A 144,179-nucleotide genomic window follows, 5' to 3' on the forward strand; every position below is an offset into this window, starting at 1 on the left:
CTGGTACCTTTTTCAAAGGTTTCTTTGAGTTTGGGCAAGGACACAGGAGCCCCATGATCCCATGTTGCCCGGGGACCCCATGAGTTGTCAGTCTGCCCCTGCTGTGAACACCGGCAGATCACAACACCAGCCCATTGCCCATGTCATGTGAGAGCTGCGACCAATCACAGCAGATCACATGACAATTGATTACAATAGATGGCTTCCTTTCATGCCATCCATTGTATACAACTGTGTTGTCAGCTGTGATTGGTCAAAGCAGTCACATGGTACAGACAGGGCCAATCACAGCCCAGCTGTAACATGTGATGAGCCACAGTAACAATGGTTGCAAATCTCAATTAAATACATTGGTATTAGCAATTAAAATGTGTAACAAAATAAAATAAAAAATCCTGATCATTTGCACAGAGTAGTTCAATGTTACTGTGGTAACATTGTATTGCTTTGGTCACAAGGTGTTGAAAAAAAAATAGTAAAAAAAGAAAAATAATGTAATAAAAAGTAAAAAAAATAATAGAAAATAAAAAAAATATATTATTTTTTTTATATACTGTCACCAGTCAGTGTCCCTGATCACCGCCACACCAGTTATATGATAACGCTGTACTGGACTGGTGACAATATATACCAAACAAAAATTGTGATTTTTTTTTTTAATTTCTTCACTTTCCAAAAAACTTTTACTAAATACCTTGGACTGTCTATTTTCCAAAAATGGGTCATTTTAGGTGTATGTGTGCTATCCTGGCGTTTTCTGGCCTCAAGAAATGAGATATGCCGTCAGTACAGGATTGTTCGATTGTCAGACTAAATAATATACACTAATTTGGGATATTTTCACCAACAAATGTAGCAGAATACATTTTGACCTAAATTTATGAAGAAAGGTTATTTATTTCCAAAATTATATATCGGAAACAATGAAAAACGCGCATTTTTTTCAAAAGTATCAGATTTTTTTTTTATTTATTTAGCAAAAAAAAAAACTCAGTGGTGATTAAATACCACCAAAAGAAAGCTCTATTTGTGTGAAAAAAATTATAAACAATTTTTATGGGTATGGTGTTGCATGACTGCACAATTGTCATTCAAAGTGCGACAACACTGAAAGCTGAAAATTGGCCTGAGAAGGAAGGGGGTAAAACGTGCCCTCTATTGAAATGGTTAAAAAAGTCTCTGACTATGAAATCCAATGAATCCCTGACTGTAAGAGAAGTTATCGACCAAGTCAAGGATATTTATGAATATGAGAAAATTATGGCTTTTAAAGATGGCAAAATGACTCAATTTGAGGTGCAGTGGAGCATTTGGAATTTCTATCACTCTGGTCAATGATTCCTAGTTCTGTTATGGAATTCAGGACATGTTAAGTTTCACTGAATGCTTTTATTGTCTTAACCTGAGTAATTTGCGAGAAATGCTGGAACGTATTTTCAGGGTATCTAGATAATAGCTCATGCTCATCTTTGTATTGTTCTAACAGATTTTTTCGTTGAAGTCAATGTATTTCCATGACAAACTCTTATGGCAAGTGTTAGATTTTCACAATGATACATGTTTCTGTAAAATGTTATTGTTACCGTAACTTGATACACAATTTCTGTGCATTTTTGTAAAACTCCAATAAAACATATTTGGAGAAAAAAAAAAAGTCTCTGACTCTTTCCAAAAGCACAACAGCTCAAAAAAGTATAGATGTGAACATATCCTATAGGAAACCATGTTAAATGGACTGTAATGTGTTTCTGCAAAAATCACTAAAAAATGCATTGGTGTGAACCAGGCCTATATGTGTGCTAAATGGAAGAAAACATTGTCTGCTTACATAAGCCCCAAGCAGGGGCGGACTGATCATTCGAGCACTCAGGCACTGCCTGAGGGCCTGGGGTCAGTAGGGGGCCCCATGAAATGCCCCTGGTACCTTTTATAGGCTTTTTTGGGTGTGCTTTGAGTGTGGGCAAGGACACAGGGGCCCCATGATCCCCTATTGCCCCGGGGCCCCATGAGTTGTCAGTCCACCCCTGGCCCCAAGGCCTCATTTACACCAGAAAGGACTTTTTTTTTTTACCTATGACTTACTTTTTAAACACAGTGCCTTTAAAACAAGTGCAAGCAAGAGCGGTTCTATAGAAGGAGAGGCTGCAAAAACAAGTGAACACACATGTTGCACATTGACAGTCACACCTAATGAAATGGGGGAAAAATGCCTGAATCTGCTGAAAAAAAATAGCTTTTACTTTTTTTGAGCATACAAGTGTAAACACGGACAATTAGGGCTCATGTACACGGGGTGTTTGGAAAACTCTTCTGAACGATGGAAACTGACTGCTGGAAAACGTAGGTTAAAAAACGTCAGTTTAGCCGCGTCTGCATACCGCTTTTATGCGTGTTTAGCCTCGTTTATGCACATTTGCATTCAAAAGCGTTTTAAAAGATAACCTCAGGAGACCCTCCCAAATGCCCAGAATGCACTGAAAAATAGTAAAAAATTAACTATTTCAGACATTTTGAGAGGAATAGAGAGAGCATAAGCAGAGAGAGCAGTATGTGTTGAGATGAGCTGTCTTTTCTGGTTGTATTCACTATGGATCCCATCATGAACATAATGCGGCACGTTCTACCATTGTTTCCTTCACGCAAAACCTGGAACTGACTGCACTGGTGTACCGGGTCCATTTGAATATATGGAAATGCTTTGCATGCAATTCTGATGATGAAAAAAGGCTCTGGACAGCATCTGGACATGACCTGTCAAAAAACGCAAACGCTTATAAACACGTTTAACTGTGTTTACAAGCGTTTACACACGTTTACAAGTGTTTGGCGTTTGAAACGTTGGCAAAGTCTACTCCAGAACGCAAGTTTGGTGCGTTCAAAAAAACGGCTGTAAACTCAACTGCCTGTAAGCAACGATGTGTACATGGACACATAGGAAAACATTAGGTTGAGTTCAGGGGCTGCTGAAAAAACACAGAAAAGCTCCTAAACGTGAGTTCATCAGCTGCAGTGTACATGGAGCCTTAGAAAGGGATTCTGCGTCTTGAGCATTCTCAGGTGTAGGGAAACAAGCTGATAAATAAAATTATGTAGAGCTTTAGTGGTACAAAAAGATTTCCATATTACACATAAACAACAAAAACAAAAAAAAAAATTTTTTTTTTCCATCCATTAAAATCTTTTCTTTGCTTTTTTCCACAGATTTTATTAGACAACTTCTAATTGTCTTTTCACAGAATCATCCTTTAAAATGGCCCCAGTCTTATAAAGCTAAAACATTTGGTTCGTACAGTTGTGCTTGTTTTTCTTTGTTAATTTCCTCTGGTATCTTCAGCGTGGTGAAACAGTTATTTTTATGCAAAGATATGTTGCAACAATTTACTGAAAACCAACAGAGCTGAGCTCAGTACATTTTACTTTTCAGAATCCAGACTAGACACACATGCATGTATGCACAGGCGCTGTACCGCCCATTATCGTGCGCCAATTTGCAGTACCACAGTGCGCTGTGTAGGCTTCTTGCAGCATGTTGCTATTTATTTTTAATTAAAATAAATGTGCTTGTGAGCCACCAGGATATACAAAATAATATATATACTGGATCGCCGGTTTTACTGCCCACTCTCCCTGGATGTTTGTTAACCAATAATCAAATTATAACCGTGCTCCAAATGTAAAAAAAGTGCTTAGTGCTTATAATAAAGAATAAAAATATATGAGATAATCACCAATACTAAATTAATTGATATATCACTGTGCAAAATAAAATCACTAATAATGACGCGTTGCGCCACAGATGAAGCTATGCAGTCCCTGTGGCGCAATGCGTTGGGGAGGGGCAGTGACGTCACCGCACATCTGACACGGCGAGTACTGACAGTGTGGGGTACACACCCTCTAGTCCGATCTTCACCGCAGACAGCGGCTCTTTTACATTTGCAAAGCGCTATGTTGTTTTACTAAATGTGAGTGCATTATGGAAGCAAATAAATGGCTCAACATATCTCTGGGATAAGGCACTATTTCTTCTCTCTTTTTTACATGATCTTGGCGAGGAGCATTCAGTGGTTGTAGCAAGGAGTGGATTCAAGGAGGGATTATCCCTCACAAGCACACAGGCTAATTGCAAAGCTGCAAGATTGAAGTATACCATTCATTGGAAGGAGAGTGTCATCTAATTTGGTTGGAACATTTCAGCACTTTTTGAAATTGGAACTTTGATTATGATTCAATATTGATTATTCCTTATTAATTTATAATTATTTATTTGTATCTTCACATATATATATATATTTATTTTTGCATGGATCAACACTAGGTGCACTGATTTATTAGTGATTTTATTTTGCACAGTGATATATCAATTAATTTAGTATTGGTGATTATCTCATATATTTTTATTCTTTATTATAAGCACTAAGCACTTTTTTAAATTTGGAGCGCGGTTATAATTTGATTATTATTTATTTTTAATGGCACTCCAGAGTGCATACATGGACCAAAATCAAGAAGGCAAAAAACAGGCTGGTATGTTTTTTGGCCAGTCAATGCTCCTTGAGGGACTGAAAAACACAGGTGTGAATATACACTTCATGGGATCGTGGATCTTAAAACTCTACCACGATTTAGGTAGAAAGCTGATATCCCTATGCTATTAAGGGAGGACTGGGATCATTACCCTTCACTCCACACCAATGATTGCAGAGAAAGATTGCTATTGAAATATTTGTTTTATTTTATCTTACAACTTTCTCTTTTTTTTTTTTTTTTTTTTTACAATCAACAGGAGGGGAAAGACATAATATGTCACAATCCAACATAGCAAACTGTGGGTACATATTCAGTGACAGTACCTGATACATGTGACATTGACCCAAGAGATAGCCAGCACAAATCCAACCAGGAATGTAGACATAATAAGGGGATCAAGCAAGTAACTTACCATATATATAGGATCAGTAACCAAGAGCAGATAGATATAAAGGCAGTTTGTGTAGGAATGTATAAGCATTCAGTGAAAGGCTGAAAAACCTATTGCAGCTTACAATGTACTACGTCTTCCCATATATAAGAACAGAAAGAGAAGAATCTGTAGAGAAGGAAGGAAAAAGGGAGAACGATAACAAGGAATCAGGAAGAAGAAGAAAAGGACGCAGGGACGACCCTATCAGGCTGGTGTACATGACCTCCCCTGCCCCCCAGACAGGGCATCTAGAGTATAAATCATTAATGTGGACTTGATTCTAGAAGGTGCCAATGGTGCCAGAGTCTAAGAAGCTTGTTATGAAGACGAGCCGTCAGGTATTCCATCATGGATCTGTTTGTAAAGGTCGATTTGTTATGGTGGAAGTTATTGGTTTTTTTGCACAGTGTGGAGTTGTCCAATGGTTCACACCTTCTGGACCCATGTTGTCACCAAAATCCATAGGGTTCCTGACCTTCCCTGGGCTTTGACCCCCTACTCCTACTTCTTGGAATACAGTCCAACTCTGGGATATCTCAATTTCGATACCTGCTTATCTTCTATGTCATCTTTTATGCTAGAACAGAAATTTGGCGTAAATGAAAACTTGTAAACCCCCGCTCCTCCCTTTCCTGCTATTCTAGAAATTAACAATGTCCACCCGCTATACTAACTGACCTTCATGAGTAGAGGCTACCCAGCTAAAATGGTTTATTTGGACCACTCCTTCACACCCCACTGATTAGATTGCTCTTTCCTTGGCCCCATCGTAACGTTTTGGAAACACATATTTTCTTATCATCGTCTGTTTTACTCAGATTGTCCACAGAACCCAACAACCCATGAAGATGGAACAGATCACTTTTATTCTTTGATTTTGTATTTCTCATGTATAATGTATTGGATATCCTCTTCTGACTTCACAACCCACGAATGTGTATGTTATATCTTTTGTACATTTTCTTTTTCTGTTTTCAACTTTTTTGTTTTTGTACCTTGAAAATCGATTTAAAAAGTGAACTGTTGAAAATTTCTATGACTTGCCCTCATGGTGATGCTTGCTGCTGATAAAAAAGCATGAGCAAATGAATGCTGAAACTCCTGCGCTGGACGATGAGCTCCACAATGTCAGTAACCCCACATGGAGTACTTTTTGGGAATGCAAGCCTTGCTGCCCTCAACGGGCCAGGGAAATCCAAAGAAACTGTGTACAAAGAAACAAACAGAGGGCGCACGGACCTAGTGCATAACCTTCTAAAGATGAGATTTATTGAATAAAAAGTAGTATACTCACAAAAGAATAAAATCAAAGGCACATCACAAAAAAAGACAGCATGGTCCAATCTCCCTAGATGGTGGCTGTTGGTGGACTGTAGGCCTCCAAATGACTGGCGCGTTTCAAGGCAGAACCTCAGGGCTCTGAGGAAGAGGTTCTGCCTCGAAACGCGTCAGCCATTTGGAGGCCTACAGTCCCCCAACAGCCACCATCTAGGGAGATTGGACCGTGCTGTCTTTTTTGTGATGTGAGCGATGTGGTTCAATGAAACATTGCCAAGCACTGTGGTTCAATTAAACACTGCCAAGAGCTGTCATTCAGTTAAATATTGCAGAGTGCTGTGGTTCAATTAAACACTTCCGATCGCTGTGATTCAATTAGACACTGCTAAGCACTGTGGTTCAATGAAACACTGCCGAGCGCTGTGGTTCAATGAAACACTGCCGAACGCTGTGGTTCAATTAAACACTGCCGAGCGCCGTGGTTCAATTAAACACTGCCGAGCGCCGTGGTTCAATTAAACACTGCCAAGCGCCGTGGTTCAATTAAACACTGCCAAGCGCCGTGGTTCAATGAAACACTGCCAAGCGCCGTGGTTCAATTAAACACTGCCGAGCGCCGTGGTTCAATGAAACACTGCCGAACGCTGTGGTTCAATTAAACACTGCCGAGCGCCGTGGTTCAATTAAACACTGCCGAGCGCCGTGGTTCAATTAAACACTGCCAAGCGCCGTGGTTCAATTAAACACTGCCAAGCGCCGTGGTTCAATGAAACACTGCCAAGCGCCGTGGTTCAATTAAACACTGCCGAGCGCCGTGGTTCAATGAAACACTGCCGAGCGCTGTGGTTCAATGAAACACTGCCAAATGCCGTGGTTCAATTAAACACTGCCGAGCGCCGTGGTTCAATTAAACACTGCCGAGCGCTGTGGGTCAATGAAACACTGCCGAGCGCTGTGGTTCAATGAAACACTGCCGAACGCTGTGGTTCAATTAAACACTGCCGAGCGCCGTGGTTCAATTAAACACTGCCGAGCGCTGTGGGTCAATGAAACACTGCCAAGCGCTGTGGTTCAATTAAACACTGCTTAGCACTGTGGCTCAATTAAACACTGCCGAGCGCTATGGTTCAATTAAACACTGCCGAGCGCTGTGGTTCAATGAAACACTGCCGAGCGCTGTGGTTCAATGAAACACTGCCAAGCGCCATGGTTCAATTAAACACTACTGAGCACTGTGATTCAATTAAACACTGCCGAGTGCTGTGGCTCAAACACTGCTAAGCACTGTGGCTCATTTAAACACTGCCGAGCGCCATCGTTCAATTAAACACTGCTAAGCACTGTGGCTCATTTAAACACTGCCGAGCGCCATGGTTCAATTAAACACTACTGAGCACTGTGGTTCATTTAAACACTGCCGAGTGCTGTAGTTGAACACTGCCGAGCATTGTGGTTCAGTGAAACACTGCTGAGCACTGTGGCTGTGGTTCAATTAAATGGGCACAGGAAAGAATAGAAAATGTATGCTGCACCTGAGCTGCGCTAATGGAGGGAGTACTAAATGCTGACTAATGCTGAATGGACTCAGCCAGTCAATGTGCAAGAGCCCGTGAAGGTATAGAAAGGCCCATGCTAGTGAGAACTCAAAGAACATATAAAATGGAAGTTTGGTATGTTGTTCGTCTGAATCCACTTTACCACTTTGGCTGGAGTAAAAATCTGACCCAAACGTTTTGGAGGGAGTGGGAAAAGGTTAGATCCTCTTTCAGGTTTTATTGCTGTCTGTTCCCCCAGCTCCAATCACTTAGGAAATCTCAGGCAAAGTGAAGAGGAGATCCCACCTTTTGCAAGTGATGCTGCAACAGCTTAAGAACGCTCGCCATATTGCATGGTTGATTGGACAAGAAGAGATGTCAAGAGCGCCACTGCAGTCTACAGGGGCAACACCTATCTTGAATCAAGGGCAAAACAAAGATTTTCTGGTTTGTAGATGCTTTATTAAGTAATTTTTACTAAAAAATCAACACTTTTCGGGACATTCATTTCCCCTTCCTCAGGGCTTTAAATAATTTACAAGCTTTAGGTCCAAACACTGCTGGTAGAATCTGAACAAACTTCCAGAATAGGTTGTCATTCGTACAGCAGAAGAACTAGAAAATGATATTATCGCAGGCATGCCTTTGGCAATTGCAGCCCAGTACTGTGAGATGGTAGCAACAAAGGTGTGAAAAATGCAAGTTAGAGTTGCCATATTACACAGATGGGCACTATTACAGAAGATGGGCATGTGGCTAGCTTCTTTTTGCGCAAGCTAAAGAGTCACTTTAGAGTAAACGTATACTAAGAGAAATGTATGGGTTGCTGAAGATTATTTAGTTAATGCTAATTACCCATTGGTTGTGTTGATTCTTCAAAACGTTCCAGCTCACTTTCGCAGAAGCACTAAGTGGATCAAGAATTCCGACTATAATTCCCACGAGCTTGTTTGGGGTTGGTGACTCCGAAGGTAATGAAACCAGGCAACTAGCAGTTTTCCAACAGAGCTTGGTAGTACAGTTATAGTACCAATGACTGCACTGTACACCACAGAGACCAAGGCAATTTCCTGGGACATTACTGCTGAATCACATAATCTCTTGCTCTGCAATACTACTACCTTGTCTTGGACATTTTTTCATCATAACATATATGTTCTGGATTGAATAAAATGCTGTATGGTCATCTTTAACGCCTTGGCGCTGGTGCCTCCCGGCCCTTTAAGGGTTTCAGAAGCCGGGGGGCAGGGCGGGGTTTAGGGTCATACGACCGCCGTGACACGCCGTCACAGCGGTCACATGATCGGGAAAGGTCCTGATCGAAAGAGGAGATCGGGACCTTTCCATGAGTACCGGACATGTGTGCTGGGAGGGCGTTTAATAGAACGCAAATGTGCGGCCGCTTGGCGTCTAGGCCCAGACGCCAGGAGGCCGCACATTTGCGATCGGCCAACGTGAAGAGGTTAAAGCTGAACTCCAGAGAGATATAAATTCACAAATTAACGTGGCTCTGTATTTCTTAATACATCACTAAGCCCTGGTTCACACTGATGCGGTGCGGAATTCGCAGCGTTTTCTGTGCAAATTCCTCACCGCATCAGAATCTCACCTCGTTCATGTGAACCGCTGCGGGCGTGTATCATAACAACACCCCGAAAATGGTCTGCAAAACGTGGTGCGATGTGCAGAATCAAATCGCATAGGTGTGAATACCAATGTGATCCGATTCTAGTGTGGACCCGAAAAAGGGTCCTGCACGTTTTTGGTGCGGGTGCGGTGCGATTAGAGCCATACAAAATGTATGGCTCCAATCACACCGCACACAAATCGCATGTGGTTTGCACAGGAATGCGGTGCGGTTCCTGTACGAATCACATGCGATATACCGCACATATGTGAACCCAGGCTAAAGTGGTTGTACACCTCAGATGTGAAAAATGAACAAAGCATATCCCTCTACAAGCCCATGCAAGCACACCCATAGCATGAGGCTTTGCTTCAGCTTGTTGTATACTTGGAATAAGTGAGTGGGCATTTGGCTATATATGTTTTAACTAATATTAAACAGATTTACACTATGGGAGATATCTTTCTTTTATATCCTAACCAGGGGCGGACTGACAACTCATGGGGCCCCCAGGCAATAGGGGATCATGGGGCCCCTGTGTCCTTGCCCACACTCAAAGCACACCCAAAAAAGCCTATAAAAAGGTAACGGGCATTTCATGGGGCCCCCTACTGACCGTGCCCGAGTGATCGAATGGTCAGTCCGCCCCTGATCCTAACCTTTTGATGTGAGCTGGCTGTATTATACCATATCATCCCTGAGGGGGATCCTGCTGCTTCGTTTACTAATCTGTGAAGGGGACCCCACCGCTGCGGACCGGTACTATCCGAGAGGGGTTGACCAGGCCGTGGATGGTCATTCTTGTTTACTAAAAGGCGTTTTGGCCCTTTGGGTCGCTTCAAGTAGGTGAGGGGGCAATTCAGACGTTTATGGATTATTTCCTTCTGGTTGTCACGTGAATTTAATTATATCACCTGCACCTTCTGATTCGCTGTATTATTTGGTGGTTTATTATTATTATTATACAGTATTTATATAGCGCCAAAGGGTTTGCTCAGCGCTGTACAATAGCAGGGGGACAGAACATGAGACAGGACAGAAACAATACAATATACGAAGGGTTCGAGGGCCCTGCTCTTTCGAGCTTACAATCTAGGAGGGAGGGGAAGTGAAACAAGAGGAAATGGCTGGGGGGGATGGAGTGGTAGGGGGAGTGGAGGAGGTCAGTTGTTAGGTGAGGGTGGGGTAGGCCTCCCTGAAGAGGTGGGTCTTCAGGGTGCACCTGAAGGTGATGAGGGTAGGTGACAGTCTAATGGACTGGGGTAGGGAATTCCAGAGGATGGGGGAGGTCCTGGAGAAATCCTGCAATCACGCGTGGGAGGAGGAGACCAGGGAGCTAGAGAGTAGGAGGTCCTGTGAGGAGCGAAGGGCACGGGTTGGGTGGTATTTAGGTATCAGGTCGGTTAGGTAGTTTGGGGCGGCGTTGTGAATGGCTTTGTAGGTCAGGGTTAGCAGTTTGAATTTGATGCGTTGGGCAATCGGGAGCCAGTGAAGGGATTGGCAGAGGGGGGTGGCAGATGTGGAGCGGTTACTGAGGTGGATGAGTCTAGCCGCTGAGTTCAGGATCGACTGGAGTGGGGATAGTGTTCGTTTGGGTAGGCCAGTGAGGAGGGAGTTGCAGTAGTCCAGGCGTGAGATGATGGTTTATACGCACCATTGAACTTTATTTATTTATTTTTTTGGACTATTCTTATGTGACATATCAACATATATATATATATATTATATATATATTGTCTTTTGAATATCACCTTTTTGGTGTGATATCACATTTATATTTTATTTTATTTATATTTTTTTTTTTGTTGCATTATCTCTGAATTTGTCATTACTAGTGTGATATATTTAATCCCTCATTTAGGGATTCAGAATTTTTTGTTTTCACCAATTTTGGCTATTTTAAAGCTGTTGTGGTCACTATTCATTAGTAATGCATTTTTGATCCCACATTTAGGGATTCAGTTTTCATGTTGATGACTATTTTTCACTACACTAGGCACTATTATTTAATCCCACATTAAGGGATTAATGAAAACCTTTTCACTTTAATTGGCTAATTTCTAGCCTTTGTGGTCACCATTCCTATTAGTGTGATTATTGATCCCACATTCAGGGATTCACCTTTTTTGTTTATTATAGTTCATATATATTGAAGTCCCATCAGGACTTTTTCTTCTCACTGGCGTTTCTATTCCTCCACATTATTTATTTAATTTTTTTTCACGTTAGTAGATCAGCTCACTTAATGAGATTGATTTGTTATTATCACTGTGGCATTTTTAGTCACTTATAAGGTTTTATGAATATTTTATATGTCTATTTTACATATTTATCATACATCATATATTGGTTTAATTATCTGTGTTTTGGATTAAGCCAGTAAGGGAGTAGTATAGTATTGGGGTAGCGCTGCACCAATTCACTAGATTAAGAGAAAAATGTTGTTGACAGGGGAGTGCACAGCCTCGGCTCTGTTCTTGTGTGTGAAGGAGGGGTGTGTCCCTTTCCTCCAATCAGCTCTCAGAGCTCTCCTCACCAAGCTCTACAGTGTGTAATTTCAGCTCCCCACCACCTCATTTCTGACAGTTCAGCCAAGCTTTATAACGTCTGGACTTTGAACAGTGAAGAGAAGACTAAAAATAAAAAGGTACGGTACAAATTATGTAGGAGGATTTGTTTAATCTCTGTGTAACACCTGAGGCCATTCACTTCACTGGGTATATGTAAGGGTTTACAACCACTTTAAATGTATTTTTAATGCAAGCAGTGAAGGTATTTGATTTTTGGTATCAGCCATTTGCAGTCCCTGTGCAGCAGAGCTAAGACTGGGAGAGAAAGGGATAGAATAAGGAGTTGTGTTGCAGTGCTTAGTTACCAACAAAGAACATGCTGATAGGAGGAGAGAGCAAAGTGACAGAGAGATGAGCTCATCAGTCTGCTGTTTCTTCTTTCGCTGTCCAGTAACAGGCTGGGGTCGGGACAAGACCTGTAAGGGTTACTTAAATGGGGGAGAGAAAAATCAGGTCTCCTACCCTATCCAGCAGAGTTGTGCTGTGTAGAAGAACTGTGTAAAACTCCAGACTAAATGGGCAAAATGCAAATCCTTTGGCAGGCAAAACAGCTCCCATATACTGTATGAATTTCATCATTGTACTTAGCTGTTTGCCTCGAGCTTAATTTTATATTTAACCCCCCTGGCGGTATTCCTGAGTGTAGCTCGGGGTAAAGTTTCGGCACCACAAGCGGTAACCCTGAGCTAATCGAGACAGAAATGAAACAAGCGCTGGACAAAATACAGAAAGCGACATGCATGAAAGGCAAACACCAAAAGCCTCTAATAGTAAATATGAACAGAACATGCAGCGCTGTTGAAAATCAATCATACATGTAGAAAATAATACATTGTAAGAAGAGTGATAAGGCGACCGCTGCTAAATAATGGCCCATCAAAATGTTCATAAATTGCAATGACATAAATATCTCCAATATTTCCAATGAGAGTGTTCTTATGGTGCACAGTTCAGTGGTGAACAAATGGGTGACTTCCGTGACCATATTCCTCCCACCGAAATGAGTGTAGATTGCACTAACCAGAAAGCGCAATAGAAATGCGCATTTGAGTATTAACCAACTCCTGGTCATCCGTCTATTTAAGCTGGATCACTGGGAGGGTCATCAGGCTAGCGTCCGCTGTGCAGAATATCCTAACCACAGGATCACCAGATGTCAGGGGGTGTACACTCGTCTCACCAGCAGGGGGAGATTAATCGTTCCCAGTGTGGCCACCAGATGGTCCCCAAACAAACCTTGAAATAGGGGGGGGCTCGCAAAAAACGAGCCAGAGCGACAAGAAGATCCAATAGTGTAGTACTTTTATTAGCCACAAGAGTAAAAGAACAAAACAGTAGATATGCTACTCACATGATATAGTAAGCAGCTGTGTATGGGGAATACCAGGAATCATCAAAAGAAGGCAATGGCCGCCGGCCGTCCACAGGGGCCGTGCGGTGTGACGTCACAGAGTATGAGGCAATCGTGGGGCAACTCCCTAACGCGTTTCGTGCGCTTGCACGTTTTCAAAGGGAGTATGCCTCCTATACTGCCCATTCCTATATACAGTGTGCCGCGCATGCGCTGTTCCGCCGTATCGCGTCATCGCGAACGGTTCGCGCATGCGCGTTGTGCGCGGACGGCGGCCATTTTACTGGAGCACAGGAAGCACGAGGAAGCACAGTGTAAACATAGGAAAAATGCCAGAACATGTAAGCTGGCTAGCAAGTGTGTTGGATATCACATATGGCCAAATGACAGTATATTGCAAGGCCCTGGTGGTTTGCAAAGGTGGTACCTGATGTATACCACCCCCACCTGTAGTAATGAACATTTAAATAATGCGCTCGTCACGAGCGGTCCGCGCATGCGCAGTAAGTATCAATGGCGGCCATTGTTCTGAAGTACAGTGTGAAAAGACAATGGTACCGTAAAACAAAACCCCTATAACCAGGTTGTAATGCGATGTAAATTATACATCCAGAGATTGAGCCAGGTTGACAGGTACAAAATGCTCAAAACCAGGGGCATGAGGCATACAAGTACAGTGTCAGCATCATATTAATGAAAAATTCACAGATGCTTGAGGGCAGCTTACATGGACTCGTGCAGAGCTAAAAATCTTCATAAAACAAAATACATGACATAACATGTTAAAAAATGCTAAAACATCTAAAAAAACATCCCAATCGTCGAACACGTGAGTATATCTATATTTGGTATTAAATTCATATGTGTCGTGTCTGTCGACCCATAATTGATTAGGATTGGTAGCATTCCACATCCAGACAATAAAAAATACTTATAAAATGCATAAAGGACAGATCTCATTAACTGATGTTGTTGTATACTCGTGTATACTGATGATAGGGATACTCCCTAAAATTCTAATATATATTAAAATAAATGTGGGGAATAAAATGGACTAGAGGCGTGAAAGAGATGTATACAACCCATGTACAAACCGTATCATATCAGAAACGGAATGTAGTCCGGTAAACAAATAGGGAACCTAGAATCCAGCCAGGAGATAAATAACTCACAAATAAGAGCGTTATGACTTCTGTGAGGGGTCAAGTAAAGTGTATCCCATAGGGAGGGTTACTGCCATCCTGTGGTTATCACAACTCGTGGGTATAAGGGAAGGTTTAATCAACTGGTATCAATGTAGCAGTTGATATCAAGGTCTATATTGAGGCCTTCAGGCGCGGCCTTCTCAATAAAAAAATCCATTTAGTCTCTAGTTTAGATACTTCACGCTTTTTAAATATGCCTCTCCAGTGATTTTTAATCATGTCTATACCGATAAACTTCAGACAGTGTGGGTTTCTACCATGTTTTTTTCTGAAGTGTAAAGATAATGAGTGTTCTCTGAACCCTTTTTTGATATTTGACAGGTGTTCTCGTAATCTATCCTTTAATCTTCTGATCGTTCTTCCTATGTATTGTTTGCCACATGAACATTCCAGCAAGTATACTACGTGTGTGCTATTGCACGTGATGACTGATTATATATCATAGGATTTTCCCGTCTGATTAGACCGGAATGCTGTCACCGGTTTCTTGTGTATGCCGTTCATGGTACAAATCATGCATCGATTACATGGATAGAAACCTTTCCGGTTAAAGAAGAACGATAGCTCCTTTGGGGGGTCCACAACATTAGGGGCCACTAGATTTCTCAAAGGGGGTGCCTTGCGGTATACAATTTCAGGGATATCCGGCAGAGCCTTCCCCAAGATAGGGTCATTTTTCAAAATCGGCCAATTTTTCTTCATTGTTTTCGCTATCTGTTTAAATAGAATCGAAAAGCTAGTGATAAATGGACAAACAATGCTTTTCCTGGTTGGGTTTGTGTCCGTAGATACAAGCAAGTCTCTATTCAGGTTACCAACCTCCTTTATATCTTCCTCTAGGTGTATTGGGTTATACCCTTTATCTACAAACCTCTTTTTAAGGACCTGGGATTGGATATTATAATCTACCAGACTGTCACAGTTTCTGCGTATTTGCAGAAACTGGCCCCTTGGGATGGTATCCAGCCATCTCGGGTGGTGACAGCTATCTTTTGGTATAAAGCTGTTCCTGTCGGTGGCTTTAAAGAAGCTCTTGGTTAAGATTCTTTGTCCATCGTTAAAAAGGGTCAGATCTAAAAAATTTATCTCCCTGTAATCGTATTGGAATGTTAGTTTAATATTAAGATTGTTAGAATTTAATGTAATAAAAAATTTTTTTAGGGAGAATTCATCTCCATTCCATAATAGAAAAATGTCGTCTATGTAACGACGGTAAAAAATGAGGTGAGGCCACTCCATGGAATAAATTAACTCCTCTTCCCATTTCGCCATAAATAAATTGGCTAAACTGGGGGCAAATTTTGCCCCCATCGCCACGCCCATGATTTGTAAATAGTGTTTGCCACCAAACCAAAAATGATTGTGAGTCATGGCGAAGTTAAGCAAATCCAAAATGAATGTTTTTTGTGGTTTAGGGATATCATCTGCCGAGTTAAGGTAAAAATCCACAGCGTCCATACCGTCTAAGTGTCTAATGTTAACCCTGAGCTACACTCGGGAATACCATGCAGCGTTGGTAAGGGACCTCTTCTGCACTTACCTTGTCCTTCGCTCCCGCAATGTCCCCCCTGCAGAGTCCCCGGCCATCTCCTCATCTCCTAAGGCTGATGCCAGCATCTGTCTTCCGGGTTCCGTTCCCTGCGACGTCAGGACATACGGGGGACGGAGTGGCGGGAAATTTAAAAATGTCAAAAAGTGACATTCACTAAATACACTAAAATCACATAGTAAAACATTACTGTATCAAACCATTTCACATACATTTTGTCCCGAGTGCTTTGTCCGGCGCCCTGCCTGCATTTTTACTGTTCTTTCTGCTTGGAAACTGAGAAATGTCCATGGCGTCCAAAAAGCGTCCCTTTAGTTCAAAAGCGGTTTTAGACCAGATAGAGAACAGCGATAGTAAATCAGAACCACTTGCAGAATTGAGTGATAATGATTCGTGGGGAAATTCGTCATCAGACACTGAAACCGATTTTGCGACTTTGCTCGGTGATGTGCGAACTTGGCGCTATATTTCAAATTTCAGTGTTTTGGGTTTGATTATATTATTGAATTAAATGTATTATTATTATATTATTATTATTTATGATTATTTAATAAATTATAATTTATGATTTTGTGTTTCACGTTTTATCATACCCGGGATGTTTACTAGACTCTTGTTCGGACAGATTTCAGTGAGTTATTCCTAAAAATTACAGGCCTACAATAAAAAAATGACATATTTCCATGCAAAAAAATGTACCGCTTTGAGCACAGAAATACTGACATAATCAGACCGCTAGGGAGGTTAAAGACAGTGTGAATAGTGTGGTAGAACTAATTGGGAAATATAATCACTGTTTTACTGTACAGCTCATGGCAACCAAACACTCCTTTAGATGGATAATAATGAATTGAAATCAGTAAACCAGTTCATGTTAATTTGTAATATACAATAAAGATTAAAGGTAAGCAAAGTTAAACATGTTCTAATATAGAGTACAGATCAGGCTATACAATGCTACCCTCTGCAACCCCCCAATACACACACATACATACCTCTGCCTTTACAATTTCCTACACTTCTTTGCATGATTGACCTCCAATGTAAGCTGTCAGCTTGCCCCCATCCCAACATCTGACTGACAGCTATTTCTAGCCAATCAGAAGACGGGTAGACACAGGGGCGGACTGACAACTCATGGGGCCCCCGGGCAATAGGGGATCATGGGGCCCCTGTGTCCTTGCCCACACTCAAAAAAGCCTATAAAAAAGGTACCAGGGGCATTTCATGGGGCCCCCTACTGACCCCGGGCCCTCGGGCAGTGCCCAAGTGCTCGAATGGTCAGTCCGCCCCTGGGTAGACAGTAAACCTCTCTTGGGAGGCGATAACTAATCAACAACAAAAGTAGGTGTACCAGAGAGGTGTGGTGATACAACAAAGGCATTACAGGAGCAGCAACTGCCGGTCCAAAGACCTGGGGCACCCAGCAGGAGATGCGGAGAACATGCAACCAGTGTCAGGGCATGATGACATAATTGACAGGAAGTGAGGGTAATCCTGTCTATAGGGGATACAAACAGCAATAAGAATCTAACAAAGGCTTCAACCCTTCTAAACTTTGTCTGGAGTTCTGTTGTAACATTATATACATTAGAATGTGATAGTTTTGGCACCTTTAAAAAGTCTAAGAACAACATAGAACAAGGCGAAAGTCTCAACCCTTGTGAGCAACTCGTTGTGGAAAAAAGTAATTTCATAAAACCAGGATTGTGGAGGACCTCTTGCCTTTAGCATAGTGAAACGATTTCCTGGATAGAATTAAAGCCCAACTGAACTTTAACCTCTTGGCGCCGGGCGAACGCAAATGTGTGACCTCCCAGCGTCTGGGCCTAGACGCCGTGCGGCCGCACATTTGTGTTCTATTAAAAGAAAAACGTGCTGAGAGCGCGCGCCCTGGGCACATGTCCGGTATTCATGGAAAGCTCCCAATCTCCTCTTTCGATCAGGACCTTTCCCGATCAAGTGACGCCGTGTCACGGCGATCACATGACTCTAAACCCCGCCCCACCTCCCGGCTTCTGAAACCCTTAAAGGGCCGGGAGGTGCCGGCACCAAGGGATTAAGCAAAAATCAGCTATATACATTCCAGGTGTATCAAACCAACGGTGTACAAGTCTTACAGCTTGTTTTTTTAGTAGACACAGCCTCACAGTGGAAAGCCTGGCCCCTGCCAGCATGCTGCTGAAAAGGACCCTTGTTCTCTCTGTGGAAGCAGAGGTTTCCAATCAACAACGAGTATGGACTTTGCTGAATGCAGAATAATAGGTCTACTTCAACAGGTGTGTGTTGGACCTCAGCAGGGAGACCACTGCTTCCCCACAGAGATTAAAGCGGTAGTAAACCGCAAACAAGCCCTCGAGCTGTCACCGCTGTAGAGGCTTCCATCTTCGCCCATCTTCCTACTGGGTTCGCGAGCTCTGGCCTTCTGAAAGTCACTGCTGGGTATGCCGTTCCTTCAGAGCGCATGCGCCGGATTAAATGAAGAAAGTATATCTCCTAAAGGGTACACGTTTAGGACATATTCATTTTACTTACAGGTAAGCTTTATGATAAGCTGACCTGTAGATAAAATTAAAAAACAGAGTTTACAACCACTTTAAGAAACCTTGTTGGCAGCATCCTGGCGGGGACAGGCTTTTCTATACAGGATGTGGCTGCTTTCTACAGAAAATGAACTGCAAGACTGAAGATTTGGACCATATTTAGCTTATTTAGGCTGAAAGTTCTATAGGGCTCTAACAGTTCACTAAATGATCATATGTTGTACTAGGGGCGGACTGACAATTCATGGGGCCCCCGGGCAATAGGGGATCATGGGGCCCCTGTGTCCTCAACCACACCCAAAAAAGCCTATGAAAAAGCCAATGAAAGTTACCAAGGGCATCTCATGGGGCCCCCTACTGACCCCTGGCCCTCGGGCAGTGCCCGAGTGCTCGAATGCTCAGTCCGCCCCTGTGGTGTACTTCTTATCTGGAAATGCTCAGTCAGGTTGTTAAACATCGAAGTCTCTGGTTTTCTCAGGTTAATGTTAATCACAGTCTATTTCCACATTAATGCTGAATTTTTTTTTTTTCAAATACTGCTGGATCTCTTGTCCATACTCCATTTCAACTAGTGGTAGTATACCACTAAACCACAGGCCTTCCAAAATATAGAATAATTACTATAATATTAATATTTACAGTATATTTCTCTTCTTCTATAAATGCTTTGGAGTCTTTCGGACCAGAATCGTAAGAAAAGGCACTCCGGTGATGTACAAATAAGATGATGTATGGACGGGCTCAGTGATGAAAGTGCTTTCTTGAATTGTACATTTTATGCAGAACCTCTCCACTGAACTGATAGGTCAGCTTCTTCTTGACTTTCCGTACTTCTCCAGTCTTGCCGTAGTTGCGCAGGGCTCTAGCCATTTTCTGATAGGTCATCTTTTTACGGTTGCCTTTCTGAATACCCCAGCGGTGGGCTAGGGCTTCTTTGTGCTTGGAGGAGAACTGGAATGTCCCTTTGTCTTTATCTACCCACCAGATGCTATCTTTCATGTCTCCACTCTGAAGCAGCTCTAAAAGGAACTGGTATAATCGGATCTTTTTCTTACTGCCTGCAATCAAACAAGAAAAGGTTTAAAGATATCTACATTTCTTAAATCAGATGCAAACTATGACATTAAAATGTATGTCACATTTCAGGAAATATGCTTGGATCACTGTAGAGATATACAGTATATCAGTTAGCAAAAATATACACTATATGGCCAAAAGTGGACAACCCTCTAAATCAGTGGTCTCCAAACTGTGGCTCGCGGGACAGATACGACCCTTTGCCAGCCCTTACCTGGCCTTTGGAGCACTATTTCAGCCTTTGACACCAACTGTGGGGCATAGTTTCTGCCATTGACATCAATGATGGGCCACTATTCCTCCAACTGATGCCAGCGATGGGACACTATTCCTCCCATTGACACCAATGATGGGACACTATTCCTCCTTCTACTGGCCACGGGCACTATGAAATTATTTTACTTTCACTGACCACCAAGCCTGAGACATACTTTGCCCACACTGATACTGGGACATCCCCTAAAATGAACGATAATAAACTGGCTCCTTGTTTAGGAAGTTTGGAGGCCCCTGCTCTAAATGATTACATTCATGTGTTTTTGTTGAAGGCTCCAGTTAATGCTACAGCATCCAAAGACATTGAGGACAGCAGTGTGCTTCCAACCTTGGGGCAATAGTTTGGTGAAGGACCTCTCTGTTTCAGCATGACTGTGCCTCTGTGTACAAAACCAGCTGCATAAAGACATGGTTTGGTCAGTTTTGGTGTGAGGAAACTCAAGTGGCCTGACTTCAACCCTACCGAACACCTTTGGGATCAATTTGAATAGTGATTGTAACATCAGTAACTAACCTTACAAATGGTCAATTGGCTGAATGAGCAGAAGTTCCAACAGATGCACTCCACGATCTGGTGGAAACTTTTGAAGAATAATGAATGTTGTTATAGCCGCAAGGGGGAGACAACTCTATATATTGTCCATGATTTTGCAAATTGGCCTTCTAGTATATATCTACAACTTCTAGAGTGTTTACATGCTGCAGTGTTTCAAATTTCCTATCATCTGAATGCTGCTTTCAAAAAAGTTTATTGCTGTGCTGATGTAGCATCCTCCTAGAATAGGTTGCTTAAAAGGTTCAGATAATTTTAGTTCTTTTGCTCCTCTGTAATTATTGAAGTGGTGTGGGATTATTTTTGGCTGTTCAGGGTCTAACTGCTTTTCCCTGCCTTCTAGTGGATTCTAGAATGTAGTGTGTTAGAAGAGGCAGACTCCGAGCCTGAATATTTATGTAGTCTCAGTCAATTCCTTAGGAGAAGATGCCCATTAGGTAGCTGAGGAATGCATATATACCCTGGAGCAACAGGGTTCTTGTCCAGGAGGAGAAGACATCCAATTATCCGGGATGTTGTGAGTACAGGCCTGAGTATAGGATCCTAGTGACTGTCCGTTGCTGCTATCACTTTGAGTATTTGCTCCAGCGCCTCTGGTTTGGGACGTTTCCTTTTCCCTGGAGCCCCAGAGTTGCTTATCCTCCTAGAGTCTGCTAAGAGGGGACTATCTTAAGGAGTGTAGATAAAGCAAAGAGTGTTCTCTGATTTTTGCACTTTAGAATCCCACAGCTCCCTGCACTCCAACCACATTCAACTTGCATTAAAGCATAAAAAGACACCCTAAGTCTGATCATTGAGCTATGAGACTGTCTGTGCTGCTGTGTGCCTGGCTGCTTCTGCAACAAATTGGGAATATAACCTGGAACAAACTAATGGGCCCGTCAGAGGGCTAGCTCTACTCTATTAACAAACACTTTTTTGGGGCATCTCCACCTTCAATGTATGGTAAATATTATTTCAGAAACCTGCTACCTGCATTGACAGGTTATATCCTAAAAACTGATAGAGAAAACTGAAATGACACCAAGAGCAGGACATGTAAAAACAAAAGTGATCAGCATTATTGTTTGGCCTACACATACAGCACCGACAGCCTGAGAGGAAGGAAGTAGGGTAGGTTCAATTTTCAAATCCTGAAACACTTGTCAGCTGATCCTCCCACTTATTACCCATATGGAAGAAAAATATATTTGAAATATATTTTAAAAATATTCTTCCCAAATATATTGCCATATATTTCAAATGCTACAATTTTTGCCGTATTCAATATATAATTCAAAATATATATCAATAAATATATATATATATATATATATATATATATATATATATATATATAAACTGCATGTTGAAATGCGTTTTTATTGCAAAATATATGAAAAATATTTTTAAAAATACATTTCAAATATACTGTATGTCTTTAAAAGTACATATCTACATTATTGGAATGCGTTTACAAATATATGTAAAAATATGTTAAAATTACTTTTTTATATGTTAAAAAAAATCTGAAGAATATATTTAAAAAAAATATATTTTTAAAAAAGGTTCACATTGTTTACCCCGCATATAAGATGACCCTCGACTTTTGGGGTATGTTTTTAAGTATAAACAGTTGTCTTATATGCCAGAAAATACGATAAAAATGAATCTATTCATTACATCTAAGAATGAATAAGCTGCAATATGTTATATTTTTGTTTTGGGATTTAGATAGGCTTTATTGAAATCTGAACTATGAATTCAGCATGCTTGACTGTGTTTTATAGTTTATCCAATTTCCCATTATATGTTTTAAAAATATGCAAATCTGAAATATTTTTATTGGTTTTGGATAGAGTAAGGAATTTTTTTTTACTGCTGTGTCCTGGTGGGTATTTCCCTTCACTTCATGTCCTAGAGACACAGCAGGAAATAAAATAAGATCTGTGCAAAGTCAGGGGATATCCCGTCCTGGATAGTTGTCACCAGAACAGGTTTCCCAATTGGAGATTTTTACTCACCTACTAATCCTGTGACAGCTCAGAAATATTGGATTTCCTGTCACATTCTGTACTGGAGATGATGGCCACTAAAACCAATTGTGAAGGTAAATCTACCCAGTGGGAACACAGATGGCAAAACAAATCTAACAGAGTCTAACTAAAAAAACTATTAACATTATTTAAATTATTAAAATGATTAAGGTTTTAACCCAAAAACATTCTATCTCAAAAATGATAGAAAAAGATTTTGGCTTTATATACACATTAAATTCTTCTGAAGATTAGGATTTCACCAGAAAGCATTTGGATCACCTTAATCAATTCCACTGTACATCTCTATAAACTCTTATACCAACATCCTAACTGCCCATGTATTTCTTTTTCTGAACTAGAACACTGTCCTAATTATTCATTTCTATTAGCAACAGTTACTGATATTTTATTATCACAGGGTATATTTCAGACCTGGCTCTCCTAGAAGTGTCCCATAACTTGTGTCTCGGGGGTCTATCTCTCCATCTGACACTTCCAGAGGGGGGCTTCGTCTTTCATGGTCATCATCTTCCGAGCTGGGTGGTGCAGCAGATTGGAACTGCACACATACACGGGGTACATAAGACACCTGAAAAAAAAAACATTATTATTTTGGAGGCATATTTAGGATAGATTTGTTGATTGCCATCGGTATAAAGACCAGGTTTTCAGATGGTCTTAGACAGCAGATGTTGGTCACAAGTGCCACCATGAACTGATAGCAAACAATGACCCTGATTTACTAAAGGATTGAAGCATGTTCACTTTTAGACTGATTTTCCACTTTTTAAACTGAGCAAACTTATTGAACGAGATGAAAGGCAAAATTCACTTTGCAAACAAAACCCAAATACATGCAAGGAAAATAAAATACGAATTCTTGAATGAAGGGACATGTCAACCAACAAATATTGTGCTACCTAATGATTGGAGAGCTCTAGTACTGACTGAGTAGGAGGTGTATCACACCTCTGCAGAGTGACTGCTGCTTCCACACAGCATGCGGGGGGGGGGGGGTCAAGCTTTTCTGCTTAAGCTGTGGCAGTTTTCTAAAGAAAATGTACTGTTAATTGGCCATACACGGTTGTTTTTTTTTCTGCTCAGTCCATGGGCTCCATCCATCTTGACTGTGTGGGTGGAGGAATCTTCCCCAACTCGTTCCCTGACGGGACACTGTATTCTGGCAGTGGTGCCCACCGCTGTCAAAACACACTGATCAGTAGCTGCATCTAATTGGCTGCAGCTGCTAGTCGATGGAAATTTTTCGAACGTGTCCCTTCAACAAAAGTCAATGAAACAGTTCCTGTTGGACCAACCGAAATTTCGATGGCCAGCTTTAGATTTAACACACCTTTTGTATTGATGCACCTGGAATGTAGCTGATTTAAACTTAAAGCGGAGCTCCACCCACAAGGGGACGTTCCGCTTTAAGGACTGTTCCCCCGCTCCCCATTAAGGATTGGCACCTTTGGGGGGGCGTGGGGGAGGGGGTACCCGAATTTGACAGGTGCTCACTCCCACCTCCGCTGTGATCGCCTATGCGATTGGAAGCAGAAGTTTTCCTCCCCCCCGTAGTCTTCTGGGACATGCGACAGGTCCCAGAAGACTACGGGGCCATTCACAAAGCGCAGCGCTTATCGCGCATGCGCAGTGGGCACCTGGCTGTGAAGCCGCAAGCTGTCACAGCCGGGTGCCCACACTGAAGATGCCGGCACCAGGGAGAGAGGACACCACTGGACCGAGGGGCAGGTAAGTGGCTGTATTTTAAGAGTCAGCAGCTACAGCTTTTGTAGCTGCTGACTTTTATTTTCTTTTTGTTGAGGTGGAACTCCGCTTTAAGATTCAGTTGGGCTTTAACTGGCTTGATATAGTAAATTAATCCCATTAATTTGTGAAAGTAGAACTATAGACAAAACTTTTTTTTTCATTTTGAATAAAGTAAAGGATGTTTATAACCCGTCACTTTATTTTTTGCTTTCAATGTCCTATTGGGAAGGTTTCCCTTCACTTCCTGTCCCACAGCCAAAACAGGCAGTGAGGGAAAATCCCTGCAAGTTAAGGGAATTCTTTTGAGACCCCTAGGTCACCAGAACTAGTGTCCCCATTGGAAAATGTTCCTCTATTACTTTTCTGGGGACAACCCAAATTTTGGGGTTTTCTTTTACTTTCACCTTCAATGATAATGGTAAACAAAAGAAATAGAGGGGGAAACTCCCTAACGGGGGCACAGAAAGCAATACAAACCTGACAGGTGTTCTAATCCCTCTGCACTCTTTCCAAAACTGAAAAAAAGTTTTGCCTTTAGTTATACTTTAAAATTTCAGTTGGGCTTTAAAATGTGATGAACTTTGCACATCATGATGGCCGTCTGCTCTGTTTAATGAGCCCTATGCAGCAGTTACCTGGTGTGTGAGTTGGAGGTGTGGATGTGGTGTGGTCAGTCCAGGCTCCAGGACGTGCATTTGTTCCATTTCCATGTGTCTGTACAATTGCTGCAGTTGCGGTTGTTGTACGCTCTGTAGCTCTGTGAGCTGTGAGTCCGGGAATCCATCAATATCGCCATGTAGGTGAGAAGATATTGGGTATTCCCAATAATGCTCTAAAAAGGAAACTAATGTAGGATTAGTATTTGTTCAATATATAAAACAAAATGTACTCTAGAAAAGAATTAAACATCAAGAGATGTGCCATGATTTATTTTATTTATTTATTTCAGGTACTTATATAGCACCATCAATTTACACGGCGTTTTACATATATATATTGTACATTCACATCAGTCCCTAACCCTCAAGGGGCGTACAATCTAAGGATAATATCACCATAGATTGTTTAATTTTGTTATTAATCACCTCCAAGCCAAGCTGGTTTTCTTTTGCCACAGATGTAGAATAAGATTTTCTCATTTTATATACAGTTGTGTTCAAAATAATAGCAGTCAGACATCACTAACCGGATCAATCACTGTTTTTGGTAGAAATGATATTTCTACATGGAAAATAATTTACTAGCAGGTGTAGTAGAGTAATAGAAATCCAACAGACCCAACAGTCATGACATGCATGCTGCTGATTCTGTGTCATTGAATCACTCATTGAAAGGGGCATGTTCAAAATAATAGCAGTGTGGAGTTCTATTAGTGAGGTAATTCATTCTTTGAAAAACAGGTGGCAATTATTGCCCTTATTTAAGGAAGGAAGGCAGCAAATGTTGTACATGCTGTTTACAGTGCATTTCTCTCTGAAATTCTGAGGAAATGGGTCGTTCCAGACATTGTTCAGAAGAACAGCGTACCTTGATTAAAAAGTTGATTGGAGAGGGGAAAACATATAAAGAAGTGCAGAAAATGATAGGCTGCTCAGCTAAAATGATCGCAAATGCTTTAAAATGGCAACCAAAACCTGAAAGACGTGGAAGAAAGCGAAAAACCTCCATTCGAATGGATAGAAGAATAGCCAAAATGGCAAGGACTCAGCCAACAATCAGCTCCAGGAAGATCAAAGAAGGTGTAAAGTTCCCTGTGAGTACTGTTACAATTAGAAGACACCTATGTGAAGCCAAGCTATCTGCAAGAAGCCCCTGCAAAGTCCCACTGTTGAAAAAAAGACATGTGCTGAAGAGGTTACAATTTGCCAAAGAGCACATTGACTGGCCTAAAGAGAAATGGTGCAACATTTTGTGGACTGATGAAAGTAAGATTGTTCTTTTTGGGTCTAGTGGCCGGAGACAGTTTGTCAGACGACCCCCAAACACTGAATTCAAGCCACAGTACACTGTGAAGACAGTGAAGCATGGTGGTGCAAGCATCATGATATGGGGATGTTTCTCATACTACAGTGTTGGGCCTATTTATCGCATACCAGGGATCATGGATCAGTTTGAATACATCAGAATACTTGAAGAGGTCATGCTGCCTTATGCTGAAGAGGAAATGCCCTTGAAATGGGTGTTCCAACAAGACAACGACCCCAAACACACCAGTAAACGTGCAACATCTTGGTTCCAGACCAACAAGATTGACGTTATGGAGTGGCCAGCCCAATCCCTGGATCTTAATCCAATAGAAAACTTGTGGGGTGACATCAAAAATGCAGTTTCTGTGGCAAAACCAAGAAATAGAGAAGAACTGTGGAATGTAGTCCAATCATCCTGGGCTGGAACACCTGATCACAGGGGCCAGAAGTTGGGTGACTCCATGCAACACAGATGTACAGCAGTTCTCAGAAACAGTGCGACTACAACCAAATATTCATTAAGTGATTCAAAGGAAAGCAAAATCTTCAAACATTTTTCAGTTTATATAGTGAATGTTTGAGTTTGTAAAGAAGAATACAAACACTGCGATTTTTTGAACAGTCTAATATTCACTTTTCTTCCATTTTTTTAGAGGAACAACACAAATTTGATATACAGTATTTTTCTTCATGTTTTGATTTGGAATAGAATGTGTCGTGTTCCCAATGCATTTGTGTGGATGAAAATAAAAGCTATTAGAAGGATTTTGAGCTTTATTCACTTTTTTCAACACACTGCTATTATTTTGAACACAACTGTAATTAGAGGCATGAAATTACTGTGAGAAATTCAGAAACACCCCTTGTGCTATTCTGCCCTTTATCATCTCTGCTGTCTTAAATGGAAAAGAGTTTCACCGTGCCCATTGATATTTCAATTTTAAAGTGTACCTAAACCCAAGAACAAAAATGAAATATACTGTAGCATTACATTTGACGGTTGCTCTGGTTTTCTTTTTTCTGTTTTTTTTTCTTTATTTTCACCTAGCAATCCTGCTTGTAACACACTTCCTATTCTAAGGTGACAACATTTACTCACTGTAGTATAAGGAGAAACAATGTTGTCACGGTAGAACAGGAAGTGTGTCAGGACTACAGAGCATCTCCTACTTTCCTCGTTATGCATGCAGTTTTAGTCACCTTCCATTGGGAAGATATTCACATTTATCCCCATGTTCTCATGGCTGCCATTCAGTTTTAAAGTGTACCTAAACCCAAGAACAAAAATGAAATATACTGTAGCATTACATATGACGGTCGCTCTGGTTTTCTTTTTTTCTGTTTTTTTTTCTTTATTTTCACCTAGTGATCCTGCTTATATCATACTTCCTGTTCTAAGGTGACAACATTTACTTATTGAAGTATAAGGAGAAACAATGTTGTCACTGTAGAACTGGAAGTGTGTCAGGACTACAGAGCAGCTCCTACTTTCCTCGTTATGCATGCAGTTTTAGTCACCTTCCATTGGGAAGATATTCACATTTATCCCCATGTTCCCATGGCTGCCCATCTGAACTTTTTTTTTAAAAGAAAAGGTTCTTTATTCCTCATTGAAGGAGAATATAGGCTTTTGAGGGGGTTAAGAACACTGAGCCAAAATGTAGGTCGGTAGATTTTTTTTGTAGGTTTTCCTGGGGTACACAAAAAGATAAACTACTGCTTTTTGGGTCAGCACACAAAAGAGTGACTGAGGTCATTGAAACAATGGAAATACCCCATAGACGATAGAGAAGGCAGCAAAGAACCCCGTAGATCACTCTAGTGTACATCACTATCAACTTGAAAACTGCCATATTCACATATTTAACACATCTTTACATATCCAGCATCTAAAAACAAATGAGTTTAAGTATCCAGATAAATGCAAATATAAATGACAACTGAAGAACAGAATAGTCTACACTCTCACTTAAAGAGAACCTTAAAGAGGACCTTCACCCATCCATAACACTTCCTGTCTACTGCCTCCACCCCACTACCTCTTAAATGACTGAGATTTCAAAAAAAACAAAAAAAAAAAACTTTTTTTACATTTCTGTTGTTTCAGTTCCTGAATCCTAGGCAAGGATAACATATGTTCAGCATAGGGTATCTTGTGCATATGCAACCCACAGATTTCTGCACGTGCAGGAGACTCTCACCAGCGCACGCACAGACACACTATGGGTTTCTGGCAGGTCCCATAAAACTAGCTACCATGGCATGTCTGTGTATGGATGAGATCAAAGATGGCAGACCAAGAGAAGAGCAGTGTGGAAGAACTGTGGCTGCCAGGAAGACAACACTAGACTACATGGAGTGGGAAGAAAGTAATGCCCGTAGCGTAAAAGAAAGAAAAGAAGTAGCGCAGGGCAGGCATGACTAGGCCTAGAGTGGGAAGGAAGACTAGAAAGGGTTAAGTCAGTGCCAGGGGGTTTGAAATTATATAGGTGGGAGCTGGTTGGTAGAGGGAGAGCGTGGGTGGTCTCTTTGGCACCTTTAGGTGGGGTGTCCTGGGTGGGGGGCAGTCAGTCGGAGCTGGACGTTGGTGAGTGAGCTTTTGTTGGTCTTTGGAGGCGGGTATTATCTTGAAGGTACAGAGAATGGTGTGGGACCCATCTGTGGTATGGTGTGCCCGGGGACATTCCAGTTAACCAAGGTTTAACTGGAAGGTGGTGGTGTTGCACTGCGGACGGTAAGGTTGTCTCCGAGCTGGTTGGTTGCGGCTGGAGGCCTGGTGTTATATGGGGTCCGCAGGTGCATTTCAGATCATTTTTGGATGGTGCCTTCGAAGACCAACAACAAATCTGTATGTTTTTCTGTTATAAGGAATGGTTTGGTGTTTAAAACGTGTTGGTTAATAAAAAGCGGCGTTGGCCATTTTACTCCAAATTGGTGTCATGTTTTTCTTTAAGTAGGAGTTATAGGTAGGGGGATCTGGATGAACCGATCTCTGGTGCACTAGTCATGTATTTTTTTATATTCTTACACAGGAACAACAGGACAAAAAGTTCCTTTTGATCTGGTCATACACCAGTAGAAATGTGTTCAAAAATATTAATTTTAGAAAATTTGTTCAATTTTCTAATGGTTATCTGGGGCAAATCGACTTTTGTTTTTGCCCATAGTGGCAAGAAAATTTGTGTAGGATGTAGGTGCAGACTGACATCTCATGGGGCCCCTGGGCAATAGGGGATCATGGGGCCCCTGTGTCCTTGCCTACACTCAAACCACACCCAAAAAAGTCTATGAAAGGTACCAGGGGCATCTCATGGGGCCCCCTACTGACCCCGGGCTCTCGGGCAGTGCCCAAATGGCCAGTCCGCCCCTGGTAGGATGGAATTTTTTTCTTGAATGAAATTCTAACTGTGAATATGTTTTTGTTCAGGAAATATTGTACATTAAGTAATGCACATGTACTAAGCACAAAAAAATTGCTTAATGCATTTGCAAATTTACTCAAGCAGCAGGTCTGATTGAGATTTTTATACGTTTTTTAAATGAAATTAGTTGACGCAATGATGGTAAGATCAAATGATCCGATGAAAAATTTTACAGAATTTTTGTATATATGTTTGAAGGTTTTAGAGAGTTTTCCTTAGACAGAAAAGAAGGCTGTGGGTGATAACATGCTGCTGAAAGTCAAAGATACAGTATAACACTGTAATATAGTTCATACTGGGTGTAGATGGATGGATGGTTAGATGGATGGTACAGTAAAAGCCGGCAACAGATGGATCGAATCTTGGCCGGTTAAACAGGGATCAGTCTAGATTCAAATCAGCAGGCTGGTTGTACACAAGTTGATCCATCGACTGACTTGGGTACAACCAGCGTGTTAGATTTTTTACATGCGATTACTGCCGGCGGCTATAGCCGTAGCGGTAATAATTGTGCTCTGCCAGGCGGGAAGGCTCCCTGCCGGCAGGACACAATAGCACTTCAAGAAAAATTCTCCCATCCACAAAGTCAGTGATTTTCTTTCTCTCCACCCGTGGTGGAAGAAAAGAAATTTAAATCATCTATGGTTAGCCTAAGTTTGGTTTAACGCTGAGCTTCATGGAGATAAGAAAACCCTCCATTGCAGTGGGATTGCCCCCACACTGCAAGGGTTATTTACTCGTTTAGGCCTAGGGGACCACAGAAAAGCAGTTTTCCTTCCTGATCCTCCTTTCCCTCAGACTTCAGACTCCCTTCAGACTGTAAGACCGATCCCCACAGTCTCTTCTCCCCTTTGCTCTGGCAGTCGTAGGTCCAGTCCAATGCTGAGCCCTGCACTGGACAGGAGGATGCCAGGGGACAGTCCATTGCCAGAGCACAGGGGAGTAGAATAGATTGCCAACTCCTGGGGTAGCAGGGGGTTGGGTAACTAAATCTGCTGTTTGTTGCCCCAGAGATGAGATTTAAATATTAGGCATACTTGGAAATTGGTGGAATAATTTTTGATTTGGAAATCTCAGCATCCACCAATACATTTATTGATTGTGTTATACAGTTATTACACCCAAAAATGAATTGCTTAAACCTGAAAAAGCAGTAGTGACTTGCCACCCCTTACCCTTGACATAACCACCAAACCAAACTGTAATCCTGCTTTCTATGCTTAACATTCTAAATCAGAAGCTAATCCTTAACCACTTCAAGTCTGGACACTTTCACCCCCTTCCTGTCCAGGCCAATTTCCAGCTTTCAGTGCTTTCACACATTGAATGACAATTGTGCGGTCATGCAACACTGTACCCATAAGAACATTTTTGCATTTTTTTTTTAGACAGATAAAACTTTATTTTGGTGGTATTTATTCACCACTGGAATTTTTATTTTTTTTTTATATAAATAAAAAGTCCCAAAATTTTGAAAAAAAAGTGTTTTTATTATAAAATTTAGCAAATAAATAATCTTTCTTCATAAATCTTGGCCACGATGTATTCAATTATCTTTTTAGTAAAAAAATAATAATAACCCAAATTAGTTTATAACCAAAAATTATAACTGAAAAAATAGTTTTTACATTTTTATTTTTATTATTATTTTTGTTTGTTTTTTAACATACTGTCACCCTAGCAGTACAGTGTCACCATAGTGACACTGTACTACATGTGGGGGGTGATGAAGATTTTTTTTTCCTTTTTTACACTGATTGCTTTTACACCCATAAAGGCTGTAAAAGCAATAATTTCTCCTTCTCTCTGGCTGCATTCTTACAGCCATTGAGAAATACTGTGAGAGTTGTGATTGGTCACAGCTTGTCACATGGTACAAGGCTGTTGTGAATAGCCTTGTACCATGTGATCTCAGTGATCATTCACAGATTTCACAAGTAGTAAGCAATGATGTCAGGAAGTGACATCTTGTTTACTACTATTCATGTGATCACCAGGGGTGGACTGACAACTCATGGTGCCACCCGGGCAATAGGGGATCATGGGGCCCCTGTGTCCTTGCCCAAACTCAAAAAAGCCTATGAAAATGGTACCAGGGGCATCTCATGGGGCCCCCTACTTACCCCAGGCCCTCGGGCAGTGCCCAAGTTTCCAAATGGTCAGTCCGCCGCTGGTGATCACTGACTGGCCAATCAGTGATCACATGAATCGGGACCTCATACAGAGGTCCCGTACAGAGATCTGTGTTCCGCTGTGTCCGGAGGACACAGAGGGCACTGATTGCGGTCCCACACACTCCTAGGGAGCGCGCACAGGCAATGGATGTGGAGAGACGTTTAGAAATGTCCACCCGCATTGGCAGCGCTCCCGTCCAGCTGTTTATCGACATGGGCCGGATGGAAAGAGGTTAACCTCAAGCTAGTTCATAAGTTTTACCTTTAGCGTCATCCTAAAGAGGAACTGAACTTAGGAAGCAGTGCCAAAAAACAGGCCAGCAGAGTGCAAAGGTCTAGTCACCAGTATTGCCTGTGGTCTCCCCATAGCCGATCTTTTCCCAATACTGACTTCTTCTGCACTGTCTCTGTGTGGTCACATGGTACAAGGCTGTTGTGTATAGCCTTGTACCATGTGACTTCTGTGATCATTCACAGATTTCACACGTAGTAAGCAATGATGTCAGAAGTGAAATCTTGCTTACTACTCTGCATGTGATCACTGATTGGCCAATCAGTGATCACATGATCGGGCCCTCACACAGAGGTCCCGTACGACGAACGGTGTTCCACTATGTCCAGAGGGACAGGGAGCATGCACAAGCAGGGGGCGGGGAGGCTGTTTATAAATGACCACCCACCCCTGCACTGCCACCGTCCAGCCATTTATATACAACGGCCGGACGGGAAGTGGTTAAGGATACTCAACATTTTCTCATGAATCATGAGGGTGGTCATAATATTCCTTACTTCTGCAACGTGAACAGTTGGTTTCTTCCAAGCTCTAGCAATGGCCCTTTTATCAGCTATGAAAAGATAGGTAGCCAATTTCTGCCGATGGGACAAGAGGCCAGGAAGTGGGCAATGGAGGAGCTCATGACGAGGATCTCTATGGAAGGTAGAGTGAAAAAGGGTCGACAAAAGGCCATAGACTCTGGACTAAAAACCCTCTAGTCTCGGGCACGTCCACTGGAGCTAGAGATTTTCAATCAGTCAGGGAACTTGGAGATATGTGTCTTTTGTTTAAAAGTACATTTTCCCTTTAACTAATAAACCTTATGTTTAAATGGTACTGGACCCAAAAAGTTAACCTTTGACCAGGGGCGGACTGACAACTCATGGGGCCCCCGGGCAATAGGAGATCATGGGGCCGTTGTCTCCTCACCCACACTCAAAAAAGCCTATGAAAGGAACTAGGGGCATCTCATGGGGCCCCCTACTGACCCTGGGCCCTCGGGCAGTGCCCGAGTGCACAAATGGTCAGTCCGCCCCTGCCTTTGACTTCATTTCCTTAAAGGTAATACTTTTCCTCAGTGGATTCAATGGTATTAACCTCAGTCAAAATGTACACTTTTCTGGTGGTAATACCGTGTTTTTCACAGCAATAAATACTATCAAAAAGAAACTTGTGGCAGAAATTCCACCTTGTAGAAAACCCGCACAAGTAAGACTTTGTCATCAATTTACAATGTACCAATTTATCAGCATGAAAACACCTGAAGTGAATTAAAATAATCTGCATGAAAGTTAAAGCACATTTTATTAAGTAGACAGAGAGGTCTACGAACACACTTTTCTATTAGGCATTATATGGTGATATGAGAGGTTCACTTGTCCCATTCCATCTCAGTAATAAAGTGTGGAAGTATCTAATAGTTACCGTGGCTCTCATTGTCACTGAGATAGGGGTAGTATTCATGGTGGGGGCGAAAAGTCTCCGGATCATAGGTGACTAACTCTTCTGGGTGCGCCTGCAAGAAAGAAGACATATAACTCAATACAGAATTTTCATTACGAAAAAACATCTGCTCTCAATGTAATACGTTTGCATTGGTTGCATTTATTAGAATGTAACCAATCAAGTTATCCAATGCCCATGTGATCAACAGTAAATTGGTATTAGGAAGATCCCAAGCACAAACGGCTGCCACTATTGTGTGGGTGCAGTTGTAACGGATGCAATGTCGCAGTTTGCCCACAGTGCCACCTTCTGGTAAAATATGGGCCTGCTGTTGAACCATTCAGATGCACTGGGCCAGGGGTAGGCAACCTGTGGTCTCCAGCTGTTGGAGGACTACAAGTTCCATCATGCCTCTGCAAGTCATAGCTGTAACTCTCAATTTTGCAATGTCTCATGGGAAATGTAGTTCCACAACAGCTAGAGAGCCGCAGGTTGCCTACCCCTGCACTGGGCATTCCTGACTCCTCCCCCCTGCTGAGTGCCCCCATAGCAAATACTGTAGCTGAAGACTTGATTGCAAGCAGATTTACCCCCCTTCCTGACCAGGCTATTTTTTTAGATACAGTGCTGTGTTACTTTAACTGACAGTTGCATGGTCATGCAACGCTGAACATAAATTACATTTATGTCATTTATTTCTCCCACAAATAGAGCTTTCTTTTGATGGTATTTGATCACCTCTGCATTTGTTACTTTTTGCTTTATAAACAAAAAAAGACCAACAATTATAAAAAAAAATATTTATTTTTTTATTTTCTGCTATAAAACATATAAAAATACAATGTCTTCATAAATTTAGGCCAAAATGTATTCTGCTACATATTTTTGGTAAAAACAAAATTCCAATAAGTATATATTTATTAGTTTGTGCAAATGTTATAGCAGTTACAAACTATGGGACATATACTGGATTTGTTTAAATGTATTTTTTTTTTAATATTCCTAATGGCAGTGATCAGAGAATTATAACGGGACTGCGATATTACTGTGGACATTTTTACACTAACTTACACTTTGTGGGAACCAGTGACACTAATACAGTGATCTGTGGTAAAAAGATGCACTGACACTGTACTATTGACACTGGCTGGGAAGGGGTTAAATCTAGGGTGATCAAAGGGTTAACTGTGTGCCTAGCTATGTGCTTGGTGTGCACTCCTAGGTGGTGCTTTTACTAGGGGAAGTGAAGTATCATGTTCCCAGCTTTGCAGGGACACACTATCCTTCACTCCCCTCCTGTCAGACCAGAGCTCTGCCTTGTTTACATAGGCAAAGCTCTGATTTGTGTCCTACCCGACGATTGGCGTGTGCCGGCAGACATACGTTCACCAGCACTCGCAAGATCGGCTTCTGCTGTGGGTGTTCACAGCAGAAGTGATCTGCTGGTGGCACATGCACGCCCCCTATGGAGGAAGTGCAAAATCACATATATACGTGATTTTCCACAGGAGGACCTCCCTGTAGCAGTAAAACTGCTGTAGAGTGGACCTTAAGTGGTTAGTAAGAGGAAACTTACCTGTCCAAGGATCCAGCGCTGCCCTCACCTGAGCTGGTTCTTTGCTGGTTGTCCCCGGAGCCAGCATTTTTAGTGTGGGGAAGTAGGGGCGGACTGACAACTCATGGGGCGCCCGGGCACTAGGGGATCATGGGGCCCCTGTGTCCTTGCCCAAACTCAAAAAAGCCTATGAAAAAGGTACCAGGGGCATCTCATGGGGCCCTCTACTGACCCCCCGGGCAATAGGGGATCATGGGGCCCCTGTGTCCTTGCCCAAACTCAAAAAAGCCTATAAAAAAGGTACCAGGGGCATCTCATGGGGCCCCCTACTGACCCCGGGCCCTCGGGCACTGCCCGAGTTTCCAAATGGTCAGTCCGCCCCTGGTGGGAAGCCAGCTGTGACTCCTTGCAGCGTCACAGCCGGCTTCCCATTGCAGATATGAGAGCCACGCAATGTGAATGGTCATGCAGTCTCCTGGGACCTGTGGCATGAGGTTGCAAGGCAGGTAAGGCAGCTGAAATTCAAGTGGAAGTGCCTAGGCGATCAAAGCGGAAGTGGGAGTGGGTATCTACTAAGACTAGATACCCACTCCCCCTTCCCCCCCACCAAAAATTTTTCTAAAAGTGTTAGAGGAGGGGGAATTCGGAAATAAAGTGGAACTTCCCTTTTAGGCTTAAATTTCACTTTAAGTCCTGCAAAAATGTGTCTGTTTTGTACAAAGTATGCAAATGTTAGACCTTCCCGTCCCTGTGACATGGTATTACCGGAACAGGAAGTGATAGAAAGTCTCTCCAGAGCAGGCAGACACAGTACCAAAAATCTTTTTCTTTTTTTTTTTCTTTTTTTTTAAGTAAGAACCCCTCTCATGGTTGCCAATCCATTCATGTGCTGCCAAAAAGCATGCGGAGAAAGGAGAGTGACAGAGAGGAGCTCATTACTGTGCTTCTTCTCCTTTCACTGTCCAGTCATAAGCTGTGGGCAGGGCCAGGACAATTTTTTTATTGTTATGTTTGCTCGGAGTTCTGCTTTAAAGTTTACCTTATAATTAAAGCAAATGGACTAGTCACCTTGTTAACCGCTTCCCGACCGTCCTATAGCAGAAATACTGCTACAGGGCAGCACGTGTGCGCAAAATCAGGTGTATATACGTGATTAAGCATTTTCAGGTAGGGGGCGCACGCGGCTGTCAATCCGGTGATTACCCACTGGCACTTGGTAATTACTGAGCAGCTCCAATGGGGGGAGACTGTTTTGTTTACTAACAGTTCTCATCCCTGTCAGCTCGGGCACACTGCTCTGGATGGCTGTGCACAACACAGCCATCCAGAGCAGTGTGCTTACAGTGAAGCACCAACACACAGCCCTCTAGTAAAACACTCCCTGCACACAGTTAACCCTTTTATCGCCCCTCATGTTAACCCCCTCCTGCCCAGTGCCATTAGTACAGTGTCAGTGCTTTTATTTAGCACTTATCACTGTATTGGTGTCACTGTGGATGTCAGTGACATCAAATCAGTTCCCCCCCAGCGTCAGAATGCCCGCCGCAGTCCCGCTTTAAGTCGCTGATCACTGCCATTACTAGTAGAAAAAAAAAATTCCAGTATCTATACCACCATTTATAATTGCTATAACTTTCACTTAAACCAATGAATTTACACATATTGGGATTTTTTCCAGCAAAGACATGTAGCAGAATACATTTTGGCCTAAATTTATGACGCAATTTGTTTTTTTAATTTTTTTTACTGGACATCTTTAATAACAAAAAGTAAAAAGTATTGTTTTTGTTTCAAAATTGTTATGTTTTTGCTTATAGTGCAAAAAATAAAAAACGCAATGGCAATCAAATACCATAGTTACATAGTTAGTCTGACTGAAAAAAGACAAAAGTCCATCCAGTTCAACCATTAAAAAAAAAAAAGCTATAATCCTATACCCACAGTTGATCCAGAGGAAGGCAAAAAAACCCAGCAAAGCATGACCCAATTTGCTCCTGCAGGGGAAAAAAATCCTTTTCCTCCAGACGTAAAGAGTACCCCCTTGTCCTCTGTGATGACCTCAGGGTGAATAGCTCTACACCGAGTTCACTATATGAACCAACGGTAATCGGCATTCCTCAGAGGGGACATGTACACTAATCATCAGGACATTTGCGATCAGTGTGCCCTGATGATCAGTGTAGCCCCAGCAGTGCCACCTGTCAGTGTCCATCAATGCCAGCTGTCAGTGCTCATCATTGCCACCTGCCAGTGCCCATCAGTGCCATGTTGATCATATCCTCCCTTATGTATTATACATGGTGAACATATCCCCCTTATGTATTATACATGGATATCATATCCCCCCTTATGTATTATACATGGAGATCATATCCCCCCTTATGTATTATACATGGAGATCATATCCCCCCTTATGTATTATACATGGAGATCATATCCCCCCTTATGTATTATACATGGAGATCATATCCCCCCTTATGTATTATACATGGAGATCATATCCCCCCTTATGTATTATACATGGAGATCATATCCCCCCTTATGTATTATACATGGAGATCATATCCCCCCTTATGTATTATACATGGAGATCATATCCCCCCTTATGTATTATACATGGAGATCATATCCCCTCTTATGTATTATACATGGAGATCATATCCCCCCTTATGTATTATACATGGTGATCATATCCCCCCTTATGTATTATACATGGAGATCATATCCCCCCTTATGTATTATACATGGTGATCATATCCCCCCTTATGTATTATTCATGGAGATCATATCCCCCCTTATGTATTTATACATGGAGGTCATATCCCCCCTTAGTCTCCTCTTCTCAAGAGAGAATAAATTCAGTTCCTCTAATCTTTCCTCATAGCTGATCTCCTCCATGCCTCTTATCAGTTTGGTTGCCCTTCTCTGTACTTTCTCCAGTTCCCCAATGTTCTTTTTGTGAATTGGTGCCCAAAACTGAACTGCATATTCCAGATGAGGTCTTACTAATGATTTGTACCGGGGTAATATGATATCACTCTCTCTGGAGTCTATACCTCTTCTAATACAAGAGAGGATTTTGCTCACTTTAGAAACCTCAGCTTGGCATTGCATGCCATTATTAAGCTTGTGATCTACCAGAACCCCCAGATCCTTCTCCACCATTGATTCCCCCAGTTGTACCCCTGAATACCACCGAAAGAAAGCTCAATTCATGGAAAAACAAAGGATGTAAATTTAATCTGGGTGCAGCGTTGCATGACCGCGCAATTGTCAGTTAAAGTAACGCAGCGCCATAACGCAAAAAAATGGCCTGGTCAGGAAGGGGGGAATCCTCAGGAGGGCAAGTAGTTAAATAGGTGATTTGTCAATAAGAGACTTGTAAATAGGGAACATTTTTAGAGTCTATGTGCTCCATCCTCATATACAGTATGCATGATGCTCTATGAGGAAGGGCATTTCCTGTGGTCAGAAGAATATTCAGTTGCCTGTCGAAGTCTTTGCTTGCCCAACATTTTGCTCGTACTTCCTCACACTATTTTTTCACACAATCTGTCATTTCTAGTGTCACTGAGGAACACTTGCATGACAGAAGTATGACAGACACCTACAGGATCTATTTCTGCAATGACTCCACACCTCTGTAACCGAATCATCTGATGTTGATGTAGCTGTGCGATTTGGAACAAACACTGCCAGAGCTAATGAGATTTTGTTATCACTTCATCACTCTACTGCAAAATGTTCTTAGTTACCATTAAAGTGTATGTAAATCTCACAATGAACCTCTCCTATTTGCTCCCTTAAATATACTAAGCGCATTTAGTTATATCTGTTCAAAAAGTGCTAACAAATAACTTTTGATCCTGCCAGAAATCCAAAGAAATCGTCATTCTCAAGGCCTCATTCACACTGGGCATTTTAAAAACGCCTGTACTAGTAGCTGTATAAAGTTGCGTTAAAAAAACACACATTTTTTGGCAGTTTTTAAAGTTTTAGCATTTAGCCGTGTTTTTCAATGTTAGCACTTTTTTGCAGTTTTTTACACACACAAAAATATTTTTGGCTCAAAAAAAGTTCACAAACGCTAGTTTGAAGTCTTTTACCGAATTTACCAACGTTAGTCCTCATGCACACGGGACGGTTTGATAATGCTGGTAACGTTAGCTCTGTAAAGTCACGTTAAAAACATGAGTTTTTCAGCTTTTTTTAGCGTTTTTGCATTAGGGTTTAGCTGCATTTTGCCGCGTTTTCCCACATTTGCGATTTTTAGCTTTTTTTTTGGGTCAAAAAAGGTCCTAAAATGCCAGTTTGCAGTATTTTGCCATGTTTTTCAGAATTAGAGCGTTTTTACAGCTAATAAAAATCCTCTAGAAATCCACTAATCCTGGGTTATTTTTCCAGCCAAAAAACATTGATTGCAGTCTGTGTGTGCGCGGACACATAGGATAACATGCTGGGGGGTTTACTGGATGTAGAAAAGAACGCCAGAAGCCAAAAACAGCTGCTGTAAACGTGCCCCATTGTCATGAGGCCTAAGGCCACATGTACACATGAACTCACCTAGCAGAAAAATGCTAAACGCGACAAAAATGTGTGTAACTGAGGTACCGCGTTTAGTGCTTGGACATTTATTCATTTGATCGGCCAGAGTATTTTCCATTGATATGGATAAATGGATATGGACAGTCGACCACCCCCTCCTCCTTAATAAACTACACTCCCTCGGCATCAGAGACTCCGCTCTCTCCTGGCTCTCCTCCTATCTATCCCAATGCTCCTTCAGCGTTACCTATAATGCCACCGCCTCCCGCTCTCTCCCCCTCTCTGTTGGGGTCCCTCAAGGCTCTGTCCTCGGGCCCCTTCTCTTCTCCATCTACACCTCCTCCCTCGGCAAACTGATACACTCCCACGGCTTCAACTATCACCTCTACGCCGATGACACACAAATTTACCTCTCCACCCCGCACCTCACCCCCTCAGTCTCTGCCCGCATCGCCCACCTACTGAACGACATATCAGACTTGATGTCGCTCCATTTCCTCAAATTGAACCTTTCCAAAACTGAGCTCCTAATTTTCCCCCCAGCCCGTGCCCCCCACCCTCTCCATCACGACCAACAACGCCACCATCAGTCCCACCCCACAAGCCAAAGTCCTAGGTGTCACTCTTGACTCAAACCTGTCCTTCCAACCCCATGTCCAATCGCTGGCAAACTCATGCAGGCTCCACCTCCGCAACATCTCCAAAATACGTTAGTTCCTAACCCCAGCCACTACTAAACTACTCGTTCACTCCCTTATTATCTCACGACTCAACTACTGCAACTCCCTTCTCACCGGCCTACCCCAACACAGCCTATCCCTGCTTCAGTCTATCCTGAACTCAGCGGCCAGACTCATCCACCTTACTAACCGCTCCGCATCTGCCACCCCCCTCTGTCATTCCCTCCACTGGGCTCCACCCCCCTCTGTCATTCCCTCCACTGGCTTCCGATTGCCCAACGCATTAAATTCAAACTACTAACACTGACATACAAAGCCATTCATAACGCTGCCCCAAACTACCTCACTGACCTGATATTCAAATACCACCCAACCCATAATCTTCACTCCTTACAGGACCTCCTACTTTCTAGCTGCCTGGTCTCCACCTCCCACGCCCGACTGCAGGACTTCTCCAGGACTTCCCCCATCCTCTGGAACTCTCTACCCCAATCCATCAGACTGTTACCTTCCCTCCTCACCTTTAGGCGCACTCTGAAAACCCATCTCTTCAGGGAAGCCTACCCCACCCTCACCTAACTGCCGATCTCCTCCACTCCTCCTACTACTCCATCCCGCACAGCCACTTCCTCCTGTACCACTATCCCCTCCCTCCTAGATTGTAAGCTTGAAAGAGCAGGTCCCTCGAACCCCTCGTGTATTGTTCTGTTACTGTATTGTCTCATCTACTGTCCCCCACTATAATGTACAGCGCTGAGCAAACCTTTTGGCGCTATATAAATAATGTATAATAATAATAAATTCCCAAACGCTAAACGCGTCTAGCACCATTTACACGCATTACACGCCTTTATGTCGTGTTTAGTGTTTTTTGGCCAAAACGTTTCTCTCCTGCGATTACCTTGCATTTAGAAGAGGAACATTTAACGTCCCCTAAACTCTGCAGCTCCTAAACTCTGATAAAAGCTTGTGTGTGCAGAATTAAAAATAGCCCATATTGATTGAGAGACAGGGGTTCCACTTTAAAGATCAATAGATATGTCCATGAATATGTTTCTTCCTCCTGGTTCTGAGTATGAGCCAATCAATCAATCCGTCAATCAATCATTAATTAAAAAACCTATAAAGCATGTGTTAATTGTCAAAACAATTGCTGTTTTCATCTATGCAACTTTTACTTTTAGTTGGTGTTGGTTGGCATTGCTGATCACAAATAACGATTGGTATAGTTTAGTGAATTGGGCCTACCCACATGGAAGAAAAATATATTTGAAATACTACAATTTTGGCCATATTCAATATATTTCAATAAATATATATATATATATATATATATATATATATATGTGTGTGTGTATATATGAACTACATGTTGAAATGTGTTTTTTATGTATTACAAAACATATGAAAAATATTTTAAAAAATATATTTTTTGAAAATATATTCTTCAGATTTTTTAACATATAAAAAATTAATTTTAACATATCAGAATACATAAAAAGGGGGGGGGGGTGCAGCGCTAACTAAATAAATACACATTTATATAAACCAATGTACTGTTAAAGTGCAAAAAGGTGACTATAAATAATGAGTATAGTCCATAACGTGGTCAAAACCCAAGAGAGTCTTCAAAGAACTCCAATGCCTGGATTCGTGGATGAGGTGATAAAGGTATAAAGATTGCGCACTCACCAGATACGCAATCCAAATGCGCATTCAAAACAGATAATCCTAGGGTCCTCATACGGATCTGGTCAGATCTGGTCACAAAAGCCCCTCGCCACTTGATAGTGTTGCCACACATAGAAGAAAAAAGGCCGCTCTGCACTGCAGTGTATTGTGTGGCCCTGGTATAGAAGCTGCTCGCCGTCTCCGAGCCGCTAGTCCTGGTGAAATTTAGTTTTTTTTTGTTTTTTTTTTCACCCTTTGATCGCCCCTCATGTTAACCGCTTCCTGCCCAGTGTCATTAGTACAGTGTCAGTGCTTTTTATTAGCACTGATCACTGTATTGGTGTCACTGGGGATATCAGTAACACCAAGTTAGTTCCCCCCAGTGTCAGAATGCCCACCGCAGTCGAGCATTCCCGCTATAAGTTGCTGATCACCGCCATTACTTGTAAAAAAAAACCCACAAAAAATCTCAGTATATATACCACCATTTGTAAACACTACAACTTTCTCGTAAACCAATTAATGTACACGTATGGGGATTTTTTTTTTAGCAAAGACATGTAGCAGAATACATTTTGGCCTAAATTTATGACGAAATTTGATTTTTAAATTTTTTTTTATTGGATATGTTTTATAGCAAAAAGTTAAAAAAATTGTGTTTTTTTTTTTTTTTGCAAAATTGTCAATCTTTTTTTGTTTATAGCGCAAAAAGTAAAATGAAAAAGCAGAGGTGATTAAATACCACTGAAAAAAAGCTCTATTTATTTAAAAATTGTCAGTCTTTTTTTTTCTATAGCGCAAAATATAAAAAACGCACAGGCAATCAAATACCACCGAAAGAAAGCTCAATTTGTGGGAAAAAAAGAATGTAAATATAATTTGGGTGCAGCATTGCATGACCGCGCAATTGTCAGTTAAAGTAACACAGCGCCGTAACGCAAAAAATGGCCTGGTCACGAAGGGGGGTAAATCCTCCGGAGGGCAAGTAGTTAAACGATAATCATTCGTGCTGTTATTGTACACGAACATTTTTCATGCTTGTTCCTTCAGATATTGTTGCAATAACTGTTGTGACTGGCTGTTGAAAGCTGTGTACTAACAATCAGATTATCGTACGATCCCTACGAAAGCGATTTTTGTCATCCGATATTCTGATCGTGTTGTTTGTGGCATTGGACATGTGCGATAGGCATAGGGCTGCCTCCTGGCAGTATTTTTTTGGCACAACTAACAATAAATCGGACTTGCTTCCGATTTTAATGTATATAAAATTAGACTTTTCTTAGCTTTTGGTAGAGTAGGGAATAAATAAAAGCTCTGTCAACACATTTATTTTTTATACTGTGCGTAGCTGGGGAGATTTCCCTTCACTTCCTGTCCAGGAGACACAAAAAGAAGCTCTCGTAGGGCTCATTCACAGCACACAGCATACGTTATTGTACATATAATGCATGTGAACGTGTGCTGCTGTGCATTGCAATTTGTTGTTAAAATGCATTTCAGTACTTTTTTTAGTCTTTAAGTCGATGTGATTCTATGCACTGCAGTGCTTTTCAATGCGTTGAGGCACGTTGTAAGGCGCTTTCTGCAAAAAAAATGCAGCATGTTTACGTTTTTCCTTGGCACACGCAGTAACGCAATGCTTTGGTGTGAACTAGGCACTTTGAGAGCAGCAATTTGAATACAATATTTCAGCCAATAATGGGAAAAAAAATTATAATATTAATGGAAATTAGAAGCTGAATTTACAGAAATTTGCATGGTGTAATTTTTCTGAATTCCATTTTTTATTTGACTTTCATTATTTTTCACTTGCATGTTTTAGGTATTGTATGGAATGTGAAATGCTACATTTGGTGACGATCTGTATATCAGGTTATTGGAATTTTTTAACAATCCCAAGATTTAAAGGGTAATCACAGAGCCTATCCACCCTAACTGCCTCACACATCAGATCCCTGCAGGTTAAACACTGAATAACTTCTCAGGCATTCACCTTATATACCAGGGGTCTCCAAACTGTGGCCCTTTGGGCACGTTACCTTCCACTGATCCAAAGCAATATTCCTTCCGTTGACATCAACGATGGGGTGCTGTTCCTCCCACTGACACCAATGAAGGGACGCTATTCCTCCCACTGACACCAATGATGATGCACTATTCCCACTGACACCAACTATGGGCACTATTCCTCCAACTGACACCAACGATGGGGCACTATTCATTCCATTGACACCAACAATGGGACACTACTCCTCCCACTGACACCAACGATGGGGCACTATTCATTCCATTGACACCAACAATGGGGCACTACTCCTCCCACTGACACCAACGATGGGGCACTATTCATTCCATTGACACCAACAATGGGGCACTATTCCTCCCACTGACACCAACGATGGGGCACTATTACACCCACTGTCACCAACAATGGGGCGCTATTACTCCCACTGACACGAACGATTGGGCACTATTCCTCCCACTGACACCAATGATGGGGCACTGTTCCTCCAACTGACCCCAACGACGGGGCACTGTTCCTCCCACTGATACCAGCAATGGGGCACTGTTCTTCCTACTGATACCAGAAATGGGGAACTAATTATCCCACTGACACCAACGATGGGGCACTATTCCTCCCACTGACACCAACGGTGGGGCATTATTCCACCCACTGACACCAACAATGGGGCGCTATCACTCCCACTGACATGAACGATAGGGTGCTATTCCTTCCACTGACAACAATGATGGGGCACTGTTCCTCCCACTGACCCCAACGATGGGGCACTGTTCCTCCCACTGACCCCAATGACAGGGCACTGTTCCTCCCACTGACACCAGCGACGGGGCATTGTTCCTCACACTGATACCAGCGATGGGGCACTGTTCTTCCCACTGATACCAGAAATGGGGAACTAATTATCCCACTGACACCAACAATGGGGCACTATTCCTCCCACTGACACCAACGGTGGGGCATGTTCCTCCCACTGACCACCAAACCTAGGGCACTGTTTACTCCCACTGATGCCAGGACATTTTCTACTCCCACTGGCCACAATCCAGCCCCCCTAAAGTTTGAAGGGCAGTAAACTAGCCCTCTGTTTCAAAAGTTTGGAGATCCCTGTTATATACCATGTGGGGAGGCACAAATCTCTACATAGAAGATGGCCACCACAATGTGAAGACCAGGCACCACCTCAGGAGTCCCTGGCACTGTCAGCCAGGATGTGTTATCAACCAGGAAGGTATCCCCCAACACCTGCCAGTCATGTATATCTGTAAAGCGGACCTGTCACCCTTTTACATTTTTACAAAAAGCGCAACAAAAAAAAAAATGTGTCTTTTTTTACATTATAGTGTATGCATAGGCAAAACTAGTTTTTAACAGGGAGCTAGATTAGACACATGTGCAAAATGAAAAAAAATTGTTTCGTTTCAATTCGTTATTTGAATAATTTAGTTTCACTTGATTTGTTAAATTTGTTTAATTCATTTTCGAGATTCATTTTGTTTCGTTAATTTGAATAAATTCAAAATTTCGAACAGATTCGAAAATAATTGTAATGTTACAATCCATAATCCACAATCCAAATATGTTTTTGATGGTATATGGGCTATATGAAGAGTTGAGCAACCATATTGGAAATGTCTATTTTTTTCAGCAAAATATTCATAGTGCCTTTGTTGATCACTATTCCGGTCACCATAGCATAGCTCACAATTTTTATTGTTTTGTAAAGTATTCTATTCTTTTTTTTTTATTATATATTATTTTATATTCTAATGTATTTTATTTGAATTTCAATGTATTCTATTCAAAAAACAGTTATATTATTTCTATTTTATTCTATTCTATTGTTTTTCTATTTTATTCTAGTTGTTGATTTTATATTCTAGTCTATAATCTATTCTAGTCTAATCTATTCTATTCCTTTATGTTTTATTCTATTTTGTTCTGTTTTCCTGTATTCTTTTCTTTTCTATGCGATTCTTTTCTTTTGTATTCTGTTCTATTATTTTATTTTCTATTCTGTTCTTTTTTCCTCTATTCTTTTCTATTCTATTATTTTATATTTTATACTAATGTATTCTATTCAAATTCATTCTATTTGAAATTTGAATTTATTCTTTTCGAAATTTGAGATTCGGAGGACAGTTACAGTATATTCTATTTCCTTTTATTCTATTCTATTTTAATATTTTCTATTCTATTCTTTGCTTTTATATTCTAATCTTTTCTATTCTAATTGATTGTATTGTTTTCTATTCTATTTTATTCTGGTTTACGCTATTCTGTTCTATTTGTTTTTATCCCTTTATTTTCTATTCTATTTTATTATATTCTTTTCAAATTTGAATTCATTTTCGAATTCTAATTTGTTTTTGAATTCGTTATAGAATTTGCTTTCTAATTCAAGATTCATTTAAATTTGTTACTATTGTAATTCGGAATTCAGGTACATCCATCCGAAACACTTATATACTAGATTGTATACTTATATACTAGATTGTATTATTGAATCTTGAGACTAGTATAAGAGAAGAATTATTTTTTGGTAGCTCTCCAGGGAATAACGGACATAGGTTGGCACATACAGTGTCTCAGTTAGAAAGTAGAGTGGCAAGAATGTTTAATAGAGTCCAGAAGTTGTTTTTATTAAATGTTACATTCATAGCTAACACTTCTTATGGGTTTAAAAGGGTCCCCCTTCATTGGGGCTACTAAAACCAAAAAATCATTAAATATAAGGCCTTGATTATATGTCACAATAGTAGAAGAAATAAATTAATATACTGAGTAGAAGATATAGAAGATTAATTTATTAACTCATACAAACTAAGCTGTTTTGTAATTAAAAAGGGTACACAACTACATTTGCTAAACCCCCCAACCTCTGAAATACAGTGGCTTTGACTCCATGTGACGTTTGATTAAAATAGCTGTATCCACCCCGCCTTAAGCAGTAGTGTCTATTTAAATGTAGTATTTGTTAGGTTGTAGTCAGCCTTACTGGATTGATAGGACAGATTTCTTGGGTCTTTCCTATAGGCTCTAGTTATCGCTTGCTTTTGGCTGCTGCTTGGGAATGTCATTGGCATTAAAACAGAAGGCTGCACTAATGTGAATAGTTTTCTATCACCCACCCAATCACAAGAAAGTTTATTAGTCAGTGGTGCAGCCTGGGAGGGGGTATAAATAACAATAGCCTTGGGACCTTATGAAGTCTGTTTTCTTCCAGGCTTCCTGCCTGGGGGAGTGATGTAGGTGTCTGTCCAATCCTCTCAGACCTACTGCCTGAGGGAGACATTGTGCCTTACAGAGGCCTACGTTCAAGGCCTAGTATGCTGAAAAAAAGTGGATCAAAGCACCATGGAGGAGCTCAAGCCAGATTGGGGTACCTGGGAAGCCAGATAAAGCTTGGTCCTTGATTAAAGTGTGATGGCCTCTCCTAAAAGAGCTGAACCAAAAAAGTGTCTTGCAGTCAGGAGCTGTTTTCATGGAATTCTAGGCTGGCTTGAAGGCTCTCTATCTATGAAGGCTGCAAGTACTTTATGCCCCTCTTATACCTGGAGTATGCCTAATCCATGGGTGTCCTGTACCCTTACCCTCTCTCCCAGAAGGATCCATTTCTTCTATCAAAAAAATGACTGTTGCCCATCTGTCCACATTGTCCCACTGTTGCTCAGGACTAGACCCTGAGGTGAAATACCAGAACACCTTGACTCTGAGGTACCTCACATGCTTTAGGGGTCAGGGGGTTGCTATATAGCCCATGAATGTTATTGAATGCGTTAGGTGCTTTCCTCTTTGAACACCATGATTTTTTTACTATCAGTGACCCCTGTGGGTTAATTCCTCTTTATGTGTCCTAGCGTCCATTGTCATCGAAACAAAAAGTAATAAATACAAATTTTTGAGTTGTCAGCAGAACAGGAATAGAGGAGAACTCTTCCAAAACACTTGTTTCAAGGGAATTACTTTCATTTTAGAGAGATTTTATCTTACTTCGTGTGTCTCAAGGATAACCGTTTTGTAAGAACATTTTGGCTATACATAAATCATTTTCATAGACATATCGAAAAATTACGGGAACAAGCATGTCTGTGGATATGGGGGTACTACAGGGCCCAGGTCAGCAGGGGGGCTCAGGCAACTGGGTGAATTGGATGTGGGCAGGGAGGGTGAACGGCAAGGTGGGGGGGCAATTACTGGAACCGATCCCCTGTATGGCTCTCTCTGCAGCAGCTACTGAAAGCCAGTGGGAGGGAGAGGAGAAGAAGCCAGCTTTCAGCTGCTGCAGTGGAAGCCATACAGGGGATCGGTTCCAGTAATTGCCCCCCTGGTGCACCTATCACCCTCCCTGTGCATCATATGTTTCCCCCTGTTGCCCAAGCCCCTCTGTGTGCCCCCACCCCCACAGTGCTGCCAGCTTCCCTCCTCTCCTTCACACCAGCATCTGCGAGCACACAATAGGATCCCTCAGGATGAGGAGTAGGGGACTCTCACGCTAAATATGTCACATTTACCAGCCCCTTCCTTTCCTGAATGCACACAATGAGTAATCAGTACTGATCACTCTCTGTGTTCATTCATAACTGAAGCATAGTAAACTGTCACTTTTTTTCCCGAGGGGGGCGGTTAGTTGGGTTTATGGGGCCCCGTGGTTTCTAACAGCAGCCCTGGGAACAAATTATTATAGTTTTAGTTTGGCAACTAGAAAAAAAAATTATTTTTTTTTGTGAGTCAGATTTGAACAGTGAGATTTCAAGGGACATGCTAGGAAAGTCCAGGCTCCCTCACCAGGGATGTTTATCAGGTGCTGTATGTATTTACTGTACTCTGTCAGATAAAATTGGCTGAACTGTAAATAAATTGAAAGAAATGATTATGTGGTCAGACTGGCAGCCCTCTGTGCTGCCAAACCCCATAGCAGCCACAAGCTACCACTACCAAGGATGTAGCTACGCCTTTGTTATCAACCAAATACATGATTGTCAGATGTTTGAAAAGCTCATGTGGTTTGGTGTGGAGGGGAAAGGTTTGCTTTAATGTGGGCACACACTGTACATGCTGAAATTACACGTCTGGCTTTGTTTCCAAACCACTGCTAAATAGGACTCATAAACAGGTGCTAAAGGTCACTCTTTGGGATACCGTATGTCCTTTCTCAGTGGGGCTAAAATTAATGATGTTATGGAAGTAAAAGATTGAATGGAAATTTTAAAAAATCGTTCATCAGAGCATCCAATAGTGTTTCTATTGCAAAATAGAAAATTAAAATGTTTGTTTGATTGCCATGCCACTGTTTGAAGTTCTATGTTTGATTTCAGGATGCACATGCTCATTACAATAAGTCTGATTTTTCCAGAATGAAAACAATAATCACAGTTATACGAGGTGAAACTATTTATTTCCCAGAATTCCAGAAGCATAGCACTATGGTGGTGAGTAACACAGCCATTTGCACTTGAGCGTGTCCTGCCATGTTGCAACTTGCACTCACCGGGGTCGCAGACCAGCTGACTCAGACTTTACGGAGTAGTAGAAGGAATAACAGTGTGTTGCGCTGTTGATGGAAAATGAGTGACAGGTATCTGAAGCAGTGGATTGACATTGAAAATTTGGAAACGTGTGAGTGAAACTTTAGCTCTGTTACAACAGGGTTATGGTGAACATTTCAAGAAATCAAGTGTTTATGAATAGCATAGGTTGTTTAAGGAGGGGCAGGAAGATGCCTATGGTGACGCAAGTAGGCAGCCAAAAAACACAAAGAGCGGATGCAAATGTGGAAACTTTAAAGGTTATAGGAATCTGTTCGGAGGAAAAGACCGGAACTCTGGCCTGACAAGTGGATTCTCCACCAGGACAATGCTCCTGCACATGATGTGTTACATGCTAGTCAGTAGTTGGCCCATAAATCCATTCTGAAACTTGACCAATCACCTTAGCACCCTGTGACTTTTGGCTGTTTCCAAAATTTAAAAAATGCCTTAAAAGGACACAGATTTGATGACATTCCGTACATCTAGCACACCGTGACAAAGATACTGCACAGAATTCTGGAAAATGAATTCCAGGAATGCTTGCAGCAGTGACACAGTTCTGTAAAAAAGAGTGTCGCTTCACAAGGGGACTACTTTGAGGTGACAACAGCCACTAGTGTATAGGTAAGCAAACATTTGTTTTAAATTCCATTTTGGGAATTAAATTGTCACACCTTCTATATTCATTTGAGAAAAAATGTCCATCCTTCTCCTTTGATTTTAATTATCACTATGGTCCAAAAAGATCGCCGATTAGACCCCATTAACTATTCGACAAACGTTTAAAAAAGAAATATGTTAGACAGAATTCTACTGGCGTATTGCCAACTTTAGATCTTTCTGCATTCCTAGGAAAGAGTACCACCCAATAAACATTGTTAAATATATATACAGTATATACACTATATTGCCAAAAGTATTGGGCCCCCCCTCCAAATCATTGGATTCAGGTGTTCCAATCACCTCCATGGCCACAGGTGTTTAAAATCAAGCACCTAGGCATGCAGGCTGCTTCTACAAACATTTGTGAAAGAATGGGTCGCTCTCAGGAGCTCAGTGAATTCAAGTGTGGTACTGTGATAGGTTGTCACCTGTGTAATAAGTCCATCCATTAATGTTCCTTGCTACTAAATATTCCACGGTCAACTGTTAGTGGGATTATAACAAAGTGGAAGCAACTGGGAACAACAGCAACTCAGCCACCAAGTGGTAGGCCACGTAAAATGACAGAGTGGGATCATGTTGAAGCGCACAGTGCGCAGAAGTCGCCAACTGTCTGCAGAGTCAATAGCTAAAGACCTCCAAACTTGGTGTGGCCTTCAGATTAGCACAACAACAGTGCGTTAAGAGCTTCATGGAATGGGTTTCCATGGCCGAGCAGCTGCATCCAAACCTTACATCACCAAGTGCAATGCAAAGCGTTGGGTGCAGTCGTGTAAAAATGTCTGTATGCTTTACTGTAAGCACACTCCTTTGGATGGCTGTGCTGTGCACAGCCATCAAAAGAGTGTGACTGAGCTGACAGGGAGGAGAACTGTTAGTAAACAAAACAGTCCTCTTCCCCATCGGAGATGCTCGGTAATCACCGGGCTCTGGCGAGTAATCACCAGCCGGGACAGCGGTGATTGACAGCCACGAATGGCGGCGTGGGTAGGGCAGGTGCGCCCCCCTACCCGAAAATGCAAAATCACGGATATCACATGATTTTACGCACGCGTGCCACCCTGTAGCAATATTTCTGCTATAGGGCGGTCGGGAAGCGGCTAATCAGTATGGTATGTTTATTCCAATGTGTAATATTTTTTTTTATTGTTCATGTCGGGACTGCCCCTATTTCTGAAGTGTGTAAAAAAATCTGTATTTCTGTTCAATAAAGTAGTTCCAGTTTTGCTCCTAAGCTAGTGTCGCCTAGTCTTGGGTGCGATGCTCAGCTATATTACCTTGGTCCTGTGTCCCGGCGGAAGAAGCAGTTCTCTGATGGAATCACCCAATTGGGGTGACAGGGGGTCCATTACAGAAAACCTGTATCATTAATTAGAATTGTGGGTTAGGTCGGGAGGGGTCTCAGGTTGAAAGGAGCATAATTTGCATGAGGGGGTACTCTGGGTCCTCATTTTCTGAGCATGCCAAAGACCTTTGACCAAAATCGCTTTACTATGAGACAGGACAACTAAATATAAAAATGGTGCTGGTCTGCCCACAACCATGAAAGCATGCTATAGCCTGATATGTAAGTTTCTATCCTTGCAGGTGCTAGGTACCTGCAAGGTACAACAAGTGAGGATTGTATCATTTATTTCTATTGCCAGAGCATTATGTGGGCAAGACTTTGTTGTTGTCCACTCATCTTCTATTCCAAAGTTCAAGGTCCATTTATAGAGGGAGGTTTGCTCAGTTGGGGTGGAGAGCATGCTATAAAAGAGGGAGATCAGGCCTAGGGAATAGGGGTCTTTTAATCATTTTCCAAAAAACATTCCATTACTGGATCCCAGATGGGTAAGTGACCTATATATCTGGTAAAAACTAAACTTGACACAAACCTGGGCAAGTCAAAAAGAACATATGACACATATATGCATGAGCTGAGAATATGTTTGGTGAAACCTTTTGTCATAATGATCAGGCAATCCAGAGTTGTAAACTGTTAAATGCAAATGCAGATTTCTTCTGTAATAGTCAGGTTTGTCCCCCCCCCCCCCTGCCCATACCTGTAATTTTAATAATCTAGGAGGTCAACAGATTAGGTTTTGGGTCTATAAAATCAATTTGATTCTAAAATATTCCTGGTCCAACTTAATCCAGTTATGCATACATTATTATTATTATTGTACAGGATTTATATAGCGCCAACAGTTTGCGCAGCACTTTACAATATAACAGAGACAGTACAATTACAATACATTTCAGTACAGAAGGAATAGGAGGGCCTGACTCGTGGAGTTTACAATCTAAAGGAAAGGGGAGATAATACAAAACGTGATAGCTGCGGGGGATGATCTGGTGGAGGTGATTCAAGTACAGTTCTTAGGTGGAGGTGGGGTAGGCTTCCCTGAATAAGTGAGTTTTCAAAGATCGCCTAAAGGCAGACAGGGTGGGGGCTGACCGGACATACTGTGGTAGGGAGTTCCAGAGGATGGGAGAGGCTCTGGAGAAGTCCTGGAGGCGAGTGTGGGAGGGGAGATGAGGGAGCTAGAGAGGAGGATATCATGGGAGGAGCAGAGTGGGCGATTTGGGCGGTATCTGCGGATGAGGTCGGTGATGTAGCTAGGGGCAGTGTTGTGGATGGCTTTGTAAGCTGTGCTCAGTATTTTGAATTTTATACATTGGGTTAGTGGAAGCCAGTAAAGAGATTGGCAGAGAGGGGCAGCAGTCACTGATGGGTTGGTAAGGTCTAGCAGCAGCATTTATAGGGTCTAGCAGCAGCATTTATAATAGACTGAAGGGGAGATAGCCTGTGTAACGGTAGACCAGTGAGGAGGGAGTTACAGTAATCAAGGTGGGATATAACCAAGGCGTGGATAAGTTGTTTTGTGGTGTCATTGGTCAGAAAGGGGCGGATTTTGGAAATGTTCTGGAGGTTGAGGCGGCAGGATTTAGCCAGTGATTGGAAGTGGGGCCCAAAGGAGAGGTCAGAGTCTAGGATTACGCCTAGCACCCTGTGTTACTTTTATTTTTAAATATTAAATACAACTAATGTAAGTACAAGAATATGTCTTTGGTTTGTCTCCCTGCAGTCCCTTCACAGAAGCCTTCAGAATGTGAGAAGTAACACTTCACTGCATTGCACAGTGCTGTCAGTCTAACATTGTGAGCTGCTGACAGATGGGGAGAACACAGATATGACCTCATTGTTGTGATTCCACTCCTTCAATGTCCTATCAACAGGCCTAGACCAAATGGTATGGCTTAACAGTAACAGGGAAACGTGTGATCACTGACTTACTGTCTATATGGGAATGCGTGGGATCACAAGAGTGGCTGAACAGAGATCCTTGGACAGATAAAACTATTCACATATATGTATTTCAATTGCATGTTTAGCAGTTTTCCTGGAATCTACATTGTGAAAATGTATGTATACTATAAATTGTAAAAGGACCACAGCTTTACAAGGCTGTCTGTCATCAGTCACACAAGTATAGTGTGATGGACATCTGTGAAGAAGAACTTTTACAAGAAAGGTGTGAAATTCCCACCCACATGATCTGTAACTGTTAAAACTATCTACCCCCCCCCCCCCCATTCACAGCCTTTTTAGAATTTTATCAAGAAAGAAAAGCTCGTACAAGGCTACCTTGCCAAAATGTTTATGGGGGTTGAGCAGTTTTGAACATCCACTGCTAAATACATTTTGGGCATCACACCAAGACAAGGTGGAACATTTGGGTTTAAGGTGATATTTCTTATTGGAATATTGAATAACCTAAAATTGAAAAATCTTTATCCTTGCAGTATGTTCCCCTCCCCACTGCAAGGTTTAACTGCGTATTTTAGGGGATGATAAAGTAATATACTAGTTGTAATAAAATTACCTTGGACTGCCTGTTCTGCTAAGGTTGACCAGGTGTATCAGAAATGGCATGCGTATATCCCCGACCTTGAGGAAGATGACTGTGAAGACGGTTTGGGCTCCTATGCTACTACCAGGGGCGGACTGACAAGTCATGGGGCCCCCGGGCAATGGGGATCATGGGGCCCCTGTGTCTTTGCCCACACCCAAAAAAGCCTATGAAAAAGGTACCAGGGGCATCTCATGGGGCCCCCTACTGACCCTGGGCCCTCGGGCAGCGCCCGAGTGCTCAAATGGTCAGTCCGCCCCTGGCTACTACTATGATTTCGGCTAGGGATATGTTTCTCCAGCTCAAATTTCTTCATCGGGCCTATTATACCCTTCAGGCCTTGGCTGCCATCTATTCCTCCGCCTCATTGCCAGTGCTTCCTTCTTGCATATGATTTGGTCCCTGTCCTTTGAACCATTCATTTTGGACGGAGGTCATGGCTAATCTTAATAAGGTGCGTGAGTTACTCTCTGATTAGATCTCAAAATATTGATTTTGAATATTTTTGAAGACCCTTGTCTGGGCAGATATGTTAAATTGTTTATATGTTATGCCTCTTTCTTTGTTGGTAGAGAGATACTCCTAAGATGGAAGTCGGCTAACCTTCTCGCAGTAGCCTTCTGGAGTGGTACTCTTAACCTGGTTCTGCCGCCTCTGTATAAGCTTACCTATATTAACTGAAATTGGCTTAAAAAATTTGACAAGATCTGGTCTGCATGGATAGATTCTTGGAGCTCAGATATCGACCCGCCTGTGCAGCCCTGAAGTGGTCCCGAGTACTTCTAGACATCTGTTGGAATCTATGTTAGTGATTCCTGTCTCCCGTTCTCTATCCTTCTGTTCCCCGCCTCCCTCCTTTTTTTCCCTTGCAGAGTCTGTGCCCTTGCGTTCCTTCTTTGCTTTCCTCTTCCCCCCCCCCTTTTTTTTTCTTCAAAGTCATATTCAGTGTGAATCCAGGTTTAGCATACTACCACACAATATTAGCATCCAGGAAATAGGCCACAGGCATTTTCATAGTAGATAAAGTAAGTATATTATAGCAAGGTAGGGTAAACACAATACACAAAGCAAGAAACGGGTCAGAGAATACGTCATGATGCGCTAGGCTGGCTGACTGGAAGACTAGCCTCAACTATGGCAATTAACTTACTCCACAATAAGGCTAAACCAAATGACATTGGTATACACAGCATTGGTAAGAACACCATAAACCATGAAGAGTATAAACGGCACAAAGAACAGTCTCACTGTAAGGCTCCATGTACACTGCAGTTGATAAACTCACGTTTAGGAGCTTTCCTGCATTTTTTTCAGCAGCCCCTGAACTCTCCCTAATGTTTTCCTATGTCTCCATGTATACATTGTCATTTACAGGCAGTTGAGTTTACCGGCGTTTTTTTTTTAATGCACCAAACTTGCGTTCAGGAGTAGATTTTATCAGCGTTTCAAACACCAAACGCTTATAAATGCGTGTAAACGCGACTAACAATGTTTATAAGCGTTTAGAACAATAAAAACCTCCTGCGCTACTCAAAATTGGACTAATAATTATTGGGAGGGAGCTGCTAACACCCAACCATATACCAAATGGATAATGTGCAAAATCTAAAGTGAATTGGTGCAGCGCTACCCCAATACTATACTATTCCCTTACTGGCTTATCCCAAAATACAGATAATTAAACCAATATATGATGTACGATAAATATGTAAAATAGAATAGAATGCACATAAATGAGCTGGAACACATCCAAACATCACAAAAAAAAAAAAAAAAGAAAAGACAGCTAATCTCAACAAATACTGTTCTCTCTGCTTCTGCTCTCTCTATTTCCCTCAAAATGTCGGAAATAGTTAATTTATTACTGTTTTCAGTGCATTCTGGGCATTTTGGAAGATCTCCTGAGGTTATCTTTAAAAAAAACTTCTAAACACAAACACTCATAAACGCTCATAAACGCGGTATGCAAACGCGGCTAAACAGACATTTTTTAACCTACATTTTCCAGCAGTTTCCATCATTCAGAAGTGTCCCGTGTACATGGAGCCAGGGGCAGACTGACAACTCATGGGGCCCCCGGGCAATAGGGGATCATGGGGCACCTGTGTCCTAGCCCACACTCAAACCACACCCAAAAAAGCCTATGAAAGGTACCAGGGGCATCTCATGGGGCCCCCTACTGACCCTGGGCCCTCAGGCAGTGCCCGAGTACCCAAATGGTCAGTCTGCCCCTGCATGGAGCCTAACTCTCAATAATAACAAGTCAAAAATTGACTCCAAGTGAACTCGTTCCTGAAAGGGGTACTCCTGGAGATGGCTGTAAAGTACCTGGTGACTGATTTAGGCCGGCTAATGTTGAGACCCATCTGTATGCTGGTGCACATGTTACCATCTCTTTAAACTGCATACAGTGAGCAAACTTTTGGGAGGTTAGGCAAAGGGCTGCTATGGCAAATATGGCAAAAAACTGCTGAGTGCTGGGATAAGCAGGATAAAACTGCTGGGATAAGCACAGTTGATTCCGCTTACCACTTCGGGTACAACAACATGTCTGGTCCAGAAAACTTGGTGGCCTGTTGCCCTTGGAAATCCAGTCCCCCAGCGGCTCAGGTCCTCGCAAGGCTCAGTTCCATCACTCAGATTCTCATCAATACACCTTTGCTGTAGGCACACATGGCAATGGGTCCCTCCAGCTCCAGTCCCAGCACAGGAAAAGGAAACAACCTGTGGCTCTCTGGGCATGCAGAACACAGCAAAGGCACCCTGGTCTCTGCATAGGCTCACTGTCCCTGGTGCCATGCACAGACACCACAGCAGCTATGAGGAAAGATTAGAGGAACTGAATTTATTCTCACTTGAGAAGAGGAGATTAAGGGAAGGATATGATCACCATATATAAATACATCAGTGGTTCATATAGTGAACTCGGTGTAGAGCTATTCACCCTGAGGTCATCACAGAGGACAAGGGGGCACTCTTTACATCTGGAGGAAGAGAGATTTCATCTCCAAACACGGAAAGGTTTCTTCACAGTGAGAGCTGTGAAAATGTGGAATAGACTCCCTCAAAAGTTGGTTCTGGCCAGCTCAGTGGATTGCTTTAAAAAAGTCCTGGATTCTTTCTTAGATACACAGAATATAACTGGATGCTAACATTTATAGGTAAAGTTGATTCAGCGAATATCTGATTGCCTCTCGGGGGATCAGGAAGGAATTTTTTTCCCTGCAGGAGCAATTTGGATCATGCTTTGCTGGGTTTTTTTCCTTCCTCTGGATCAACTGTGTGTGTAGGATTATAACTTTTTTTTTTTTTAATGGTTGAACTGGATGGACTTTTGTCTTTTTTCAGCCATACTAACTATGTAGCAGCAGGTCTGCCTTCCTTGGTTCCCTGCACTGCACTGCCCAAACCTCCAGTCAATTGTCTGCTTTGTGGGTAATGTGGTTTGAAGCCTGATGCAGCACAGAGCCCCCAATAAACTACATATCCCAGGATTCCAAGCATAAAAGCATCATCCGGGAGAGAAGGAATGAGTGGCTACATCATCAATCCTCCACTCCCTGTTTTCAGACAACTAAAGGGAAGAGGAACAAGCAGGAAGAGGATCACACACAGCCTACATCTGCACCTCTCCGCCAATCACAGCACAGCCACCAGTGCAGCAGCAGGGGGGGGGCGTTGTGAAGGAGGAGAGTGGGCACAGGAGTGCACAGCCTGCTCCTCTAGTTGGCAGGCAGCACCTTGCTACACAATTGTATAATCATACTGCATTGTGTGTACACCTAAACAAGCTAAGGCAGAACTCCAACCAAAAATAACAAGATGAAAATGAATAGCCCCTTTTGCTGCAATATCCCCCTTCAATCCAGAGATTTCCCCCACAGTAATTTTTTTTTCTTTGGAGCTTGACGTCCTTCAACCCATTTCCTCTGTCTGACTCCAGCTCCCCCCCCCCCCCCCCATGCTGTGATTGGATAGTGAAAGGAGAAGCAGCACAGTATTAAGCTAATCTCTCCGCTCTCTCCTCCTATCAGAATGCTCCTTGTCAGCACATGAACTTATTTGTATCTTCTCCTGTTACATCTTCCCACACTCCAGCTCCGCTGTACAGATACTACCTACAGCTCAGTTTTGAAAGTTGCATACAACACCTTCTAAATATAGAGAAGTTTACGAGGAAATGTTATCGGTTAACACAAGCTGACACAGCCATCTCTTGTTAGAATATTATGTTGCTAGCAGGAACTCACACACCATCTGTATGCACAGTGCAAGGCAGACACAAGCAGTATAGAAAGCAAAGCGCATACAGTAAATGACCAATGTGTCAGAAGTGTTAGAGGAGAAATCTACAAAAGAGACCCAACTAGTCATTTCCGGGAAGAATAAAAGGATAACTAGATTTTACAAAAATAATTAAAAAACTTTGCAGTTTTCAGCTTACTGACCAATCAGAATCATTCTGTCAATATGATGAATGTTATCAAACCATAAAAAATAATTATTTTTAAATAACGTATAAGGCTCCATGTACACTGCAGCTGATAAACTGACGTTTAGGAGCTTTTCTGCGTTTTTTTCAGCAGCCCCTGAACTCTCCCTAATGTTTTCCTATGTGTCCATGTACACATCGTCATTTAAAGGCAGTTGAGTTTACAGTCAATTCCTACAATTTCTATAAATGTAATTTGCTGTTTCTTTTCCAATGGAAGAGGTGCACATCCTTTGGTTCGAGAGCCCAAATAGGTTGCAGAATTTGTTTTTTAGGGTTCACAGACTTTTAGATACTCAGCACTGAAAAAATTCTAGAACAAAACCAATTACCACCAGATGCTTTGGGGTTTCAAGTTAAAGTGGTGTTTTAAGTAACTTTTAGTTTGCATGAATACATTCTTGACATATCACTATACAGTGTTCCCTCGTTTTTCGCGGTTAATGGGGACCAGAACCTTCCGCAAAAGCTGAAAAACCGCGAAGTAGTATTTGCCCCCAGGAATGTATGCGAGACAGTCAATATCATGGACAAGACTGGCGAGATACAACAAGAGAAGATGCTAGGTGAGGCTGCAATGATGCGCAGACAATCAACTCACAGGGATAAATCCACTCGTACTCTTATTGGTCGATGTCACACTGGAAACCAATCACGCGCCTTTATGAAAGCCCGTGGTATGTACAGTACAGTACTCTAAGTCAACTCATCTCTTTGGTTAACATGCAAGGATCCTTCTCTCTCGCGCATCAACATGAAAAAACGCTCCTTTCCACAATGTGGCTGCTGACCCGCGAAGCACTGAAGCCACAAAACATGAAGCGCGAAGTGGCGAGGGAACACTGTATACCTATAGACAATAAAGGTGTAATTAACCACTTGCCCACTAGAGGATTTACCCCCCTTCCTGACCAGGGCATTTTTTGCTATACGGCCAGGGACGGACTGACAACTCATGAGGCCCCGGGCAATAGGGGATCATGGGGCCCCTGTGTCCCTGCCCACACCCAAAAAAGCCTATAAAAAAGGTACCAGGGGTATTTCATGGGGCCCCCTACTGACCCTGGGCCCTCGGGCAGTGCCCGAGTGCTCGAATGGTCAGTCCGCCCCTGGATACGGCGCTGCGTTATTTTAACTGACAATTCCATGGTCATGCAATGCTGCACATAAATTAAATTTATGTCATTGTTTTCCCACAAATAGAGCTTTCCTTCAGTGGTATTTGAGCACCTCTGCTTTTTATTTTACTTTTTGCGCTATACTGACAATTTTGAAAAAAAATTTTACTGACAATTTTGAAAAAAAAAACTGTTTTTTAAACTTTGCTATAAAACATATCCAAAAAAAAATTTTATAAATCAAAATTTGTCATAAATTTAGGCCAAAATGTATTCTGCTACATGTCTTTGCTAAAAAAAATCCCAATACGCATAAATTAATTTATGTTAAAGTTATGGCGTCTACAAATGGCGATATATATACTGGATTTTTTTTTGTATACTACTAATGGCGGCGAGTGAGCATTCTGACACTGGGTGGGAACTGACTAACTGCCACTGACATCACCAGTGACACCAATACAGTGATCAGTGCTAATAAAAAGCACTGACACTGTACTAATGACACTGGGCAGGAAGGGGTTAACATCTGGGGCAATAAAAGGGTTAACTGTGTGCTGTTTGTTTTTTACTGTATGCTGTGCGTGTGTTTTACTTTGGAGACATGCTGTTTTGTACCTCTCTGCTGTGCAAATATATACAACACAGCATGTCCATGCTGACAGGAGAGAGACCTGTGTTGTTTACACACAGGTCTCTCCCGTCAGCTTTCCCCAACGATCGCGGGGTGCTGGTGGGGAATCACCAGCCAGGACCTGGTGATTGACATCCCTAGCTGCCAATGGCGGCGTGGGTAGGGTGGCGTGTGCGCGCACCCCATACCTGGAAGTGCAAATCACGTATATATATATGTGATTTTGCACAGCCCTGCCACCTTGTAGCAGTATTTCTGCTATAGAGTGGTGGGCAAGCGGTTAAGAAAAAAGCTGTACTTTCATCAAGAAAAAGAAGCCCTTGAGCTCCAGTTTAGTGACTTTGCCTAGGCTGAGGTGATGTTGTCAGTCTGTTGAAGGTAGGAGGAAGCATTTCCTCAGTCTCTTCCCCAGTGATCAGACTGCAACATTGTAACCAGTGGTGTATTTCATTTTTATGCTGCCCTAAGCAACATAAAAATTGTCTGCCTCTGAAAAATGCCGCCCTAGGCAAATGCCTTGTTTGCCTCGCAGCAAATATGCATGGTTGTAACTACGTAGCAGGTAAGCACCAGAATTTCAATGTCTGTACTATCTCTAAGGCTAGGTTCACACTGTAGCAGGTTTGGGAATTCCACGTGTTTCCACACCCACAGCCTATACACCCTGCATCTTTTGCAGACGTGCGGTGGTACTAGTAATCCTTAATGGCACACCCACTCACCAGAAAACGCAATGCGTTGTTGGGCGCATTAAAAACCGCATGGTGCAAAAGCACCATACAGTTTCAATGCGGCTGTGCTTTAGAAACAGTCCATGGACCTTTTCCCTGAATTTCCCACAGGTACAGCAGTCCATTCAAATGAAAGGACTGTTTTTCCAGCGAAAAGGCAGCACGCACCCAATGCAACTTTTGTGAACCTAGCTAGCATCTCAGTACATGAAGTAGTTGTGGATCATGGAAAATGGCTGAACTGAGAAAAGCAGATGAACACGTCATCAAGAGGAGAACTGTGATCTCTGTAAGCTCTAACATACATCAGAAAGTGTTACGCTGACACTTTTTTTATTCTGCATACAAACCTGAATTCCAGACCGGTATAAAAGATACAATTTAATTCAACTTAGTAATCAGTAATACAGCATTAAATTTATTTTTTATTATCATGCAAGCAGTGTAAGTACATGCATTTGACATAGTATAAGCCCCTTGCAGTCCCTATACAGCAGGGCTGAAATGTGAGAGGAAGACGCAGCAAAAGAAGCCATTAAGTATATGTGTAGACAAGAAGCATGTTGGTATGAGGAGAAAGCAGAGTGACAGAGAGATCAGCTCAACATTGTCTGCCTCAATTAATAATATGTATAAGATTAATTACATTTCACTTTTAAATGAGATAAAAGAGGAATTGAAGAGGTTGGGAACTGGAAATCCGTCTTGGATGGGCCGTATAAATCTGATAAAAATGATAATTTTGCCCAAAGTCCTATACAAGTTTCAAATGATCCCAATTAAACTTCCAGAGGTTTTTTTTAGGACACTAAGGAAAATGCTCTTGGGGTATATATGGAGGAAAAAAAAACCGAGGATATGCTATGAAACACTGACTAGAATTAAAGAGAGAGGAGGCTTAGGGCTCCCAGATTTTAAGAGATATTATAAAGCAACCTTGATCGCGAGAATCTTTGACTGGACTCATAACCCAGGGAAAAGTTGGGTCAAAATTGAAAATATACTGAGTGGGTCCAATCTGAATAGAATTATATGGTTACCTATACATCATCGCGGACTAGATGTTAACACAAGTACATACACTTCTATTGTTTTAAAAGTTTGGCAGATGTTACACAGACAAAGGGGATGGGTTTTTAATTCACAGTTAATGCCACTTAAAAATACAGATTACTTTGCACCGGGGAAGGAAGATATCACGGGGAATTGGATTATTAAACAGGACGCGCAACTGAGAGATATAATGGTGGGTGAGGAATTAAGATCTTATAGAGAGATGGAGAAATTAAAGGGAGAGGTTTTTAGTAGAATGGACGAGGTTCGATACCACCAATTAAAACACTTTTTTGAGAGTCTCCCAAAACCAGTGAGAACAAAAAAGGATTGGAATCTATTTGAAAGTTTATTAGACACAAGGGGAGATGGGAGACATGGTGTTGCTAAAATATATAGAATCTTAACGGCACTAGACACTGACACAAAATTAATTTATATAGAGAAATGGGGAAAAGATATGGGGAGGGAGATTAGTGAGGAGCAACAGAGGAAAATGTTTAGATTAATTCACGAAAATATTAGTATGAGAGAAGTGGAATTAAATTATAAGTGTTTAGTTAGATGGCACATTGCACCGAGTGTGGAGCACAAGATGAACGGGGAGAACTCTCCACTATGTTGGAGAGGCTGTGGAGAAGTGGGTACACTATATCACATTTGGTGGGAATGTTCAAAGATACAGGTGTTCTGGGGGAAAATCGTCCATTTAATGAGGAAAATTACTAAGATCAATATTAGATTGGACCCAGAGTTATGTCTCCTTCATATCTCTGAGCTCACAGTAAGATCATATAAGGACTCAGGGATTTGGCACTTTCTGAGTGCAGCTAAAAGCTTGATTCCTAAGTTTTGGAAAAAAAGGGAGGTCCCGACGGAAGAAGATTGGTTGATCAGAACGAGTCAGCTATGGGAGATGGAAAGACTTTATTATACACACATAGATGGGATGGAGATGTACCATAAAAAGTGGGGAAAATGGGAAGTATTTAGACAAGAAAGTGAAATGCAGTTGATTTACACCTCTTGACGAACAATGATTTTTTTAGAAATGAGTTTTAGAAAAAAAAAAAAAGGGGGATAGTGCTATATATTTATTTATTCTTTCTCCCTCTTTCGGACTTGAAAAGAAATGGCAGAGCGGGATGGAGGGGGGAGGGGGGATACGGGGATAGGTGTGGGTGGGGAGGGGCTTAGGGGGGGACTCGGGTTGTGGGAATTAAATAAATCATGAGGAATATAATGATTATTTTATGAAGAAAATGTTTGTTAATTATATCTGATTGAAATCTAATAAATATTTATAAAAAAAAAAAAAAGATACAATTTAATTCAACTTAGTAATCAGTAATACAGCATTAAATTTATTTTTTATTATCATGCAAGCAGTGTAAGTACATGCATTTGACATAGTATAAGCCCCTTGCAGTCCCTATACAGCAGGGCTGAAATGTGAGAGGAAGACGCAGCAAAAGAAGCCATTCAGTATATGTGTAGACAAGAAGCATGTTGGTATGAGGAGAAAGCAGAGTGACAGAGAGATCAGCTCAACATTGTGCTGCTTCTCCTGTCACTGTCCAGTCCCAGGCTTGGGCAGGTCCAGGATGACCTAGGCTCAGAGGAAGTGGGATGAATAATGCTGGCTGATGATCAGACAAAGCACATCTAGTGGCAGACACAGTCTGATGCTTAGACTTACCATTAGCTTCATTTTCCTGCCACTCTAATTCCTACAAATGGTCACCAGCAATTTTAAGCAATTCTATGTATTATTGCTAATCCATGACATGGTCCTCCCCGTCTCTGTCTTATGTGACAGTGTTGGGGACTGGAGACCCAACTCCAAGCACTGCATTGTGGGGAGACTGGGGGTAATGCCAGAGGTAATGGGATTTTTACCAAACAGGCTTGAAAACTGTAGTGGAGTGGCAGTAAAGGAAAGTATAGCTTCCTTTCAAGGGCCTAGCATTGGGGGTCATAGGTTTTAAAGTTTTTTTTGCAAAAGAGTTGTTGGAAATAGTTAGTACCACTGCTCCTAAAGGACTTAAATAACCTTTGAGGTTTTCCTGTAGGTGACAGCCCCTCCCCCTTCACATGCTATAGTTGAGCTAAGTTGCCATATATTAACAGGATGTTAAAGAGACTCTGTCATCAGACAAGTCATTTCAGCACCAATCTTTCCATAAGATTATATGTGTATTTAACATATTTCATGCATACTATTTACCTGTAAAATCCTCCCTTGTATAGACATCCAAGAGCCCCGAGACTGCTGCTGGGCGCCATCATCTTGAATGTAATGTCAGCAGCCCCAGAAGACTCTGACATGTCAAGTGACTATAAATTTCACTTTGACTCCTCCTTGGCAGCTACATAAAAGGTGACAGGGTCTCTTATTCAGTATGATAAAACTTTATTTTTTTATATAGCACAACATTTGATATGACTTTCAATTAAATTCAAGGTGCTTAATGTTTTATTTTAACTTATTTTATGATACTTTTTTCAAAGTCCCTCGAAATGCACTAGCCTTTCGGACCAGTATCCTTGCTGACGATCTGGTATTAGATGTAATCTGACAAGCTTATACATATGTTGGTTTGTGAGTATATCACCTATTAATTAATAAAGGATATCGTGGGATAATTCACTAGGCTGGTGCACCCTCTGTTTGCTTTTCGGTTGTGATCTGCTAAAGCAGGGATGAACCAGTGTAGACTATACCCAGCAGGGGTCACAAGAGAGGGCAAGAAAAATCAGGGTCCTTGGTGAACTGGTCCTGAGGTGGGAAGGGAGAGGGAAGAAGAAAAAAAAGGGGGGTGGGAATAACATGAGTTGGAAGGGGTGGGGCGGTGGGAGGAGGAATGCAGATAGAGAACCTCTAGTCTTGTAAAAGTGTAGTGCTACCCCCCTTTCCCCCAAGGACTACTGAATTTTCTAGTTCCTTCCCAAAAAATGCAGAGGCCGCTAGTAACAAAAGCAACAATCCATTCACTCTGGCTCCAATAAACAGTCTAGTGGTTTATCTTTTTGTGATTTCTTGCTAGTAAAACTGGTAACAAGACAGGAATTGGGGCATAAGATACTCCAAAATGCTCAGTACTTTAAGCAGAGGACACTCGTCTCTTGGTAAAGATAGTACTGTATAGCTCGCACAGTTTGGAACCATGAGCTTACTTCAAAATAGTTCGAAGGCTCATAGCTGGGGATCATGAAATGAATCCCTTTAGTATCTCATGGCAGCAAGGGTTTAAGATGCTGTACCATTGCAGGGAGTTAGTCAGAATCTTCTACTCAGAAGTCCCAAAGTATTTGCATCCGCAGACTCGATCCCCTGGTAGAGAAGGCCTACAGACCGTCCAATAGTGCCTCAAGGGCAGGCAACCCCCTGAGGCATGCAGATCGATCCTCGATGGGAAAAAGACAATTTTCTCAAGGCTTCGGGCTATTTACCAACTCCCAGACCACCTTCTGGGCACACTTCCCCAGGGATTGGCCAGGGCATAGTAAATATTCAGGCCAGTCATTTGAATTACCTGCCCTAAGCTCTGGAAGCTTCTCCCAGAAGCAAGGGGAAGCAATCAAACTCCTAGCCTGTAAAACAATGAGTATACCAAGGTAAAAAATCACTGCTCCTTTGATTACAGAGCAAACCAAAAACTAAATTAGCATGCTATGCTAGGAAGGTGCTACAAAAGGCAAGAATATGCATCAGTAGTTCTATATTCTTGCCAAAAAAATGTGTATTACAGAATCTTGTAGTGGTATTTCTGAGGTGACTGGTGAGATCTTTCATCAGCATGATGTTATTATCCCTATCAAACCACTGTTTTAGCATGGGGGGGTTTCCAAAATGCAGGGATGCAAGTGCAGGTTGCATTTACCATACAGATTAAGACTGGTAGCCTTTACGTCCCAAGAGGAAATGTTATTAAGAGAAGAATCCTGGCGATTTAGGTATTGGGAGGTCAGTGACTTGCTGCATTATGGAATGACCACAGAACCTGTCAAGCTTTGGATACAACCACAAGATGTGGAGAACATGTCCATCGCTGCTGCCATATCTCCAACAGAAATGGGGAACATTGGGAAAGAAACGATGGACTGCTTGTGGTGTCCGGTACCTTGATGTTTGCTACAGATTGAGGACTTTGTACATACAGTCAGGACCCTGGACTTCTGGGTGAACACAAAACCAAGGTCTCTTTCCCAATGAGCCAGGAAAGGAGGAGGAGAGGTAATTTTCCTGAAGTAGCTTATAGGAGAGGGATAATATGTCTAGCCGGTCCAGTTTGGGAAAATTCCCTCTCAAAGTGGGTTAAGGAGGCTCAAATAGGGAGGGAGTGAGGCTAAACAATGAGATGTCTCTGCCTCCAAGGGTTCAGTGAGATACGGGTTGGATCACGGGTTGCATTATACTTTATTTAATTCCAAAATCCTTGCTTGTATAGTCATGTAGGAAGGAATGTACAACCATAAACAGTTTGTTACAGCTGTAGGTGCCGTTTGTGATGGTGTTCTGTTTGTGCAGTCCCAAGGCTGGAATTTTACACTTGTACCAGGGGTCATACCTGAATGTGATTGGGCCCTTTAACAAAACTAGGGCCCCTGCCACTCTAAACTGCATTTCAAAGGCAATTCATGTAGCAATTAAAAATACGAATTACTTTCAAAGCAATTATCTAGAGGTTCTTAGACTATATATAGGTTTGTTTAGTCTAAATATATTTGCTCAGAGATATATCAACTTGCATTATTTTCTGTGAACAACTGGCTTTGGGGCCCGTAGCAGTTGCATGATCTGCTATGGCTATAGTTACTGTCATCTATCTGCACAATTAATTTACTGAAGATAAATAAGCTGTTCATTATGCAAGGGAATTTTCCCCTAGCTTAGTGAATGAAGTGTAGCTCTGTTGGCTTCCACCATCCCAATCATGTACAAGCAAAAATACTTTTTTTTTTTTCTTTTTAATTTTTCTTGCATAGTCACTAAAATGAGGCAGCAGTCCCTTGCAAACTGAACATTGCCTAGGAAAATGAACAGACTATTTGCCTGAGTAAATCACCCCCATCGTGTTCCCCTGCTCTGACCATTAACGGGGTTCCTCCACTCTCTTTTGTATTTATTTATATTATGAAAAGTGTAAGAGGAGGAACTGGAACACACAGGTAGGTGAGACCATCAAAAACTCTCAGAAGGACAGGAACAGTCAGACATTATGGCAGAGAAATCTTATACAATATCTATGACATATAGGAGGTCGGTGGCTGATTCACCATGCCAGGCTCCATCCATGACTAAAATGCAACTTTTGGATGGACTGACACTCTAATTACAAAATAGCGAGTGAAATAGAATCATTGGGTGGCTTTGAGACCTGCAGAGATCCTCCTGGGAGGTGATCATACAAAATCATATTAATATGATAAAACATTGCAAATGGCTTATAATCAGAAAGGAAAAAAAAAGGGAATTTTAGTACACATTTATTACTGGATTTTGCTGTTGGAGTTTTCAAGATATATAAAGAAGCAGGTGCTGTCTCATCCAAACTTTATCTAAAAATACTACTTTTGGGTGCAATGAAAAAAAACAGAGGGCGCACCGGCCTAGTGCATTATTGTAAAAAATATTTATTAAAAAGGTAAAAAGTAAGTATCGTACTCACAACTGACATACAGGACAAAGGCACATCACACTAAACAGCGGTGTCCAATCCACACTGCATATAAGTCCAAAAATGGAACCCTGGACTTCCAACTGGCTGAGTCCTCGAAACGCGTTAGCCAGTTGGAAATCCAGTGTTCCATTTTTGGACTTATATGCAGTGAGGATTGGACAGCGCTCTTTAGTGTGATGTGCCTTTGTCCTGTATGTCAATTGTGAGTATGATACCTACTTTTTATCCTTTTAACAAATATTTTTTACGATAATGCACTTGGCCGGTGCACCCTCTGTTTGTTTTCTTTGCATTTAGTGACTTTGGGCTACCACGTTGAGGGCAGCAAATAGTGCATATTCCAGGACATCTGAATTGTTACCAGAGCCTTTGCTGGGTCCATCCCCAGTGCAGGAGTACAGAGTTTACTGTGTTTGCGACTACTTTCGGGTGGACTGAACCTTTAAACGGAAACAGTATGAGGGTAATTACTAAAACTGGAGTGTGCAAAATTTGGTGCAGCTCTGCATAGAAACCAATCGGCTACCATACACAGCAGCTCCAGATCCTGAGTGCACCAGTTTTAGTAAAGCTCCCCCAATATGTGTTAAAAAAGAATTGCTATTACATTCCCCAGACTATCCTAACGAGAACTTTCAATATCACCATGGATGTCAGATATCAATGAACTTATTCTCTCACCGTTGCAGTTTATCCATGGCACAGCATCCAAGAGGAACGGTGAAGATGTACTTGTAGGGAACTTTGTATGAACTTGCGCAACGGATCAAATTGAAAATCCTAACACTGATGTACAAAGCTGTCCACCATACTGCCCCGAACTACATCACTGACCTAATATCCAAGTACCACCCAGCACGCACACTCCGCTCCTCACAAGACCTCCTTATCTCTAGTTCCCTGGTCTCCTCCTCCCATGCCCGCCTCCAGGACTTCTTCAGGGTGTCATCCATCCTCTGGAACTCCCTGCCCCAACCCATCAGTATGTCACCTACTCTCCTCTCCTTTAGGCGCACCCTGAAAACCCATCTCTTGAGGCAAGCCTACCCCACCCCCTGCTAACTTGCCGACCTCCTCCACTCTTCCTACCACTCCGTCCCCCACAGCTATCTCCTCCTGTGCCACCATCCCCTCCCTCCTAGATTGTAAGCTCGAAAGAGCAGGGCCCTCGATCCCCTCATGTTTTGCATTGTATTGGTATTGTTCTGTCACATGTTCTGTCCCCCTTCGTAATGTACAGCGCTGAGTGAACTATTGGCGCTTTATAAATACTGTATAATAATAATAATAATAATGAACGGTTCAGAACCACAGTAGGAAAAAGAGATCAACTAGTCTGCAGTTACACTCCAAACTGTGATGAAGAGGGCAAGAGGTTTGGGAGAGTGTTGCGATAGGAGTTTGTTTTTTGAAATATGCAGGGACTTGTATAGTAGAGTGTATTAACTAGTCTGTAAAATATTTTTTCTACATTTGCTTGTAAACACATTTTTGATTCCTCTTTGACCAAGTGTATACCTTGCTGCCACTCTGAAAAGTGGCACAGCCCTATTCATTGGCGGTACTACATTGCAGCTGCGCCACTTGTACATCCCCATCCAACTGCCTTTGCTGCTTAAGGGGGGGGGCAAGGGTGTAAAAACATGGCTGAACCACCTATTTGTAAAGTCCCCAGCTGCAAGTGTGAGCCCTTTGTTTTTATTTTTTCATGCCTTGAAATGTATATTTTGATGGCGACAGTGCCAATGCCAGTACTTTGTATCTAGCTGTATCCAACATCCATACAATATGTGTGACAAATCCAACAAACAAACTAGCTTAATCTTTCACTGCGGGCCCTTGGAAGGTTTCTTTACGTCAGAAGCAAAGTATGTGCATTCCTGATCATGTGATAACTATGACTGTTTGTCACAGTGGTAACGTGATCAGTCTCTCTCAACTACAGAATTTCAGCATTCAGGGCATACATCCCTGAATGTACACATGTACTACTTAAAGCAGTGCACATCTGCTGCGTATTTGAGCCTGGTGTAGATTTTGATAGACTGCTGGCAGTGGGATGTACACTGCAACTATGCATCCCAAGATGCCTGAAAATGCCAGTATTTTACACTGTACAGGCTACTCGCCCACACACACGATGCCTTAGGTTTGTCAGCAGAACAGGGAAAGGGAATGTTTTCAATGGGGACAGCAATTCCAGTGATAACTGAATAAGAGGGGACTTCCTCTAAATTTGCAGAGACTTCTTTCACTTCCTATTGAACAGGAAGTGGAGAGAAATCTCTTTGCGGTAGAAATAAATAAACTGACAGGGATTTTACCTTTTCCTACCTAGTCTACAATTATAAAGAACATTTTGGCTATACATTTAATTAGCATTTTGAATTTGGGTAAGAAAGCCTCAAGCAACACCACAGTGAAAGCATCGCTGTTTTTGTTAGTAGGCTGAGTGCATTGCCAATAGCAAGATATCTTGGCTCCCATGTCAAATCCATGTGTACTACTCATGGTTCTAGTAGAGACACAAAAAAGGGGCCTTCTTCGGACTCTAAGGCTATGATTTTTGCTTTTGATCCATTTTAAAATGCTTTTTGCATTGTACTTTGAGTTTTAACACATGCATTTTTGCAGCATTTTGCATCTTTCATTTTTATCAGCTTTTGTTTGTTAAAGTGGAAAAATTTTTGTTGCATTTTTAGAACCTCTGTGAAAGTTGGAGCTACATGCAAGTTGCCAAAATGAAAAAGAAACAAAAAAACCCCACATTGTGTCCATGTAATCATATTTTGAAATGTGTGGCCACATCAGCAGTGCTGGGGTTTGCAATTGCATATGAATTAGAGACAATTCAGCAAAAACCTGGCACTTTGCATGACCTATGAGAACAGTAAACTTGCAGTGTTAGCACAGTTATCCTCATTAATAACACAAAGGTTATGCCTCCACATGCAGACGAGAGATCTTCAAGCAAATTTCTGTATGTTTTTAACCTAACTTAGCTTTCAGTTTAAATCAGACAAATACTTTTCAGGTATGTCAAAACAAAAGGTATTCAAAGTCTTAAAGTTTGTTTTCTTTTGAGAGCAGCCACAGTAAATAAAAAAAAAGCCTGTCCCCTGCCAGCATGCTACAGAGAAGGACATTTGTTCTCTGGGTGGACACAGTCATCTCTCTGCAGAGGTCCGACATGCTCTGAACTGAATAAGAGCCAGAGCTCTCCAATCAGGCAGCCTGAACTTTGCTGATTGCAAACCCACTGGTGTAACTTGGTGAGAGTGTGTAAATGCCAATTTATATCTATGCATTTGTGGGAAGGTGCAGCGCAGTGCAGCAGCAGTAAATACACAAAATCTGGTTGTAGGAAAAATAACTTGTATTAAAGTCAAAGTTCGTTTTCACAAACAGCCTGGCGGGATGACACCCGACTGGGAACACTCAGATTTTAAAGGCAGAGTGGAGTAGAGCAAATCTCTGGATGTACTGACAGCAATTGTCCTAGAGGGCGGAATGCAGCCTGGCTGGACTGTACTCAAATGAGAAGATTCCAAAGGATGGTGTGTCTTTAGCCTGTCCCTACTCTTCTGGAACACTTTCCTACCACTGCTCACTTTCCCTGACAGACGGATGACCTGTCCCTACACTAACCACTCACAAAATGCGCACCAAGCACAGGAGCCAAGGTCTTAAATAGACTTTGCCTGACACAAGATGGCCACTGGAGTAACATGGGGTGGCAGCATCCAACCGAATCGCTTCCCCTGTGACCCAGGAAACCATAGAGGCGCATGTTCCTCTTGACTTCCTCTCCCTCTGCAATGTGGTTGGGTGCCACCTATATTGGAAGAAACAGACTGCACTTGCCCACACGTTGTGGCCTGGAGAGTTGAAAGCATACACAGAGTCCTTGTCAGGAATGGACTTGCCAATAACAGTGGGACTCACCTGCCTTGTGGGCTGCAGTACCAGGACTGGCCAGCGGGTGCTCTCAGCAATCAGAGACTCACCCCTGCAGTCAGCCAAAACACCTGAAGCTGATTGCAGGGGTTGTATTTAAGGAATGGCCAGACTCACAGTCAGGGCCTTGGTGTGTGTTTTTCCATGGGCCCCTGTATCTTGTATCCTGTGTTCCTGTTCCTGTTACTGCCTGATTTGTTGCCGACCCTGCCTGATCCTGACCTCTGCTGACTTCTCCTGTTTGATCCCTGGCTTGTGACCCTGACCATTCTCTCCGCCTGCTCCTCTTGTACCTACCTGCCCGATAATTATCCACCCGGCCTGCCTGACTACGTTGTGCTCTATATGTGTATGTACCTGTGTATCTGTATCAGTTTAGGTTTGGGTTTGTTTCACCTTGTTGTATGTATTTGTGTTAGCTTGGGGTTTGGTGCACTGCGTTTATGTTTGTATTGTTAGTCTCAATAAATTATATTATTTACTATATCTGAAGCCTACGTTTCCCTGTGTCAGTCCACACACTTCTGGTCACACCCGCATCCCTGACAGTCCTTGTAACATATAATACTTACCTATATAGCTACCTGGAAATTTTGTAGCGTGAGCTGCCTGGTGCTGCATGAAAACCCCTCATACTCTTCTCACTTCTTGTCTCTGGTGCATACACTGCCTGAGCTCTCTCAGTTTAATGGGAAAACCCTCAAGAGTCTGAAAACCTGTATAAGGGTTTTCCTACTGAATAAATGGAAACAAGTGAAAACAAAAATTCCAGCTGAATTCTATATCGTGATTGAAACTTGTGTTTCTTGGGTGTTTATTATTGCAGTTTCTCAAATCAGTCATGCAATCAACACAGCTAAAAATGCTTAGCAGACTTTTTTTGGTAACAAACAATATGCAGCACTTTGGGGTGACACAGGGTCACCATTACCAGGCAGTTTTGAAATGTTGCATATTGTTTGTGACTATAGAAAAAACTGTAGTTACCTCAACGCTGTACAGCAGGCACGCTAAGGAGATGAATCAGAAGCAAAGAGGACAAGCTATCAAGTAAACCTCTTGCAAAGTCTGGATTGAACAGTTTACTGATTTAGAGTAAAGGTCCTATGTTGAATGGTCCCATTTAAAAAGTCCACCAGTAGACTCTTTGGTAGGTTCAACAGTCAAACACTGGAGAAGATCATTTAAAAATCACTGAGAATTTCCCATACATATGTACAATCAGAAACCCACCATTTGGAAGTCAGCTTGCAAAGGGTGACAGGGCAGATCTGTGGACACATTGGGGTTTATTTACTAAAGCTGGAGAGTCCAAAATCAGACTCACTTCTGCATAGAAACCAATCAGCTTCCAGGTTTCATTGCCAAAGCTCCATTGAACAAGCTGAGGTTAGAAGCTGATTGGTTTCTATGCAGAAGGGAGTCTGATTTTGGACTCTCCAGCTTTAGTAAATAAACCCCATTCAGTCCTATAGGTAGTCTATCAAAAATGACTAAGGACATTTTTACTGAGTAGACTTTTCCATCTCTGAGAAGGGAAGGCCCGAATGGGTAGGTCCTATTCGTGCCAGGGTCACCACTTGGTCGTTGTAGACCCCAGGGAGACCTCTTTCCCCTACCTCCATAACCACCTCTCTCCCTTTATTTTTGACTCCTTTTGCTGCTTGATGCACTATCTCCCCCCTTCACTATTTAATATTGGTTGCTAGCACTAATGCCTTCACTGGGTTTTCTCTCCCCGCTCTTTTTTATTCTTCTCCTCCTACTACTAGACTGGTGTATCCTTTAGTTTTTATTAACTCTCTTCCAGTTTTCGGGGGATATCTTAGGATTCACGAAAATATTCCTATAGAGTTACCTTGAGTTCGACCTCACCTAGTCTCATTATAACCCCCAGGCACTTGTGTCTTCACATCTCTAAAAGTTCATCTTAAATCTCCACTTAGCAACTTTGTATGACACTAGACTGTGGATCTTGTTTTGGAGATTTTTTTTCCCCAAGTTGCTGGAGCAGAGTTTTTGGGATTTATGTGAATTCATCCTCCATGACTTGTAATTCGTCTCGAGGACTTCTCATGATAAATAAAGAATTTTCCCCCCTCAAAAAATGACTAAGGGAAAACCTGGAATGATTATGTAGGGTTAATCTATGGTGATGGAAAGAGTGTGTGGGGGGGTCAGGTTTATGGTTGGAATCTTTGTGCCAGTCATACTGTCTTGTGATCAGTTCCAGGATGGAAGGCGTGTGACTCACAGCTGTGGCCCGCTCATAGGCTTCTCAGCAACATTATACAATATATCAGCATCCTCGCTGTAGATTCATTATGAAAATTAAGAAAAAAAGTTTTCATAAACGTTTTAATTTAAAAACAGCTACATTATCCATTTTTCATCTAGAGGGATTCTACTTAAAAATATGTTTTTATGGGAAAGCACCATTTGAACCAGCAAGCACTGCAAACAAATAAAAAAGCATGCCATGTGGAACATCCATGACTGTCTGGGTAGTCTCTCTCTCTCTCTCTCTCTCTCTCTCTCTCTCTCTCTCTCTCTCTCTGCAACATCTCTTAAGATGACCATTTTGTTAGAATTTTAGTTCTAGAACATTTGTTTGACTTCCTTATTGCTAGTAGGGCCAAATCAATGTTCATTTTTGACTGAAGTGATGGGAAATATTTGAAGGAGCAGGATGGAAATTTTTTGTAAAACTAACCAATTTCTAGCAGTAAATGTTTTTTTCCTACAGGATAGTTTTTTTTTCCCCAAAATCAAATATTTTTTTTATCTCAAAGAATTTTTATTGAAAAACATAGAATGTCATCACAAATTCCAGAGCAAACAATTCAAAGGCATAAGCGGTAATAAAGGTATATCCAACTGTACAAATCCACAATGACCATGGCACATTAGGCACCAACCATACATACACAAAGCCAATAACAGTGCTTAAGAGATCCAGGTAAAGGCAGGCACAGGGAACAGTGACACCATGCACCATTACAATAGCCTATCCAAAATTAAATCTGTCAGGGACAAACAGGGCCCATAGTTTTTCTTAATTTACTTGTGCTGATTGATATAACGTTCCAGTCTTACGTTTATGGATTACCCATGCTTTCATTGTGAGTGGGTCTGCTAATATCCAGTGCATTATTATGACCTTACGAGCTTGAAGTGCTCTAGCTATAGCGTGTTTCAGGTGTTCCTTGATCTGGAGGTCATTGAGTAGGTCATTGAGTATACCCGGTAGACATTGTTTGGGGTCCTCTTGGATTGTCACTTGAAAGACCCTGTTCAGGGTACTAATGACCCCTACCCAGTAGACGTGTAGTTTTGGGCATCTCCATAAAAGATGCATTAGATCACTGTGATCTCTATGGCATCTCATACATATTGGGTTATTCCAAAATCAAATATTAAAAGCAAAAAAATTGTTTTGACGTACTTTCAAAGGACATTCATCAAGTCATATAATGTACTGTGAATTTTCATTTAAATTTTAGTACGGATGTTCGTAAAAACATTTGTTTGAAAATGTACTAGTGTTCGTACAAACATTTGTTTGAAAATGTACTAGTGTATAGCTAGCTTTTGGCTTTTGTCTCAGTTCATTAGTTTTTATTTGGGTTCAAAACAGCATGCAAGGCATGCGCTAATGCAGTGGGATGTGATGGTACTAATACAATGCACAGTGGAAACAAAGTGGCATATTAAAAGGACACCCAGCATAATGAAACCTCCGTCTTTGATATATAATGTATAAAATGATTTATTAGGACATGTAAGAGGGAAAAAAGCTAATGGATATGTAAGAGGAAGAGTGAAGGGATAGAAAGAGGAAGAAACTAAGGGGAATCCAGGGATGGGCAGGGTAGGACCTCTCAGACAACTGTTCTCTTGAGAACAGTCAGGAGAATTAGAGGTGTTAAAGTCTGTAGTCAAAATGAATCCAAGGGAACCAGATCTTTTCAAAAAGTGCCATTTTATAATTTAAAATAGCCATCATTTTATGACTGGTCATCATCCAAGTGACTCGAGCCTTCACTTGCGACAAATCCAAGGTGGGGGGTTGCCATGCTAGCTTGTGTCTCTTTAATCGAGCATCAAACAATATTTGGGCAGATTCTTTTTAACCCCACAGCATCTGCAATCTCTCTGCTACTGAGCGGTCTCTCTGTAACTGTCTCTGTAAGGGGAAAGCTATGTTTCTTAACATGGCAGGAGTAAAAAGCAAATTTCTGGTGAGGTTATGGGCACAAGGACTGTAGGTTGTGTTGAGTTGGGTCATGGGTACAGGCCAGAAAGGTGTGTGTTTATGAAAACTGACCTGTGTGGGCATGGTACATGTCCCATTGAATCAAAATAATCCTAAAATGTTAGCCCCCCAAAAAGTTTTAATAATATTTTGAGTGAGAGGGCTGAACCAGCCCCTGCCTTCTTGTATATCTTGGATACCCCATTAGTTAATTTTGCCATATTTCTTGACTGTTCCTATGCACCTGGAATTTTGAAAGTTCCTGCCTACCTTTGTATGTTTCAGCTCCTCAAGCTCCTCAAGCTACATTCTCCATAATATAAAATAAATAAAAAGCCCAACAAGGAGATTGGGGATCCCTAATAACGCCCACAACAAGTGTGCAGAGCTAGGAACTCAGCACAGAAAGTTCACCTATTAAGTCCCAATAGAAACTGTCAGATGGTTTAACGTTTCAGGTTCTGCCAAAACTGAAGTATCATATATGTTTAGACTCACCTTTTAAATGTGTTGGTTACAGACAATATATATTGAGGGCCTGATTTAGGAATATGTGCCATTTCATATAGAATCGGCAATGGAACAAAACTGTTCCTGTACCAGTTTTTTACATTTTAGTTTTGGATAGAGTGGGAAATGGTTAAAGCCCATTTGGTTTTGTTTTTGCTGCTTGTTTACAATTAGGGAAATTTCCATTCACTTCTAAACCCAGAGACACCACAGAAAGTAAGAGCAAATGACCCAGCGTGAGGGGAATTCCAATTTTAGACAGCTGTCAGAGGAACAGCTGTCAGGTGTCCCTATTGAAAGATTTCCCCTTACCTCTTGTTATGGGGACAGCTCTAAAATGTAGGATTTTTGTTTTCCAACTAATATCCACGATTACCGAATGTTCAATAATCCCGAACCCTTCTTTAGCTCTTCTCCATATAGAAATAGACAACCTTTCACCTAACTCACGTACCATTGTCATCCATATACTCACAGCGGCTAAGAATAATATCACTAAACTCTGGAGATCTAATACAGCCCCTTCATTTTCGACACTTATTTCTGACATTAATTGGCACTGTGAGATGGAAAAAAGAACCTCAATCCAATATCTCTCATTCCCTAAATTCCAAATCCAATGGTCCAGGTGGTTTAGAAACTCTAACTGCTCAATTTCATGCTGATACGCTACCCTCATAATACGCATACAAAACTTGACTGGTGCGTCCTTCCCTCCCCTCCTCTTCCCTCTCTCTTGTCACTATCCTCCCGTATAATCTTTAGCGAATCTTGTTCACATTGAACTGAGTATACCTCTCTAGGTAGAGTCACGTATCCTTTACTAATTGTACCTAATATCCCACGTGAGTGGTAAATATATATCTCCTGACTGGTTATATACTTTATTGTCATACTATGTGAACGTTTATTTATGACTACGTAACATGTAATTTTTCTTGAGAAAAAAATTTTTTTTCAATAAAAAATATTTGAATATAAAATGTAGGATTTTTCTTTACTCTCTTTCTCGATGACGATGGTCACCAAAATAAATAGAGAGGTGAATCTTCCCAATGGGGATACAGGCAGCAACTAAAATTTGACAGAGGATCTAATCCTTCCCCACATCATCCAAAATCCAAAAAAAAAGCTTTTGCCTAGAGATACACTTTAAGCATTTGGTAATGTAGTATGTATCCTGCTTCAGCAGATGCTATCTTCTTTGACATATACAGGCTAATTTGGAGCGTGCAGCAAGATGACGGAAAGAACAGCTAATGTATATGTGTGCAGTCTTTAGTATACAGTGAATGACTTGGTTACTGCATGCCATCAAACTGACATTGTACTAAAGGGAATCCTATTTTACCATTCTCATAGTAAACCATAGACACACAATATAATGCAGAAATGTGAAAACAGCTGTCATGTAATTGGAAAAGCTAATAAAGGGAAAACAGAACTATCAACGCATTGTTGTTTCAGTTATGCTATTCATGTGGAAGAAACACAAATTGTTATGTATGACCATTTGTTATATTTATTGCCCGTTGTACTGTGAAAACTCTCCTTTCACAATCAGAGAATGGTTCCCCTGTTTTACTGCTTACCCATAATTCCATTACACATTGGTAAACATTGCTTTACAAAGTTTAAAGGGGTTTTCCATGTTTAATGAAAAACTAGGGCTCAAAGAAATTCTCCAGACCAAATATCTTTTTTATTTTTTTTTTAGTTTTGAATCGAGTGGAAAAGGATCACAACCTCTGTAAGGTTTTTAATGCCATTTGCAGCACTGTTGGGGAGATCCCCCCCGAAACACACACACACACTTCCTGTCCTGAAGACAACATTGTCACTAGTACAGGAAGTGAGAAGAAATCTCCCCAACATATTTATTTAATAAATTAGGGGGAAGCTTGCTCCCTTAATATTTTTGTATTGTTGTTTGTGTCCCTTTTAATTCTTGGTGACAATATTGTCACAAGGACAGGAAGTATGGGGAAATCTCCTGTCAGGTCTTGGGCAGCAATAAAACCCCAGCAAAGGTTTTAATATTTTAAAATTCAGCAAAGCAAACCAATGCTTTGTCCATGCAGGACAGTGCAACAGTCTAATTTTAAGGCCTTTTATCTAGCAACACCTTCCCTTTATCCCCGCCATTCCGTTCAACCACCAAAAGTGAGAAAAGGAAGTCTTGTGTGAGATTCAAGTCGTTGAAGGTGGCACTTAGACAGGGATGAAGACTCTTTCCCAGCCTACATGTGACAGTCACTAAGAACCAGCACTGCCCCAAGAAGGGGCAAACTGACCATTTGGAAACTCAGGCACTGCCAGAGGGCCCGGGGTCAGTAGGGGGCCCCATGAGATGCCCCTGGTTTTTATAGGCTTTTTTGAGTTTGGGCAAGGACACAGGGGCCCCATGATCCCCTATTGCCCGGGGGCCCCACGATATGTCAGTCCGCCCCTGGACCCAGGATAGAAAGGGGAATGAGTCCAATGTTACTCCATATCTAGAAATACTGTGTATTTTCTTTATTCCCCGCACCTGAATGGAGCAGCACAAGCAGCTATTGTGTTTTCCCGAAAGGGTAGAGGGAGCCATCCTCTCTGGGAGAACACAGTAATTACTGCTAGCCGATATAATAGCCGCTAGCAATAATCACATGTAAAATCTGACACACTTGTTGTACCCAAGTTGATCGAACGATCAGCTTGGGTACATTGGGTACATTCAGCCTACATGGTTCGAATCTTGCTCAGTTTCTGCTGAGCCGGCCGAGATTCGAACCGTCTATGACTGGCTTAACTGAGATGTTTTGAGAGCTATTGAATTTCTTTTTTTGCAAGGAAAGCATCTGCATTTCCTGCAGTATTAGAATCTGGTATTCCCCAGACCCCTTTCAGCGTTACAAATTTATGACAAAGCTATCAGTGTCCGACCACAATTCAGACTTGCTAATGACTAAGGGCTTGTTCATACATGGTACGGAGACTGGCGGTTTTCCACACTGGACACCACCGCTAGGGCTCATAGAAAACACACCAGTGCCTAGCGGACAGCATTCTGTCCAAAGTGGAAAACTCACGTGGTATGCAAAACGTTTACGATACCCCATCTGCTGACCTCTAACATACAAACATTTAGGGCTTATTCATACCAGCAGGAGCTTGTTATGTTCTATACAGGGGCGGACTGACAACTCATGGGGCCCCCAGGCAATAGGGGATCATGGGGCCCCTGTGTCCTTGCCCAAACTCAAAAAAGCCTATGAAAAAGGTACCAGGGGCATCTCATGGTGCCCCCTACTGACCCCGGGCCCACGGGCAGTGCCCGAGTTTCCAAATGGTCAGTCCGCCCCTGGTTCTGTATAACACATGCCCACTGGTCAGCATTGTGTAGGGGCATTGTGATGCATTGTTAGATAGCATGATATTAATTTTTTAAATCTTTATTAAAATAACTCAAATATTTCATCTCACTGAACTGCGTTGCGTTGCGGTCTTGTGAGTCACATCGTGCTGCCGTAAAAAGGAAACCTGTCATGCATTTTCTCAGCATACATCAACGCATCACCTTGGTGCATGCTGAAACAATAGGACATACAGCAAATTACCTAGTCTATGCACTGGGACTGCATTGGGCAACACTACCATTCTCTTGGTGGTGGTGGTGATATCAGAACCTGCTATCAAATGCCCAGCAGCAGCACAAAGCCTTAACGTGGAACTAAACTTTCAATCAACAATAACTATTTTTAATCCTTATGCTGTTAGCATTAGTAAATAGATAGGAAGGTATATTACATTTACTTGTTTTAAACTTTCTTTTTATATTCTTTTAGTTGCTTCCTGGTTTCTGGCCTAGGCCAAAGCGATGTCATACATCCCAGAAGTCTCATCTGAAGGAGGGGAGGAGGCTTTTTGCTTTATATGTTGTATGTTATTTTTTTTCCAGTCTGTGGACTTTCGGTCACATTATCATGGTGACTCTTTAGGTCATAAATGTAACCTCAAATGTGGGCAGAAGGCAAAAAGAGCAAAGAGCAGTTATTTGGCTGGTCTTTATAAATGTACACACCTGTCCAATGTGATCACTAATACCAGCTACATACAAGATTATCAGTATAACAGCAAAGGTGTTAAAAACACGTCTAGAAGCAAAGGTTTAGAAGACACAGGATGGGTGTATACTGTATGGACAGTAGAGATGTGTGAAATGTGTTGCAACCTCACAGGACATACAGTAACCTCAATGTGGGTTTTTGTTTTAACTTCTTTAATAATATCTGTTAGTAAAGTTCCATATTAACAAATGAAATTTAGATTTCAGCTCTTTAACATCATTTTCTTAAGCAAGTTTGAATTTGATTGGCTGCTGTGAGGCAATTCAGACAATCGTTATAGAAGTTATTTTGAAATATAGCACCGTAGCAACAGATTTAGTGGGAGATTTAATAAAACTGGAGCACTCAAAATCTGGAGCTGTTGTGCATGGCAGCCAATCAGCTTCTAACTTCAGCTTGTTCAGTTAAGCTTTCACAATAAAATCTGGAAGCTGACTGGTTTCTATGAAGAGTTGCATCAAATTTTTTGCACTCTCCTGTTTTAGTAAATAACCCCCAATGTGTTTTTATATTTCGAAGTTAGGGCAAACAAATAATTAACTTCCAGAATTTATTACACATCGTGCACTGTTATGGTTGTATGGGCTCTTGAAGTATCTATTGTGTCTAGACAAACATTGCCAGTTGTAGTCTAACTGTAGACCCATCCCAATGGCAAAACGTAAAATCTACACATTTCTATAGGAAATATTTTAGGTATGGTAGGTATATCAAAAACGGTTTTATTCTGGTTAAAATAATTATTTAAATGCATGTCATGGCTGCTGATCGATCTATTAACTTTAAGTGACATTACATGAGTTCACACAAATTGTCAATGGTAAAATATATAAAAATATTGGATTTAAATATGCTTGGTATTCTTGGATACAAAATGCAACTATTGAAGCAAGTCCAATGACAAAATAGATAAAATATAGATGGATAAATAGATAGATAGATAGATAGATAGATAGATAGATGCAAATTGATTAGTAACTTTAAGCTGCATTATGTGCATTCATGCAAATTGTCAATGTGTATATATAAAAACATATATAATTTAAATATGCTTAGTATTCTTTAGATAGATAGATAGAAATATTTAGACAGGTAATACAGAGAGAGACATACTAGAAAGAGATAAACAAACAGGGATAGATATAGACAGATAGATAGATAGATAGATAGATAGATAGATAGATAGATAGATAGATAGTAATATTAGAAAGAGATAAACTGACAAGGTGTAACAGAGACATAGGAAAATATAGATATCTGGCTGAAAAAAGACAAAAGTCCATCCAGTTCAACCATAAAAAAAAAAAAGTTGTAAATCTATACCCACAGTTTATCCAGAGGGAGGCAAAAAAAACCCCAGCAAAGCACGGTCCAATTTGCTCCTGCAGGGAACAAAAAATTCCTTCCTGATCCCCCAAGAGGCAATCGGATATTCCCTGGATCAACTTTACCTATAAATGTTAGTATCCAGTTATATTCTGTGTATCTAATATACATATGTTTAGTATATATGCATTTCTACTCCATGTGACATCCTTTTTGAAAAAGATAGATAGATAGATAGATAGATAGATAGATAGATAGATAGATAGATAAGAAATAGATAGATAGGCAATATACAGATAAATGAGAGATAGATAGATAGATAGATAGATAGATAGATAGATAGATAGATAGATAGATAGATAGATATTTAAGTGCCAATGTGGCTAATAAATGACACTCCCTGTCTTCTGGCTCATCAGCAGTGAATTTGTTCTGCCTTTAGCCTGGAATGACCCACAAAATCAATACTGTAAGTTCCTGTTGATTAATGCAGGGCTCACATAGGAAGTTGCTATCTCTTGGGTTTAATAACTATACTGTACGAGGAACGATGCAAAGTGCGGTAAAGTGAATTTATGAGTAGCCTCTATGGGTTCCTGCCCATACCACCATATTTGATCATATCTAAAACAACTCCCACACAGAAGATTCTTTCTGAGCAATTCTTTACACATTCGGGGTTATTTACTAAAACTGAAGAGTGCGAAATCTGGTGCAACTCTGCATAGAAACCAATCAGCATCCAGATTTTATTGCCAACGCTTAATTGAACAATCTAAAGTTAGAAGCTGATTGGCTACCATGCACAGATGCATCAGATTCTGAGTGCTCCAGTTTTAGTAAATCTATCCCATTGCACCATAAAAGGATGATTTTTATTTCTCCTTTGATTGCTATATTTTTTTGCAAGCTATAAAACTGTTGAAAGGTTTCCAGCACCCTGGAAGACACCCAGAATTTCCTCTTCTCAACAGGCATATAACCCACTGTTTGTCATGGATACAGCACATGGTTTAAAACAACTGTTTTATTAATTCAACATTCATGTAGTGCCCTGGTGCCCAACCTGCAGCTCCTGGGGCCACATGCAGCTCATTCACACTTACTGTGCAGCCCTTGGGGCTCCATGCTTACCCAAGCCAGTGAAGGAACGTTTTTTTAGACTGCATTCTACGTAGGCTTTTCAGTGTTGCTCATCCCTTTTCTCTTTTTTTCTATTTTTTTCCCTCAGAACCTTTATACAGGATCTTGCTGAGAGAAATATAAAATGAAGCACAAATAAATTTCAAGGGGGTTGTTGGGATCACAGATGTAGAAGTGTTGATTTACTAAAGGCAAATAGAGTGTGCAATTTGTAGGGAGCAGCTGCACTCTGCAAGTGCAGTTACTCCAGAGATTAGTAAGTGAGTGGGGGACCTCTGCTGAATTCCATCATCCAATCACCTGCAATAAAAAAAAGCTGTTTTTTTTTATTGTCCTTGCACGTGATTGGGTATTCCTCGCAAAGTGAAGCTTTACCTCATTTACTAAGCTCTGGAGCAACTGCACTTTGCAAAGTGCACAATCTATTTGCCTTTAGTAAATCAACCCCAATGTGTCTCCAGTCTCTGACTATCTCCTGAAGCAAGCCCCCAACCTCCAACAACTCCTACATCATGTCCCAATTCCCCAACAATTCCTATAGTATGTCTGAAGTCTCTGATCATCTCTTATAGCATATCCATAACTTTAGACCATTTTGTGTTGTATGACTTCTATCTTTGACCATTTCCTGGGGCATGCTCATAGTCTCTGACCATCTCCTGTTGCATGTTTACAGTCTCTGTCCATTTCTTGTAGCATGCCCATAGCCTTGGACCATCTCGTGTTGTATGTCCTCTGTCTCTGACCATCTCTTGTGGCATGCTCATAGTCTCTGACAATCTCCTGTTGCATGTCTACATTCTCTGACTATCTCTTGCACCATGCCCATAGCCTTCGACCATCTTGTGTTGCATGTTTACTGTCTCTGACCATCTCTTGTGGCATGCTCATAGTCCCTGACCATCTACTGTTGCATGTCTGCAGACAGCTTTCTGTAGCATTACATTCAATGAACCTTACGTGTGACCCTTTGGGGATCTCAAGGCTGCACTTGGGGCCCCTTATATAAAGTAAGTTGACCACCACTGATATATTGTATTATCAACATTTATCTCTCTCTCTTACTAAGGGGCTAATTTTGCAAAAACTAAAGCAAAGAAAACAAGAAGCACTGCAATCAGTTTCCTTGCTGAACTTGAATTATATAAATCCTAACATCCTGGCAACAATTACTGCAACATAATAAAGTACAAAAAACATGGCATTCAAATGTGGATGCTCAATGCTTGAACCCATCCTTTTAGTCTCTCCTATACCATCTACCATGCAGGCAGGCAGCTATGCATTTTAAACACAATTTTTCACATGCTCCCCAAAAAAGTATGAAGTACACAAAATCATAGGAAGGTATTGGTTTGTACTTGAGCAAAATAGGTCATCTCAATTTTTTTACAATACTTTACACCAAATTTCTTTGTATCCATTGTTATAGAAAAGCACTGTAAACGTATACAAAGACACACATACCAGCACTGAATAGAAAGCTTCATTAACGTATGGACACACCCTGTTCTGAATTAATTGGGGTTATTCCATAAAGATGTGCAAACAGCAATCAGAATGTGCAAAGTGCAATAAATCAGCAACAAATTTGACAGCAGAAAGCTGAATTTCGATTGGTCCCCAGAGTTTTGTACTTTTCCAATTGCATTTTCTTTGTGCATCGCCGCTGATCTTCTTGAGCCTGTTTGCGTTCCAGTCTCAGAATAAGCCCCATTTTTGTATTATTCTAGAAGAAGTCCAAGAGGTTAGAGATACATCATAACCCAAAGAAAATCACTTACCATAGAGATAAGAGTGAACCCTTCCATTACTTCAACCTGCAGCATCCAAAAATCCAGGAGCCTACACCTCCCTGGCTCCCAGCACCCCGAGAGCTCAAGGATAGGCAGGCAGAGGAGTGAGGTGTCACCTGCTAACTTCCCCTATGGGTGTATGTGACTCGGACAGGGTGCACACAAGCTGTCACCGGCCCTGATAATGAAATTTTTTCCTTTTTTCTGCACAAGTTCCTTTTTCCTACAGCACAGCACTATTGGCCACACATATACGTGATGTCATTGCATCAATCTTCTTGACACGTCACAGGAAACATGCCTTTTTGGCCTGTGGTCGAAAGATTCCTGCTACTGTATATGGCTGAGATATACCAGGCTGAACTAATATAGATACAAACTTTATAGACAGCCTTTACAAAAAACATGCTGGCAGGTAATACTCCTTGAAAAGGCCAACTCTAGCCAAAATGTTTATTTTATTAAAAAATTAGAGTTCATGTCAAGTTTTTATTGCAGTCTGTGTTTCTGCTGAGGAGATTCACTCTTACTTCCTGTGAGGGAAGAAATCTATAGGAAATAATGGGAAATCTCTCTGTAAAACAAAAACTCTGTTACGTTTTAGTAGAGTGGGGAACAGTTACAACCTGACAATATGGGGTTTATTTACTAAAGCTGGGGAGTCCAAAATCAGACTCCCTTCTGCATAGAAACCAATCAGCTTCTAACCTCAGCTTGTTCAATGAAGCTTTGGCAATGAAACCTGGAAGCTGATTGGTTTCTATGCAGAAGGGAGTCTGATTTTGGACTCTCCAGCTTTAGTAAATAAACCCCTATTTGTTTTTGCTGTCTGTGCTGGTGACAACCACACTCCCTGTTTGTTGTCCTGTTGTCTTAGAGACAGGAAGTGAACAAAAATCTCCCCATAGGCAATCTTGACTAACTGTTCACTCCTCCCCATTCTTTGTAAATAAAAAAAATTGGTGAAAATTGGGTTTTAAAATGTTTCTCCAGGAATGGGCTAAACTTGTTCTACTAAGGCTCAATATAGATGGGCAGATATGTATTGGGTGATTTCTACACAACCATGAAGAATTTATGTGAGCGCTGAAAAACACCACAATACTAGCCTGTTCATATTGGCATCAGATGTGGATTACTTTGATCATTTTCTCAGCTCTAGTGCAGAGAAAATTATTGGGCCCACTTGCATGGAGATTCTCCAACAACCTGGAAGATCTTCCTTGCTGGCCAGGAGCACCTTTAGGTTCTGGAGGTGATATCACAGGAAAGGTCTAGATATCACAAGCAGTGCTTGAAATAAGGAGCATCCTCGCTTTTATCAATTAACCATTGGTTTTATATGGTGGTTAAATATGAAGACACAGGAGGGCGGTTAAATATGAAGACATGGTCCAAGTGTCTTAAGGATACAACTACAGCATACGGTGGCTCAAGAATCCTAGCTTATCCAAGTTTGCAGTTATAATCTATGGAAAGAGAAGGGCAGTAGCACTGTGCAGCATGAGTAAGGCTACTCATACTTCTTGCCCCCTTAGGCCTACCATGTGTGCCTACCTCCTCTTACCTCAATTCACTAACTAGCCTTAATATCACCCTTAGAAGATTGTCTTAACCACATAAGGCATGCCAAGGCTGGGGGTGGACAGGCCCATTCTGTACCAGTACATCTACAGCAGTGGTTTCCAATCTCAAACCTCAAGTACACCCAATAGGTCATGTTTTCAGAATTTCCTTCTCCTTGCAGAGATGCTTTAAATCAATCTCAATGGCTTTGTATCTATTTTGTCTACAAGAAATTCACAAAACATAAGCTGCTGGGGGTACTTGAATTGGAACTAAAGGCAAGGAATCCAAAATTGCAAACAGATAGGTTCTTTATTGCATGTCCATAAATTTACCTCTAGTTCTCAATCCTCTGAGGAATGTACATGCATGCGCAGCTCCGTTTCTGGCACAGTGCCAGGTTGCCAGGATGAATGACTTCCACACATGTATGGGAGCGGCATCATCCCACATTGGCCAATCAAGATGGACCTGGACTGGTAATAATACTTTAAACATAGTGTAGATTAAATATCCAGTGATGCTGCAAGGGGGACAGACAAGAGTGACAACACTAATTCTCCTGCAGTGAATTCAGTACAATGTTGTTACCTTGTGCAGCTGATGTTGTTGCTTAGTTGATTGCCTGTGTGAGTTGAGAAGGAGCTGTCATTGCTGATAAACCAGCTCCCAACTATGTGACTGTGGAAGGGCAGGCCCTCCATTACCCATAAGCATTGTGACTGACTGCATAGTACTGTTCACACCACCTGTCGTGCAGAGCAAGTGTAGATATGCAGGCGTCCCGCATCAGTACAAAGTGGGACCTGCTTAAAGTGGAGTTCCACTCACCGGTCAAAAAATAAAAGTCAGCAGCTACAAAAACTGTAGCTGCTGACTTTTAAAAAACAGCCACTTACCTGTCCCTCGGTGTGTGTCCCGCAGCCAGTTTCACCGGCTGCCCTGGGTTCCAGGAGGCCGGCATCTTCAGTGTGGGTACCCAGCTTGCGGCTTCACAGCCCGGTACCCACTGCGCATGCGCGAGTAGTGCTGCGCTTCATGAATGGTCCTGTAGTCTTCTGGGACCTGTCACGTGTCCCAAAAGACTACAGGGAGGGAGGCAGGACACCTTCCGCTTCCGATCGCCTAGGCGATCAGACCAGAAGTGGGAGTGGGTAACTGTCGAATTCGGGTACCCGCTCCCCCCTGCCCCCCCAAAGGTGCCAATCCTTAATGGGGAGCGGGGGAGCAGTACTTAAAGCGGAACTTCCCCTTTTGGGTGGAGCTCCGCTTTAATTTAACTTGGTATCAGCCTCCTGTGGTCCATGTACAGCAGGGATGGAGTGTGAAAGGAAGACGCAGCACAAGGAGACAATCAGTTGTGCTAACAAGAAGCATGCTGATAGGGGGAGAGAGCATAGTGACAGAGAAATGAGTTGATCACTTTTCTGTTTCTCCTTTCACAGTCCAGGGCAAGGTAAGGAAGATCTGGGCTCAGGAGATGCAGTTTGAATGATGATATCCATCAGTTTTAGGAAATCTAGCCGCAGAAAAAAGTACTGTGGGGAAACTTTCTGGACTGATTGTGAAAATGCCTTGCAACACTAGAGCCTGCATTTGGAAGACTGATTAGGACACTATGTGCATGGAGTTTGCATGTTTTCCATGTGCTTGCATGGGTTTCCTCTAGGTACTCTCGTTTCCTCCCACGTCCCAAAGATATGCTAGTAGGTTACTTGGATTCTGTCTAAAATTAGTACTACTAGTGAGTTAGGGACCTTAGATTGTAAGCTCCTTGAAGACAGGAACTGATGAGAATGTACAGTATGTAAAGTGCAGCGTAAATTGTAGGTACTGTATAAATACCTGTAAAGGAAGGCCTGGAGTAAAAGAAAGAAAGAAGACCTGAACGAAGGGCCGGCATGACAGGGGTTAAAGGGGGTTGGGAGAGGAGAGTCCCATTTGCTAAGGGGGGAGTCTAAATGGTTTTAAGGAGGGAGTGGGTGGAGCTACAAGGGGTGGTCTGACAGGGTATGGCAGGGGTCTTCAGTCAGAACAAAGTTTTCACAAGGCAAACTTCCCGCCCATTGTTTTTTGGTTTGTTTTGGTGGTGGTTGTGCCAGTTTGCCAGTTGGTGCTGGGGGACAACCGGCGGGGTGCAAGGTCCTCGTTGGTTAGTGTGGGCACATGAAAGGTACTTTTTAGGAACATGTCTGAGGTACGGCTTCCAGTTGTTCTGGTGGGGGTATCTGTGGTGGTGTCTCCGAGTCGGTGGTGTTGCGGCTGGAGGCCTAGTTAAGCAGGACGCAGGTATTCGCTTTCTTGATGCCTATTGGGACCCTGGAAAACGTATATTATACTGTGTTTTCTGTTATTTATATGTTATTTATTAATGGTTGTAATAAAAGACCGTTTTGGGCCATTAACTCCAATTTTTGTTGTCAGTGTGGTTATTTAGGTTTAAGGAGGTGAGGGTTAGGTATTGGTTCAGTGGGACTGGATCAAGCCATCTTTAGTCCCCTGGTCATGAATTATCAAAATAATAAACATTGTAGCAAAAGCTAGTTTTGTTATTTTATCTTTAAGCCCTGGTTCTAACCTATGCATGTGCTTGTGGGTGCAGGAATTGCAACGATTCCCGCACCCCCAACCACCCGCAGCGTGTTTGCAGGTGCGGGAACTGCAAGGGAATCGCATGATCAATAAGACCATGCGATTTCCTCACGAGCTGTGTTTTGAAAGAGGTGGATGCACCTTTTTCTGAGGAAAAAGCAGGCACTGCAGCCCATATAAATGAACAGGACGCCATGCCCATGTAAATGTGGCCCACTGAAACGCTGAGATGTGACCTGGACCTAATGGGCTATTCATATTTATCTTGTATTTTGCTGAAGATGTGCTGTAGCCTCCATAGCGGTCTGATTATGTCAGTATTTCTGTGCTTTTTTTGCATGGAAATATGTCATTTTTTTATTGTAGGCCTGTAATTTTTAGGAAACTCACTGAAATCTGTCCGAACAAGAGTCTAGTAAACATCCCGGGTAGGATAAGATTTGAAACACGAAATCATAAATTATAATTTAATAAATAATCATAAAAAATATAATATAATAATACATTTAATTCAATAATATAATCAAACCTAAAACACTGAAATTAGAAATATAGCGCCAAGTTCGCACATCGCTGAGCAAAGTCGCAGAATCGTTTTCAGTGTCTGATGAGGAATTTCCCCCACGAATCATTATCACTCAATTCTGCAAGTGGTTCTGATTTACTATCGCTGTTCTCTAGCCGGTCTAAAACCGCTTTTGACCTAAAGGGACGCTTTTTGGACGCCATGGACGTTTCTCAGCTTCCAGGCAGAAAGAACAGTCAAAATGCAGACAGGGCACAGGACAAAGCACTCGGGACAAAATGTATGTGAAATGGTTTGATACAGGAATGTAATACTATGTGATTTTAGTGTATTTAGTGAATGTCACTTTTTGACATTTTTAAATTTCCTGCCGGTTATGTCCCCCGTACGTCCTGACATCGCAAGGAGCGGAACCCAGAAGACAGATGCTGGCATCTGCCGCAGGAGATGGCCGGGGACTCTGCAGGGGGGACATCGCGGGAGCGAAGGACAAGGTAAGTGTAGAAGGGATCCCGGAGCAGCGCCGCATGGTATTCCCGAGTGTAGCTCGGGGTTACCGCTTGTGGTGCTGAAACTTTACCCCGAGCTACACTCGGGAATACCGCCAGGGAGGATCACACCAGAACGCAGAGTGAGAAAGGCTCGTTATGTACACATATCCCACACCGTGTTCAAAACACACTGCCTCTGCGATCTACTGCAGGGGCCAATACATTGTTATTGGCTCTCCGAATGTAGATCGCAACTGCAGTTCATTTGCAGGCACCAGATTGCATGCTACCACAGTACCATACAATTTGGTGCGGCATGTTTTTCAAAAGTAGTGCAAGCAATACATTTTGTGCATTCTAGTGCTATCTGCAGCCCATTTAAAGGAATGGACTGCCAAATCGCACTGCAGGGGAATACACAGGAATCGGAAAGGAATGTGTGAACAGTCCCTAAATTTGTTAAACATTCCCAACTCCCTTGTGGAACAAGCTACAAGCTGCAGATAAAAAAAATCACCAGAGTATAGCTGTAGCTGGTGATGGGATTAGTGCATCGGCACTGTTTACTCCCAATGCATACCAGTGGTTGTGTAATAAGCATGGCTGGTTGGTGTGAATAGGCTCTACAACCCTGGAGATGCCCATAGCAAGACCCACAGCAGGGGGCTTGGGAAGAAATTGACATCATGGATATAGCTCAGAAGCCCATATATCACAAGACCCATGCAAAAAAAAGTGTGAATGGAGATGAAGGCCAGTATTATTATTATTATTATTATTATTATACAGGATTTATATAGCACCAACAGTTTGCTCAGCGCTTTACAATATAACGGGAGACAATACAGCAACAATACAGTTCAATACAAGAGGGTTAGGAGGGCCCTGATCCTGGGAGCTTACAATCTAGGAGACATACAGCCTAATATTGTACCATTTTATGCAAGGGTATAGCTAACATATATGCAGTTACATACAGTATTCTTTCAAAAATCATAGACCAATTGGTCTTTAAACTGTGAAGCACACACACTCCTGATGAAGTCACATGTCGTGACGTAACACGTAGGGTACGCCGATGACGTCAAGCCACAAACCGGAAGTGCACGTGCTGCCATTTTGGATAAGGGAATCCTGCACTTTATTCTACAGTTACACAGTATAGTGAGTTTTAGTGGACACTTTTAAATGTGAGTGTTTGTCAGTTTTATTTGGCAATACTTCACTATATGGAGCATTTTTTTCATATGTTTGAGGAGCGTTCCGGAGATTTTAAGTTCTGACAGTGGTGAAGATCTTGGTACCATTATACCCTCCCGGATTAAAGGGAAAAGCATAGTTTAACCTGGTATTTCGGGTCAAACTTGAAGGTGAGCGCAATAGTGTGTCAGAGGTGGATGAGCACTAAGGGCTGACACAGGACCACCGTACATGTGTATACAGTAGCGTGATCACACAGACTCAACTGGAGTGCAGTGGATTTAAAGGGACGGTTCCCCATTATTTTGAAATCATAATTTTGGGACACTTATTGATGGTATATTTGGTATACGATGCACAGGAGATATACTGCACAAGTACATGTGAAGATATTGGAATGTTAAGGGATAGTCCACTATTTAGAACAGTTCATTTGATATTTGTGTACACTATTCATTTTATTATTTTATTACAGGTACTTATTATTATTATACAGTATTTATATAGTGCCAAAAGTTTGCTCAGCGCTGTACATTATAATGGGAGACAGTACACGAGACAGTACAGTAACAATACAATGCGATACACGAGGGTTTCAAGGGCCCTGCTCCTTGGAGTTTACAATCTAGGAGGGAGGGGAGAGTGGTACAGGAGGAAATAGCTGTGGGGGATGGAGTGGTGGGAAGAGCGGAGGAGATCAGCATTTAGGTGAGGGCTGGGTAGGCTTCTCTGAAGAGATGGGTTTTCAGGGTGCGCCTAAAGGTGAGGAGGGAAGGTGACAGTCTGACGGATTGGGGTATTGAGTTCCAGAGGATGGGGGAGGCCCTGGAGAAGTCCTGGAGATGGGCATGGGAGGAGGAGACCAGGGAACTGGAGAGTAGGAGGTCTTGTGAGGAGCGGAGAGTGCGTTTTGGGTGGTAGATGGATATCAGGTTGGTGATGTAGTTTGGAGCAGTGTTATGGATAGCTTTGTACGTCAATGTTAATATTTAGAATTTTATGCGTTGGGCAATCGGAAGCCAGTGGAGGGATTGGCAGAGGGTGGAGGCGTATACGGAGCGGTTGGTGAGGTGGATGAGTCTGGCTGCAGAATTCAGGATAGACTGAAGCGGGGATAGCCTGTGTTGGCGTAGGCCGGCGAGGAGGGAGTTGCAGTAGTCAAGTCGTGATATGATAAGGGAGTGAATGAGTTGCTTTGTGGTTTCAGGAGTTAGGAACGGTCGTATTTTGGAGATATTGCGGAGGTGGAGTCTGCATGAATTTGTCAACGATTGGATCTGGGGCTGGAAAGACTTATATAGCGCTGTCAATTTATGCAGTGCTTTTACACACATATATATATAATGTACATTCACATCAGTCCCTAACCCTCAAGGGGTGTACAATCTAAGGTCCCTAACTCACATTCATACATACACATACTAGGGACAATTTAGATAGGAGCCAATTCACCTACCAGCATGTCTTTGGAGTGTGGGAGGAAGCTCCCGGAGGAAACCCACGCAGGCACAGTGAGAACATGCAAACTCCAGGCAGGTAGTGCCATGGTTGGGATTTGAACCAACGACCCTAGTACTGCCAGGTGGAAGTGCTAACCATGTAGCCACTGTGCTGCCCCACTGTATGTGTAGATATATATTTGATGTAACACATATTATTGTCACTAAGCACAATTTTTGTTCTTATTATTCGTTTATGCACGTTGGATATTAGTAGCACCGTATTTGAGTTTATAGTACTGCACTGCATTTTTTTGATTTATGACACACGCACAATCAGCTTATATATTTTATCAAATAAAAGACAACATGAAAAAAAAATTAGAAAGTTTTTTTTTTCAACAGCAACCAATGAGATTTCAAGCTGTTATTTTTTAAATCTTTTTCTAGCCCTTAAAAATGGAGGGATATTACTTAAAGTTTGACACACCCCTGTATACAGGACATTGATACATGCAGCTAAAACCGTTCATTATAACTATCACCATCTAGTTCAGGAAGGAAAAGCTTTTTTTTGTCCTGTTGTGCAGGAACAACTGTACTGTAAATACCATTTGCTACATCACACCAGGGTCCATGTAGACATAATGTATATTATCGAAATATCTACAACAGAATTTCAAAACCTCTGTCTTTGGTCTGTTCAGCAGTATGACTATTATTATTATTATACAGGATTTATATAGACTGTCTCTACGTGTTAGCTGCCTTCATGCTCTTGATTTCAAATATAAAAAAAAAATAAAATGTTATCTAGTTACAGAATGCATACAAGAGCATTAAATGTATTCTACATACTATACTTGCCTAAGGCTGGCCATACATTACACAATTTTCTTGAGACTTTTGCTTTAGATTTACCAAAAATCATATAATATGAGGTCAAACCTAAACAACACTTTCAGTTGTATCCAATTAGGGAGACATACGCAAAGGCGCTACATAATTGAAGGTAAATCTAAAAGAAATTGAGCAGAAATTGGATAGAAAATTATATGATAATTGTATAATGTATGGCCAGCCTAAATCTGCCTTGACATTAGTTATCTATAATTGTACTGGAGAATACAGGATGGGAGAGGATAGGCAAAATTTCAGGCGATGCAATCACTCTTGTGGAGTGATGCGTGTCTGCTCTAATCGCATAGACTCTTCAGATGCCAGAAATGCTCAGCATAAATGAGTACACCCCAACAGATTTGTCAAAAAACCCTTCCTGTCCTTTCAGAATCAACATTTCCTATGGGACACTATACTACAAAATACTCCCACATTGATTGCAAACAAGATTTGCTAATTTGCACACACAAAAAAGTATTTTTCCTAACAAAATCATTCAAGACCATGTTGCAAAAATGAATACATCCCAATGAAAATTTAGCAAAGCTAAATTTTAGACAACAAATTCCTAGTTAACAAAAATTCAACTCCAGGTGAGTCTAATTATTCATTAAAAAGGTGTCCAGCAGACAGTTGATTATAAAAGGGCGTTAAAATATGTAACAAGCAAGTGCTCAATGCAAATCAGCTGCTGGCATAAGGATGAACCCTTGTATCCTCTAATGAATAAATAATATAAAATGCAGCACTAAATAATAAGAAAGTGAGTCAATTCTCATCAATGAGTGACGAGAATAAAAGAGATTGGATGATATACAAATGAACTGAATCACATAAAAGTGATATATAACAAATGACAAAATGTGCTAAGTATATATAAGTACCTGAAATAAATAAATAAGTAAGTAAACTGCAATAAATATTATGACAATCGAACATATTGTGTAATAAATCAGATGTCTTGAAATAAAAGCAGACTAAAGAAGAAATGCATCAAGTATTGGTGCTCGTGACTTCCATGACAAGGAACTAAAGTGTGCTTGCACTCACCAGAAGCGCAATATTAATGCGCATGTAATGCATTGGTGGTCATCAGGGTACTGGCGGGGATAGGGGGCTGGCACAAGCTCCGACTGCCTCCAACAAGTCCCAACCCCTCTCCTCATCCTAGCAAGACCACCCTCAAAACCGACTGCTCCAATCAGGTGAGTAACCACCCCCATCACCTATACTCCCACCCAAATCCAGTCTCCGCCTCGTCTGAAAGCCCCAGTCATGCTGGCCCTCCCTTTTAGCTTCGCTCAGTCCAGACCTTGACTGGAAAGGCACTCCAGACCTCACAGCTCGGACCCTCACAGCATACAGGGACAGCTCCTTCCATGCATTTTCACCAGGGAAACGATTTGCGAAAACGATATAAATCCACCTTAAATAGCTCAGATATAAGCCACCAAACAGAAGTATTTGGATAGTGTACTATTCTATTTAAGACTTTGGAAAAAGAATTTCAGGGTAAGCTTACAGCATTGATGTGCAGCAAATGGTAAAATTCAGCAATGGAGAAACAGCAGTAAAGATGGCCGCTGGCCTACCATGCAGCCTCGGTGGCGAGACGTCAGCGCGGGAGGCTCCTCTCTGACACGTTTCGTGTGACAGCACGTTGTCAAATGAATCCCTTTGAAAAGTCACGGAAGTCACGAGCACCAATACTTGATGCATTTCTTCTTTGGACTGCTTTTATTTCAAGACATCTGATTTATTACACAATATCATCAATTGTCATAATATTTATTGCAGTTTACTTAGCTTGATATATATCACTTTTATGTTATTCAGTTCATGTGTATATCATCCATTCACTTTTATATTCTCGTCACTCATTGACGACACTTTTGGTCACACATTTTAGCGCTCTGATTGGCGCATGATTTTTGCACTTGTCACTTTCTTATTATTTAGCGCTGCATTTTATATTATTTATAAAAGGGCGTTACTTAACAAAGAAGACCCCTTTTCATTTCATGCTGTCAGCAATAGCACTACATGGAAAAGAAATGTCTCAAGGCTTGAGAAAGAAAATTTTTTTTTTACATTTTAAGGAAGGTGAAGGCTACAAGTAGATCAGCAAAGTTTTACTTATCAATCAGAATACTGTAGCAAAAGATATACAAAAATGTAACAAAGATGGAACTGCAACCATCTCACAGAGACGTCCAGGCTGTCCACGGAAGTTACCACCTCAACAGGAGTGCCTTCTGATGAGAAGGGCTGAAGGAAATCGCCACGCAAGTTCACTGCAGTTAGCTAAAAAAGTAGAAAGCCAAACTGGGGTGATTATTTCCCGTGACACAATACGGCGTACACTGCAGAGGAAAGGCATGCATGTGTCACCCATGAAGGAAGCCTTTCCTAAAGCCCATGCACAAAAAAGCCTGCCTAGAATTTGCCACTGCCCATGCTGAAAAAGAAGTGATGAGACCAAGATAAATGTTTTGGAGCTGATGACCTCAAAACTGTATGGCTTCACAAACGTGAGGAGTACAAAGAAAAATGCATGGTGCCTACAGTGAAACATAGCGGTGGCAGTGTCTTTCTGTGGAGATGCATGAGTGCGGCTGGTGTCAGAGAGCTGCATTTCATTGATGGTATTATGAATTCACAGATGTACTGCTCTATATTGAAAGAGAAGATGCTACTATCACTCCGTGCCCTTGGTAATCATGCACTTTTCCAACATGACGAAGATCCAAAACACACGTGTAAGGCCACTGTTGCATTTATGCAGAAGAACAGGGTGAAAATGATTCAGTGGCCAGGTATGTCTCCTGATCTGAACCCAATCGAACACCTATGTGGAATTCTGAAGAGACAAGTTGAGCATCACTCTCCACCCAGCATCCAGGCTCTAAAAGAGGTCGTTCTTGAAGAATGGAAAAAGATCGATGTTGCAATATGTTGCCAACTTGTTCATTCCATGCCTAGAAGACTTGGTGCTGTCCTTACAAATCATGGAGGTCATACAAAATACTAGATGTAGTAGTTTTTGTTGTGGGGTGTATTTATTTTTACATCAGCTAATTTGAGTAAAATTGAAGACTTTGTAATCTAAGTTATATTATTAACTACTTGCCGCCCAGCCACTGTACATATACGGCGGCAGGGCGGCACTCGCAGGCAAAACCACGTTTTAAAACATGTGTTTTGTAAACAAATAGGGGGCGCGTGCGAGGCGCGCCGCCGCCCTATCTGTCCCGCGGATCACCGCCGCAGATGTCAGTCGCCGGGTCACAGCCGCTCCTTAGCGGCTATGTCCCGGCGATCGGCGGCAAACAGTGACAGAGAGCACAGCTGCAGTAGCTGTGCTGTCTGTCACTTCCCTGTCAGCTCGAGGATGAGCTGATCGAGAAAGAACAGTTTCTCTTTCTCGATCAGCCTTGTCCCGTGCAGCACACACCCCCGCCCCCTAGTAAACACTCCCCTCACTCCTATAACCCTTCCCTGCAAAATAAAGTTAACCCCTTCCTCCCCATTGCCATTAGTACAGTGTCAGTGTTTTTTTTTTGCACTGATCACTGTACTAGTGTTTTTGGGGACGTCAGTGACCCCAAGTCATGTTTTATAGCAAAAAGTCCAAAATATTGTTTTTTTTCCTCAAAATTGTCAGCCTTTTTTTTTTATAGCGCAAAAAATAAAAACCGCACAGGCAATCAAATACCACCGAAAGAAAGCTCAATTTGTGGGGAAAAAAAGTATGTAAATTTCATTTATGTACCATATTGCATGACCGCGCAATTGTCCATTAAACTAGCGTAGTGCTGTATAGCAGAAAAATGGCGTAAATTGCAGTATTTATACCATAGTTTGTAGACGCTATAACTTCCACCCAAAGCAATCAATATACACTTATTGGGATTTTTTTTACCAAAAACATGGAGCAGAATACATTTTGGCCTAAATTTATAACCAACTTTGAGTTTACTATATATTTGTTATAGCTGAAAGTACAAAATATTGTTTTTCTTCAAAATTTTTGGCCTTTTTTTGTTTATAGTGTGAAAAATAAAAAGCGCACAGGTGATCAAATTACACCGAAAGAAAGCCCTATTTGTGTGAAAAAAAGGACGTAAATTTCGTTTGGGTGCAGCATTGCATGACCGCGCAATTATCAGTTGAATTAGTCCAGCGCCGAGTGGCAAAAAGAGGCCTGGTCATTAAGGGGGGTAAATCCTCAGGAGCTCAAGTGGTTAACCTCACTTTCATGTAAAGAGCTAAACAAATGTTCTATTACACTCAGTTTTATAAAAATTTTGGAAATTGTTCTTGTGTTCATTGAGATATTGATTAAAATCTTACTTTTCAAAACGGGTGTACTCATTTATTCTGAGCACTGTAGTTCCAGAGATGGGTTGTTCAGGAGTTTCCTGGGAAACAGGTGCTAAACAAACCACTGGGGGATGATGTGGGCCAGCCCTTTCTAGATCTCGGTCCCGGAAGCAGACATCAGTTTGGATGGTAAATGCAATCAAGTTGTTCAGGGTGGAGGGTATGGTTCTGCCAGCTAGTTCATCCTTTATATGATCTGCTAAACCCTGCCAAAAGGTTGCCTCATTATTCCATGCTAGTTCTGAGGCCAAGGTGCGAAACTGAATTGCGTACTGACCAACAGTCATACATCCTTGATGAAGCCAAAGAAGTGCTCAAGAAGTGGATGAGGACCTGCCAGGCACACCAAAGGTCTTACGGGAAGCTTGCTGGAAAGCAGGAAGACTGGAAACTGTAGGATCTTGACACTCTGGAAGGGAGTGATGTCATGTACGCCACCTTGGAACGTTCAGTAGGGAAAGAGGCTGCTAGGTCAAAATGGATCGAGCACTGATTGAGAAAGCCCTGGCAAGATTTTGGATCACCAGAAAAGCAAGGTAGTGGAGGCAGCTGGCATTGTGAAGGACTATCCAATACAGGAAGAACCACGAGAGACAAAGCAAGAGTAGGAAATGGACACAACATTAACAAAGAGTAGCACTACCCCCTTAGGGATTGCTGATGAATTGGGTTCCCCTATAGTCCTGTACAGTCAGTCAATTAGCATTTTCAGAAATCAGGCCTTGAGCATTGGTTTTGTTGTTTTATTGATGGGATTAAACTTGGATGGGATAAAGGGGTGTATAGGATGCGCAAGGGAACTGAAATCTGAGGACAATCTTCTGAACTATTCACAGCTTCTTTTCTCTGACACGGTCTCTGCTGAAGTGCTAGCCAGCAGCTCCAGTTGTACTACCCCAGACCCTAGATGACCTCCTCTTCACCCAGCAATCTGGAGACTTTCTTCCTGAGCAGGAGATCTAGGTATCTGGGTAACAGTCACTAGCAGAGGGCTAATCTGGTTTCCCACCAGAGTACTCCTTCCCCTATCCGCCCCAGAAGTTGCAGGTGTACTCAATCAGATCCTCTCCTGTACCGCTTGCAGAATGGCTGCGGCTACCAGGCCTATCAGCTGGGCTGCTCCTTTCCTGCCATACAGGTGGTCCTCTCTCTGGGGGCCAGTGAGTCCTGAGTTTTCCTCCTTTCCAGCTCCAGGCTCGCAGGCAGGCCCCATCCCACCAGGTCTCCTGGCAGCCTTCCTCCTCCAGCTTCACATCTTCCTGCTTCTCATTCCTCTCCCACCACCACGTTCCTGTTACAGAGCAGGCTCCGTCACTTTTAAGGGAGTCCAGCCCCTTGCCAAGCCTCCTGTTGGGGATTGGCTGAGGTCCCTCAAAAGTGCATCCAACCACTCCTCAGATCCTCCCACTGTCTCCAAGGCCCTCCTCTGAAAGCCTCAGAGCAGGGGGAAATTCCAAAGAGGCTGGACTGCAGAGTCTCTCAGTCCTGACCAGAATCTGACCCCTCTGACTATCTCACCTGAGCTGCTGTCTAGCCATCAGGGTCTAGCTCCCCCTAGCCCAACTAGGAGGGTGCTACAAAAGTATCTTGGTGCTGTCGATTGATACAAAATGATTGATAATATTCTACCCCTGGTGATTGACTCGAATCCGTTGGAAATTAAGTCTAAATCAAACAGAAGGGAAGTTATGGCTATTCAATAGCTTGATGATTTGACCATTTTTGTTCTCAGTTTTCCTGGAGCAGAGATTGGGGACTGTTAGGCACTGCTCTTTGCTCTGCAGCTCCAGTGCTCACTGATGCTCCAGTCTGAAGGAATGGGAGCAGTTGGCTCCGGCTCTCAAATGTGTGCTGAGAGGCTGAGCCAGCTGCCAATCAGGCATCTGGGTGGATACCGACAATATGGTCAGGATCCTTCCAGAGCCTGGAGCAGCTGGGTGACTAGGACAAGTGCCCTTGTGTGACCCACAAGAGAAGTATGACCAAAAAAGCTTTGACCATACTTCTCTTCTAAAGTACAGTGGGGATCGAAAGTTTGGGCACCCCAGCTAAAAATTAGTATTAATGTGCATAAAGAAGCCAAGGAAATATGGAAAAATCTCCAAAAGGCATCAAATTACAGATTAGACATTCTTATAATATGTCAACAAAAGTTAGATTTTATTTCCATCATTTACACTTTCAAAATAACAGAAAACAAAAAAATGGCATCTGCAAAAGTTTGGGCACCCTGCAGAATTTATAGCATGCACTGCCCCCTTTGCAAAGCTGAGACCTGCCAGTGTCATGGATTGTTCTCAATCATCGTCTGGGAAGACCAGGTGATGTCAATCTCAAAGGTTTTAAATGCCCAGACTCATCTGACCTTGCCCCAACAATCAGCACCATGGGTTCTTCTAAGCAGTTGTCTAGAAAACTGAAACTGAAAATAGTTGATGCTCACAAAGCTGGAGAAGGCTATAAGAAGATAGCAAAGCGTTTTCAGATGTCAATATTCTCTGTTCGGAATGTAATTAAGAAATAGCAGTCATCAGGAACAGTGGAAGTTAAAGCAAGATCTGGAAGACCAAGAAAAATATCAGACAGAACAGCTCGCAGGATTGTGAGAAAAACAATTCAAAACCCACGTTTGACTGCACGATCCCTCCAGAAAGATCTGGCAGACACTGGAGTTGTGGTACACTATTCCACTATAAAGAGATACTTGTACAAATATGGTCTTCATGGAAGAGTCATCAGAAGAAAACCTCTTCTACGTCCTCAACACAAAAATCATCGTTTGAACTTTGCAAATGAACATATAGACAAGCCTGATGCATTTTGGAAACAAGTTCTGTGGACTGATGAGGTTAAAATTAAACTTTTTGGCCGGAATGAGCAAAGGTAAGTTTGGAGAAGAAGGGGCACAGAATTTAATGAAAAGAACCTCTGTCCAACTGTTAAGCATGGGGTTGGATCAATCATGCTTTGGGGTTGTGTTGCAGCCAGTGGCACAGGGAACATCTCACGAGTAGAAGGAAAAATGGATTCAATAAAATTTCAGCAAATTTTGGATGGTAACTTGATGCCATCTGTGAAAAAGCTGAAGTTAAAGAGAGGATGGCTTCTACAAATGGATAATGATCCTAAACACACCTCAAAATCCACAGGGGATTACATCAAGAGGCGTAAACTGAAGGTTTTGCCATGGCTTTCACAATCTCCTGACCTCAACATAATTGAAAATCTATGGATAGACCTTAAAAGAGCAGTGCGTGACAGACAGCCCAGAAATCTCAAAGAACTGGAAGACTTTTGTAAGGAAGAATGGGCAAAGATACCTCAAACAAGAATTGAAAGACTCTTGGCTGGCTACAAAAAGCGTTTACAAGCTGTGATACTTGCCAAAGGGGGCAGTACAAGATATTAACTCTGCAGGGTGCCCAAACTTTTGCAGACGCCATTTTTTTGTTTTCTGTTATTTTGAAAGTGTAAACGATGGAAATGAAATCTAACTTTTGTTGACATATTATAAGAATGTCTAATCTGTAATTTGATGCCTTTTGGAGATTTTTACATCTTTCCTTGGATTCTTTATGCACATTTAATACAAATTTTTAGCTGGGGTGCCCAAACGTTCGATCCCCACTGTACATACTGTTTGTTACATGATTCCAATCCGGTTAACTATAATCTCCTTATCTATTTTAAATTTCAATATTGTTTCTATTTTTATCCTTATTTGTATTCATAGTATACGTTTTTAGCATAATTATTTATTGAATTGCGTTGCTTGTGCTAACTCGCACACGACACTTCTTCTTTCCTCCCAGTGTACATGCTCACCAATGCCTGGGACAAGATGTAGCCATGGTCATGTGACTTCAACTTTTAGGCAGCACCTCTGAGTAGAAGTGAGACATACACCTAGTGCAGCTGTACCGTAACCTGGGGCCCCATTACGTGAAATAATTTGTCCCATGGTATTGCACACCTTGTCTCTGGAATGTGACATTTAGAAGGGAATATCATGGGAACTTGTTTTCCATCCCACCAGTCCAGCTTTTTTTATCACTTCACCCCCAGTATGGGTCCTGCCAAATAACAACACAAACCTTCTGCATGCAACTTGCCTCCCTTAACTCTCCCTGTACCTGTGTCTAGGTCCCTGAGGACTCTGTCACATGGATTTGGTTCCAGTTTGCTGGGGCTCTGACTGCTATGGAGAGAAACAGCAAACCGATCTCCTTGCTGTGCAGAGAACCCGTCACCCCTGCTGATACTGTTCTCTCACTGTCTGCCTGCCATATAATTTCATCATGCTGGTTACCCTTTGCAACTACCTGTACTCCTCTTTGCCCTGTGTTCTTCCTTTGTGGCCACAGCAGAGCTTCCCCTGAGCAGAGCCTTCCCCCTATTTATTTGCAGCATGAGAAGGAGGACAGAGCCCGAAAAGCCTGGGAAAATGCAGATCCCTTCCAACCTGGGAAGCCTAGAATACTATCTAGCACCTGCTTACACTTCCCCCTCCTTTTTGTGAGCCATCCTGGATCACCACAATGCACACACAAAATGAAATATATACCACCAATAAAGTAACAGGTATATCAAGAACAGTACAGAACAATACTGCAACATTACACAAGTTTAACAGTGTAAACGTAACTGTCCATAAAAATGGTGGTGTACTCCTCACTACACATAAAAGACCAGGTCAGGATAAGATACCCATTTGCCATGTGGTCTGGTGTTTTCATCCAATTTGGTGGACCACGGGGGATGTATATCTGGGCTTAAAGTGGAGCTCCACCCAAAAGGGAAAGTTCCGCTCTAAGCCTTTGTCCCCCGCTCCCCATTAAGGATTGGTACCTTTGGGGAATGGGTACACGAATTTGACAGGTACCCGCTCCCACTTCCGCTGCGATCACCTAAGGCAATCAAAAGTGGAAGTTGTCCTCCCTCTTCCCTCCCCGTAGTCATCTGGGACATGTGACAGATCCCAGAAGACTACAGGGCCATTCACAAAGCGCAGTGCTTCTCGCACATGCGCTGTGGGCACCCGGCTGTGAAACAGCCTAAGATCCAGCTCCTCCTATAATACCCCAATAAAAACCTGACAAGTTCTAATGTTTCCCTACTCCAAAGCTAAAAAAAATGCTTTAAATAAACTTTAAAGAAGTAGTCCCATAAGAAAGTAAAAAAGGATTGCTAAATCTCTAGAGGACCCATTTTGCGCATAGCACTAGTCCCCATTAAAATCTATGCTGAGCTTCATGGTTGGATAGATCACCCACCCCTTTCCATCTCCCATCTCTATCCGACCACGCTGGAGCAAGGAGACTTCTGAGTGACAGTACATAGTAAAGGAGGGAAGTGATACTGACACAGAGCAGACACAGCCTGCGCAGCCCCCACCTTTTCTGCATATCTGCAGCCTTCCTTGCAATTAAAGTGGTTGTAAAGGTTTTTCACCTTCATGCATTCCATACATGAAGGTGAAAAAAACCTGTGTGCAGCAGCCCCCCCAACCCCGCAATACTCACCAGAGCCCCCTCTTGATCCAGCGATATATGCACAAGAGCAGCAGCTCTCCAGGGTGTCCCCCTCCTCATTGGCCAAGACAACACCGGAATACATTGAGCCAAATGGAGGTGGAGGATGAGCCATGCTCTGTGTCTGAATGGACAGATATAGCAGCGGCTCAGGAGTAAGCCTACTCAGGTGCCCCCATAGCAAGCTGCTTGCTGTGGGGGCACTTGGCAAGAGGGAGGGGCTTGGAGCGTGGGTGGTGGAGTCGAGAAGAGGACCTGCTCTGTCCAAAACCACTGCACAGAGCACGTGTGAAATAACATGTTTGTTATTTAAAAAAAAAATAGTCAGTCTTTAATATCACTTTAAGCCCTGTTCTTCCCACAATCTCCTGCAGCGGCCAGTTAGTTCACTGATTACTACAGGAGAAGCTGGCGGCTTGTGCTGTGAATGACAGTGGCAGCTGCACACCATTGTCATTCACAAAAGTACAAGACAACAGCAAAACAAGCCTGCTAATACACTAGTCTCCGTAGGACAATTGTAGCAGCTTGCGGTTACAGTAGTCTAAGAGAGACTAGTGAGCAAATTTCGTTCCTTCAGCTTGTGGTTGCAGGTCACTTCGTCTACGGCCTGCCTAAAGACAGTGTGCCATATTGCTGCTTTGATTGGTGGACATCACCGACCTAATACCCAAATACCACCCAACCCATACTCTTCGCTCCTCACAAGACCTCCTACTTTCTAGCTCCCTGGTCTCCTCCTCCCACGCCTGACTGCAGGACTTCTCCAGGACATCCCCCATCCTCTGGAACTCACTACTCCAATCCATCAGACTGTCACCTACCCTCCTCACCTTTAGGCGCACCCTGAAAACCCATCTCTTCAGGGAAGCCTACCCCACCCTCACTTAACAGCCGATCTCCTCCACTCCTCCTATCACTCCATCCCCCACAGCCACTTCCTCCTGTACCACTATCCCCTCCCTCCTAGATTGTAAGCTCCAAGGAGCAGGGCCCTGGAACCCCTCATGTATTGTTCTGTTACTGTATTGTCTCATGTTCTGTCCCCCACTATAATGTACAGCGCTGAGCAAACCTTCTAGCGCTATATAAATACTGTATAATAATAATAATAGTGTGTTAGCTATTGACTTGTGTTTTTGTATACATCAGTGCTGCTCTCCAGCCATCATCATTCACAATACAAGCCACCAGTTACTACCGTAGTAATCTCAGAACTAGCTGTTGGCTGCAGGAGATTGTGGGCTTAGTCTTTTCACAGTACAAAGGGAGAAGAGGAAAAAAGGAACACCCAAAATTTGGGCTTGTGCCAGGGGTGGAGCTACAGACAAGATTTACAGAAATGTTTTTTTTAAAACCACAGCACAGATTTTAATGGAGATAGGTATGATGTGCACTGGATCCCCTGGGGGAATGTGACAAGCCTTTTTTTTTAAAAACAAACTTCTGGTAAGAGTTCTTACTTAAAGATGAATTCCAGGTATGATAATTGGTATATCAGCTTGGACCAACTTAAATATGTACTGTATGTGCCATACTTGAGGGATCCCTGTGGCAGCTGGATATTCACTGTGGTAAGCACCATTACTCCAGTGATCTCAACTAGCTTCTGAATCTTGTAATGAGCAGCTGCCCTGCTGCATTGTGAAGACAGGAGTCTGCTTGAAGGTTCTTATGCACCATTCAGGGAACACTTTGCATTTTCTCAATGAATGCGAAGCATTCTCTAATTGGGCAAAGTGGAGAGGCAGGGCAGTGACATCACAACCTCCATCTTTTGCATTCATTGAGAAAATGGAGAGTGTTCTCTGAATGGTGCCTGAGCTGAGTGGGTGAGTTCCTGTGTTCAGTAAGCAGAAGTGCAGCCACTCAGCACAGGACCTAGAAGCTACCATAGTTGCAATCACGGGAGTATGGCCTACTAAAATGATTTCCAGCTTCTACTGAATCCCACGGTACATGGTACATACTGTACATACAGGGAAGGGGGCGGTAGCCCATACACATGTAGGGGGCTCGGGCATTGCGAGGGGCCCAGGCCCCAACCAAGGACATCTTTAACACAAAAGGGGCAGCTGCCCCTGGCCCAGTCATTGTTGTGGAGCCCAAAGCAGCTGCCTCTTGAGCCTGCGCTGTCCGCATAGTTGGCACAATTTTCATCAAGCTGTCCCAAGATGGCTGTGTTCCACGCTAAGTCACTGAAATAAGAGCTGCAGGTATAGCAGAAACCCTGTCTGCTGTCTCTTCCAACTGCTACACCTTCCCCCACTTTTTCTCCTGGCCCTCTCCAACATCTCCCCACCAGAATTCTCTGCCCCTGCAGCAGTCTGTTTAATCACGGGCGCATAGTGAGCCATCCAAACCCACCCCTTTGATGAGTTGGGCCAATAGGCTCCAGCGGGGTGAGAGATTTGCAGCGGGAAGTTTGAATATGGAAGTGTGATCAATCGGAGCTGTGTGAAGTGGATCCTGGGACCGAGGAGAGACTGTACATCACCTGGACCAGGGCTGTACTGAAGGCGCAGGAGGGACAGAAGGACTACAGAGGAAGGAGGACACTGCGAGAGAGGAACAACTTAGTGGGAAGATAAGACTACAGGAGGACAACATGGGATGGAGGAGAAGGACATGGAATGGAGGAGGAGGACATGGAATGGAGAAGGACATATGATGGGGAGGCCAGGAGGAGGAGGACATGTGATGGGGGAGATGAGACTAGAAGAGGAGGACATGAGATGGGAAAGATGAGACTGGAAGAAGAGGAAGTGGGATGAGGGAGATGAAACTGGAAGAGGAGGACATGGGATGGGGGGATGGGACTGTAGGAGAAGGACATGGGATGGGGGCATGGGACTGGAGGAAGAGAAAGACATGGGATGGAGCAGGAAAAGAACATGAGATGGAACAATGTAACTATGTAAAAATTGCCTGGAATTCAGCTTTAAATTTACTGGCTATTTTGTTTTGACTAGCATTTGACCAGCATTGTGCAGCTGCCCATATCTACCCAGTTATATGACCTATACTAAATTTCTGCTTTACACAAGCCTGTAATTTAGACACAATCTCAGTGTGGTTCTGCTGCCATGTGCCTTCTTGGTGTAACATTTACATAATACATGATATTGTTGTGTCATGTCTAAATGTCGTGGTTTTCTCCTACTTAGAGGTATAGGATAATTCTGTACGATTGGAACAGTTCCTTATTTTCATCACATTGTTGTGGCCACCAGCCCACAACTTCTCATTTCCCTGCAATCACCTGTAATGGATTCAGAACGAAAAACATAGGTAACACCTCAGCCTTTCACACAACTTCCCCACTGATACAGAACAAGAGTAGTTATAGGAACAACTACCTGCTATGTGGAACCAGATGTCGCTCCTTCTTTTAACCCTTCACTGTTGGAGGAACATATTTTTCACTATAGATCAGCCTGCCTCAACATTTTTATCATAAAAGAACCTAGTTTAGGGGAACACCTGCTACAAATCATATCTATATAGTACATTAGCATGATCAGTAAGTTTACACAGTATAATAAATAACGAATGTGGTGTATTTAGTGTATTTGACACCCTCTTCCTTATTTTCAAAAATATTTTTAATGAGAAAAATTAATAATAATGGCTGACAAAGAAAAAAAAATTGTAATTCTTCCTACATTGGTGATTAATGCAAAATATCCCCTTATATTGATGGTGAGATAAGAAGAGTCCCTTATGTTGGTGGTCAGTAGAGGAGGGCCCCCTTAAATTGGTGGTCAGTGCAGAAGCACCCCTTTTTATTTATAGATAGTGGAGTTACTGTTTACCTTGGTGGTGAGAGAAGAAGGGCCCCCTTAGGTTAATGGCCAGTAGAGGACACCTTTACATTAATAACCAGTAGAGACATGCCCCTTTATATTACTGGTTAGTGGAAAAGGCCCTCTTACACTGATGGTGGGCTCCCTTACACTGGTGGTCAGTGCCCACTTTTTTTGGTGGTCTTTGGAGAAATACCTATACATTCAGGGTCAGTGTGAAGAATGCAATGACCACACAGCTAAAACATCATTGATGTCAACAGGTACTTACTTAGAATTAAAGGCTTTACTGGTGTTATTCTCCTGCTTCTGATGGGTAACATTGGTGTTGTAACTATGCAAATGCCATTAGGTGGGATATCACCATCATTCACTGTTCAAGGAAGCTCTAGTAACATCTGGAAGAACCCTAGGGGTTCAGATAGGGATAAGTCCTGATTGCAGTGGGCCTTTGTGCATGATCATAAGTTGAGGCCCCTTCCTTAAGAAAAAAGAAATTGGCTATGTGTATATAATTTCTTGCACCGAGTTCCTAAACTCAATTTCCAAGAGGCATACTGTTTGTATTATCTCATTGTGTTCCTTTAGGTGCACTGATCTGATTACTTATCCCAAACCAAACAAAGGCTGTAAACATTTATATCTGTGATTATGGACAGGACAATCAGCACCCCTTTAGCACCCGAGATATATGCCAGCCACATTGTGCTAGTAAATTTTATCCCTCACCCCATCTTGCCTGGGATAACTGAAATACCTTACTCACTCCAAAGACATGCTGGTAGGTTAATTGGCTCCGGTCTAAATTGGCCCTAGTATGTGTATGTATGAATGTGAGTTAGAGACCTTAGATTGTATGACCCTTGAGGGTTAGGGACTGATGTGAATGTACAATATATATGTAAAGCGCTGCGTAAATTGACAGCGCTATATAAGTACCTGTAATAATAATAATAATTAATCTTCTTCAGTGAAGAATAAATTCTTCACTACTGTGCAGCTGGCAGCATAGCAGAGGTTGGGAGCCAGGAAGTGGAGTAGGTCTGGATGTTGTGAATAGTGGGACTGGTCATCATCACTAGTTGGCCAACAGCCTTCTGACAACCAACACGGATTAAAGAGGAATAGAAAGACTGCAGACCAGAGAATGCACTGCGCTGGAAACTGGGGGGGAAATGGGGAATGTGGAGACCACAGGTGACCCCTGTGTACCCAAATCCACAATGTGTGCAGTCAGCAAGTGTTGAGAGTAAAATCTAGATGAGATATACTGCAAAATGGAGTATGAGAAATGAGGTTCCCACCTTGCCTTGTCGCCTCCACTGGCTCCTTCTTTGGACCAATGGTCCATGCATTTGGCATAGCTCATATGTAGACCACTCCAATATGTAAATTATTTCTGACATATTTTCAAGCACTGGTATATAGAAAAAATTACAATTTGGCTCACACCAATTTAAAGAGCTCCATGAAGAAGAATATTAATTTCAGCCAAATGTTCCTGTTCATATGAATGGAAAAAAGTAAGGCTTTTAAACAGCATTTCCAGGCAGTGCTAATACAGCCCACAACTATCATTATAAACTATAAAATCCTGAATTTTTTTTTCTGATTGACTGCATCTTTTTCTTTTATGTTTGAAATGGTATTAGAATTAGAAGTTCTGAAAGGGGAAAATAATTTTCTTGAAATGTCTGGTGCTCCAGGTGTACCTCTTTCCCATCTCAAAGCTGGGAGGTTTTGCAGTTGGTCTTGTTTTTATGGAGAACTGAGTTACTGCTCCTTAGCTACCAATCATCATCAGCCTTATTATGAAAGTTTGAATGTCTCCAACTTTTAGTAAGAACTGATTGATATGTGTATAAATGTCTTTCTATTGTCCTTTCTGTTCATAGCAGCCATAGGAGTGTGATGTAGAAGAATGAAAGGGCAACTATGACTGGCTGCTAAGGACAATATAATAATGAAAGGCCTAACGTGGGAACGGAAGTGATTTGGGTGCTCCATCCCTGCACTCTTCCTACTTATGTACACAGTATAGCTGGTGTACAGTATATAGGGCTTTAGAAACAAAGGTAAAGCTTAGCAAATGTCTAGCACCCGAAACTATCAAAAACCTGAATCCAATCAGATTCAGTCACTATCCAACTGACAATTTTACACATGACTCCTTAGATTTTTCAAAGTGAATGAGTTTGGATGGGAAAGTACTAACAGGGCCACCATGGCACGAATTCTGCTGGTTCATCAGGAATTGGAGAAAATCCTATTGCTTCGAAATTGCCAGCCGTTTTAAAGAGAAAAAAATAGAATACAAAAGATTCCCATCACCATATAGAAAGGTAAAAGCAACAATTTTTTAAGCTCTTCCATGAACTGAAAGAATACGTTCAGTACAGGATCCAAATTCTGCATTTAAGTATTTCATTGCTGACATTAAACTATATAACTTGGAAAATTAGAGACATTTGAGCTGAACTGAAGTACTGTAAGACTGAGATATTGCTGTGTTAACCCACGCAGGGCACTTCAGGCTGCTCACAACACAGGATATCTTGTCACAGAATGACAGATGGATTGATCACTCGTGTTAAGTTGCTATGTAAATGTAGAGTGAGGGAGTTCAAAAGGATTCTGGGATTAAAATAACAGGCATAGCACAATTTGGCTCTAGCGTAAAGGATGGGCTAACACATATTAATTAGCAAAAGAGAAACGTTTTATTTCCCCAGATTTTTGTCAGAAGTCATGGGAATTCAGCAACAGTTTCATTTTGGGAAAATGCATTGGAGTCAATGGAAAAGCCAAAATTAAGGTAGTTTTAGAGGTATGTTAGGGTGCGACTGGCTTTAAATAGCTACTAGACCCTTTCTTGTGCCAAAAAAGGTCTCTTTCTAGTCTGACAGAAAGAGGAAAAACATATACTTATAACATAAGTAAAATAATAAAAGTGACATTATAAAAAGAATACATCAAATAATGACCAAATACAAAACACACACAAACAAACACAAAAGGAAAAAGCACAAATGCAAAGAACATTAAATTAATTAAATGTATCTACCCTAAATACACTAACATACTCTGAAAATAAAGATATAAAAGTCTGTTTTTTAAACAAATTTCACCTAAGCAGCTCAATGAGTGAAAATGACAATCTAAGCCTTGGTGAAATTTGGCAGATAGTGGAGGAGAAATCCGTTTACCAGAAATCATTCACTCATTCCAACCAACATACTAAAAACTGTGCACATCTATAATGGGACACCTTATAGTGTCACCTATTTGTCCATCTGCCGAAACAAAAAGAAGCTGATGAAAAGCTCTGTACTTACTTTGTAGGACACAACATTCCAAGAGCAGCTCATCCTGGCACATTGGTGGTCACTGGTCAGGCGCTCTGGACTGCCAGCTGCTGTTCCACTATCTGTCTGTGCTCCAAGTAAAGCTGAAGGCCCAGGCCAGGACCAGCTATCTAGCTACCTGTCTGATACTCTCAGATGAAGTATTCTTTTATGGGGAAGTTTACTGACTTCTTTTATACAGCTGCAGGACACAACTTCTCCATGCTGTAAGTTCTTCTAATCTGTCATAACTGTTGTGTTATTTACAGGTAACAACTTTTTCAATTGTGTGATGAGCATTGAAGGGCATAGAGAAATGTGCAGCAACTCATGGATGACCAATGAGACATCACATTTTTTTGATATGATTGTGCCAAGGTATCATTGTTGATATGGGTTACTGCATCCTATCTATTTGCATCCTGTTACAAAACAGCAAATCTTTCATATTTGTGATATAGCAAACAGCAGAAACTGCTTTAACTTTTTAGATCCATTCTTGCTAACCAGTGATAGGACCCTTGAAATTATCATTTTGAATGGACCTTGACAGACTTAATGAAAATATGTCACTTAAAAGCACCATCATGATTGTTATTACTTGTACTGACAAATTGGCTATTGTTATAACTGTATTCATACCGGTTATTCTTACATCTGTAATAGATCACACAATCTTGTCAGCAGGCAGGGGCCATGGTAGATGTGGGCATTTGAAGTCCGCTCCTGTTCACTTCCGGGATTTGGTGCAGCTGGCTACCCAGCATGCACATCCCGATCTCGCGCCTGGGCAGTAATGACACTGCGCGGTGCAGTTTGTTCATTGAAGGTTGCAATAGCAATGGTGGCATCAGCGGAAGTTCCATCCCTGTTGTTATGGCAACCTGTCAATCAGAAGACCCGGAAGTCAGATGCGGTCTGGGAAATAATGCGATTTTTCATTTTTAATCAATTCGCTTGGACTTCTGGGATAGATAACGTCGATATCCCAGGAGTCCATGCGAAGCACTTTATGACAACATCACCTAGGCGGCTGGACCGGAAGTGCTGCATACACAGATAAAATTAAGGTATTCAGACATAAAAAAAATATAAAAAATATATATTAATATCCATTAAGGAATACACTGCGGGTGGGCATGTAGATAAATGTAACTTTTAAAAATGGGTGGAACTCCGCTTTGACCTACCTAAAGCACAAGTATAGGCAACATAAAACGTAAATAGTGCCCCCCCATTCATAAACAGGTGTTGTTGTTTTTTTGTAACACCCATTAATACTCACTATAATTTGTAGCCAGGGGCGGACTGACCATTTGGGAACTCGGGCACTGCCCAAGGGCCCGGGGCCAGTAGGGGGCCCCATGAGATGCCCCTGGTACCTTTTGCATAGGCTTTTTTGAGTTTGGGCAAGGACACAGGGGCCCCATGATCCCCTATTGCCCGGGGGCCCCATGAGTTGTCAGTCCGCCCCTGTTTGTCTCTGCACTCTTCCGTCTCTCCAGTTGCAGTTGTGACAACCAATGTGTGCTGGTCTCTGATTGGTCTTGTTGCCACCCCTTTTGTTGATGTCTGCAGTATAAACAGTGAAGGATTAGCAGCCACAACATCAGGATGGAACACAACTGCTGATAGAGGTACAGTATATTTACTATGCTATACTAAAAATCTGTACTAGTAAAAGAAGCGTGTAAATACCGTAACTCCAGTGAACAGGAATTTTCGACCAAAGTCTGCTGGGAAACCAGAACTTCAAGGAATGTAAATCTCCTGGGTCCCCTGCAACACACAGTGGTTCCTCTCGCTGACCTCCATGTCACTACAGGGCACAATAGTGGAATGGAGGTCATTGAGAAGAACCACTGAGCACTGTGGGGGGAATCAAGAGATTAACACTTCCAGAAAGTGTCGGTTCCTTGCAGACTTCAGTGAAGGATGCCCTGTCAATGGAGTATTCTTCAGTAGAATTGGTGGCAGGAAAGGCAAGTTTTTACATTCTTCTTTTACAGGTATAGCTTTCCTAGCAAGATCTATCATACCCTCCGGGTTTAAAAAGTGGTAATAGTTCAACTTTAATAAACATATGCAGGTCTGATCACTCTTTTTTGTGTTGGTGCTGACCAAATCATTTTGAATTAGTTTGACAGCATGCAACAGCTAGAATTTAACAGTTTTATATGAACAACACATCAAAACACCAAAAAGATTAAATAATATGTTCAGTGCTTAACTATGTGTTAGTGTAGTCCACTGAAACATCTCAAAGGAATTATCATGAAGCTTATACAGGAGTTAGACAAAAAAAATGGAAACACTACATGATTTGCAGATGTGAAAGTGACTACATGTTTCGCGTTGAAAGCAGAAGTGATGTAACATTCTTTTGCTTCTGCTGTGTGATGAGACACCAAGCTAAAAGATGGGAAGCCTCACTTTTGTCATTCACTGTGTCACTGTGTGCCCTGTTAGTAATATGGAGCCATGTCAGAGCTTACTGAGCTTCAAAGAGGACAAATTGTTGGTGCCGCTCAGCTGGTGCCTCTGTGACTGAAGTTTCCAATTTGTTTGCTGTGTTGTGAGGTACAGTATCAAAGGTTATGACGGTATATACAGTTTATGGGAAAACATCATCTGATAAGCATAAGCGTGGTCAACATGGTCAGCTGACCGAAAGAGACAAAAGAACATTGTGCAGAATTGTGACCTGGAATAAGAAAACAACTGCTGCAAAAGTGAATGCAGAGCATAATCTCAGTCCCGTGAAGACTGAGATTGAGTTCTGCAGTCACTTTTGCAGCATAGTCTACTGCCTACGCAGGGCATAAATAAACCACAGTCCTTGTACCCACAAAATAAACTTTTTGCCACAACTCACAGACTCTCAGCTAGTCTAGTCTGGTCTCACAGACGCTCAGTTAGTCTAGTCTGGTCTCGCAGACGCTCAGTTAGTCTAGTCTGGTCTCCCAGACTCTCAGTTAGTCTAGTCTGATCTCCCAGACTTTCAGTTAGTCTAGTTTGGTCTCTCAAATGCTCAGTTAGTCTAGTCTGATCTCGTAGACTCTCGGTTAGTCTAGTCTGGTCTTGCAGACTCTCAGTTAGTCTAGTCTGGTCTCCCAGACTCTCGGTTAGTCTAGTCTGGTCTCACAGACTCTGAGTTAGTCTAGTCTGGTCTCACAGACTCTCAGTTAGTCTAGTCTGGTCTCACAGACTCTCGGTTAGTCTAGTCTGGTCTCACAGACTCTCGGTTAGTCTAGTCTGGTCTTGCAGACTCTGAATTAGTCTAGTCTGGTCTCACAGACTCTCAGTTAGTCTAGTCCGCTCTCGCAGACGCTCAGTTAGTCTAGTCTGGTCCCGCAGACTCTCAGTTAGTCTAGTCTGGTCTCCCAGACTCTCAGTTAGTCTAGTCTGGTCTCCCAGACTCTCAGTTAGTCTAGTCTGGTCTCGCAGACGCTCAGTTCGTCTAGTCTGGTCTCGCAGACCCTCAGTTAGTCTAGTCTGGTCTCGCAGACGCTCAGTTAGTCTAGTCTGGTCTCGCAGACGCTCAGTTAGTCTAGTCTGGTCTCGCAGACGCTCAGTTAGTCTAGTCTGGTCTCGCAGACGCTCAGTTAGTCTAGTCTGGTCTCGCAGACGCTCAGTTAGTCTAGTCTGGTCTCGCAGACCCTCAGTTAGTCTAGTCTGGTCTCGCAGACCCTCAGTTAGTCTAGTCTGGTCTCGCAGATGCTCAGTTAGTCTAGTCTGGTCTCGCAGACTCTCAGTTAGTCTAGTCTGGTCTCGCAGATGCTCAGTTAGTCTAGTCTGGTCTCGTAGACTCTCAGTTAGTCTAGTCTGGTCTCGCAGATGCTCAGTTAGTCTAGTCTGGTCTCGCAGACGCTCAGTTAGTCTAGTCTGGTCTTGCAGATGCTCAGTTAGTCTAGTCTGGTCTCGCAGACGCTCAGTTAGTCTAGTCTGGTCTCGTAGACTCTCAGTTAGTCTAGTCTGGTCTCGCAGATGCTCAGTTAGTCTAGTCTGGTCTCGCAGACGCTCAGTTAGTCTAGTCTGGTCTCGCAGATGCTCAGTTAGTCTAGTCTGGTCTCGTAGACTCTCAGTTAGTCTAGTCTGGTCTCGCAGATGCTCAGTTAGTCTAGTCTGGTCTCGCAGACGCTCAGTTAGTCTAGTCTGGTCTCGCAGATGCTCAGTTAGTCTAGCATGGTCTCGCAGACTCTAAGTTAGTCTAGTCTGGTCTCGCAGACTCTCAGTTAGTCTAGTCTGGTCTCACAAATGCTCAGTTAGTCTAGTCTGGTCTCGCAAATGCTCAGTTAGTCTAGTCTGTTCTTGCAGACTCTAAGTTAGTCTAGTCTGGTCTCGCAGACTCTCAGTTAGTCTAGTCTGGTCTCGCAGATGCTCAGTTAGTCTAGTCTGGTCTCGCAGATGCTCAGTTAGTCTAGTCTGGTCTTGCAGATGCTCAGTTAGTCTAGTCTGGTCTCGCAGACTCTCAGCTAGACTAGTTCAACTGTTGGTTGAACTAGATGGACTAGTGTTTTTTTTCAACCTCACTATCTATGTAACTAGAAAAAACCTCAGTACAAGTATTTTTTTTTATCTTTATGAAACTTGTAGGCAGGTGCAGTCTGTATTCCCCCGGTACACGTGGCGCTGGACTGTAGCAGCAATGCAGATGACAGAGGAAGTTGAAAGAAACTGGGTTTCTCTTAGATTTCCTCGGCCACCAGGGGCAGTGATCAGGTTGGATGCACATGTCCCATGTGACCCTGGTGGCCATCTTGGGTCAGGAAGAGTCTATTTAAGACTCTGACCCCTGAATTTGATGCTCGTTATGTGAGTGGCTAGTGTAGGGACAGGTTCCCTGTCTGTTAAGGACAGTGCCAGCTATAGGGAAAGGTTGTATTAGAGTAAGGAGAGGACAGGGACTACATCTACCTGCTCAGAACGCTTCCCCTTTAGGTCGGAAAGGACAGGTCTTAATTCCACTCCTCGTGGCAGACACTTTCAGCATCCCTGAGTCTTCATAGCACTGCCTTTCCACTGCACAGTTGTACGTTGCACCGTACAGGTAGCCTCCCCACATGTGTTTACTACCCACCACACCACCCTGCACTCACCCAAGAAACTATGCTATTTGTATACACAAAATAGAACTAACACTTTCATCCTACCTGAAAGAAGACCTTTAATTAAATAGTAGGGATTATTTAGCAATCAGCAGCTGTTGAGACAATGAACACCTTGGTCAGGTTATGCAGAGACTCTTGCACAGTGGCAAAATGCATGGCGTCGTTGATCTAGGACACTGAAAGGGAGACTAACTTAGGTTCCCCTGGTCCCAAGAACAAGCAACACCTCTGCTCAGCATCCTGAAACTATCTTAGAGCCTGTGAGTTCTACCGGCTCACTTTTGCCTAGCAGCACTAGGGTTGCCAGTTCGAATCCCAACCACAACACTACCTGCCTGAAATTTGCATGTGCTTCCTGTGCCTGAGTGGGTTTCCCCCGGGTATTCTGGTTTCCTCCCACACTCCAAAGACATGCTTGTAGTTTAATTGGCTCCTGTCTAAATAGGCCCTAGTATGTGTATGTGTGAATATGATTTAAGGACCTTAGATTGTACGCTCCTTGATAACAGGGACTGAAGTGAATGTAAAATATATATGTTATATGTAACGTGCTGTGTAAATTGACATGCCAGTGTTGGCTTTTTTGCTGTATTGGTTGCTGAATAAATACACTGTGCATAAAGAACAATGATCTTATAAAGATGTAAAAGAAAAGCACCATTTACTAGATGATCTCTGTTCTGTATAGACATGCAATACATCACTTAGCAAACAAAATGTTATGGTATACTTTACCCATCAGAAATGTAGAGGATATGAATTACCTCAGCTGTTACTTCCCTATCACTGTAGCCCTTAACATATCCCCTTGTGCTAACTTTACATGCAAACATAATAAAGATCAGTGTACGCACATTTCCAGTTTTCTCGGTCCTGTGATGGCAAAGGCATTATGGCCTTTAATCCAATGTGGTCAATTCTGTGAAAAGCAAGCTGCAATTATTATTATTATTATAGAGTATTTATATAGCGGCAAAAGTTTGCTCAGCGCTGTACATTATAATGGGAGACAGTACATGAGACAATACAGTAACAATACAATGTGATACACGAGGGATTCGAGGGCCCTGCTCCTTGGAGCTTACAATCTAGGAGGGAGGGGATAGTGGTACAGGAGGAAATAGCTGTGGGGGATGGAGTGGTGGGAAGAGCGGAGGAGATCAGCAATTAGGTGAGGGCTGGGTAGGCTTCTCTGAAGAGATGGATTTTCAGGGTGCGCCTAAAGGTGAGGAGGGAAGGTGACAGTCTGACGGATTGGGGTAGTGAGTTCCAGAGGATGGGGGAGGCCCTGGAGAAGTCCTGGAGACGGGCATGGGAAGAGGAGACCAGGGAACTGGAGAGTAGGAATGATTTCCAATGGCTGGTTCTGGGTATTTAGTAGTGGATATCAGGACGTATATGTGTAGAGGGAGAAGCTATTTAATTTCTGCGAAGGGAAATGTACTGCCTAGCACCTACAGTAGAATGCCGGATATTAGGGGAGTACTGGGAACTGCTAAACTGGGCAAACACAATGGACTAGTCCTTTCATGATAGGGTCAGTTTCCTGTGGGTTAATGAAAGTACCTCACACCAAGGCAGGAGTTCCCAAAATGTAGCCCGTGGAATGAACAAGGATATTTGCATGTTTTTAACTGGCCTTCGCACCACTACTCTTCCCACTAACACCAACCATGAGTCACACATAATTTTTTTTTATGTGCCAAATAACAAATACTATATTTTATATATATTTATTTATTTCAGGTACTTATATAGCACTGACAATTTACGCAGCGCTTTACATATATATTGTACATTCACATCAGTCCCTAACCCTCAAGGGGCGTACAATCTAAGGTCCCTAACTTACAATCATACATACACATACTAGGGCCAATTTAGACAGGAGCCAATTAACCTACCAGCATGTCTTTGGATTGTGGAAGGAAACCAGAGTACCCGGAGAAAACCCACACAGGCACAGGGAGAACATGCAAACTCCAGGCAGGTAATGCTGTGGCTGGGATTTGAACTAATGACCCTAGTACTGCCAGGTGGAAGTGCTAACCATTTAGCCACTGTGTATAGATACATTTTCACTTACAGCTTCTATTACACTCATTAGATCCCCTCTTTGGCTACTGCTATGTGGTCCTCGCTGGTTGTCAGGAATGGACTTGCCAGTAATGGTGGGACTCACCTGCCTTGTGGGCTGCAGTACCAGGGCTGGCCAGCGGGTGCTCTCAGCAATCAGAGACTCAACCCTGCAGTCAGCCAAACACCTGAAGCTGATTATGCAGGTGTATTTAAGGGATGGCCAGACCTGCAGTCTGTGCCTGGGTGTGTGTTTTTCCATGGGCCCCTGTATCTTGTAACCTGCGTTCCTGTTCCTGCCTCTGCCTGACTTGTTGCTGACCCTGCCTTATCCTGACCTCTGCTGACTTCTCCTGTTTTGATCCCTGGCTTGTGACCCTGACCATTCTCTCCGCCTGCTCCTCCTGTACCTACCTGCCCGATAGTTATCGACCCGGCCTGCCTGATTACGTTGTGCTCTATATGTGTATGTACCTGTGTATCTGTATCAGTTTAGGTTTGGGTTTGTTTCACCTTGTTGTATGTATTTGTGTTAGCTTGGGGTTTGGTGCACTGCGTTTATGTTTCTATTGTTAATCTTTAATAAATTATATTGTTTATACATATCTGAAGCCTGCGTTTCCTTGCGTCAGTTCACATACCTCTGGTCATACCCGGAGCCCTGACACTGGTGGTTGGCTTGCTGGGGCGTTTTTGCCTGCCTTCTCCCTGATGTGTCATTTGGAGCAACCTTGGTCAATTTTATATGAATATCTGTCATTCATTTTCCGATGTGGTGCAATTTGTAAGTGTCTGAGCAACCAGCTTTTTCTTACGTACTTTTTTTTAATATATTTTTTGAACATTATTGTGTTATATTTTGTGTATACTCATGTTTTTTCCCCTACAAATTCCCAATGGAATATTTCTAGTTTTCCTTGGTCTAACACCAACCATGGGGCACAATTCCTCCCACTCCATTGATTGGATACCATTCCTTCTACTGACATTAATGATGGGCCACTATATCTTCTACTGACATCAATAATGGGGTCCTATTTTTAGCACTGGCAATATCATAGCAAAGATTGTGCACTGTTTCTTCCATTTACACCCAGGATGGGAAATTTTTCCACCTTCCACTGGCCACAGATGCCAGGTCATTTTTAATTCAATAACCACCAATACAGGAGTATTTTTTACTTTTACTGGTGCTGGTGCATTTTCTACTTCCACTGGCCACAGTCTAGCTCCCCTAAAATCTGAAGGAATATGAAGGGTTCATACAGGCGTTCTTGTCAAACCCAGCCATTTCCATTCAAACATATAGCTGCTCAAACACATGTTAAATTGTATACAAAACATCACAAGAGAACAGCAAGTGCTTAGAGGTTGGAGCAACTAGCATTAAAAACGGAGAAGCAAACCCAATATTCAAAAATAGACCAGGATAGTGCAGCGCATAAAGAAAAAATAAAAAAATATGAATAAATATGCATGTAACACTTAACCTAAATGCATTCACATATTGCACAACGTGTTCATCAAATCAATAAGTGTTTAATGTGTTTAAATGGAAAACACAACAAAAGGCTGCATTTGACCTACTCTGCCTGCAGTTTAAGGCTCCATGCAAACTAGAGTTTTTTTAAGCTCAAAAAACGCTGGATAAAAAACTCTGGTAATAGCGGTTTTTTGTAGCGTTTTAGTAGCATTCGGAATCGTTTAGGAGCGTTAGCGTTTTTTCAGTACATGTAGAGGAAAATAATTAAAAAGCTAGATAAAAGCTGTTATGAGTGTTTTAGTAGCGTTTAGGAGCATTTAGCACTAGAAAAAAGCTCCAAAAAACTCTACAAACACATTTTATTTTCTGCTCCTAGATGCTGAAGTGCAAGACATGCTAATAGCCTGAAGCAGTGTGCATGGACACATAGGATAACACTATTTAGCTTCTAGAAGCAGAAAATAAAATGTTGTACATGAGAGTCCAGAGGTTGACTTTGACCTGGTTTGCAATGTATTTTTCCAAACCCAGCATGTCCCCTTGATGTGCATTTAGGCTCCATAGTTATTAGCATTTTTTTGCTCTTAGAAACTAGTGTTATCCTATGTCTCCATGCACACTACTTTAGGCTATTAGCATTTATGGAACTTCAGCGTCTAGGAGCAGAAACAAAATTGTTTTTGTAGAGTTTTTTGGAGCATTTTTCCAGCAGAAAAAAAAATGCTAAATGCTCCTAAAGGCTACTAAAACACTCCTAAGCTATTTTCTAGCTTTTCTTTCCTTTAGTGATACTGTAAAAATGCAAATAAAACTCTAATGCTCCTAAACCCTTCTGAACGCTACTAAAATGCTTCTAAAAAACGCTATTACCAGCATTTTTTATCCAGTGTTTTTTGAGCTTAAAAAAAATGCTAGTGTGCATGTACTTTTTTGTCTATATACAATTTTCCACCCAGATAATATACATGAAACCACAAACTGTATACTAGACTAAAGCATACGAGGAACACATTCCAGCCTTGTGGTTTTCCGTGCAGACAAAAGAGTAGGATCAGATCACTCCAAGTCTTATCTCAATCAGACAGCTTCCTCCCCTGACCACAGAGACCCTCAGACACAAATATGTAACTGCTGTGTAACCCACCTTATTGTACTCCTTTACAGCTCTAATACACTATATTGCCAAAAGTATTGCAATTCCTGCCTTTACACGCACATGAACTTTAATGGCCCCCCAGTCTTAGTCCGTAGGGTACAATATTGAGTTGGCCCCGCCCTTTGCAGCTATAACAGCTTCAACTCTTCTGGGAAGGCTGTCCACAAGGTTTAGGAGGGTGTCTATGGGAATGTTTGATCATTCTTCCAGAAGAGCATTTGTGAGGTCAGGCACTGATGTCAGATGAGAAGGCCTGGCTCGCAGTCTCCACTCTAATTTATCCCAAAGGTTTTCTATGAGGTTGAGGTCAGCACTCTGAGCAGGCCAGTCAAGTTCCTCCTCCCCAAACTCGCTCATCCATGTCATTATGGACCTTGCTTTGTGCACTGGTGTGCAGTCATGTTGTAACAGGAAGGGGCCATCCCCGAACTGTTCCCACAAAGTTAGGAGCATGTCCATCAAATTGCCAAAGACGCATGATTTGTCACTCCAGTGAACACATCTCCACTGCTCTCCACTGGCAGTGTACTTGACACCACTGCATCCAACGCTTTGCATTGCACTTGGAGATGTAGGGCTTGGATGCAGCTGCTCAGCCATGGAAACCCATTCCATGAAGCTCTCTACGCACTGTTGTTGTGTTAATCTGAAGGCCACACAAAGATTGGAGGTCTTAAGCTATTGACTCTACAGACATTTGGCAACTTCTGCGCACTGTGCGCTGCAGCATGCGCTGACCCCGTTCTGTCATTTGACGTAGCCTACCACTTCATGGCTGAGTTGCTGTTCCCAGTTGCTTCCACTTTATTCCAATTCCACTAACAGTTGACTGTGGAATATTTAGTAGCATGGAAATTTCATGGATTGACTTACTGCACAGGTGGCAATCTACCGCGGTACAACACTTGAATTCACTGAGCTCCTGAAAGCAACCCATTCTTTTACAAATGTTTGTAGAAGTAGTCTGCATGTTTAGGTGCTTGATTTTATACACCTGTGGCCATGGAGGTAACTGGAACACCTTAATTCAATGATTTGGAGAGGTGTCCCAATACTTTTGCCAATATAGTGTACATTGATAAATGAGTTTAGTTCCACGCTTAAGTTTTGATTACTGTATGTGCACTTAGACATTTTTAACTTACTGTCTCTATGACTGCAGATGGTATAAGGGTGCCATGTTGTGTTCTATCAAATAAAACTTACTGTCTCTATGGCTGTAGATGGTATAAGGGTGCCATGTTGTGTTCTATCAAATAAAAAAAAATTATGAAACAGGAGACAGTTCTAGTATTCCAAATCCCCTGCTCACGTGTCTAGTTTGCTGCTTTTCCCTGAATTGTGCATAGAGCTTGAAGGCACATTAGAGGCATCCCCCACGATTTACATCTATGGTGAGATGCTTTTTTTGCGTAGTAGCTTGCCCCCACAAAGCATGGATGCCGAGGTTGCAATTTGTCTTATTAAAACAGTGATTAGATGATGTAATTTGAGTGAAGACCAACTTTTCTACTTAGCTATTACTTCCACAAAGTGCTGACAAGGCATACATCAGTATCTACAGGTGTCATGTCAGTATGGAATCGTTTGGATGGCATTGCATTCTCCTTATGTCAACTTGTAAACTGCAGAATGTGTTATCTGCTCCGTATTTGTATTCAGTTGCATATGTTTAGTCCCATAATCCATAATAATCCTGGCATTAGATTGCTCACATAGTTTACACGGAAACATTCAACGACATAGCTGATTTACTTATGTACTGGAGCTCAGAAAGGTCAACAGCTAAGAATGAAAAAGACAATCTTGTCCATAATATTATGGAAATCAAAAGGGTGATTTCCATGTTAGCTATTTACAGACATCATTCTTTTGGAGCAATGTAAGGAATGGTCGTAATCCTATAGATACTGTTAGAGGAACTCCCTGGAAATGAGAGGGAGAGCTAGCTCCATTCTCCGTCCCACTTCCAGGTCTATCGAAGAGAGGCAGGGAGTCCTGTGACTCTTAGCCACTTATAGCAGCCAACAGCCACAAGTGTGCAGCGTGGATGTGCACTGTTCATTTGTCCTCAGCAAGTGAAATCATTCAGTGCTGGAACTATATTGGTAGTGTCCCATGGATCACTCCATACACAACTCCCAACTTTCTGAGATGGGAAAGAGGAACACCTATAAGCAAAAGTATGTATTCATAGGATAACGCCCACTTACAAGGAGAATAATTACGCAAAAAATTATTGGTTAAACCCACAAGTGCTTTTTAGCAACTACTATTCCTTTTTATTGATTTTGAAATGTACAAATGCAACAATTTAGAAATTGGATGAAAGATTTACCACTGTAAAACATGTTTTGATGGATAAATAGTGCATTTTTAATACAGGTATACAGAGCAGACCAAAGTGAGGGACAAATGAGAAGGAAAGAGGGACAGAGGGACTTTATTCCAAATGAGGGACAGTCTCTCGAAGTCAGGGACAGTTGGGAGCTATGCAAACATACACTGCCTGTGTGGAAATAACCTATTGACAGTTCTTTCCTCCACCATTACAATGGACATAAGTCAACAGCACAGATCTGCTCTGCACACTTGGTTTCAGTTGCATTCTACCATTGTGGATGTGAGATGCTGAGATTGTGAAATAGCACTGGGGCCAATAATAGTAATGCTTTGCCACTCAGAAAACTCTTACACAGTATTGGTGTCTGGTAAACTCTTAAAACTCAATCCAAATTTTCAGATTGGTTGAATGTCATTGGACTGCATTACCTAGTGGTTACCTATATCTCTCTGGAACAAAGGCTGCCAGATGTGTGCCTCAGGTAGCAAAGTCTACTTAGCTGCTATTGCCATGACATTGCCATGGATTAGGAGAAGGACAGTAGGGTGTAAGAAAGACATCTCCAGGGAGCTATCTTAAGATGTAAGAAGCCCATTTTAGTGAATCCATGACTGCCCACAGTAGGCCTATGTCATGGAGGACACAGATAAAAGCCACTGATTTTCTGGAGGGAGGGTGTGCTTTTGATTGTTATGTTGTTTAAAACCTTTAGATCAATAATACATTTTAGAAGCAATCAGTGTTGTTCTTGGCCATGTTTCTTTAGTTTCCAGGCCCACTTAAGCCTAGTACACACAATCAGAAAATCGTACGAAAAATACAGTTTTCGAAGTGATCGTATGATAATATGATCGTTGGTACCAGGGGCGGACTGACAACTCATGGGGCCCCCAAGCAATAGGGGATCATGGGGCCCCTGTGTCCTTGCCCAAACTCAAAAAAGCCTATGAAAAAGGTACCAGGGGCATCTCATGGGGCCCCCTACTGACCCCGGGCCCTCGGGCAGTGCCCGAGTTTCCAAATGGTCAGTCCGCCCCTGGTTAGTACACAGCTTTCGTCCAAAATTATTTGAAGGGACGAGCACGAAAACTTTTCTCGTGCAATACCAGATCATATGATTTTTATTTAATCAGTACAGTTTTTGTCTGAAAATACAATACAAATACATTACATCACGTCAGAACTTTTATTCTGTCATACAAGAATTTTGATAAAATTAGTAACCTCTTCACATTCTATATGAGACTATCATCCCAATTTGTTTTTTAAAGGTTTCGTCTGGCCCGGTGCACACTGGCATTTTGTAACCTCATGTAGTAAATGTTGTTACCTCCCTGTAGTGGCAGCAGTCCAGAGATGAACAGGTTACTGCAACAGAAATCTAAGGCCTTCCTTTGATATAAATAAATGAAGGCAGAGCGAGGTTCCTCATAACTATAGGATTTTTTTAACTTTACATTTCAAGCATCACAAACAGCTGCAATGACAAGTGCACTCCCTATTTTAGGCTGCTCACTCTATCCAGAGTACAAAAAGCTTTCCTTTCCTTTCTCAACTTCATCAGGGAGCAACTATTAAAAAGCCCCCAGAGCAAGCAAGACCAAAGAAGTTATATTCTCCAAGGAAGGTTGACACCATAAAGCATCTACATGGTGATTTCTTAACCACAGTCTACTTTGAGAGGCCAAAGAGGAGACCCCATGTTCACCAGGCCTTCCCTCAAGCCTGACTTACTTCCCTGCTTCTCTACTCTTGAAACCCACAAATTACAGAGAGAGTAGGCCCTTCAAGTAATTCTTTAGGAAAGGTAATGGCATACCCTAACATAAACACTAAGCTGAAGAACATCAGGTTCAGCAAGCAGTTAGGATACTTCAACAGTATTTAAAAAAGCTTTGACACTTTCAGCTCCATGTCATTATGGACCTTGCTTTGTGCACTGGTGCGCAGTCATGTTAGAACAGGAAGGGGCCATCCCAAAACTGTTCCCACAAAATTAAGAGCATGAAATTGTCCAAAATATCTTGGTATGCTGACGCCTTAAGAGTTCCCTTCACTGGAACTAAGGGGCCAAGCCCAATCCCTGACAGACAACCCCACACATAATCCCCCCTCTACCAAACTTTACACTTGGCATGATGCAGTCAGGCAAGAACTGTTCTCCTGACAACCACCAAACCCAGACACATCCATTGAATTGCCAGACAGAGAAACATCATTCATCAATCCAGAGAACACATTTCCACTGCTCTAGAGTCGCGGCGTACTTTCCATCACTGCATCCACTGCTTTGCATTGCACTTGGTGATATAAGGATTGGATGAAGCTGATTGGCCATAGAAACTCATTCCATGAAGCTCTCTACGCACTGTTGTTGTGCTAATCTGAAGGCCACACAGATTGGAGGTCTTTAGCTATTGACTCTGTAGACAGTTGGCGACTTCTACATGCACTGACCCCACTGTCATTTTACGTGACCTACCACTTCGGAGCTGAGTTGCTGTTGTACCCAATTGCTTTCACTTTGTTATAATACCACTAAAAGTTGACTGTGGAATATTTAGTAGCAAGGAAATGTCACGGATGGACTTATTGCACAGGTGGCAACCTATCAAGGTACCACGCTTGAATTCACTGAGCTCCTGAGAGCGACCCATTCTTTCACAAATGTTTGTAGAAGCAGTCTGCATGCCTAGGTGTTTGCTTTTATACACCTGTGGCCATGGAGGTGATTGGAACACCTGTATCCAATGATTTGGGAGGGTGTCCCAATACTTTTGGCAGTATAGTGTGTGTGTACTGTATATGTGTATATATATATATATATATATATATATATACAGTGGGGCAAAAAAGTATTTAGTCAGTCACCAATTGTGCAAGTTCTCCCACTTAAAAAGATGAGAGAGGCCTGTAATTGGCAGCATAGGTAGACCTCAACTATGAGAGACAAAATGAGAAAAAAAATCCAGACAATTACATTGGCTGATTTGGAAAGAATTTATTTGCAAATTATGGTGGAAAATAAGTATTTGGTCACCTACAAACAAGCAAAATGTCTGGCTCTCACAGACCTGTACCTTCTTCTTTAAGAGGCTCCTCTGTCCTGCACTCATTACCTGTATCAATGGCACCTGTTTGAACTTGTTATCAGTATAAAAGACACCTGTCCACAACCTCAAACAGTCACACTCCAAACTCCACTATGGTGAAGACCAAAGAGCTGTCAAAGGATACCAGAAACAAAACTGTAGACCTGCACCAGGCTGGGAAGACTGAATCTGCAATAGGCAAGCAGCATGGTGTGAACAAATCAACTGTGGGAGCAATAATTAGAAAATGAAAGACATACAAGACCACTGATAATCTCCCTCGATCTGGGGCTCCACGCAAGATCTCACCCCGTGGGGTCAAAATGATCACAAGAACGGTGAGCAAAAATCCCAGGACCACACGGGGGGACCTAGTGAATGACCTGCAGAGAGCTGGAACCAACGTAACAAAGGCTACCATCAGTAACACACTACGCCGCCAGGGACTCAGATCCTGCAGTGCCAGACGTGTCCCCCTGTTTAAGCCAGTACATGTCCAGGCCCATCTGAAGTTTGCTAGAGAGCATTTGGATGATCCAGAAGAGGATTGGGAGAATGTCATATGGTCAGATGAAACCAAAATAGAACTGTTTGGTAGAAACACAACTCATCGTGTTTGGAGGAGAGAGAATGCTGAGTTGCATCCAAAGAACACCATACCTACTGTGAGGCATGGGGGTGGAAACATCATGCTTTGGGGCTGTTTCTCCGCAAAGGGACCGGGACGACTGATCCATGTACAGGACAGAATGAATGGGGCCATGTATCGTGAGATTTTGAGTGAAAACCTCCTTCCATCAGCAAGGGCATTGAAGATGAAACGTGGCTGGGTCTTCCAACATGACAATGATCCCAAACATACCGCCCGGGCAACGAAGGATTGGCTTCGTAAGAAGCATTTCAAGGTCCTGGAGTGGCCTAGCTAGTCTCCAGATCTCAACCCCATAGAAAACCTTTGGAGGGAGTTGAAAGTCCGTGTTGCCCAGCGACAGCCCCAAAACATCACTGCTCTAGAGGAGATCTGCATGGAGGATGGGCCAACATACCAGCAACAGTGTGTGTCAACCTTGTGAAGACTTACAGGAAATGTTTGACCTCTGTCATTGCCAACAAAGGATATATAACAAAGTATTGAGATGAACTTTTGATATTGACCAAATACTTATTTTCCACCATAATTTGCAAATAAATTCTTTCCAAATCAGCCAATGTGATTGTCTGAATTTTTTTTCTCATTTTGTCTCTCATAGTTAACATCTACCTATGATGCCAATTACAGGCCTCTCTCATCTTTTTAAGTGGGAGAACTTGCACAATTGGTGGCTGACTAAATACTTTTTTGCCCCACTGTATATATATATATATATATATATATATTTTTTTTTTTTTAAGCTCTGTATGTGACAAATAAGTAAAATTCCATGCTTTAAATCCTTGCAGTTATTCTGTATTTGACCAAACACCACTTCCTTTTTTTGGAGGTCTGATTGCATAACTCTGTATCATGATGAATCAGAGAGCCAGCCTCCCCCTCTCCCCTCCCCATAGTATCCCTTCCCAACAACTACAGCTATTCAGAGAATTCTTTTTTTGGACAGGCTTAGGCTTCCACATAAACTGAACAGAAGTCATAGTGCTTCCCTGTTAGGCTGTTGGTATTTTTTCTCTGCATCTTTTTTTATTTATACCTAAAATCTTTACTAGTATGTATGAGTAGATTGATTTAGAAGAAAATGATTAATCAATTACAATTTTGGTGATGTGGGAACTCATAATTGTGGGATGTGTGGCTCATTAGTAGAAAACTGGTCTTTCAGTTTTCTCCAAGAATCAGTCAGTTCTGGAACGTGTCCTGGTGCCCATAGGCTTTGAAGAGCACTGGGTGGGACCTGTCCTCCAACTCTGGGTACATGTTTGGCCAGCACTTGCTGATAGTGCAGGTGTGCACAGTTCAGGGCTTAACCCTCCTGAGGAGATTGTTGTGCTACCAGGGTGCAGAAGATGCACAGACAGACTACATCTGACACTGAGCAGGCTGACACCTTAAAACACAGTTGCTGCAGGTGTACTGTGTGGACACTGTCCTGTTCTGGCCTGAGAGGCCTCATTTTTATAGGCTGAAAACCAGTGTAGCCCAAATTGGGCTGCTTTACAACCAGGAGGCTGTATTTTACTTTTATGGATATATGATACTGTAACCCTTGAGTGGGAATACTGCTGCAAGGAATCTTTCCAGTTAAATGAAAGTAGGCAGAAACCCCTTAAACGCAAGTCTGCTGAGTGGACCTTAGGGTTCTACTCTTGATACCCAATATTCACAAAGGTCATAGCAAGAATGGACTGCATTAAAAATAGGAAACCAGCCTTTCCTAAAAGGAGCTCAGCAATGGCCCTCAATTCAACAGTTAAATGATAAGTTCACCTTTCATAACATGTAACACCCATATTCTGGGTGTAACATGTAACATGTTATGAAAGCACAAGCCCCCGGTCTGACAGCTAGCAGGGGATCTTCTCCCCCACCCCCCACTAGCTGTCAAATTTAAAAAAAAAGTGGCCATGTGGGGCTCCGCCCCTACAAGAAAGCGGATATACTGACAGATTTGCAGGAGAGCTGCATCATGGCACTAGTGATCTACTGATCACTGGTGGAATGCTTTATGGGCTCCTGCAGTAAAAAGTAATAAATGCACATTTTTGTTACCTGCAAAAAAAAGTGCATTATTTTTTTTACCAAAAGGTGAACTTATCCTTTAAACCCAGGGGCGGACTGACCATACGAGCACTCGGGCACTGCCCGAGGGCCCGGGGTCAGTAGGGGACCCCATGAAATGCCCCTGGTACCCTTTATAGGCTTTTTTGGGTGTGCTTTGAGTGTGGGCAAAGACGCAGGGGCCCCATAATCCCCTATTGCCCGGGGGCCCTTTGAGTTGTCAGTCCACCCCTGTTTAAACCCATTTAGAAGGAGGGATCCTTCAATTTTAAATTATTTCTGCCTTGCAGCACTGGGGTCCCTAAATCAAACCGTAATCAGGACACTATCTGCGAGTGTACTTCGGTTTTCTCTCACACTCTAAAGACATACTGGTAGGTTAATTGGAGCCTATTCAAGTTTACCCTACCAAGTGCGATAGGGATCTTAGATTGTGAGCTCCTTGAGGGCAGAGACTGATGTGAATGTACAGCATATAAAACGTTGTGTAAATTGTTGGTGCTACATGTCACGAGATCTTGCATGGTGCACCTGACAGTTGTTTTGTGTTTCTTCCATTTGCAAATGATTGCACCAGCTGTTGTCACCTCACCAAGCTGCTTGGCGATAGTTTGGTAGCCCAGCCCAGCCTTGTGTAGGTCTACAATCTTGTCCCTGACAATCTTGGACAGATTTTTGGTCTTTGTCATGGTGGAGTGTTTGGAATCTGATTGTTTGATTGCTCCTGTAGACAGGTGTCTTTTATACAGGTAACAAAATGAGATTAGCAGCACTCCCTTTAAGAGACTGCTTCTAATCTTAGCTTGTTACCTGTATGAAAGACACCTGGTAGCCAGAAATCCTGCTGAATGACAGGGGATCAAATACTTATTTCCCTCATGAACATGCAAATCAGTGCATAATTTGTTAGACATGCATTTCTTTTGAATTTTTTGTTGCTATTCTGTCTCTTAGTGTTACAATACACATACCATTCGATTTTTAGACTGATCATTTCTTTGTGAGTGGGCAAACATTCAAAATCAGTGGAGGATCAAATACTTATTTCCTTCACTGTATGTTTGTGGAGCATTCTGGAGAGTTTAAAGTGCTGACGGTGGTGAAGATCTATGTACCAGTATACCTTCCTGGATTAAGGGGAAAATCGTAGTTTGACCTGGCATTACAGGTCAAACCTAAAGGTGAGCGCAATAGTGTGTTGGAGGTGGATGCACATTAAGGGGTGACACAGGAGCACCGTTCACGTGTATGCAGTAGTGTGATTACACTGATCCACTTGGAGTACCTCGGATTTAAAGGGATGGTTCACCATTGTTTGAAGATTTTTGTTTCTGGTTGCACGATATATAGGAGACATACCACACAAACACACGTGAAGATTTCTGAGACTTAAAGGGACAGTTCACTATTAAATATTATTTATTTGGTTTTATAAATATATTCATTGCAGCACTCATATGTGCAAGTCTATGGTTATCTATGTGTATGCGTTAAGAATACATTGGATGTAGCACATATTTATTGTCACATACACAATTTCTGTTTCACTATTCATTTATGCATGTTTGTATTATGAGCACCATTTGAGTTTATATTGCTGCGCTGCATTTTTCATTTGATTTACGGTTTACATGTGGGAACACATTATATGCTAGCTGCACAATTTGTTTTATTGGAAGTTTATTGCGCCGAGGGTCTTTTATTGTTGGAACTGTAGCACTACCCCCTTAGGGATGCCGATGAATAAGGTCCAACTACAGTTCTACACAGCCAGGCAATCTGCATTCTCCACACAACCTTGTGTTTAGAGTCAGAAATCAGTCCTTGAGTTTTGTAGTTTATTGAGGGGATTTAGAACTTGGATAAGGTATGGTGGGGGGGTATAGAATGCCCAAGGGAACCGACAACTGAGGACAAACTTCCTGGAACCATTCACAAGATTCTCTTCTGCAACACAGTCTCTGTTGGAGAGCTAGCCAGTGTCTCCTTGATGTACTACCCCAGATACTAGATTAAATTCTCTTCACCCAGGTTTCTTCACATAGGAGGTCTAGTGGGATGAGTCCCTAGTTAAGGAGAAGCCACTCCAAAAAAAAAAGGTAAAAGGAACTAGACGGTGCCCTTTGTGAAAATGGACCCAGACCAGCATATCCGATATAAAAAAAACAAGAGTCCAGCACTGTCCGTAAGAAATAGTAATACAGCAACCCACTGGACTGAAATCCTAGTAATACTTCCATGGGCTGGACTGTCTTATTAGGGAGCCATCAGGTCTCTGGGTGGCCACATATGTTGTTTTCATTGTTCATATGTTGCTGCTGTGCCTGTCAGTCAGGGTCAGGACTGCACTGTTGCCATTGGTTGTTGGCTTTGTTTCTTACAGTTCTGCAGGTCCCAGGATGGCTGTCTTCCCTGCATTGAAGAGCAAAGAATCCATGTTGCTGATGAAAAGCCTCCTTCTAGGGGGAGGTTCTTTGTCTCTATATTAATGTTGGTTTGTACATAAAGTGATGGTACTATATTCACTGTTCCTGCTGCTAGTTTAGTTAGCATTAGTCAGGATGTATATATATATTTGATTTATGTAAATTTGTACATATACAAAGCTTATATTTTTTTATATACTGAGTATTTATTTGTATTATGTGTACATACTTTATTCTTCTTACCAGTTTTTGTACCCTTTTCCCTCCCATTTTTTTTTGGTATAGGATGCCCTGCTCCTGGGCTCAGGAGCCTTTTTGGTTCTCTTTGCCCCCCCCCCCCCCCCCCCAGCCAATGAGGATATGATTGCTTTTTTGTGGGAGGGTGAATGTAGCACCCTCCCAGTTTAGCTAGGGGGAGCTAGATCCTAATGGTTAGACAGGGGCTGAGTAGCACACAGGTGTAATAGTGAGAGGGGTCAAATTTTGAAAAGGCTTTTCAGACTCAGCCTTCTGGGACTTCCCCCTGCCTGGAACTTTGGAGAAAGTTTTCGAAGCAGTGGGCATATGTAAGGAGTGGCTGATCTGTATATTCAAAGCACTCTGACCAATCCCAAACAGGAAGCTTGGCAAGGGGTCAGAATAGCCCTTGTCCAGTGAGGGGAGTTGGGTGGAAGAAGGAGAGAGGAAGATGTGAGGCTGTGAGGAATGAGGCTGCCAGGAGGCCTAGTGGGATGGGGCCTGCCTGCGAGCCTGGAGCTGGGCAGGAGGAAAATTGCTATTCACTAGTCCCCTGAGCAAGGACCACCTGTATAGCAGGGAAGGAGCAGCCCTGCTTATAGGCCTGGTAGCAGCAATCAACCCACAAGCGGTACAGGAGAGGAACTGAGTGAGTTCATCTTCACCCCATGGGTAGATAGAGGAAGGAGTGCTCTGGTGGGAAACCAGATCAGACCCCTACTAGTGACTATTTACCGATTTAAAAGGGACAGGAACTAGGTCCCCTGCTCAGGAAAACCGCCAGATTGCTGGGTGAAGAGGAGAATTTCATCTAGGGTCTGGGTTGGTACATCAAAAGAGATGCTGGCTAGCATTCCAACAGAGACTGTGATGCAGAAGAGGAAAACTCATACAAATGAGCGCAGAGGCCACTCCAGGTGGAAACATGTGAACAGTTAATCATGAGCTCACCACTGCTGCCTTGTTAATCATTTGCATGATGAAGAGAACTGAAAAGAATAGGCGCTGTGGAAAATGCTCTCAGTCAAGCAGCTTAATGAAGGTGCATCTTTATTGGGTGAGACAAAGTAGCAAATATAATAAAATTTGACCAGCCTGAAGTGAACAGTGTGACTCCAATGGACGGCCCGTCTGCTCTGGAGGGAGCTGAGAACGCTCCTGTCGGCTTCAAATCACGTGGTGTCAGCGTACCGGCGTCCCGGGTGGCGTCATCACGGCAAGCGAAGGCAGTGTCTGGCATCGGCTTCAGCTGGGAGCGTATGCAGGGTTACCAAGACGACATGTTTCGCGCAGTTGCGCTTTGTCAAGTCTCTGGTAACCCTGGCCGGCGGCCATTATATAGAAGACCATTAGAGGGAAGGCTGGCTGAGTGTAATTAGCAGGGGTTGGGGTGTCAATCAGAGCGGACGGCTCATCCTGAAGCAATGCTGAATACAAATTTAAAAGTACAAACTGCAAATTATAGAAAGTGGTGCCAATTAATGGAGTGATATGTATAAAAACACTATTGGAAAACATGATATACTTTTATCTTTAGCAGAAATAATGTTATAATAAAACAATAAAATAATAAAGGAAAAACTTTCTTGTCGGAGAACTCGAAGTTAAAAATGACCTCGCTGGTACATGGAAGCTATGTCAAAAATGCGTTTATAGTGAGGTAATTTTGGGTATATGGACAAAAAAGGGGGGGGGGAAGGTTGGCATATGAAGGTAAAAATGACTGTATAAAAGTTACTGCTAAAAGAAATATAGTAAAATCAATATGGGTATAAAATTAGGTAGCTCATATGTTCATAATCAAGTAAACGCAATAGATGCGTAGTAACATGTATTCATAATTGAGTGAACACAATATATATGTGGTAATAGTGAAAGTTAAAAAACAAGTGTTAAAAGAAGACAATAATGTATATAAAAGAAATATCAGTACATAACCGTAAATAATGGTTGAGCGAAAAAAAATAGGAGGATCCTAATTCCGGGGACTATAGGTCATACTAGTTAGATAATGCTATGGATTTCAACATCCTCATTGAGACCATTGGGGGTCATAGAACCTAACTTGTAGATCCAGAACATCTCTCTCTTACATAGAAGAGCTAGTCTTTCGTTGTCAGTAAATGTACCCTTTGGAATATGTTCCATTGCTAAGACCTCAAGAAGACTGAAATTCTTTTGATGAGAGTGCAAAAAGTGCCCAGGGACACTATGCCCTGTGCTGTCTCTCCACCAAATCCAATTAGAGAACACTTTGCATTTATTAAGATAATGCAAAGTGTTCCCTGAATGGCCCCCATGTCAAGCATGCACCCTTTTGTGTTCACAATGCAGCAGGGAAGTCGCTTACCATGGGACTCGGAAGCAAGTAGAGATCACTGTAGTAGCAGTGCCTTCCAGTTTCCACAGGGATCCCATAGGTATGGCAAATGAAAATTTACATTGGTGCAAGCTGGACCAAGCTAACTATGTACAAACCGCCATACCTGTAATTCATTCTTTAAGGACTATTTCAAACCACTGTCAATTAGGTAGCATTTCTCATTGGAAATATCTAACACAGATAGTGAGTATTTGACATTTTACGTCTTTCTCTTTCAGTCTATATTAACAACCTTTCCCAGAAGTGGTTTGCAGGGAGAGGTGCTGTGGTCTACTGGGACTTTCTGCACTGTAAGTGGCACCGTGGTATGTATAGCATACAGTATAGAAGTGATAAGGGTGATTTGTTCTGTAATTGTACATAATAAAGTGAAAGTAGGAATATTCTTACTTGCATGCAATTGTAATTTCCTGAAGGCTTATTGTGGAAACAGGAGGAATATCCCTATGTTTAATTGATTTCTGACTTTAGAAACAGCAATGTAAATCTGTGCGGACGAGTAAACTTAGGCATGGAGTACTGTATATGTAAAGGCAAATCTTGTTTGGTAGTTTTGGGTAATGGGCAAGGCTCAGATCTTCACCAAATTTTTATTGCTGTCGGCATCCCCCGTGGGGAGATTCATTTTATTTCTCCTAGTGGCCATTGCCACTAGTACAGAAAATAAGGGGAATACCAAAATTTTACATTTTCCCCCAAAGCAAGAGATCATGGTAAATCTTTGCATTGAGAAAATTGTTCTAGTGACAACTGTCTAAGACCAAACTCACATTAGTGTTGTGACCAGGGGCGGACTGACCATTTGGAAACTCGGGCACTGCAGGGGGCCCCATGAAATGCCCCTGGTACCTTTTTCATAGGCTTTTTTGAGTTTGGCCAAAGACACAGGGGCCCCATGATCCCCTATTGCCCGGGGCCCCATGAGTTGTCAGTCCACCCCTGGTTGTGACTGGCATTTTCCTGCACTGGAAGACTGACATTCACTGCTAGGGCACATAGAAAGCAATTGTTTTCTATGTGCCCACTTTTATTACAATGCTGCCCGCAGGTGCGGTGCAGTGAGATGCAATAAAATGTAGACATGCTGCATTTTATTGCACCTCATTGAATGTCACAGCACAACAGTGCAAAGCTTCACACTGTTGTATGGTGGCATGAATGAAGTGACACACATCACGCCACCCCCTACCACTGGCTCAGTGCAGTCAAAACGGACTGCTGCTAAACTGGAACCATTTAGTGTGCAGCAAACGTGAACAGGCCTAAGGGTTCCTTCACACCACATAACGTGCCCATATCTGGTGTGTTGTGTGAATGCATCTTGTCGTGCACTACAATGCATTCTTAACCTCTGTGTAACTCTATCATGCTCTGCAGTGCTCTGCAATGCATTGAAGTGAATTGCGCTGAAATTGAATGCAAAGTGTGAACTGGGGACATAGACAGGAATAGTATGTGTTGTGTCCTTGTGTTGAGCGTGCATTGATCAACGCAGATCAGAGCAGCTTGATGTGCTAGTTTTGAACAAACCTCAAGAAGGGAGGTTTCCTCTCACTTTCTGTTGCGGTTCCTGGACAGAACGCAAGTAGCAAAACATAACTGGACTAGGTTTTCCACCCTTCCCTACTGTACTAGAAACACCCTACTCTAAATTGCTTATTACTGCTTTACCATCTTTTGGTTATTGTTTTACTGTATTTTGCACAAATAAATATTTCACTTCAGCCTTTGGGTTTCAGAGGGTGTGGCATTGCTGTGAAGGACATTGGCATCCAGAGTCCAGGGACCCATCAGGAATAAGTGCTACACATGGGGGCTCAAGTCTGGGATTTCCCATTCTATAAGTGAAGAACGACAAGCCACCATGGACTCCGCCACAACTGCCTAGTGGTGCAGAGAGGAAAACAGCCAAACAGGTATGTGGGTGCAGTGTGATTTGCAGTGTGATTTGAGCCATACAAAATGAATGGCTCAAATCGCATTGCAAATCGCACCGCACCGACAGGGGAACCGCATGTGATACGGACAGGAATTGCACTGTTACTTCAGCTGAAGTAGCGTGATTTCAGTTCGAATCACATGCGACTATTTGCAGTGGGATTTGAGCCCATTAATTTTGTATGGGCTCAAATTGCACAGCAAAGGTATTGGTTTCAGGTATCAGAACATTTGCTTGAGTATGAGTACTCGTGCAAATGCTTAGTATCGGCACCAATACCGATACCAGTATCGGTGCAATGCTACAATCCTACATATATATATATATCTATAAAACCCCAAAAATGGACTGGACAAGATTATTGGTACTCTCATATTAATATTTGGTAGCACACCCCTTGAAAAAAAATAACTGAAATCAATTGCTTCCTGTAACCATCAATTGAGTACTGACGTGATACTTTTTTTATTTGCACTAACATACAATTTTGAGGACAAGCTTTCGGGGAATGTCCCCTTCTTCAAGGTCCAGGCAGTACTACTACAAAGTTTTAGCAGAATGTTAAAAATATATGTTGAAAGGGGGCGGAAAAAACAAAACAGAAAGAAACACACACAAACAGATGTACACAGCAATGGTTAAAAGACTAGGATTAGACTAGAGATAAAACACAGCAAAAGCAAAGACTGGGGGGGGGGGGGCAACACTCTCAGAGGGGGTCATAAATCTGTTGGATAATGAGTGAGGAAACAATGAGTTTCTTCCACCTCTCTACTGGAATTCTGAACCACACTTCTTTCGCCAACTGATACAGGTCTCTCTGATTGGAAGGGTTCCTTTTCCCAACTGCTGTTTTGAGATCTCTCCACAGGTGCTCTATGGGATTGAGATCTGGACTCATTGCTGGCCAGTTTAGTACTGTCCGATGTTTTTTCTGAAACCATTTCTGGGTGCTTTTTGGCGTGTGCTTTGGGTCATTTTCCTGCTGTAAGACTCATGAGACCTACTGTAAGACCTCTGATGGAGACCCAGCTTTCTGACACTGGGCCCTACATTGCACCACAGAATTCTTTGGTAGTCCTCAGATTTCATAATGCCATGCATACAGTCAAGACATCCAGTGCCTGAAGCAGCAAAGCAACTCCAAAATATCAGTGAACCTCCACCACGTTTGACTGGACTGTATTCTTTTCTTTAAAAGCCTTATTGCTTTTTCTGAAAACAGTAAAATGATGGGCTTTACCAAAAAGCTGTAATTTTGTTTTGTCTGTCCACAGCACATTCTCCCAAAAGGATTTTGGCTTCCTCAGGTAAATATCCCCCCCTGGTGCCTGTGTCTTCCTCGTGTCCCCTCACCCTCTCCTCATCCTGTCGCAGCCTTTGAAGATAGGCTGCACAGGATGAGAGGGGTCGCCTCACCCCCCCTACCCCTTGTCACCTCCTCACATCCTGACGCAGCCTTTGAAGACAGGCTGAGCAGGATGGGAGGAAAATGACCCCTGCAGCGAACCTCACACCTCTACGGCCATATAGCCGGGAGAGGAGTGACACCCCGCTGGGGGGATTCCGGCACGGGGCCGCCAACCTGGTGCCGCACGCCCCCCAGCGGGTGCAGCACGGGCACGAGGCTTCCCGCGCCCTGCACCCGCCGGAGACAAAGGCAGTCTCTCGAGAGTGCGGCCCGTGTCAAGGGGGCGTGCCTCATTGCCCGGCAACGCAGGCTGGGCTGGACTTGCCAAGGCAACCAGGAAGCGTCCTGCCAGGCGTTAAGAAGGGCGGCGCAGGACTCTTCAGGGTGAGTCCGCTGCCGAAGCTGCTGGGAGGTCTGCGCTGAAGCCAGACTCCTGCAGCCAACCCCGCTGGCACTCTGCCCAATACTCTAGGTCGGGAGTATCTGCTGCCACTCTGCATAATACGCTGGGTCAGGACTAGTACCCGCTGCCACTCTGCATAATACTCCGGGTCGGGAGTACCCGCTGCCACTCTGCATAATGCTCCGGGTCGGGAGTACCCGCTGCCACTCTGCATAATGCTCCGGGTCGTGAGTACCCGCTGCCACTCTGCGTAATGCGCTGGGTCAGGACTAGTATCCGCTGTCACTCTGCATAATACTCCGGGTCGGGAGTACCCGCTGCCACTCTGCATATTACTCTGGGTCGGGAGTACCCGCTGCCGCTCTGCATAATGCTTTGTGCCAGGATGCCCGCTGCCGCTGTGTGCCAGAACTACCTGCTGTGTGGATTACCTGCCGTGTACTGAGGGTTGTAGTTGCCTGTTGCCAGCCGCTGGGAGCCAGAAAGAACCCCTGCCAGAACTGTGAGTGTCCATACCCCCATTTCCCCTGGCTGGACTGTCCGTGGACTTCCCCCCCCCCCCCTTACTTTTCTCTGCCTGGACTGTCCGTGAGCCCCTCCATTACCCTCCCTAGATGTTGAGTGTCCGCTGAGTCCCCGTGAGCCTGCTGTTGTCCCTAGAGAGCTCTGTGGGGGCTGTGCTGAGGTCAAACCCCACAGCCAAGATCCCGCTGAGTCCCCATGAACCTGATGTTGTCCCTAGAGAGCTGTGTGGGGGCTGTGCTGAGATCAGACCCCAAGGCCAAGATCCCGCTGAGTCCCCGTGAGCCTGCTGTTGTCCTAGAGAGCTGTGTGGGGGCTGTGCTGAGGTCAGACCCCACAGCCAAGATCCCGCTGAGTCCCCGTGAGCCTGCTGTTGTCCCTAGAGAGCTGTGTGGGGGCTGTGCTGAGGTGAGACCCCACAGCCAAGATCCCGCTGAGTCCCCTGAGCCTGCTGTTGTCCCTAGAGAGCTGTATGAGGGCTCTGCTGAGGCCAGACCCCACAGCCAAGACCCCGCTGAGTCCCCATGAGCCTGCTGTTGTCCCTAGAGAGCTTTGTGGGGGCTGTGCTGAGGTCAGACCCCACAGCCAAGATCCCGCTGAGTCCCCGTGAGTCTGCTGTTGTCCCTAGAGAGCTGTGTGAGGGCTGTGCTGAGGCCAGACCCTACAGCCAAGACCCCGCTGAGTCCCAGTGAGCCTGCTGTTGTCCCTGGAAAGCTGAGCCCCATGAGGGTCCCTGTCTACTGATCGAATGTCCTAGAAGCAGCCTGCTGCTGAGTGTCTGCAAGCCGCTTACCGTGAGTGTGCATAGAAGCCGGCTGCTGCTGAGTGTCTGCAAGCCGCTTACCGTGAGTGTCCCTAGAAGCCGCATGTTGCGGAGTGCCATGAACTGCCCCTATTGTGTGCCCAGATCACCCTTGCCTGAACTGCCCCTATTGTGTGCCCAGATCACTCTTGCCTGAACTGCCCCTATTGTGTGCTCAGATCACCCTTGCCTGAACTGCCCCTATTGTGTGCCCAGATTACCCTTGCCTGAACTGTCCTTATTGTGTGCTTGGATTACGCTTACCTGAACTGCCCCATTGCGTGCCCGGATTATAGCTACCTGGACTGCCCCCCTGAGTGCTGGGGCCATCGCTACCCGAAGCGCCCTGTTGTGGGCCGGATTACAATTATTTTGGGCTCCTCCCCTCTCTTCCCCTTTTTGGTACCTGGATGCTACCTTCCTCCCCTGAGTGAGTGCCTTCCATAGTTTAATAAAGCTTTGTGTGTTTACCATCTTCTTTGTGTGTTCTGTCCTGCCTACGCTCCGCCACAGTGACATATAGTACAAGCTGGCACAGTTTTACCCTGTGCCTGAAAGTCAGCTTAAATGTGTCAGGAAGTTGATTGCAGTTCTTTATCCACCATTCGAACAATCCTTCATTGCAATCTTTGATTAACTTTTGTCTTTCGTGCATGTCCAGGGAGAATCGCTATAGTGCCATGGGCTGTAAACCTCTTGACAATATTGCGCACAGTGGACACAGGACCATTAAGATCTCTGGAATATACTTTTAACCTTGAGATTTCCCATGCTTTTCCACAATTTGTGTTCTCAAATCCTCAGACAATTCTTTGCTGTGCTTTCTCTTCTCCATGTTCCATGTGGCAAACAGAGACACACAACAGAAAGGTTGAGTCAATTTTTGACCATTTTAACTGGCTGCCATTGTGATTTCAATATTGTCAGCACCTGTTAATTGATACAGGTGAGTCTATTGACAAATTACAGGAGTATCACAAACTTGAAATGCAATTATTTCTCACAGTTTTGAGAAGGTGCCAATAATTTTGTCCAGTCCATTTTTGGGGTTTTGTGTGGAATGTGTCAGATTTGGCTTTTTGTTTCTCCACTTGTTTATGTGATAGCAATACAAACAAAAGAAATAAACATGAGAATGCCTAAACATTTTTAATTGCAACACTTTTCTGGGCAAAGTGGTGCATTATCTGACAGAAATACAGGGGTGCCAATATTTTTAGCTATGACTGTATATCGCTCTATTTTATGTCTTAAAGGTTTGCATATTTGATAAAAGGAACATGGTGGTTACACAGCTTATTGACTCATCCCAATGAATCATCACTTATATCCAATAAGTGTGGATGAGCAATGCTGAGAATTCTATTTTCCATGAAATTTTGTAGATTTAGTTGATATTTCAACATTTTGGCAAAATGCATTGGTGTTGATGGGAAATGTGAATTTAGATGTTTTTTTGGTGTTTTTTAACCTCTTTGCGCCGGCGCCTCCCAGCCCTTTAAAGGGTTTCTGATTCCGGGAGACGGAGTTTAGGGTCATGTGACTGCCATGATTGGCTGTCACGGCAGTCACATGATCGGAAAGGTCCCGATCACAAGAAGAGATCGGGACCTTTCTGTGGGACGCCGACACATGTGCTGGGAGCGCGCAGGGCGCACGCTCTCAGCACGTTTGTTTACAAATGGTATGCAAATATGCGGCCGCTCAGCCTCAAGGCCCAGCCGCTGAGTGGCCGTATATTTGCGTACGCTCGGCGTGAAGAGGTTAAAGGTGCAATGGGCTTTAAATGGCTCCTGAGTTCAGTGTATATGATTAACCTGTTCTTTTGCCAAAACCGGCCCCTTATTAGCCTCACTTTACCTTTTTTCACAGAAAAAAACTGTGGAAAAAAGTAAAATAATAAAGTTTAGGCAACAGTACACAAATTTGAATGAAACTACCCTAACACAACTTTTGCGGAGTGGTTTTTTTAGCTAACCTGTTGTACTTGGGGGATCCTTTGTCATGTATTAAATTAAATTTGCAAAATAAGCATTGAATATATAGTAAAAAAAAAAAATAAAAAAGTGTATAGATTGAAAAAGAGAAACAGCTGAAATAAAAATGAACCCAAAACCATTTCATCAGTTTCCTTATAAAAGAGGCACAACAAACAGATTATATATATATATACATACACACACACAAAGCTTATAGCAATGCAATAACCATATAATACAATGAAAGCAAATTGTCTTTTTTGGTCTTCATTATATGAAGAGTGGATAAAAACGATGCAGCTTTGGCTCAGGTCTCTTGTCCTGAGAGCAGGCCGTTAAGCCATTGCTAAACAGGAAGCAGCTTTTGAGTGAGTCCATGTTTCACAAGCTGACTTTACTCAAAGACTAGGTTAGATTGCATAGCCTGCATATTTCAGCACTGACCAAACATCACGCATTCTGAAGGGTATACCAGGGGTGCGAGTGTCGCAGCCCCTGCTGTTTGCAAACATCATGTGCACTGCTGGCTAAGCGATAGGCTTGTGGTTTTGTACCATTCCTACCACAGTATGTTCTAGACATGCTATCTTTAAAAGTGCAGTGCGATGGGACGTATTCATTAAAACAGAAAAATTAGACTCTGTTGCAAATCACTACATTTACACACTTAACTGAAATTTTCAGTTTAAATTACATTCCAGTTATAGCAAAACAAAACCTCTGCAAAGTCCTTCAGTAGGTTTTCTTTAAAAATCAGCCATAGACAGACTAGAAAAGCTTGTGCTCTGCTGGCATGCTGCAGAGGTAGACCCTTTCTGTGTGGAAGTAGTGGTCTCTCTCAGTGGAGTCCCGAGGCAGGTGCGGGGGATGCGTGCTGCACCGGGGTGACACCGGACCCGCTCCACGAAAAGGTAAGTTGTAAAGCAAGCCGACGATCCCCGCAGGATGGATACGATCCATCCTGCGGGGATCGTCGGCTTTCTTTACAACTTACCTTTTCGTGGAGCGGGTCCGGTGTCATCCCGTATAGGTTGCATGCTGACGATCCCCGCAGGATGGATCGTCGGCTTTCTTTACAACTTACCTTTTTGTGGAGCGGGTCCGGTGTCATCCCGTATAGGTTGCATGCCGACGATCCGCGCAGATCCGATCCATTATGCAGGGACCGTCGGAGAGGGTGTCACCAAGTGTTACCGCACCGGGTGACACCAACCCTAGGGATGCCCCTGGTCTCTCTACATGTCTCCTGCTCGGTCAGATCTACACTATAACTTGGCAAGCGCCAAGACTCATGCTACCCACTTATTGGAAAGCTCTAATTCTGACTCAGCAGGCGATGTGCTGGACCTCTGGAGAGAGACCACTGCTTCCACACAGAGAAAAAGGGTCTACATAATTTAGACTAAAAGTTTGTTTGGACTTTAGGCTAGTTCACGCGTGATTTCCATACCACCAGGTTTTCGCAGGCACAGCAGCGCATTCATTTGCGTTTGCTGCTGTATCCGCAGGAAACACAGAGAAAAGGTTTCTGCACCTCTTCTAAAATACATGCTATGCGTTTCTCAGCACAGGAAGAGGTGCTGTGGTTTCCAATGCGTGGGGTGTCTTTAGGAATTAATGGCACCCCGCGCATCTGCTAACAGCAGTGCATTTTTGCAGTAGGTGTGGGTAAACGTGTGATTTACACACAATCTTGCACCCACATACATGAGAATCTAGCTTTAAAGTGTAGCTTTAGTAGTTTAAGGTGCAGACACCTTTTCTCTGTGTTTAATGCAGTTACAGCAGCAAACGCAAATGAATGTGCTGCTGTGCCTACGAAAACCTGGCGGCATGGAAATCACGCTCAAACTTTCCTAAAGTCCAAACAAACTTTTAGTCTAAATGACGTAGATCCTTTTTCTCTGTGTGGAAGCAGTGGTCTCTCTCCAGAGGTCCAGCACATCCCCTGCTGAGTCAGAATTAGAGCTTTCCAATAAGTGGGTAGCATGAGACTTGGCGGTTGCCAAGTTACAGTGTAGATCTGTTAAGCCAGAACTTTATGTGTTTTGGATAGAGTGGAGAGGGATTCAAACCCCTGGAACCCCTTACGATAGCAACACAAACCAAAATAAATTTTTTTATTAGTAAGCAGAGGCTAAAATCCCCGCCAATTTTTATTGCTGTTGGTGTCCCTGTTGCAGATTTTCCCTAAAGCCAGCTATTGACGGATCGAAATTTGGCTGGTTCAGCAGAAACTGGCCCAATTTTGTTCCGTCTATGGGCAGGCTGGTTGCACTGAAATTGATCTATCGATCGACTTCAGCACAACCAGCCTGTAGGGTAGGTGCAATGTGGTGTGGTGGCAGTAATTACACAGAGGCCTGGAGTGCAGTAAACGGTGTATTGAAGAACTTGCAAACAGTACAACAGCCTAGCGAGGATCTCATCTGACCGGGGACTTACAGTCAATGCAGCAGAGAGTCAACGGAAGTACACCCGAACTGAAGACAGCGCTGCCAAGGAAGGTGGAATGCCATCTGACCAGTCCAACCCAAGAGGGAGCTTGCGGAAGTGCAGATGTAGGTCCTGCTCTTTCCCTACTTCCTGGAACCTCTCCATACCTCTAGTGCTGTCCCTGACAGATGGGTATACTCTCCCTACGCTAGCCACATTGCAAATACATACCAATACCTAGAGGCAGGGACTTAAAAAGACTCTGCATGACCCAAGATGGCCGCCAAGGTCACCTGGATGCAGCTTGGCTAACTGGAACGCTGCTCCAGAGAACAGAGGAAACCATAGAGAAATCTAATTTTCTTGACTTCCCCTGCAGCTGCAGCTCTGCTTCGAATGAGAATCACCTACAGTGGAGAAAATAGACTGCACCTGCCTACATGCCTGTTGGTTTATTTGTTTTTTTTTATTCACCATTAAAAAAAAGCAGCTTTTAAAAATCTTCATTTCTGTATCTGCCACTGTAGGCTGTTTGTGCCACTGCTGTAGCCTGCCTGAAAAATGCCATATATTCTGCATATCTCCATCCTGCACTGTTGCCAGGTTGTGGCAGCCATTGAATGCTCACCCCCAGCATCACAGGAGTGAGCACCATCCTTGTTCAGAACCCCGGGCATGAGCAGTGCGCTCTCTCTGCTGTCACACTGCTTAAAGGGACACTTAACTCTGGTTTTAAAAAAATTCTATTCAAGTACTTATAGATTCTTATCTCAAAAAGTCCCTTTTCCTTTTTTGCTGCTGTGATTCAGCATCCTGTTAGAAGGTGGCTACAATTATCCTCCATGGTTCCACTATATGTAGGAACTTAGCCACCTTCTCTTGCTTGCTCTCGAGCTGGACTAGGGACTACAGACAGTAAAA

At 42.5% G+C, this 144,179-nt stretch overlaps 1 protein-coding gene across 2 annotated transcripts; it reads right to left on the bottom strand.

Moving 5' to 3' along the window:
• Positions 1–13,258: 13,258 nt before the first annotated feature.
• On the bottom strand, positions 13,259–85,156 carry SPI1 (Spi-1 proto-oncogene). Of its 2 annotated transcripts, none has more exons than XM_089675794.1 (5): positions 84,956–85,156; positions 33,575–33,665; positions 24,948–25,156; positions 22,978–23,134; positions 13,259–19,679 (listed from the first exon to the last, which is right to left on the bottom strand). In XM_089675794.1, the coding sequence occupies exons 1-5, from the start codon at positions 84,998–85,000 to the stop codon at positions 19,363–19,365; spliced, it is 819 nt and encodes a 272-aa protein (XP_089531920.1). In that variant the 5' UTR covers positions 85,001–85,156; the 3' UTR covers positions 13,259–19,362. The 2 variants fall into 2 exon arrangements, with proteins under 2 accessions (XP_089531920.1, XP_089531921.1); XM_089675795.1 differs by having other exon boundaries at positions 24,948–25,144; positions 84,956–85,155.
• Positions 85,157–144,179: the final 59,023 nt, after the last annotated feature.

Source organism: Staurois parvus, unplaced genomic scaffold (assembly GCF_062004578.1).
Source record: "Staurois parvus isolate SC_StPar_1 unplaced genomic scaffold, SC_StPar_1.0 ptg000159l, whole genome shotgun sequence".
In the NCBI taxonomy this organism is placed as follows: Eukaryota; Metazoa; Chordata; class Amphibia; order Anura; family Ranidae; genus Staurois; species Staurois parvus.

Excerpts from the sequence above, each read along its gene's own strand:
- SPI1 (XM_089675794.1), bottom strand. The coding sequence starts at position 85,000 with ATGCTGCAGGTTGAAGTAATGGAAGGGTTCACTCTTATCTCTATG. Across the intron at positions 25,157-33,574 it reads CAGTGACAATGAGAGCCACG|TTTCCTTTTTAGAGCATTAT; the intron begins GTAACTATTAGA and ends ATCCTACATTAG. Across the intron at positions 19,680-22,977 it reads GACACTTCTAGGAGAGCCAG|GCAGTAAGAAAAAGATCCGA; the intron begins GTCTGAAATATA and ends GTTTGATTGCAG.